General features: G+C 40.6%; 1 protein-coding gene across 2 annotated transcripts; it reads right to left on the bottom strand.

Moving 5' to 3' along the window:
• Positions 1 to 20,126: 20,126 nt before the first annotated feature.
• KCNK12 (potassium two pore domain channel subfamily K member 12) lies at positions 20,127 to 84,992 on the bottom strand. 2 transcript variants are annotated; one of them, XM_007476853.3, is made up of 3 exons: positions 82,425 to 84,992; positions 26,311 to 27,202; positions 20,127 to 21,477 (listed from the first exon to the last, which is right to left on the bottom strand). In XM_007476853.3, exons 1-3 carry the CDS (start codon positions 82,804 to 82,806, stop codon positions 21,471 to 21,473), a joined length of 1,281 nt encoding a protein of 426 aa, XP_007476915.1. In that variant the 5' UTR covers positions 82,807 to 84,992; the 3' UTR covers positions 20,127 to 21,470. The 2 variants fall into 2 exon arrangements, with proteins under 2 accessions (XP_007476915.1, XP_056675285.1); XM_056819307.1 differs by having other exon boundaries at positions 20,127 to 27,202.
• Between the last annotated feature and the right edge of the window lie 42,315 nt (positions 84,993 to 127,307).

Genomic DNA, 127,307 nt, shown 5'->3' with positions numbered 1-127,307 from the left:
CTCAATTCTCTGAGCCACCTAGCAGCCCCACCAATAGAGTAATTTAAAGAAAAACTTTGAAAGACTTAAGAATTCTGATGGATGTGAAGATGCTTCACCTCTGGACAGAGAAGTGATGGTCTTAGGATGCAGAATGAGACAAGCATTTTTGGATGTGGCCAATGTGGGAATTTGTTTCCTTTGACTATACAGATCTGTTACAGGATTTTGTATTGCCCCCTAGTTATCACTAGTCTTTTAATGCTGGACAAGCAAATTCAGTGAGCTGTAATTCATGCTCACAAACCAGAGTCCCTTTGAATTCTTCAGAAGACCAAGAAGTCATTTTACAATCAATTACATTATATTACACAGTAATGGGGGAAATGGATGATTTACTTAGACTAGAAAAAGAAAAGAGGTACATTGACATCAATACATATTAATAGCCTGTAGCCCTGAGCACCATTGGACACCAAACTGTCCCCCAGGACTCTTCATTCTCTTTCTTCTCCCACCCAACGGTCCATCCTGATCCCAGCCCCTCATTTGAGTCTGTCTATGAGCACTCTGCTCATTCTAGGGAATCTAGACATATTGGGGCAATAGCTTACCCACTGCCATAGGTATAGAAATAATAATAACATTTATATAGAGCTTTAAGGTTTGCAAATTATTTTTTATAAGCATTATTTCATTTTATCTTTACAACAATCTTGGGAGGTTGGTATGACTATTATTTCCATTTTACAGATGTTAAAACTAAGGCAGACAAAGGGTTAAGTGACTTGCCCAGGTCACAAAGGCTGAAGTTGGATTTGAACCTAAGTCTTATTGGCTCCTGGTCCAGTGCTCCATCTACTGAGACCTTCCAACTACTCCAATATCCACATCTATTATGCCTGAAGTTATTGTTATCAGACACAGGAATTCAGGATGGGGAAGAGCAAAGAACTTAGAGGAATTTCAACACAAGAAAACCAACACACCCTTACACTGATGCTGATGAATATCAGTGGAGACAGTCACACAAATAAAGTCCACACTGTTTTTGTTGTTCAATCATTCAGTTGTGTCTTCTTCATGACCCCACAGACCATAGCACACCTGGTCCTTCTATCCTCCACCATCTTGAAATTTATCCAAGTTAACATTTTTTGTTGTTTCCGTGATACCATCCATCTCAACCTCTGCAGCTCCTTCCCTTTTTGCCTTTGATCTTTCCCAACCTTAGGGCCTTTCCAATGATCCTGTCTTATCACATGGCAAAGAACTTCGAGCTTCAGCTTCAGTATTTGATGTTCCAGTGAAATAGTCTGAATGATCCACTTAGTTTAGGTCACTCTTCACAGTCTATGTTTGCTGTCTTCTCTTTGTTCTTCAAACCACCAATTCTGCTCTTCTTTCCATTTTCTCCTTGTGCCCTTGAACCCACCACCTCTTGTCTTCTCTTTTCCCCTTAAGTCATTCTTTCTTTTTCCCAAGTTTTAATCTCCATGTATCCCTAGACTCTTTGCCTACTACTTACACACATTCTCAGTCTCAGATGTCACTCATCATTAGAAAACTTTCACTTGATCCTAACAGACTCTCAGGCTACATCATGTGTCTGTCCTTCCTTTGAGAGCCAAACTCCAATGAACAAAACAAATAAACAAAAAAAAAATCCAACTATGAACACTTCTGGTCTCCATTGACTCATCTCAGACTCACTTCTTAACCCTTCTTATTTCTATATTCACTCTCTTGGTGATTTTACCAGCTTCCATGAGCTCAGTTATAGAGGTAGCTAGTTGCCCTAGAAGGGCAGATGGGTCGTACAGTGGGTAGATTGACAGGCTTGAAATCAGGAAGATTCATCTTTCTGAGTTCAAATCTAGCCTCAGACCCCATTAGTCATGTGACCATGGACAAGTCACTTAACCCTGTTTGCCTCAGTTTCCTCATCTGTAAAATAAGCAAGAGAAGGGAATGGCAAGCCACTTCTGTACCTTTGCCAAGAAAATCCCAAATGGGATTATGAGGAATCAGACCAAAATGACCAAACAACAGCAACAAAATTGTCCTAGTGGCTAGATAGAGTGCTGTGCCTAGAATTAGGAATACTAGAGTTCAAATTTAGTTTAAGACTCTTACTAGCTGTGAGACCCTGGGCAAGACATTTAACCTCTGCCTGTCTTATTTTTTTCAACCACAAAAAGGAGATAATAATAGCACCTACCTCCCATGGTGATGTGAGGATCAGATTAGGTAATATTGCAAGGCACATAGTTGGCACTTAATAAATCTTTGTTGCTTTCCTTCTAGTTATCAACAATATTCAAGTAATTCTCAGTTGTCCATATCCAGTTGCAACCTGTCTCTAGAAATCCAGTCCTATATTATTAGCTATGTGTTGAATACCTCCAATTGGATGTATTATAGGCATTTCAAACTCAAAATGTGAAAAAACAGATCTTTTACCCAAAATCTTCCCCCCTTCCTGACTTTCCCATTTGTGTTGAGCATATCAGCATCCTTCCAATCCCCTATATTGACAACCATTGGTGTTTCAGCTCTTTCAATCATCTGCCGAGTGTTAATGATTCTGTCTCCACAATCTATCCTATGTCTGTGCCCCTTTTTTCATTCATTCACAGATTCCCCTACTTCAAAGCTTCATTACCTGCTCTATTGCAATAGCCTCCTGTTTGGACTCCCTGACCTCAGTGTCTCCCCTATCCAATTTTTCCTCTATATTATTGCCAAAGCAATATTTCAAAATCTTAGGTCTGACTATGTAAGCTTCATGTGTATGATGTTCCAGTGGTTCTCTCTTGCTTCTAGGATAAAATACAAAACTCTTTGTTTGACTTCTAAAGCTTTACACAAGCTGTCTCTATCCTACCTTAATTCTAGTCAAACTGGTCTGCTTGCAACAATCTATCTCCCACCCCATTTCCATATTTTTTGCACAGGCCAAATGCAAAATCTGAAATATTTATTAATTAATTTATATTAATTAATATAAATTAATAATAAATATATTTATTAAATAAATTTTTATTAGGTTATTTGGTAGAGGAGAGTGACCTGGAAAGGAGGTGTGTCTTCTTGTCCAGGCTCTGAAAAAAAATACATTATATAGGATGTAGACAAGGGAACCCACACACAACACACATTTGTAAAGCATTTTTATTCTAGACCAAGATGGATATTAGTAAATATAAAGATTCAATAAAATTTGGGCAAAGCTAGAACATAAGGGGAACCCAAAACAAAAGCTTAGGTGGACTCAAAATAAGCACGTGGATGTGGAGGTCCAAAATAAAGATGTTTTGTGTAGATCTGGTTCTTGGGGAAGCCCTGAATTCCTTGTAGCCAACTTTTCCATTCCTGGAGAGTTTCTGAGGTCAGGGCTCAAATAATCTCTAGTGACCTAAATTTAGGTCCTAATAATATTAATAAATGATAAATAATAGTCCACAATTTTCTCCTCACCTCTGCCTCATAGAATATCCAGTTTCCTTTCAAAGTTCAGTTCAGGTACTATCTTTTTCAGGAGAGTAACCTGATTCCCTCTGTCCTCTCCCTGAAAATTACTTTCTATATAGTTTGTGTTTACTTACCTGTGCATATGTTGTCTCCCCCCAATAGAATGAGTGCAGCAACTATTTAATTTTTTTCTTTGTATCACTAAGACCTTACCCAGTGCATGGCATATAGTAGGTGCATTAATAAATGTTGACTGCTGTTTAGTTCTAATCTAGGCAAGAATGGAAATGAAATTTGGAAATACATTAAGACTTCCATATCAATACCAAAGTCTGATCTTGGAAGGAGAGAAGAGGAAATATCAAAATTCCTCCATCTCCTTTTCAGGAAGTAGCCTATTTGAGTCATTTTTCTCTCCTAGATTCCCTTAAAAATCTTCCACAATGATTATCCTTGTACCTATGCACCATCTCTTCTGAAAGAGTATCCCAGATCTCAAAGACCATCAGGATGAGATTCTTAAACAATGGATCCTACTGTGTGCAAGTCACTGATACCTATTGTGTGCAAAGCTCTGTGTGGCTACTCTGTTAATGATTCATCTCATTCACTTAGCAAACACACCGACTGTATGCTTTCTTTGCATGTGATCAAGCAGTTGCTTTTCTTCTGTATTTCTACTCCCACAGTTCTTTCTCTGGATGTGGATAGCGTTCTTTCTCTTCAGTCCCTCAGAACTGTCCTAGATCATTGCATTGCTGCTAATAAAGAAGTCCATTACATTCAATTGTGCCACAGTGTATCAGTCTCTATATACAATGTTCTCCTGGTTCTGCTCCTCTCACTCTGCATCAATTCCTGGAGGTCATTCCAGTTCATGTGGAATTCCTCCAGTTCATTATTCCTTTGAGCACAATAGTATTCCATCACCAACATATACCACAATTTGTTCAGCCATTCCCCAACTGAAGGGCATCCCCTCATTTTCCAATTTTTTTGCCACCACAAAGAGCATGGCTATAAATATTTTTGTACAAGTCTTTCCCCCTATGATAAGAGTGGATCAATATTAAAGGTGGAATAGAAGGGAGAAGGAAGAGAGGCTTTGAATCTGGTCTTATAGGAACTGGTAGAGAAAGAAAGATGATCAGAGAGGAAGGAGGAGGGTATTCTAGACAGGAAGAATTTATAATGACTCTTCTCAGGGCTAGGCAACAGACTTTGTGGTTATAGTGAGATGAAGTCAAAGATACTCTTATCCTCTATGTGTCAGGAGACCTGAATTCAAGTCTTAACTTTCCCATTATTCTGCTGAGTAACTTCATCACTTCTCTAGTTCTTTGTTTTATTATTTGTAAAATGGGATGTGAATTGTAATACATAACTTCTATGACCCTTTCCTGCTTTAAAATTCTAGGGTGCCCTGGAGAATTCTTCTCAAATCGCTTCTCCTTACTCCTCCCTTTACCACTCCCCTTTCATCCCACAAAACAGTGACAATGAAATCCAGGTTAGAAAATCAGCATCATACACAGCCTGGTTTCGTACTGGGACTCTAAAAGGCTTCCCTGTCTTTGCTGTAGGTGAACTGGGGCATGGAATGAGATGCTGGTACTGCTTTCATTATGCACATGGTTAGATTTGCCCCCCCCCCCCCTCCCTATTGCCTTTTTAAAAAGTGACATGTAATTCAGCAAGCAGATCTCTTTGAAGTGTCTCCAGCAGGGGGAATGTGTCCAAATGGCATCTGTTGGTGGAGATGCCAAGCTAACAGCCTGGCCAGAAATCTGCGGGCTGGCACTGCAGTCTTGGTGCAGAGAACAGGGAAAAACTCACTGGGTCTGAGCCTGCTGAGCAGCAGTAGGAGGAGGGAGGGCATATTTCCTTTTGTCAGGGATTTTAACTCTTTGGGAGAAGGGAGAAGGATTATTTCACACTCCCAAAAAATCTGTTTGCTAAAGCCTTTCTGGGCCTGAAAGAGTTAACCTTTTTTCAATCAAGCAATTTTGCCTTTTTGTCTTAGATATTTAAAAAATGAGGAAAATAAAGAGCTCTTCTCTTCTTTCAAAAAAAAAAAGTCAGCATTTTTCATGGGATCATAGATTTAGAGCTGAGACCTTAGAAGTATCCTAAGCCAGTTCTTCCTTTTTATAGATGAGGAACCTGAAATCCTGAGAAATAAAGTGATTTGACACACTGATAGTAAATGGAAGAGTCAGGTTTTGAACTAAAATCCTGAAACTCCAAATCTAGAACTCTTTTTTTTTGCTATACTACATTAGATAGGAGGGCATTTCATAGTCTCTTAGCTGTGAAAGAGCTCTCTAACAAAAATTCTAGCTCTGAATTTTATGACCTGGGAGCGGTCTAAACCCTTCATTTTATAGATGAGAATACAAAGGTCTGGATTGGGGAAGGAACCCTCACTCAAGTCCTACAGCTAGTCACCATTTGTTGGGATTGCCTACACTAGTGACAGAGGAGGATGCTGTAACCATTTGAAAGCTGGTCTGACGGACTCTGCCACCACTCTGCTGCAGGGTCTCATTATATCATATGCAGAATGCTGCAATAGCCTGCTGGTGAGTCTTCCCCTCCTCAAGTCTCTCTCCATTCAAGTCCCTCTTCCACTCAGGTGCCAAAGAGATCATTCTTAAACTACAGATATGATCATGTTACTATTCGACTCAATAAACTTCGGTGGCTCCCTGTCACCTCTAGCTTCTAAGAAAGTCCAATAGTCTTAGTTTTAGGAAAGGAATTTACTGAACTGTTAGTGTAAGAACAGTTGGTATAAAACAGTCCCTCTATACTAGCGGGGCACCCTCCTTTTATACATATATAATGCCTCTGGGGAAAGCTTATAGTAAAATTTATAGCAAAAATTGTAGGGAGGTACATGTATAGAAGGCAAGTTCTTTTTCTCCCTTTGTAGCTTTATAAGGTTACCCCTAGATAATCCTTTGTTGGGTTCTGAAAACTGGTACCTTTGGAGGGTCCATAGACGACTCTACTCTGTGTCAGTGCCATCAAGCTATTTCTTCCCTCAAGTGGCTATCTTTCAATATCCACTTTTGACCATATTTGTCCTTGCTAAGCCTTTCTACTTCCAAGGCAATGTGTAGTCTTCAACTGATAATATTATCAATGGAAAATGTGGGGAAGATGGCGTAGCATTCCTTCTGGGCTTGCTTTTCCCTCACTGCCTTATAGTATAGACACAAGTGTTTGTCTCCTAAGGTGCCCTAGGCTTGGAGCCCTCCACTACTTGATTGCTTCATTTGGTGAAAGCCTATAATTATTGTTAAATTGTATGATTCCAAAAAGTTTTACTGTTTTATACAAAGTCCCAGAGGTGAATCTGATCTTTTTAGCTAATCACAAGTATTTCTTATACAGTTTCATCTGTCTTTAATGATCAAAACACATTGTTCCTCTACTATAGATTAAGGACTGGTTTATACCTGGATTGTAATTGGCATTGATTAAGCCTTCTGTGATAATATTAATTAGGATAGGAGAGTAGAAACTCCCATATTTATACTCACAATAACCTTTATGGAAGAAATGGCAAAATATGATTATCTTCATTTTATAGTTGGGGAAACTTAAACTTGAAAAAATTAAGTGACAATCTGAGAGTAGTGGCTGAAGCAAGATTCAAACCCAGGTCATTTTATTCTAGATCAAACATTCTTCTTATTGTGGCACACCATCAATGGCATACATGGGTCTTAAACCAGTATCTGAAATTCTACCCAACACTACATTGTTTCCCCTGCCAAAAGGAAGACGGAAGAATTGGGTTGTTATAGTAGAGCAATCATACTGAGAAGATTGTCACTCTCAATCTTTGCCTCAGTTTTCTCAGTGCCTTTCAGGTATCAATCTGTAAGAGAGGAATCAAACCCAATTTGGGCAAGGCAGAAATCAGATGCAGAGAGAGAGCGGGGGAGGTGCAGGAGGAAAAAACTCAAGATTCCAGACAGAGAATCTGAAGCTTGGGAACTCCAACTGATCTCTTCACTTCCTCCAACTAGGAGCCAGGGGGTAGAAGCAGCTCTCTCTGGCTAGGAAGAAGCTTGGGTCTCTCTCTGGAGATCATTGTTTCCCTGTGAACTCCTGAATATCTCTCAATTAGCTCTCAATAACAGTTCAGAGTCATCAATGAATATTGAGGACTGGGACTTGAAAAAGCCATCCTCTGAGACCTCCTTTTCAAAGATCTCTATTTTCCATCTCTCTCACTAACTTGTTCCTGAACTAAAGTACTCAAGCTAGCTAGCTCAGGAGTAGGGACCAAACCAGAAGCTTGCCGAAAGAGGGGTCAAGGTCAAGAGCCTGAACCCTGAAATCTTGGGGGGTCAGTCTGCCAGTCAATAGGGCTTCCTGCTCACTCACTTTCCTTACCTGACCCCCTTACCTCTCCCTTTCCTGTGTGAACCCAAATAAAGTGTCTACTACTTAGAATCAGGTCTGACTAGTATCTGAGACTAGGAAGAGGGGCCAAAGATTTGGGGAGAACCATACCTCTCCCCAAAAGGGAGGAGAGCTCAGGATCCCAGGGATCCAAACAACCAAACTCAAGGAGCAATCATTTCTCCTGGGCTGTGGAGTAATCCAAGGTTGGGGGGAGAGGTGGCAGTTGGTGTACCTGACAGATCCAGAGGCAGAAGAGTCCATCTTGCCTCTCAACAATAGTTGGGACCAAAGAGGGGAGGCAATGTATCATCTTACCAAAGCTTTTCCCTCTAGTTCTTAACCTCCATCTCCCAGAACCATTCTCTGAGGAGACCTGCTCCTTCTCTCAGGGAGACAAAACTGGGTTACCTTCCCCCAAAGGGAAGAGAGGGGAAGGTCAATCTTCCCCCTCTTTATATTCTCAACTCTCTCTCTCCCTTCATTTCCCCTGTGTGTGTTCCCTTTCTGGCCATACATTACAAATCCCCATCTTTATTGTTATGAAGCAAAATTCAGACATGGGAGCCAAGCAACCTGGGTTTCTTACCTAGTTTTCCCACTGACTATGCTATGTGACCTCAGATAACTCACTTTCCTGATCTTAGATCAACCAAAAAAATAAAAGAACTTTCCTAAGGAACATCTAGGATAGATGCCCAAGTTTGAGTATAGATCCCTTTGAAAATGACTTTGCTGCAGCTTATTTATAGTCAGTCTACAAAGTAAAATAATAGCAACCCACCTCTATAAGGTATTTTCAGATTTACAAGACATCTTCCTCATAACCATTCCATGAGTTTGATAATACAATTTGTTATCCCTATTTTTACAGATCAAGCAACTGAGACTATTTGCTTATAGTCACATAGTTAATAGGTAGACCTGAACCAAGATTTTCAGACTTTAGGTCTAATACTCTTTCTACTATACTATAATCTGTTTCCTCCTTTTCCTCTCTTCACTTTCCTCCCTTTCCCCCACTCCTTCTCTCCTCCCCTTCCCTCCCTTCACCTCCCCTTCCCTCCTCTCCCCCCTCCCCTCTTTCTCTTCTCTTCTCTTCTCTTCTCTTCTCTTCTCTTCTCTTCTCTTCTCTTCTCTTCTCTTCTCTTCTCTTCTCTTCTCTTCTCTTCTCTTCTCTTCTCTTCTCTTCTCTTCTCTTCTCTTCTCTTTCATTCCTTCTATATGTTTCCATATGTATAATTCCATAATCCATCAATCCACCATTCCATATTTCATTATCTGGCAAAGCTTATATACTGCAATAGCAGAGAATGCCCACACTGATGGAATTATAGATTTTAGAAAGTATCAAAACATGTAAAATATATATTCCAATATTCTAAAAGGTCCATTATTTTATTGTTGAGGGCATTTCTTCTATCAGTGCTAACATACACCTTAGAGGACTTCATGAGCTACAGTGGTCAAAGACTAATGACCTGGCAGCCAACTTTTTGGTGATAAATTCCTCCAAATTTACCTATGCTTGTTCACAGTGACAGACATACAGTACATATTTGGGCTTATTCTTGGAGTCTTTCCAACTTGCTATGCCAAATTTGGACATGCCAAATATTGCACTGTATTGGTATAACCTTTGACAACCAAGAGTCACTTCCAAACTATGATGAGGAATTGGAATGAGACTTTAATGTAGGGTACATATGTACAAACTCATGTATACATGTGCAAATGTACATATTCATCCCAAAACAGCACATATCCCTAGGTCCCTATTAACATAAAACATATGTGGGTATTGCTAGATCCAAACTGAATTTTCTTTCAATTTATAGACAGAAAAATAGTATTAGAGGAATTAGGATCTCCTCCCCCCCATTCAGTCCTGAATTTATTAAGCATGTATTTTGGGCTATGAACTGTAGTAGGTTCTGGTGACACAAAGTGAGAAATTAGAGAGTGTTTGCTTGTTTGGAGCTTATAATGTCTTGGGAGAAAATATAGATAAGTACATACAAAGCTACTTGAGGACCAAAGAACACTAACAATTGGGAGGATAAGGCTTTCCTTATGAGAAAGTTGGACTAGAGTTGACCCTTGAAGCATGATCAGAGAAGTATGACAGGTGGAGGTAAGGAAAGAGTACATTCCAAGATTATACAAATTGGAAGTGACCAGATCATTTAATCCAATTCCCTCTAAAGTCACTTAGCCATCTGGGGCCTCAGTTTCCTCATCTGCCCAATGTGAAGATTGGATTTAGCTATCTCCTGATTGTAGCAATGAAGATATTTAGCTCTTCCTTTATAGTGAAGCTAGAATTGTAAGCTACAATCTATTTTTAGATTTTAACTACAAAAAGGTGTTAAGTAACTACAAAAGGTGCATTAATCACAAAAAGGTGTTAAGTAACTACAAAAGGCGAACTTACCAAAAGAGGTGTTAAGTAACCCAAAAAGATATAATCTAACCCAGAGAAGATGAGAACTAAAGAGTGGGCAGCCCTGGAGAAAAATCTAAGCAAAGGTGAGAACTAAAGAATGGACAATCCTGGAAAAAATCTCTCCAAAGAAGGTGAGAACTAAAGAATGTGCAGTCCTGGAGAAAAGCATCTGCTGTGATTGGTGGACATGACATTTAGGGGAGGTGACACAAGAGAAGAAGATCTTTAAAAAGGGGACCAAAAGGCAGAAGGGGATCATTCAAATTTGGATCAGGCATTCGGACAGTTGTTCTGAGATTTGGGTACTGACTTGGAGGAGCAACTGGAAGACAGACCCTTGAGGAGTGACCAGAAGGCAGACACCTAGACTTCTTTTAGATTGTCACCATTGGTGAGTGAAAAGCTGACTCAGTGACCCTGCCTTTCTGGAGGTGTGAAGCCTCTAGGAAAGGCCCATCATCTTGAGACTCTCTTCCCCTGACTGAGGCTTAGAAATTCTAACTGATATCAGAAGAAGCCAGAGTTTTGTTCTCTCTCTCTCTCTCTCTCTCTCTCTCTCTCTCTCTCTCTCTCTCTCTCTCTCTCTCTCTCTCTCTCTCTCTCTCTCTCTCTCTCTCTCTCTCTCTCCTTCTCTCTCTCTCTTTCCCTCTCTCCTTAATATTTTCCTTCTATTGTAAATATTGTAAATAAAGTACCATAAATTTCATTTACTTTAGTAATTCATTTTGGGATTTAGAAATTAAATCTCTGGTGACTACCTAATAATATATTTCAGTCCAACCACAATTAATTTTAACACCAATGAGGGATTTGGATATGTCATTGGATAGGTAAGCATACAGATGACCACAGTGGTTAAGTGACTTGATAGAAGGCAAAGTCTGGTTCATTTTGTCTTTGTATTCCCAGCATCTATATGGTGCCTAGAATGTAGCGATAGTTTCTCTCCTTCTCTCTTTCTTCTCTCTCTGTCTCTGTCAGTCTATCTATCTATCTATCTATCTATCTATCTATCTATCTATCTATCTATCTATCTACCTACTTACCTACCTACCTATATCTATTTGTCTATCCATCTGTTAATCTATCTACTTACCTACCTATCTATATCTATCTGTCTATCTATCTTTCTATCACATACACACCCATCTGTCATCTATCTATATATGTACATCCATCAATATTATTGTCAATTTATCTCTTTCTCTCTCTCCTTCTGCCAGTCAGTGGGTAGAGGCCATTAAGAAAATACAATCCCCAAATCCTAAGATGTTCAGATAGCTTTGGGTTCTGAGTGTTTGTTTAGACCAAGTCTTTTGGTGGAAAAATGGCACCCATTGTCCTTAGCTCAGAACATTTCCTTCAATCTTGCAGCCAGAAAGTGAGACATTTTTAATCTACACACTGAGAAATGGGGAACAAATGGTCCAAGTTAGAGAGTAAATATTTATTGGATAAATGATTAAATGAATGACTCAGGTGAATGATTCTTTAATGGTAGCCCCTACTCTGAATCTTTTCATAAAATAAAATGAAATATTAGAAGTAGAAAGGACCTTTGAGATAATTTAATTAACTCCTTTATTTTACAGATGAGGAAATTGAGATACAGGAAGATAAAATGACACCTAAGGTCATAGGTTAATTGTTGGCAGAGCTAGGATTAGAAAGTTTCAAGATTTCTTGATTTCCAGTCCAGTATTCTTTCATTCAAAGTACCTTCCTGGTGATTCCAAATCCTGATAGCTCAACTATCTGTATGATTTTTTCCCCCCTTTAAGTTTAGAAGGAAGAATGGGTCTGGGAATGAAAGTACTTTGGCTTTAAGGTGATAGGACAGCCACAGGATGGACCACACAGCTCACAGAGGATATCTGCTCAGTGGATGCTTATTTTTTGGGATTCCATAATGGCCAACGTGTGATAATGAGAGGAGATGGAGAAGAACATCTTCTTCCACTGTAAACATTTCTTTTGAGGCAGCTATACCCCTAACCTTGGGCTCAGTACGGGTGGGAGAAAGGGGAAGGAGATGGTATGTGTACAAATTGGTCTAAGGCATGGTCCTGTCCCAAGTTTTTTATAATTTTATTGGAGTGTGTATTGAGCAGGTAAAACTACGAGTCTAAAATATATTCACTACTCATCCTATTCAATGAGTTTCTGCAGTTTGTGTGACATTTTAATATTTAATTTGGCCAGTGGGGGAATTCTACCTCTTACCCACAGGGTTGGCTAGGGTTTAAGCTGACTGATGCAGTATCGCCCTAATAATGAGGATCAGCACAGTGCCTAGCCATGGCAAGTGTTTAATAGATATGTTGTTATTCATTCATAAAACAGCAGGTTGAACTGGGTCAGCAAATGGGTAAATGGCAATGTTTGAAAGAACCAACTGGATATTACCCTAGCTTCCAGGAGAATCAATAATTAAACTCTGTAGTAGCCTGGTGGGGCCTTTCAGTCAGTTATCATTGGCCTTGATAGTACTTGATAGTGAATCCCAGCTGATTCAAAGCTGACTATATCCCCAGAGACAGGCAAGTTGGAGTCAGAGATGACTAGGCAGGAGGTTTGAAGGGATGGCAGCTTGAACCAGCAAGCATACACTGTACAAATATAATAAAGGTGGTATATATGTATTTTTAAACTTTTCCCTTCTATCTTAGAATCAATACTAAGTATCAATTCTATGGCAGAAGAGCAGTAAGGGTTAGGCAATGGAGCTTAAGTGACTTATCCAGGGTCACGCAGCTAGAGAGTGTCTGAGGTCAAATTTGAACTCAGGACCTCTTACTTCTAGATTTGGCTCTCTATCCACTGAGCCATCTAGCTGCCTCCATTTGTTTTACTATGATATACACACATAAACATATATATATGTAATACATATAGAGACATACATGTACCCCCCATACTAAGAAAAATGAATAACATAAAGCATCCCAGGATTAATTGATTAATCAATCAACAAACAATTATTAAGCTCATACTATATGCTAGGAACTGGGAAATACCAAAACTCACAACAGCAGTATCCAAGACTTGTATCTATCTTAATTTACAAACAATAGTAATTTTATAAATTAAATCCATAATAAACTTTATGAAACTGAAATTGTCAAATGAGTGGGATAGCTATATGGTCTGTGGAAGTTTAATGGTGAGAACACCAGGTTGGGATGGTCCTGGGAGGCTTCCTAGAAGAGGTAAGACTTCAACTTGGTTTTGAAATTGTGGGAATTAAAGAGCTCTTCAATTAATCTCATACACTCACACAACCCCAGCCAGATCTATTATAAGCAAAGAAGTTGTGGGGCAGAACTAAGAAACTTCTGCTTGATTTTGCCTTTAGATATCTTGATCTGGGACCCAGTTGGGGTGGGGGTGGGTCTTTGAAGAAGAATATAAAATAAAATTCTAGGATATTGGTCAAGATTTCCAGAGTACCCAGAGCCTTGCAGGTGGCTTTTATCTGCTTTTAATTTCATGAACTGATTTTAACTGCCTTGGGAAATGTTTCTCCCTGGGGTTATTGGAAATGTTATCATAGAAGGACTATTTGATTGAATTTGAGTGATCGATCACATGAAATGCCAAATTACCACTGGTATAGGAGGAAATGTGAAATTTAAGTACCTACAAAGGAGAAGAGAAGACATTCTAGGCAGGAATCAGTGTGACTGAAGGCAGGGAGGTTGTTTAAAAGGCAGATTAATGGACAAGCCAAGGGAACAATGATTAGATCAGCCCCGTAGGGGTAGAAGGGTAGTGTAGGAGACACTGGGGCACACAGCTGGAAAGATAGATTGGGGCCAAATTGCAAAGAGCCATGGATGCCAGGTGAAGAAATCTGAACTTTATCTTGTTAGGGAGAGAATGGGGGACCCATGAAAGATTTGATAAGAGGCTGGCAGAGCCAAGGAAGAGTAATAAAGGGAAATATATCCAAGTATTGGATTATGCCTATGTTGAGAAAAATGGTGATTTTGAAGAATCCAAAGGAATACAACTGTGCCATGAGAAAGGGGGAATATGAAGAATTTAGTGACATGTGGGAAGACATAGAATGCAGAGGTAAGTAGGAAATTAATATAAGCAGTAACTGCAAAAATTTAGATAATTAAAAAAAAGGAAAATTGAATTTTATAACATCCTAAAGAGCAAGATTGGCCTTCGAGAAGAGATGAGAAAAGGCAGCTTTTTCCCTTTTGTGATATTCTCTCTCTCAGCTTTGGGGATTCTCTCTGGCCTTATCCCCCATGCCTGGAACATTCTTCCTCATCTGTTCCAATTACTGACCTCACTGAATTCCTTTAAGTCCCAACTAAAATCAATCCCTCTTAATTCCAGTGCTTTCCCTCTGTTCATTATTTCCTATTTATCCTGTCTATAGCATGCTTTGTATATGTTTGTTTGCATGTTAGCTTGCAAGCTCTTTGAGGGCAGGGACTGTCTTTGACCCCTTTTTATGTCCCTAGCAGTTGGCACATGGAAATCACTTAATAAATGTTTTTTGATTGGCTGATGGATTGATTGATGATATAGAGGTAGATGACTACGACAGGATAGATTTGGTTGATATATTGGTGAGAATTGCTGCTCTGTTTTTCATTCCTCATTCCCTGCCTCATTCATCCCTCATCTGTTACAAGGGATGATGGCTCACTGGGAGTAATGTATATGGAAATGAGAGTAATGTGAACCAAAAGATATTAATAAAAGTTAAGACAAATAAAAAGACAGAAATCAGAAAGAATGAGTGATTAATATTGTCTATGGTGCTAGATGGGGCAGCCAGTTGAGAAATGTTAAGACATAAGGCTGACATCATCAAGGAAGCTGACCATAAAGGTTGAGTACTCAAGAAAGGAAGAATTTTGTGCTGGGAAACTTTGTGGGCAGCATCTGGGGAGACTTCTAAATTAGGTCCCCAGGGAACACTGGGATCGAAGGAATTAGCAAAGTCCTTGAGCTGGAATTAATAAATTAGTAGAGACCTAGCAAAGACTAGTTCTGCTAATTTAATGGCACATCATTTCAGGTAGGTCTTTCCAGTACTTATAGAAATCTATCAATTCATCATTCCTTAGAGCCTTAGAGGGGCAGAAGGTGGCGTGGCAAGGCAAGAATTCTCCCACTCAGTCTTGGAAGGAAGTTAGGGAAGGACAGGGACCAATTTCATTGATATAAGGAACTCCCAGGTGAGCAAATTCTCTTTATCAAGGAAGGTTAGTACCTTCTCTGCAACTTGTTATCTTAATTGCCTAAAGCATTAAGAGATTAAATGACATATCCAGGTTTTATAGTCACAGAACTTGCCTGAAGGTAGACCTAGTTTTGTAGGATCAGCTTTAACTAGAACAGAGAGCCCAGCATTTAAAATTACAGCATTGTGACAGTGGGCAAGTCATTTAACCCCCATTGCCTAGCCCTTACCATTCTTCTGCCTTGGAACCGATACACAGTATTGATTCTAAGACAGAAGGTAAGGGCTTAAAAAAATTACAGCATGAGGGGGGCAGCTAGATGACTCAGTGGATATAGAGCCAAGCCTGGAGATGGGAGGTCTTGGATTCAAATGTGACCTCAGGTTCTTTCTGGACATTTCACTGAACCCCCATTGCTGCCTAGCTCTTACTGCTCTTTTGCCTTAGAGACAATACATGGTATTGATTCCAAGATGGAAGGTAAGGGTTTTTAAAAAAAAATTACAGAAGGAACATTTGCACCCAAGAAATAAGCAATTATTACAAATCAAGGCTAGATTTATTGTTTTGTCTTGGCTTAAATGTTAATAATGCAAATGAGGAAAGCTAGGTGGCACAGTGGATAGAATGCCCACTCTGCGGTCAGGAGGGCCTGAATTTTGAATGTAGTCTTGGATATTTACTACCTGCATGACCTTAGGCAAGTGACTTAACCCTGTTTGCCTCATTTTCTTCATCTGTAAAATTAGTTGGAGAAGGAAATGACAAATCACTCTAATATCTTTATCAAGAAAAACTCACATGAGGCCATAAAGAGTTGAAGGCTTAACAACAATACAATGCAGATGAAATTTAATAGTGTGTGTGCATGTGATTCCCCCCTTTTCCCCCATCCTCCAGCCTGGTTGTTAAATATTTACCAGCACCCCCCTTGTATTGCTCTATAAACACTGCTGGAACTCAGCAGGAGTGTTATAAAGTTCAGGGAATGACTGATGTTATCACCAGACTGGAGGCCTGGTGACTGGAGGCTAAGAAGAAGAAGAAGAACTAGCATTGGCAAATTTTAGGGTTTGCCAAGTGTTGTACATCTGTTATCTCATTTTGAGCCTCATAAAACCCCTAGTCTCTCTCCACATGCTCTAAAAGGAAGCTCCCCAGAGGTAAATGCATTGCTGGGAAATGTAACTGATTTCTCCTCATCTAGCTTAGCTTTTTTTTTTAACCCGATTTATTTTCTGGGTGTCTAACTTTAGCTCATTCTGAGCATCCTCTCCTTCCCCCCATTATCCCTGGCTGTGTCGTTTGTTCTTTGGAGAGGTAAAATAGTAAAATGGAATCCGAATTGGATGAGACATGGCTTTGGATCTCAGCTCTAAAACTTAGCTCATTGAGTCTGGACAAGGCTCTGAGGGAGCCCGAACTTCTTATTTAGACCGGGGATGATGAGATGCATGTACTCCTTTCCTCTCTGAGATGTGTGGAATTCCTGCTGCATCTTCCTTTCCTGACATCCCCCCATTCTAGTATCTTTATCAAGAAAACCCCAAACAGGGGCACAAAGAGTAGGACACGACTGAATAACGACATTATTATCTTTGTCATTTGTTCTTATTTATTCCCTCAGACCTGATGTTCTTCAGGATCAACTTAGAGCCACATACTCTGTTCTCTCCCTTGGAAGGTCTCTGAGTCACCAGAGGCTGACTCAATCCCCAGGCAACGCTGTGGCTGGCTGGCAGTTCTAACTTTGACTTTTCTTTGTTTCTTAGAAGAATGTGACAAAACAGACAAGAGAACCTTCTGTTTGGGGGATATTCCAGGTTCCTGGAGGGAATATGTGTGTAAAAGGAGAATAGAATGTTTCTAGCTTATTCTTTGTTCTTGGTGATGGCTCTGATCTAGAAAACCCAAAGTTCTGAAGAGGGAAAAGGTGAGATGGATGGAACTAGTGGTGGAGGGCAGTTTGCCCTGGAAGACGGGTGATTCCTACCCTCAGAGCCCATGTTGGTATAGGTTTCAGAAAGCTATAGGGACCCTAGATTTTATTGCTACAAGGGACCTCAAGAGAGCTTTTGCTCCACTCCCTGGCAACTGCAAGCAAATAAAATATTAGGCAGCCAACATAGCCTAGTGGCTGGAGTACTGACCTTGAAGTCAGAAAGATGAGTTTAAATCTTGCCTCTGACAATTATTGAGCTTAATTAGCTAGGTGAATCCACAGTATGTCACCTAACTTCTCTGTCTCAGTTTCCTTGTCCATAAAAATAGGGATACTAATAGTATCTACCATATAGGGTTGTTCTACAAGGTTTAATAGTTAATAACAGTGGAGCAGAGAAGTGGCACAGTGGAGAGAGAGCCAGACCAGGGGATGAGAGGACTTGGGTTTAAATGTGACCCCAGATACTTCCTAGCTATGTGACCTGGATAAGTCACTCTGTTTGCAGAGCCCCTGACTTTCTGTCTTAGAGTTATTTCTAAGAAAGTAAAGATCTAAAAAAAAAGATAGTATCTACCTTACAGGGTTGTTGTGAGGATCAAATGAAATAATTCATGCAAATATTATTATGTGCCAGATAAATGCTATTATTATTATATGTATTTATTTGTTGTCCCCAATTTACCGATAAGGCAACTAACTAAAGACTAAAGAGCTCCTACTTGGCCTGAGGTTGCACAACTAGAAAGGGTTAATAGTAGAAGGACTAGAACCCCAGGTCTAGGACTCCTGATTTCTTTTTTTTTAAACCCTTACCTTCTGTCTTAGAATCAATACTATGTATTGGTTCCAGGGCAGAAGAGCATTAAGGACTAGGCAATGGGGGTTAAGTGACTTGCTCAGAGTCACACAAGACAACTCTCAATTTCCAGCCAGCATGGGAAAGATAACTGGTACTCAATGGAGATAACCAATTTTGTACTGAAAAACAGAAACATGGTGGGTGATGAAGTAGGCAAGGAGATGTGTGTGTGTGTGAGTGTGTGTGAGAGAGAGAGAGAAAGAGAGAGAGAGAGAGAGATAGAGAGAGAGAGAGAGAGAGAGAGAGAGAGAGAGAGAGAGAGAGAGAGAGAGAGAGAGAGAGAGGAAGAGAGAGGTGGGGGAAGGGATAGAGGAAGAGGGAGAGAGAGAGTGGAAGAGAGAGAGAGAGAAGAGTAAGAGGGAGGAGAGACAGAGACAGAGAGACAGAGAGGTGGGAGAGGAGAAAGAGAGAGAGGCAAGAGAGAGAGAGAGAAGAGGTGAGAGAGAGGAAAAGACAGAGGGGGAGGGAGAAGAGGGAGAGAGGTGAGAGAGAGAGACAATGATTTAGTTGATTGGAACTGGGAAAGGCACAGCTGAGAATGTTTGTGTGTGTGTATGAGAGAGAGAGAGAGAGAGAGAGAGAGAGAGAGAGAGAGAGAGAGAGAGAGAGAGAGAGATGGGGAGTAGGTAAGGGGTGGCTGCCCAAACTCCTTCGTTTGAAAGCTCTTGCTGTGTGAGGCCACATTGCTCCCTCTCCATAAGTCTGACAATTTTCAAAACTGGAAGACTCTAAATGAAGGAAGAAAGAAATGGAAGGTGGGAGGAAGCATGTCTCTGTGGAGTCTACACTGTTGATGGCAATGAAGGTGCTACTGAAAAGACAAAGGGATTTGTAATGGAATTGTAGGCTGCAACCATCATCTTTCTTCTGCATCCCACAAATGGCTTATCTCAAATTTAATAGAAGCTTGTTTTGCCTGCTATTTTAATTTTTTTAAAATAGAATCATAGGTTTGTAGAAGGCATTGTACATTTCAAATGTAAAAAGAGCTGTCAAAGGAAAGTATATATTTTAACTCACTTGAGGATAAGGTACAGTATCTCATTTTAGCTTCAAAATACCCATGTGTTGTAGGTGAGGGAAGATACAGTTATCACTGTTTTACAGATGGGAAACCTGAGGCTTAGGGAAGATAAGTGTTAAAAAAAAAGTGAATTCATCATGTGACCCACAATCACACAGATAGAGGTGTTCTTGACCAAGTGCTCTTAATCTTTTTTGTGGGCGCCATTGATTCCTGTGGTGACATTCTAGATTTCTTCGCAGAATAATATTTTAAAATACATAGGATTATATAGGAAACCTGGGCAACTCCACGGTATAGCAGATAGTGTGCTGGGCCTAGGGTTAGGAAAATTCATCTTCCTTAGTATATACATCTGGCCTCAGTCACATACTAGCTATGTGACCCTGGGAAATTCACTTAACCCTCTTTGCCTCAGTTTCCTTATCTGCCAAATGAGCTAAGGAAAGAAACAACAAAGCACTCCAGTATCTTTGCCAAGAAAACTCCAAGTGGGATCATAAAGAGTCAGAGACTACTGAAAATGACTGAACCACAACATAGAAAATAAATTGTACTGAAATAAAGATGTCATTCCTCCCCTCTAAATCTAAATTCATAAACCCACTGTGATCTGTTCAAGAACCCTTTGGGGGAATCTAGATCTAGGAAAATCTCTCAATGAAGTTTCTGTTGCAGAGGTTGGGGGAAGAATAATATGGAGGTGAAGGAACACAGTAGTGAGGTGAGGGAATACAGGACTCTGAAAGACAGACTGAGAATGGCTCAAATTATGTCAGGTTGCCTTTTATTTGTCATTAATTTGATCATCCCTTTGGAGTGCTACTCAGAAAAATAAATGTATTATTTAAGAAAGCCCTCTCACAGCTGGGCTAGACATGCTTTGATCCCCTTCTAAAGTGTACACATTGCATACAAAAAAAGAGTTCATAAAGCAAGGAGGTTAGCCTTTTTTTTTTTGCATGGGGGGTGGGGAGAAAGGAGATAGGCCAGTATAGTGCATAATTCCCATCACTTCTCCAAAAATACCCAGATGGGTGGATACCTGTTGGCCAGGGTAGTGCTGGGAGTTTCATTCACTTTAGTCCACTCCAGAAATTTAAACCATTCTCTTGTGGAAGCAAATGGCATTTCCTCTTTTTCCTCCTCCTCCTCTTCTTCTCCTTCCTCTTCCTCCTCCTCTTTTTTCTTCTTCTCTTCATCTTCCTCCTCTTTGCCAGCCTCCATCCCTGCAGGCAAGAAGTTACCAGCAGGGGTAGACAGGTTATAAAACTACAGTAACAAATAAACAAAGAAAATCCCAACAGCTCTTCTCCTGCAGTCCTGAGCTGCAGAAAGCAGTGGTTTGTCTGCATGTTTCCCAGGCATCCAGATTGTTGCTTGTGCTTTTTGAAGGTAGAAAGTTACAGTAAGATTGAACTGAGCGGTTGTTTATATTGCTTCTGCAGCCAGACAGATTCTGCTCTGAGGCAAAGGACTCCAATTAAACCAGTCCCTCCTCTGATCACACAAAGAGCATAAAATCAATCCCAGCACATTTCTGAGGACTGCGAGACTTGGGGAGATTTAGAGGGAAGACTTTCCAGGGGGTTTCTGTTTGATGATTGCCATTGTGTAAAATGTTTTGTCTTTGCAAAGAAGTGAGTGCATCCAAATTTCCAGACTAGATTTTTGTTTTCCTTGGTTCTGGGAGATGCCTAGGTAGTTGACGAGGGGGATCGGGGATTGGCAATATTTTTCCTGGTTCTTCCTGGGCAAGTGGACAGTGGTGGTCCTTTGTAAGGCTGAGTCCTATATACACATGCAAACATGCCCTGTAGTGTTCAGTCATCTTCTGTGATGGGTTCTCAGGCATTAGTCCTGTTTAACCCTCTGTATTGGAATATAAGAGTGGGATTCAGCTCCCATCAGCTTTCTGTAAAACCGAGAGGGCCAGGGTGCTCTGCTGACACTCCCTCTCTGAAGATTTGGTGAAGCTTCCTTGCCAGCCCAGTAACTTGAGGAGAGGTATGGAAGCCTTTGGTGGTCACAGAGGAGAGCAGATAATTGCCAAATCCTCCCCCTCACTCCCAGTTGGGTTTCCTTTTTCCAGTAAGTTGTAGCCATTTGGATCCTTAGGACCTGAAAGCATAAGCACAGGTCTGAAGGGTGAGCCTGGGCAAAGACAGAAGAGCCCACTAAAACTCTGGCCAGTGGGAAAGGACCACTGTGCCAGACCCCCTGCTAAGGCAATGGCTAATGGGCCACAGCCATGGGCTAAATGCGACTTCAACAAACAGAGCTTCGGAAACCATCAGCTCAAACTTCTTCTGAGACAAGGTTCGGTTGACAGCAGTTTTAAATGCCTTAAGGTTGGGAGGGCTAAATACTGAAATTGGATGAGACAAATTTGGAGGATAGAAAGGGGGAATGTGCTTGCGTAGGACTTAAGAACCAGGCATGAATCATCCTTTTACCAGTATGGACCCCTCTCCCTCTGAATTCTGTCAGTCTGGGGAAGTCTTAGAGTAGCTCTGCACCCAGTGCTCCTGGTAGAGCCGTAAGACAAGGGCAGAGAGCAGACTCTGGATTCATGGAGTTGTGGGCAGAGGGATGAGGAACCTGGTCCTTGGAGGAGGAGGTAGAGGGAGCTAGAAAGCAGCTTAGCCAGGTGCCTGGGTTTAGTGTTTCCCAAACAGCTCCCATGTTCTTGGAACACTCCCTCAGGGATCAGAGTGACAAATGAAACAGCAATTAGGGTGTCAAGTCTGTACTAATAAGCCAACTTTAATCACACTATGTTCTTAGAGACAGAGGTTCTTTGGAAGCTGTTGCTGGCACTTGGAGTCCCATGATTTTTAGCAAAACCTCCTAGGTTCTGAGTTGCCCTGAGATGAGAGTCCTGCCCTTCACCAGCTCAGCTCAGGTCATGGGGAAGCTGGTGCAAATAGCAAGAAGCAAAACTTGTGCTAAGGTTCCTGTGATATCTGGGGGGGATCTGGGTTTGACTTCAAGAAGAATTTCCTGACAGGTGGAAATAGGTTTGCTGAGGTATATCTAGGGCTCTCTTTTCCTGGAGATAAGATACTCCTCCTGGGATGGGAGCAAGTGTGGTCCTGTCTACACATAAATGGAGAGATTGAGTTGACTATTTTGGTTCTATTTGCCTCTACTTCTCCACCTCCATCATTTGTGACTAAGTCACCTTCCTGGTTTGTGGTGTTTTATGTGTTTGCTTTGGAAGGACAGCTCTTTTGTCTTCGTAGATAAAGATTATAATACCAAAGGCAACATGTCCCATAGTCTATATGTGAGTGACAATCAGATTTATATAGTACCTGCTCCAAATTTCTCAGAAAACTCCTGACATTATTTCATGTTGCCTGGGTGACAGCTCTAAATGGGTGCCTAGTAATCTTTTGCTCTTTTGAAGGGATAAGCTTTATTTTTAGATTATATTGGTTGCTTTGACCCTGGGGAGACATCTCTCTCTCTCTCTCTCTCTCTCTCTCTCTCTCTCTCTCTCTCTCTCTCTCTCTCTCTCTCTCTCTCTCTCTCTCTCTCCCTCCACCTGTCTGTCTGTCTGGTTCTTTCTCTTTCTCTCCTTCCATTTCTGTTTATTTATCTGTCTGTCTGTCTGTCTCTCTCCCTCATTCCCCCTCCCTCCCACATCTCATTCTGCCCATCTTTGTCTGTCTCTGTCTTTCTCTGGAAGTTGCTTCCTTAGGATGTCAATCATGGCCAGCACTTGAAGGAGCAAGGTATTTCTTTTTTTCTCACTTTGATGCATGATCCTGATCTCTTGTTTCTTTTTGCTTTTGCTTTTCTAAATATCACTTGGCACTCAGCATTTGGGAGGTCTGCTCTTTCAAAAGTAAGAAAGCTCCAAATAAAACATTCCAGTAGCCATAGAGCAGTTTAGCCAAAGGAATCACAGATGATGGAAGTGATAATGTAACAGGGAATCTTTGTACTCAAAAATTCTCAAGAGTTGGCCTAACTGAAGTGGGAGACATAGGAGGAGGCAAGTGTTTTGAGAAGTAGACTTGACTGATAAGCCTATGATAATGCAAACACACCTTGAACTTCAGCACTTTGGACAGTAACTCTCAGAATGCTAGCCCTCAGAAGATTCCTTCTTGGAACTTTGCCTTCAGAGTTCATGGTTAATAGCTTCTGGATCCTTTGTAAGATGCTCCTCTCTCATCTTGGTTGACCCACTGGCTGGCATCCCCCCCCCCATCAGAGTTTGTGTCCTAATATTCATCTCAACTGATAAAGAAGATGTAGTACAGGATTTGGAGTTAGGGGAATGTTTTGCATATGGCCACATAGCTAATAAGTGTCAGAGGTAGAATTCAAATTGCGGTCTCTGATTTCAAATCCAACACTTTGCCCACTATGCCACACTGCTTGGTACTTTCCATGGCACCATGGGGCAAGTCACTTTACCTCCTGCTTCATCTGTAGAATGAAGAGGTTAGACCAGATGACCTTTAAGATGCCTTTGAGTTTCAATGGTCTGGTCCTACTACCACAGGTATTCTCTTCCTCATCCCTCCCCACCCCCCTTTCCAGGGACTGAATCAAGTTACTGTCTCCTAGGTTATTTTCTCTTTTCTGCTAGGATCTGGTTCAGTATGCAAGAGGGAGAAAAATTTATCATTCAATCTTTTTATATAATATGCATATGTATATATATATATCTATGCACTTGGCTATATCTGTGATCTCACCATCGTGGATACTTCCTCGTGGTTATACATAAAACATGTGTGTGTGTATGTATGTGGTTTGTCTATATATAGATGCACCACACACACACACACACACACACACACACACACACACACATCAGATACAGATGCTTACTTAACTTTTAGGGAAATTTCCCAGCAGTATGGTGCAGTGAAAACAGTGTGTATATTTGGAGTCAGAGGACCCATTTTTGAATCTTGGCTCTGTCCCTGTGTAACCATGGCCAAATCACTTCCTTGGTTTCCTAATAGATGGCATTGGACTAGCACTAAATATGTGATCCTATGAACCTTATCTCTTTGTGATCTCCTGATACTTTATTCCACACCAAGGGCTGTCTCTAGTAATAGGTCTAGCATGTGTTCATTATGAAGAAGTGTCAAGTCTAGTCCTCTTTCTGAATCTCAGTTTCCTAATCTGAAAAAAATGAAGTTGAACTTGCTGATCTTGGAGGTCTGTTCCAGTTCTCTGATTCTACCACAAAATACACTTCACTAGGCTTCTCATCCTAACAAAGAATGGAAAGTGGATCCCTTTACCAAGTCAGGGCCACTTTGCATTCACAAAGAACAGGGCAATCTTTGCCATGAGATCATTTTTTTTGTTTTATCTCTTTGTCTCCCTGTTGGTGACTGAACCAGCTAGTGTGAAGAGTGAGAGAGCAAACTAGCCCAGGAGAGACAGAGTATTTTGTCTCCTCTGTCTATGAATTACCCATGGTGAAACTTTAATGCCAAACTGGTCTCTCCTCTTTTTAATCCAATTTGATTCCTTTGACCACAACTGCCCATGCTTAGCTGATTTCTATAGGCAGGGAATGCAAATAAATTTTAACTTCAGTCTGACAAAATGAAAATTAAGAAGGAAATGATGATGCTACTTCACCTCCAAATCATGTTACACATTCCAAAAGCAAATGAATGACTTTCTGAGTATCTGTTATTTTGTTACTTTGGTTTACCTCTATCTGAATGTCTAATGGAGCTTTGATTATTGAACTTAGTGAGGAGAGGAGAGGCTGGGCAGAGAAGAGGGCTGCTTGGGCTGTCCACAAGCCTCCCTACTTCTAAACTGATTGGAATCAATTCATAAAGAAAGATTTGAAATGTCACCTTTAAGTCTCAATAGAGGGTCAGAAATTCTCATTACTGAGGGCTTTGGGCATCCCTCATGACAGAAGAGAGAGGGGCAAACTCGGAGCTGTTCCTTGATGAACCAGGTGCTCTAGTGAGCTATTTCCTGATGTCTTTGTTTTTTCTGAGGTCATGTAGGATTGGAGGGTAAGGAGGAAATTGGGGAGTGGCTGGCCACACTCAGAATTTTCCCTCCACCTGCCACCCTTATGCCCCTCTTCATTTCTCTTCTGCCTCCCCTTGGAGCAATGTTCCTAGGACATGGAATTGTGTCTCAATGCCAGAGTGGGCATTTGGCCTACCTGTGGCTAAAGATTGCTGACGGAATTGCTTCCAGGGTGAGAAAAGGATGAAACAATTCTCCTTATTTGGTGCAAGTTAAGAATTGGGGGTGTGATGGGGGGCAATAGTCTTTGAATTAGTGATATGTTTTATCTCATTGCATAATATTATAGCATTATATTGTGTGTATCATAGGTGTACTGTATACATACATATATAATATACACATCTCTATATACACACATATACATTTATATGCAACATATGGCTCTCCCTACCCCCAACCTGTCATAACTATTATAACTGTCACTTTGGAGAACCAGAAAGAATCGCTATTTTTGGTCCAAATTGTAAACGCTGGGAATTAATTTAGAGCCGAGAGAAACTGCACCATACATTTTGGGGTTTAGGGGAAAATGCTATTTCTAGCAATAACATCGTGCAGTTCTTGCCCATGGCCCTATGGCGAGGGGAATACTTTCCATGCTTCTACCAACAGAGAGAAATCCTGGATGGTCCTTCTTCTTCAAGGAGCTGAGGGATCATTCTCAGAGCCTGCTTGGTAGAGGCGGTTCCCAGCCCATTTGGGAAGAGACCCATGAATTAGCAGGTAGTTCAGGAACTTCTGAAATCAGCTGGTGATCCTAAAAGCCCTGGGAGCATCATTGGCATTTGGTATGGTATTTCGCTTTGTTCGCTAAAGAATTAGACAGTGCCACTCTCCTAGGGCGAATTTAAAAAGGAAACCCCCAAACTGCATCCTCTGTCCTTCCCACCCCCAGCCCCCCAACACCCTATCTACCTGGAATCGCTTGTTTCTGCCAGTCGATTGTTCATGATCCCCAGAGCCCCCACACCCCCTGAGAAGCCATTCTGCCGTGTGTTGACACACACATTTCGGGGATAGCCATTGGCCGTCTCAGACAGCTGCTTCTGCAAAAGGGCCAGGGAAACCTTATTGGAGGCAATCAGGTCCCGCATGGAGATCATCTCTCCCGACAACCTCCGACCCTCGGCATCACTATCATAGTGCCCGTCAGCCTCCATGGAGGTGAGGTGGCGTCGGAAGCGGGAGCCAGGGGTGATGGCGTTGCGTCGTCCCAGGCGGGTGCTGGGCTTCCGGCAGCGGGTGCAACATTGGCAGCTGAGTTTCTTTAGCATCCAGTTCAGGACCTGTTTGATGATGATGGAGATGACATTGAAGAGGGAATAGATGCAGCACACACCCATGAGGATGAAGAGGAAATTGCCCAGCCTGTACAGCCCTTGGTTTTGGTAGGCTTCCTGCTGGCTGCTGACCAGGTCCCCAAAACCGATGGTGCTGAAGGTCACAAAACAGTAGTAGAGGGAGTCCATGTAGTCCCAGCCCTCCACACTGGTGTACATGGCCGAGGCACAGCAGGAGAGGATGACAGCAAAGATGCCCAGGATAAGCATCACATGGTAGACAGAGGGCTTCCAGCCCACCAGGCTGTCTGCCTCTGACAGCGCTGAGCCACGGCGGAAGGTGGGGGGCAACAGGCCACTCCGGCGGAGCTGCCGCTCATGGCAGGCTCTCATGATGAATGCCAGCAGAGAGATGATGCGCTCCAAGAAGAGGTTAAAGAAGAGAATGGTCCCTGCGCACCCAAAGAGGCCATAGGCGATGAGGAAGGCTTTCCCAGCCACGGTGGAGGGCGTAGTCATGCCAAAACCTGCGAAGACACAATAGACATCAGTGAAATTGCTGAGCTCTGGGGAGTGAGTGTATCCATTGTGGATGGGCTACACAAGATCCTTGCCAAGAGGGCGCCCCTCCTCTATGGATGCCACCCTCTCAGGGCTTTTAAAACTGTCATATCCTAACCCAGTGGAACTGTTTGTCGGCTTTGGGAGGGGGGAAGAAAGTGGGGAGGATTATGGATTATGTAACCATGGCAAAATATTCTAAATAAAAAAACCTGTTATATCCCTCTTCTTGCCTTGCCTTTCCTCACTGCACCACCAGCATGGTTAGCCTTAAAACCTGGGCAGAATGACAAGTAGGGAACATGTGCCATTTGGGATGTGTAGTATCAGCTGTGGCAGCAGCATATGTGGGATGCTCTGGGGTCTTTGTCTCTCTTTATCCTGGCTGGTCCTCCTTCTCGGCCCCAAACAAATTTGCCTCAGATGCTATAATTCTCTGATCCATTAGGCAATTAATCAAGGAACATTTAGTAAGTGCCTGCTATATGCAGGAAGGTACTGTGTGATATTTAAAAGTGAGGCAAATCAGTCACTTCCCTCAAGGAGCTTTTAATCAAATGGGGGAGACAACATGCAAACAAACATATACATATATATATATGCATATACATATATATATAAAGTAAGCTCTATATAAAAGTAAATAATTACCAGAGGGAAGGCATTAGCACTAAAAGGGGTTATGCCCCCAGACTACCTAAATGATACCTTCCTGTGTCTTCCCTTGAGTTTGGGCAATCACTGATATAGAGACTAAACTCCAGGAGTTTATGCAGGAGTTGGGGCATTGTCTGGGGCTCAGTTCCTTCAACCAGTCATAAAAAATGGTTCTTAAAATTGGTACTACTATTCTACATCAGTCCTTGATGTCTCGTTGGCAAGCATCACACTGAAAAAATTCCATGAGCAAATACTCAGTTGTTCCTTAGGGAGCTTGAGTCTGACCTTCACCTTGAATTTTAAAATACAGTCTAACTCAAGGTCCATGGAAATCCCCACATAATATGGATATCAGATTGTTTTTGAGGGAGATGCAGGCTGAGAGTGCACAAAAAGCTCTGGATTTGAGGTCTGAAGGCTGGAATTTGAGTCCCAACCCCACCATTTACTAGCTTGTGAGCAAGTCACATAATAGTTCTTAGCCTCAGTTGTCTTAACTGTAAAGGGGGAAAAATAATACTCGAGCTACTGACTGACTTTCTTTCTTTTTTTTTTAAAGCCTTACATTCCGTCCTAGAATCAATACTGTGTATTGGTTCCAAGACAGAAGAGCAATAACGGCTAGGCAATGAGGGTTAAGTGACTTGCCTAGGTTCACTCATTTAAACACAGGTCCTCCTGACTCCAGACCTGGTGCTCTATCCACTGCACCTCCCATTTTCCCCTTAGCACTATCCCTTTGTGAGAGGTATGACACTCCTCTCATTGGTCCAGGGCTGTCTATATGATTTATCCATCAAATTTCATGGATAGCCTCCATTGTACTCCAGAAAAAGTCTCCTTTCTTGATCCCTGCTGTGTTTACTAATTACACAATCTTCCATATGATTTTAAAATAAATGTTTAATTGAAGTAGTAAAAGCATATCAATAAGAATCAATATCAACTCTCATTCACTCATTCATATAATTGCTAGCTTTAATCATTCAGTCCACCTTGTTTTGTCAATCTCTGGAGTGTATATGATGGAAGGGAGTCAGACACAGCTGGGACTTGTAAGACCCAATTGTCCCATCACCACAAAATACATGGCACGTACAAAGTCTATGTCTTGTTACAGGGATTCTTCTCAAGTCCCCTTTGGTCCCTGCTCCATCTTCTAGATTCAGTTACCATGTAAACTCAGATGCCACTTGTGCCTGAAAGGAGACTTAACATTGCTATGAAAATATTGATAAACATAAACAGCTGGACCACATGGGGCTTTGGCTTCATTTGAATTGCCATTTTCACTCCTGCTGTCATTACCCCTAGCCCCACATTTCACAAGTCCTATAAAATTAAAAATGGATTTTAATTTTATTTTGCTAAGACTTAAATCAAATTAGAGTTAATATTCCTTTCCTCAATTCCTTCCCCTTGTGAACTTCACCCACCGCCACATCCTGGAGAAACTTACCACGGGTTCAGCTTTTGTCTCATAATTACCACCACCTTTTTTTTGGTTTTACATGTAGATACAATTTTTAATAATCATTTTCTGACATTTTACAATTAATCTACATTCTCTCTCTCCTTCCCCTCTCTCTTCCCCAAGAAGGCAGGTAATATAATATAGGTTATACATGTACTATCATGAAATATATATTTCCACGTTCATCATGTTATGAAGAGTTACCTCCACTTTTGTACTCCACCTATCACCTGCTTTCCAGAGAAACTTGATGAAATTGAAAGTCAAATATTATCAATTTAAATAATTGTAGCAATTGCCATCCACCAGAAGACTGACTACTCCTACTGCCTAGGAACTGTTGTCTTCTGACTCAAATTACATGTTTTGGCTGTAGTTGGTTGTTCTTGTTCTCAGAGGACAGTCACTGGTGATGTCATAACTTGGCACATGAAGAAGATTCAAGAGAGGCAGAGTTACACAAAGTCATTAGCTTTACTCTTTCTTCCAGAGTCATCGCCGCCCAGTGGCAAGACAAAAATCCAAGACTGGTGATGGCTTGGAATGCAATGGAGGACTTTGGCTTTTATGTCTAACCAAGCTCTAAGCACTCTATAGTACCTGCTTCAGCCAACTTCATGGCTGTTGAAACAAATTGTTTTCATTTGTCCATTCCACCAGGGAAGTCTTCACATATTTGGAGTAGACCTAATCCTAACTCACCAACAAGTCTGTAGTCCATTGATTGCCTTCAACCTAGTTTAACCCATCTGCCCAAGATGGTTTCCTGGCAAGTGGTTTGCTGTGTGTGCTACACCTTCTTGGAGTGACAGGAAAGAGCTGGATGGCTGTGGTTAAGGGGATTCCAGAAGGGGAGATCCAAATGATGTAATCTAAATTCTGACCATTTGTCTGGTTATCCATCAATAGCCTATCAAAAAAAGGCACACCTCGAATGCTCTAGATTTTGTTCTGTTATCTTGCTAATTGTTATAAAAGATCCTGCCAGCCCTCATTCAAGGTCTTTGTTCACTGAGAGAGCACTGACTCAACTTGTTGGTTTTGCTGTTTGTTGTTTAACCATTTTTCAGTTGTGTCACCTTCATAACCCCTTTCAGGGTATTCTTGGCAAAGATACTGGAGTGGTTTGCTATTTCCTTCTCTAGCTCATTGTACAGATGCAGAAACTGAGGCAATGGGGTTAAGTGACTTGCCTAGGTTCACACAGCTAGTAAGTGTCTGAGGCTGGATTTGAAGTCAGAACCTGCACTCTATATACTTCATCACCTAGCTTACTACACCTACATCTTACAGCTTGCTACAACTATATCACCTAGTTACTGCTAGCCTAACTAATAAATTGATCATGCTTTGCCTCTCACTTATCTTAATTTTCAAGCAAAAAATCTCCCTATCTACCCTGAAAACTCTTCAAATTGCCTGGGCCAACTGTATTTGAATTAGACCAAGCTCTTTAAGAAATAGTGACATTGCCATGTCACCCTTACTAGCTACAAGAGGGACATGAGGCTTATTATCCTTATCAAGTCAAGAAGCACTTTGTATATGTCAGTCACTGTGCTAAGCACTGAGAATACAAATATAACCACTGAAAGAAAGATAAATGTCTTTCCTCAAGGAACTAAGTGGGAAAAGAAAACACGTAAGAGGAGGCTGGAAAGGGTTGGGAGGCAAAGGATACCTGCATGAGAGTATGGCAGAAAGTGAAAAATCAGGAGTAGAGTCTCGACAGGAAGGAAGACATGGCTGACCTGAACATTTCCCTTAAAATGGAAGAGTAGGAAGGAACCAACCAGTCAGAAGAAGGGATCCTGGGATAGCATGAACCTTCCAAGGGGAGGAGGATGTGCTTTATTTTGGATTTACAAGTGTGGAAACGGGGAAGGGAACAAACATTATTAGATGCCTTCTATATGCCAGGTACTATACTAAGCATTTTAGAGATAGTATCTCATATGAGCCTCAAAACAACTCTGTGAAGTAAAGGTTTATATTATTTCCATTGAACAGTTGAGGAAACCAAAGCTGTTTAAGAGAGGTTAAGTGACTAGGTCACTGTCACACAGTTAGTGTCTTAGGGTGGGTTTGAATTCAAGTCTTCCTGACTCCAGCCCAGTCCTCTATTCATTGAACCATTCAGTCATCTATGGGGAGGCAGAGAGAAAATAGCTTTCATTTAAGCCCCTAGACAGGTCTCTGGGCCTGGCTTTCTAGGGGAATCTGGCTCTGGGCACAGTGTCCTTATCCTGATGTAGAAATTAATAAAGTTTCTTCCTTCCTTCTTTTCTTTCTTCTTTCCCTCCTTTCCTCCCTCTCTCTAACCCTCCCTCTCTCTTCTTCCTTCCCTCCCCCTCTCTCTTCCTTCCCTCCCCCTCTCTCTTCCTTCCTTCCTTCCTTCCTTCCTTCCTTCCTTCCTTCCTTCCTTCCTTCCTTCCTTCCTTCCTTCCTTCCTTCCTTCCCTCCTTCTTTCCTTCCTTCCTTCCTTCCTTCCTTCCTTCCTTCCTTCCTTCCTTCCTTCCTTCCTTCCTTCCTTCCTTCCTTCCTTCCTTCCTTCCTTCCTTCCTTCCTTCCTCCCTCCCTCCCTTCCTCCCTCCCTCCCTCCCTCCTTCCCTCCCTCCCTCCCCTCCCTCCCTCCCTCCCTCCCTCCTTCCCTCCCTCACCTCCCTCCCTCCCTCCCTCCCTCCCTCCTTCCTTCCTTCCTTCCTTCCTTCCTTCCTTCCTTCCTTCCTTCCTTCCTTCCTTCCTTCCTTCCTTCCTTCCTTCCTTTCCTTGCCTTTTAAAAAATTCATTTCTTTATGTGTTGTTATAAATTCTAAAATAGAAGAGTGACAAGGGCTAGGCAATTAAGATTATGTGATTTACTCAGGTCATAGAGCTAGGAAGTGTCTGAGCTTAGATCTGAACTCAGAACATCCTATCTAGGCTTGGCTCTCTATCTACTGAGCCACCTAGCTGCCCTGGGGTTCATAAAGTTTCAAAAAAAACAATGAGAAAATCCTCACCTTCCCAGGAAAAACCTCTTTTCTTTCAATTCTTTGGTTTGCCAGTAACAAGGGGTTCATACCCAAGAGTAGGATGTTTTGTTTATAATGTGATTTATCTGCCATTCAAGTTTTGCTGAAAGCATACTTAATTTGCTGCTTTGACAAAAGCTGTGAAACACCTTCCTGTGATTTTCCTGGTGTTGCCTTCTCAAACAAGGAAGCACCTGTAGCGCTATAGGTAATAATGTAATTAGTATACCATATTACTTCAGCTGGGATTTCAAAGGTTTGCTAGGAGCTTGTTGGCAAACATTCTGATTCTGTGCTTCAATTGCACAACAAATCAGAGATTGTAGAATTAGATCCTGTTGTTTAATTTGACTCTGGAACAAGAGGAATCAACCTTAATGACATATTTTCCTCCACAGATGTGAGCTTTCTTGCTGTAGCCCTTGGCAAAGTCAAAGGAGCAAAATCTACAGAGCAGAGTCTCTAAAGAGAAAGCCTTGAATATAATATGGAACAAAGATCTTGCAGGGAGGATCAGAGGACATCTATCCATCCATCCAATCATCCATTCATCCATTCATCCATCCAACTATGATGGAAGTTGCAGAGAGAGAGAAAAACTACAGGTAGGGTCAGAAAACATCCATCCATCCACACATCCATCCATCCATCCATCCATCCATCCATCAGTCTACCTATCTATCCAGACATCCAAATATAATGGAAGTTGCAGAAAGAATTAGGATGAAGTTGCATTAGGAAGCTGAAGAATGTGAGGAAAAATGAGACTGTACAAAAGTGAATGTTGCTGTTTGGGGAAGTAGATTCTTCTTTACTAGAAATCTTTAAGCAGGGACTGGATGACTATCATGCAGTGTAAAGGGGATTCTTATTCAAACATAAGTTGATTTATATGGCTTTTGAAGTCTCTTCCAACTCACTTTCTGTGAAAGAAGTTAAGACAAGATCTTTGCCATCAAGATACTTACAACAGGGCAGGGGCACACCAAAGGGGAATGCGATAAGGGTTATATGAAATGTAACCAGTGCTCAGAGGATTCAGGGGAGACAGAGACACCATGGCTGGAGTAAAAAGGGGAAGGTTTAGTGCAGTACATGGCATTTAATCTGGAAGAGATGGATAGGAGGATGCTCCTGAGAAGAGCAATAGCAGGAGAAAATGCATAGTCTGGAAAGCTTGAGGAATGTTGGTGTAATAATAAGAAATCAATTTATTGGCAAATAGGGTATTTGGGGTATATGTAAGGGAACACTAGAAAAACATCTGATAAAACTAGTGGCAATAGTAGTAACAGCAGACTGGTCTGTGTCCAGGGAATTGAAATCAATACGTAACATGTTGGGAACCAGAGAGATCTTGGGCATCTCTGGGGATTCATCATGTAACTGCACCCAACATCTGTGCTGGAGCTGTGCTGTGCTGAAGTTTAACAACCTTGGACAGCTCTATTTATTAAATTCTGGGAACAGGGGGGGAAAGCACCCAGATTGTGCATCCTTGAGGCTTTAGGACAAGATACCATCAATTTAATAATTAACAAGTATTACATGCAAGAAACTGACTTCATCTTCTAGGTCAGAGGTCAAAGTGAATTGGTAGGAACTTGTAGGATGAGTGGAAACTGATAAAAATTATGATAAAATAAAAGGTAATACAGTCATTGAAAGAGTACATTTTTAAAAAACTGAACTTTCTGTCTTAGAATCAATATTGAGTATGGGTAGGCAATTGGGGTCAAGTGACTTGTCCAGAGTCACACAGCTAGGAAGTGTCTGAGGTCAGATTTGAACCTAGATCCTCCTGACTTCACATCTGGTTCTCTATTGCCCCAAGAGCAATGTATTGACCAAATCAGAGATCTGCTGCTAATAAGTCATATGACCCTGGACGAGTTGTTTAGCCTCTTTCTTTCTGTTTCCTCACCTATTAATCAAGGTATTGTAATCATATTCTTTGATCTCACTTATTTTCTCTACTTACAGGGCTACCAGTCTGCTTTGGACCCTCATCATCTGTCCCCTTAAGCATTGCAATAGTCTCCTAACTGATCTCTCTGCTTCCAGATTCTTCTTTTTCCAATCCATCCTACATGAAGTTGCCAAAATAATCCTCCAAAGGGACATCTGACTACGTTACTCACAAAGTACCAGTAGCTCTCCCACTGCTTTAAGTCAAAATACCATCCCTTTGACCTGGCAATTTACAGCCCTTCAGTCTGGCTCCAACTTATCTTTCCAGACTGGCTTACTTGCTATACCCTAAAGGGAGCATTTTTCAGTTTCTGCCAGTCAGTCAATGAACATCTACAAAGTGCCTGCTACATGCCAGGCACAGGGCTAAGTGGGGGGGGGGTACAAAGAAAGGCAAAATCAGTACTTGTTCTCAGGGAGCTCGCAGTCTAGTGGGGAGTAATGTGCAAACAAATGAGAACCAATGAGATATATACAAGATAAATTGGAGCTAATTCACAAAGGGAAGGAACTAGCATCAAATGGGGGGATCAGGACAGGCTTCCTATAGATAGGATTTTTTTTAACCCTTACCTTCTTTCCATCTTAGAATCAATACTGGGCATTGGTTCCAAGGCAGAAGAGTGATAAGGGCTAGGCAATGGGGGTTAAGTGACTTGTCCAGGGTCACACAGCTGGGAAGTGTCTGAGGCCAGGTTTAAACCCAGGACCAACCTCCCATCTCTAGTCCTGATTTTCAATCCACTGAGCCACCTACCTGCCCCCCATAGGCATGATTTTAACTGGATCTTGAAGGAAGCCAGGAGATGGAAATGAGAAGAGAGAATTCCAAGCATGGTGAACAGTCAGCGAGAATGCATGGAATCAGGGGCAGCTAGGTAGCTTAGGGGATAGAGAGCCAGACCTAGAGATGGGAAGTCTTGGGTTCAGACCTGGCCTCAGATACTTCCTCAATTGGGTGATCCTGTGCAAGTCACTTAATCCCAGTTGCTTAGCCCTTACAGCTCTGTTGCTTCATAACCAGTCCTTATTGATGATTATGACAGAAGGTAAGGAAAAGAAAGAAATTAAGAAAGAAAGAAAGAAAGTAAGAAAGAAAGAAAGAAAGAAAGAAAGTAAGAAAGAAAGAAAGAAATTAAGATAGAAGGAAAGAAAGAAATTAAGAAAGAAAGAAAGAAATTAAGAAAGAAGGAAGGAAAGAAAGAAAAGAAGAAAGGAAGAAAGAAAGAAGAAAGAAAGAAAGAAAGAAAGAAAGAAGGAAAGAAGGAAAGAAAGAAAGAAAGAAGGAAAGAAGGAAAGAAAGAAGGAATTAGAAAGAAAGAAGGAAAGAAAGAAAGGAAGGAAGAAAGAAGGAAAGAAGGAAAGAAAGAAAGAAAGAAAGAAAGGAAGAAAGGAAGAAAGAAAGAAAGGAAGAAAGGAAGAAAGGAAGAAAGAAAGAAAGAAAGAAAGAAAGAAAGAAAGAAAGAAAGAAAGAAAGAAAGAAAGAAAGAAAGAAAGAAAGAAAGAAAGAAAGAAAAAGAAAGAAAATCTAGAAGACTTGCATGGGCTGTGCCCAGGCCTGAGATACTCCTTGGTTATTTGGGATCCTGGGCCCTTTTCTGATTATATAAGTTGTTAGTACTCTCCACTCATGGAAGCTATTTTAAATTTATTATTCATATATTTTGTATTTCTTTGTTATCTGTATATTTTTTTTTGCAGAAGAATATAAACACCTTAAGGGGAAGACTATTTAGTTTTCATTATTGTATTCCAGCACCGACAGAAATGCCTTACACATAATGGACAGTTAATAAATCCCTGTGAAATGAATGATCTCACTATTAGAAGTGATATCTTAAGAATGGGAGGTATCAGTCACTGGAACCAAATTGAAATGTAATTGGTAAGTATTTGACAAGATAAATAAAAATATAATAAAATATAATAATATTACATTTTACAACTAAACCAATGTGCAATCCATATGTATGGATTAGTGGCCTTCATTTGGATTTGAGTTTGACACCACTGGTCCATAGATTGCTGGTCCTGAAGTGAAGAAGACTTGGGATCAAATCCAGCCTTATCAGATATGTGACTAATTTAGACTGTGAGTACAGAGTGAAGTGCCTGAAGCCTCAGTTTCCTTATTTATAAAATAAAGATAATAATACTTGTTGTACTATCTTAGGTGATTGTGATGATCAAAGGAGATAAATCTTATTATATACTTTACAAATTTTACATTGCTATCCCAAGGCCAGCTATTTTTATGAATAGAAGAAAGTCATTTTTACACAAACATTCCAGGATGTGTTAGTCATATATAGTAGGGGCAGCTGGCCAATGAGGGTCCAAGTTTTGGAATATACATAATATCCATGAGGAAGCTTGTTGAACCTGCTTCTAGAAATGCATGATGGTCCTTTGCATCTCTGCTTTAGAGCAGGGACAGATAGCATCCAATTGTTTCCTGTTCATTTATTGACTGGCGGCAAAGTCTTTTAATTGATTTCAGAGCCAGAACTGAGTGTGCATACAAAAGATTTGAACAGATGAACAATTTTCTTTCTGGCAGCTTCTAAGTGAGAAAGAAGAATTGCTGTGGGTTTCTAGGTTTGGGGGAGAAGTAGTGTAATCTCCCCAACTGGCTGACATTTGGCTCTGAATTCACACAACCATTATTTCTTTTTTTTTAATCTCTTTGCATTTGTTCTTTCCTGATCTTAGTGAATAAATATTGTAGACAAAATGGACCAGCCAATGAAGATGTGAGTTCAAAAAGTCAGAAGAACCAGTAAAGGTCCCATCAGTAATTTAAAGCTGGTTGCAGCAGGAGTTGAGTTGTTGAGGTACTTGACACAGTCCAGCAGTGAATTGACCTAGCAGTTGAGATACTTAGAAGTGAAGTTGATGCAGAATTTGTGAAGGATTAAAAGGACTTTTAAAACTGCTCCTCCCCCTTGCCACAGGTCATGGTGGTGGCTGTTTTCTAGCAGTCCCTTAAAAGCTTGAGTCTACTTTTCCCAGGGACCAAATGAGTATCTAGAGGGAATAATGTTCCCAATAATATTGGAAGAATGTTATGCCACAGTCTCTGCTCTACCTTCTCAATAAGCATCTATCTATAAAAGTTAATTGATTGGGAGCAGGTAGGGAGCTCAGTGGACAGAGTACCAGGTCTGCAGGCAGAAGATCTTGGGTTCAAATCTAGCCTCAGATACTTCCTAACTGTTTGACCCCGGACAAGTCACTTAACTCCATTTGCCTAGCCTTTACCACTCTTCTTCCTTGGAACTGACACTAGACAGAAGATAAGGGTTTTTAAAAAGCTAATTGATCTTAGGCGAACACAGAAGAGTATACATGTCAGACCTTTGGAAAGGGAAAGATTTTAAAACCAAGCAAGAATTAGAAAGAGTTACAAAATGCAAAATAAATAATTTTGAATACATCAAGTTAAAAAGTTTTTGTATAAACAAAACCAATATAACTAAAATCAAAAGGGAAGCAACAAATTGGGAAACAATCTTCATAAAAAACTCTGATAAAGGTCTAATTATTCAAATTTACAAAGAGCTAAATCAATTGTACATAAAATCAAGCCATTTTCCAATTGATAAATGGACAAGGGACATGAACAGGCAGTTTTCAGCCAAAGAAATCAAGACTATTAATAAGCACATGAAAAAGTGCTCTACATCTCTTATAATCAGAGAGATGCAAATCAAGACAACTCTGAGGTATCACCTCACACCTAGCAGATTGGCTAACATGACAGCTATGGAAAGTAATGAATGCTGGAGGGGATGTGGCAAAGTAAGGACACTAATTCATTGCTGGTGGAGTTGTGAATTGATCTAACCATTCTGGAGGGCAATTTGGAACTATGCCCAAAGGGCACTAAAAGACTGTCTGCCCTTTGATCCAGCCATAGCACTGCTGGGTTTGTACCCCAAAGAGATAATAAGGAAAAAGACTTGTACAAGAATATTCATAGCTGCACTCTTTGTGGTGGCCAAAAATTGGAAAACGAGGGGATGCCCATCAATTGGGGAATGGCTGAACAAATTGTGGTATATGTTGGTGATGGAATACTATTGTGCTAAAAGGAATAATATAGTGGAGGAATTCCATGGAGACTGGAACAACCTCCAGGAAGTGATGCAGAGCCAGAGGAGCAGAACCAGGAGAACATTGTACGCAGAGACTGATACACTGTGGTACAATAGAATGTAATGGACTTCTCCATTAGGGACAATGCAGTGTCCCTGAACAATCTGCAGGGATCTAAAAAACACTATCCACAAGCAGAGGATAAACTGTGGGAGTAAAAACACCGAGGAAAAGCAACTGCTTGACTACAGGGGTTGAGGGGACATGTTTGAGGAGAGACTCTAAATGAACACTCTAATGCAAATACCAACAACATGGAAATGGGTTTGAATCAAGAACACATGTGATACCCAGTGGAATCGTGGGTCGGCTATGGGAGGGGGGGGGAGGAAAAGAAAATGATCTTTGTTTCTAATGAACAATGTTTGGAAATGACCAAATAAAATAATGTTTAACAATAATAATAATAAAAAGCTAATTGATCAGTTAAATAATATTGGGGATATAGTGAATGGTCCATTGACATGGAGGGCAATAAATCAAATGGGGGCTGATGAGTAACTATGAGAAAAAACCCCAATTTCTCAGGGTTATCCCTAGAAGCCTAAGAACATCAGTAATAGCTGTTCTCTGGACATCCAACCTGACAGGGAAAGTTGAGTTGAGAAGATGAGCCACCCCCCTACACATACTACCTCCCAAAAGCATCCTATGTGCTCAGTGATTTGGAAGTAGATGAACAAATTGTGATAAATGAGTTTGATGGGATATTATTATGTTGTAAGAAATGACAACTACAAAGAATATGAAAATATATGGGAAGACATATAAACTGAGTTAGAGCTAAGAAGGTAAAACCAAGAAAAAAAATCTTTGACAACCATCACACAATTTTATAAGTCGGTTTTATGTAGCTAAAATAAAATTTTACAGTTAAGTTGCAATATTTAAAAAATAAAATTTCTAAATAAAAACAGTAGCAACAAACTCGTACAGAAAAAGAAGAAAAAAGCTCAGCAGGATGATTTTGTTTACTGCTATGTTAAAGTGAATTTACATATTTTAAAAAGAAATGTAAGATAAGAGAAGTTTATCACTTCAAACACAATCTTTTAATATTCTTGTTTTATGTTTGTTGTGAGTTAAAATTATGATGAAATGCCCAGGTGAATTTGCATCATTTTGGTCAAATGAAATAAGAAATAAAATCCTAGTAAACTTCAAAGTGATAATTACAGTAGTAACTTTAATTTTGTAAGTTCCATCCAGTGGTGTAATGTGGTCCATCCATGCCTGTACAACCTGTAGGACTCTTGCTCATGCTCTCGCGCATTTACCACCTAGAATCCTGAAAGTCTTCCTTGCTTTTCCTGGTATTGTGAGTACCAGTGATGCACCTGCTATGTCTCATCATCACCACATGGCCAGTGTAATTACCTTTCCTTTGTTCCCTGGATAATATTCATCTTTAATTCTCAGCTACCAAACAGAAATACCGGTAGAATGCTGCTGTTACGAAGATGACCCTCTGATTCATGGGAAGCTTAGGGTCATTAAAGGAACTTTGCAATTTCCCAAAGACAGTCCAGTCTGCTCTCTTCCATTCAGAGGCAACTAGGTGGTCCAACGGATGGACTGTTGTTGGCCCTAGAGAGGAGACCTGAGTTCAATGCCAGCCTCAGCTGCTGGGCAAGTAAGTCCCTTGATCTTTGTTTCCTCAGCTGTAAAATGGACATGATAATAGTTCCTATCTCTGAATTGCTTTCCAGCTTCTGTAGAGGGGAGGGAAGGGAAGAAGGGAATCAGTTTGGATCAGAAAATGTATGTAGACATTGTTATTGTATGTAATTGGTAAATAAATAAATTATTTTCTAAAAAACAGTACCTATCCCCTGGGGTTATTTTGGGGGCTAAAAGAGATAATGTTTATAAAGTACTTAGCACAATGCCTGGTATATAGTAAATACTTAATAAATATTTGTTTTACAACTCCAGACCCAATTCACTGTCTATCTTTAATGTCTGTTCCAGGCATAAATTACTCATAGACAAAGCTCTATAGGTTTTTCACCAAAACACACATCCTGAACTACTAAATAGTCATTTTAAAAAATCGATTTGGTTCTTCCTATGTTTGGTCAGGCCAAACTTCTTCGAATGGCTCTGAATCTCTCTCAGGAAGCTCTTCAATGTTCCTGGGCTTGAGAGAACCAGCAGAACATCATCTACAAAGAGAAGCATCTGGAGGACCTCATCCTTCATGGAGAGCACTTGTGTGCTTTATCTCCATCTCTTTGTTTTCTGTCTCACTTACTATTTATGATGAGAGGGCTGTTTCTTTGTCATATCCTTCTAGGTATAGTGAATGATTTTAATGTCTGCATGGGAGATAATCTTGTTGGAAAAGGGACTCGAAGGTAATATTTCACTATTTAATCAATGTTTCTTCAAACAAAGAGCAAGTACAATGGGATCTTATATTAACTGCAGTTTCCAATTACACAATGGTAAAGATGTGGTCAGTTATTGAATGCTGATTATGAAAGCTTACTGATTCCCTAGTAATGATACATTTATTTAGGATGCCCTCAATCCATGTACAGATGACTTATACAAAGATTTTATTAGGCATATTGGTTGTTAGATTGGTTGTTAGATGGTGTGGTTTTTTTAAGCTCTTACCTTCTCTCTTAGAATCAATACTAAGTATTAGTTCTAAGGCAGAAGGGATAATAATTAAAAAGGGACAGGCAAATGAGGTTAAGTGACTTGCCCAGGGTCATAGAACTAATAAGTGTATGAAGCTAAATTTGAACTCAAATTTTCTGCCTAGCAGTTAAATCTCTTGCTAAGCTTTCTTTAAACTGGTTTTACCATCTACTGCCTCTCTGTTTTAAGAAACAATACTTAAGATATACAAACATAAAATTGTACAAATGAATCTACAGTCTAATCTAAATCAATGTTGTCTTTGGCCCTTTTTTCTCTTCCTTCATCAAGTAAATCAAATGTTTGTTGTCTTAAATGTTTTCTGTATTCTTGTTTCTGTTGTGGCAAGAGTTTCAAAGATTAAACTTCTGTTTAAAATTATTTTAAGTGGAATTGATGTCTGAAGTTTATTTTCTATTTCTCATTACTGATGACTTCTTAAAAGTTCAGGATAACTCTAAAAGTGATACCAAGGGAAAGTACTAATTAGCCACAGGTCTTAAGAATAATTGTTGAGACTATTAGGAATGCTAAATTTGGAGAAGAATTAATGAAACATAGGGACACTACATGGAGGCCCTGAGTGGCAGGGCTAGAGGAAAGGATGCTTTGGAGAATTAAAAGGATTCATCTGTAATCTACAAACCAAGCAAGTGAGAAAACAGGATCTGAAGATAAAGATTGAAAGGAAGAAAGGCGATGCAAGGAAATACAATTCAGAGGAAGCAAATTTATTCCTGAGTATCAGGTTGAACTTCTTGAAATGTGACCCACGGGGGTAAAGGTTTGTTCTTTTAAAAACTCCAAAAGCAGATTGACATAATAGAAGATAGTACTGGCCCCTGAGAATAGACTGAATAATACAGGTTTTTCAGGGTCTGAAGTTTGTGCCTCTTCAGGTAAACAGTCTGTGCTAATAGACTACTCTAATATGGGTAGGATGGGGACCTATCTGGTGCCAATACCAAACCTGATGGACATGACATGGTAGTCTGTCAGGGGGAAGAAATGGAGATTTAAAATAGGCAACTCAGTAATGCCCAAATGACCCAAGTTAAACTGATTTGTTGCTAGTTCAGATAAATTCTTCATTTAAGAGTAGAAACCTGTGATTGCTTTTGTGGGCATGCTACAGAAAATGTAAACTTACTGATGTCAATAACAATAGCCAATAACTCAAAAGGCCAGTTTTCATTTAAAATACACACTTCAGTCATTATTAAAAACCCAACAGCATAATCTTAAAGGTAGAGAGAAAGATTCCATTTCTGAGCTTGGTAAATTATTATAGCCTGTTTTAAAAAAGAATATATATATTAACATTGGGAGAAAGATCTAGACAAAAAATAGGAAATAGAAGTGAGGGAATATAGGCTTGGATAATATCTCCAATGGTTGCTAGACTAAATGTGGTTTTTAACTATACAAATCTGTTAAAGGAATTTAAACCCCCATAGTAGACATACTAATATCTCAGTAGGACAATGTAAGTGATACATACATTTGGAAAGAGAAATAGAAGTCTATAATAATGTTTTCTACAAATGTGATCCTTAACTCCTGAGTAGGGATTATTGTTTTCATTTTTAAGGCCATATTTTATGGTACCAACAAACTGACAGTTTTTTTTTCCTGCTGGCCATCTTGGTTGCAAATAGTGTTTAAGACTTTGGGGACAAATTGTGAATCCCATCTGGAAAGCATGGATAAACCATCAAGAGCTAGGCATTTGGCAGACAAATAACACCCAAAATGTAAACTAGTTAATTAAGATGAATGACCACTTAAGATATAATGGTCACCTATCTTTGTACATATCCCTGTATGATATAGGTACTATTGCTATTGCTATTTCTACTGCCCTTAGAAGAGAGGGGAGAACAATGGGAAGTTAAATAAAACCTGTTTTCATAAATAAAAATGTAATAATCTAAAAAATAGTTTGAGATGAATTTGTTTCAACTGCACAAGAGATCTTTTTTTCACTATTATTATTTTTTATATTGATTTTTGTTCATTTTGATGTTGCCCACCTCCTGCAGGGTGTTTTTTCCAGTTCTTGTTGCAAGTGCCTGTTTTTACCTTTCATCTTTCCTTCCTTCCTTCCTTCCTTCCTTCCTCCCTCTCTCCCTCCCCTTTCTTTCTTCCTTCCTTCCTTCCTTCCTTCCTTCCTTCCTTCCTTCCTTCCTTCCTTCCTTCCTTCCTTCCTTCCTTCCTCCCTCTCTCCCTCCCCTTTCTTCCTTCCTTCCTTCCTTCCTTCCTTCCTTCCTTCCTTCCTTCCTTCCTTCCTTCCTTCCTTCCTTCCTTCCTTCCTTCCTTCCTCCCTCTCTCCCTCCTCTTTCTTTCTTTCATTCTCTTTCTTTCTTTCTTTCTTTCTTTCTTTCTTTCTTTCTTTCTTTCTTTCTTTCTTTCTTTCTTTCTTTCTTTCTTTCTTTCTTTCTTTCTTTCTTTCTTTCTTTCTTTCTTTCTTTCCTTCCTTCCTTCCTTCCTTCCTTCCTTTAGCTTTCATCTTAGAATCAAAACTGTGTATTGGTCTCAAGGCAAAAGAGTAGTAAGGGTGAGGCAGTGGGACTTAAGTGACTTGCCTATAATCAGACAGCTAGGAAGTATTTGGGGCCAGATTTAAACCAGATCTTCCTGACTCCAGGTCTGGCTCTCAATCCACTGAGGCACTTAGCTTTCCCCTATTCTGTGTTTCCAATCCATGTTCTGATTTATTTATACATGGTTTCCCCCTTGGAATAGAAACTAGTTTGCCTGGTATATACTAGGTACATGATAAATGCTTTGTTGATTAATTTCTTGATTGCTAGTACATCAGTTTCCATCAGCTGAACCAGGCCCAGTAATGAGTAGCTTTCCTGGAGAGTAAGGAAAGGTCTCCTAGATGGCTAGTGTCTGCCCAAAATTCTCAGCTGGTCCTCCTGAGCATGGAGATGGTTTCCAAAAGGTAAAAATCATCAAAGGGATTAGGGTAGGGGTGGAAATCTGTGGGATCACTAAGTGTTTGGCACTTTACCTACAGAGTGCTATTTCCCAAACTAGTCTGCAAGCTACTTGAGATCAGGCAACCTGTCTTCTTTTGTGACCCCCACAAATATCTGGTCCAGGACTGGGAACATAGCATATGCTCAAAAAATTCATGTTAACTAACTGAAATCAGGAGTAGACTAACTGAAACCAGAAAACAGGTAGGTGGTTCAGTGGATAGAGCATTGAACCTAGAGTCAAGAAGACTCATCTTCCTGAGTTCAAATTTAACCTTAGATACTTACTAGTTATGTGAACTTAGGCAAGTCATTTATCCCTTTTTCCATTCCTCATCCATAAAATGAACTGGAGAAGGAAATGGCAAACCACTCCAGTGCCATTGCCAAGAAATCCTCAAATGGGGTCAAACAAGTCAGGCATGGGGGTGATGGTGGCTAGATGGCTTAGTGGAATGAAAGCTAGGCTTAGAGATGGGAGGTCCTGGGTTCAAATCTAGATTCAGATACTACCTAGCTAGGTGACCCTGGGCAAGTCATTTAATTCCAGTTGCCTAGCCCTTACTGCTCTTTTGCCTTGGACCCCAGACATAGTATTGATTCTAAGATGGAAGGTAAGAGTTAATAACTAAAAATAAAAATTAGTTGTAACAAGGCAGTGAACCATAGGACCTGGCAATTGTGTTTCCTGGCTGTTAATAACCTTTCTTTCACCTGATAGATGAGCTGCCTCCTGCTCTCTCCATGGTCTCCTGCTGCCACTCTATACTTAATCTCCAGGGTTTCACATTCCTCTCTCCATTCCCCACTGCCCTTCCAGGAAATCACTCACCAAAATGAGTTATTAAAAGCCAGTTAACTACTTCTGCCTCCAGGTACCTGCAAATTAACAACCTTTCCCAGGCATCAGTTGTCATATATCATAGTGCTGGAGCCGAAGATGACTCATGCCATAGTGTTCTTTGTTTCCTGAACAATCCCCGTCTCCTTCCCAAAAAGTCTGTCCGTGTTTCTCCTGATAGATAGAGATATCTGGAATCAGAGGCTTGCAGCACTATCTCCAGCCTTACCCAGGGCAAAAGTTCCAATAGAAAGCAACTTAGTCTTAAACATTTCAACCTGGGGAAAATGTCAGAGACAAGAAAGGGCAGGGAATATTTCCCAATGAAAAGTGACCACGAACTGGCACCCACTGGGGTCCAAAAATCCTTCTGACCCTGCCACAAGGTCTTCATCTTCCTACCTGATGGCCTCATTGGCTCATCCAACCTACCTACAGCGAGGATTGAGTAGGGAGGAGCATTACCCACGGGGTTCCCCTCCCTAATTCACCTTGATTGGGAGTTCTGAAAAGTAGAAGCCGGAGCAAAAAAAAAAAGGCTAAAGGGCATTCCAATCTGATGCTACTAATTAAGACCAGGCTAGAAGTAAGACGACAGGTAGGGGATGCGGTGGACAGAGTTGCCAGGGCTGAAGTTAGGGAGATCCTTCTTCCTGAGGCCAAATCTAGCCTCAGACACTTACTAGCTATGTGACTCTGTTTGCCTCAGTTTCTTTCACCTACAAAATGAGGGAGAGAAGGAAATGGCAAACCACTCCATTGTCTTTGCTAAGAAAACCCTCAAATGGGGTCACAAAGAGTCAGACACAACTGAAATGACCAGACAACAAAAGATGACAGGTAGACTTCTTACTTCTCATAGAAGCCATATAGCTGAAAACTGCGTATAGCCCCAATTGTTTAAAAGCCAAAGGTAGTCACAATAAGTTGAATTGATAAGGACCACAGAAATCTCCAGCTTGGTTCAATAGTGGATGCATTTGCAGTCACAAACTTGGATTGTCTAAACCACAAATGTAGCAGATATCAATCAAGTCCTGAGATTTCATTTTTATCCTCATTACTCATTCAAAACACAAAGTCAAGAACAGAGCAGTGATGTCTAAAATGAATAAAACCTATTTTTATAGAAAAAGATGCAGAAATTCTTCTCACCATAATTACATATTTTAGGCAGTAATTTGATTGATTATTTTTTTAATTTACCTAATCTTTACGGTAATTGTGTCATGGTGACATGGAGGTGATGGTAGACTTTTGATAAAGTCTTAAAACTCTTAAAACTTAAAAGTCATAAACTCTTCAAAGTTCTACCAACTTATCTCCTGTGTAACCACAGGCAAATCTCTTAACTACTCTATGCCTTAGTTTTATCACACAAAATGGGTATAATACCTGTAGTACTTCCCACATAAATTTGTTTTGATGTTCAAATAAAATACAATAGGATCTTGTTTTATGAGAACACAGTCCAACTGCCTTTGCTTTGCCCATTTTTACCAACTCCCCTTGTTCATTGATGTCATCTCCCAGAAGATACTGTTCACATGTTTTCTTCTTCCTCAAAATTTATGACATATATGAAATAAATATTATTAGGAAATAGGAAATAAAAGAGAGAGGCAAAGAAATAAGAGACATGCAGTATTGCATAGTGGATAAAGAACTGGCTTTTGATTAAGGAAGACCTAGGTTCAAATCCTTCTTCTAATATATACTATCTGTGTGGCCTTGGGCAAGTCACTTAATTTCTCTGTGTTCCAAGGCAACTCTAAAAAGGCACTTTCACTAAGTGTTACCACCAGTCCTTTCACCAGCCAGTTCTCCAATTAGACATGGTGGGCTATGATGGGGAGAGGTGCTGCAGCTTTCTAGACATTAATAAGCCAAGAGAAAATGAAGGAACCTAATATGTGAAAAGGAAAGCAGCTACTAAATGTATAAGGTGCCCTGTTAGGGAAAAAGTTTTGATTCACGGAATCCACAAACCTAGAAGGGACCTTCAGGACTCTTTTAGTCTCCGCCATTAAAATATGAGAGGAGGGAGAGTGTTTTTGTCTTTTTTTGAATCCTTGGTACTTAGCCCAGTGTCTGTCAAATAGAAAGGGCTTAATAAATGCTTGTTGGCTGGCAGAGGGATTGATTGCATAAACTTAGTATTAGCCACAAGCTGGGGCACAGAAACTCTCTTGGGGCTGTGTATTGGGGCTAGCCCCAGAGAGTCCTCTATTTAAGTCAATTTGGTATTATCCTCAGTGCTGGTATACCCTGGTTAGGCTGGCTCAAACCCTGGTCAAGTTTCAGTCTAGTGTAGAAGAGATGTGGGATGTGGATGGTGGAGGGGGTGGGTGGTATAAAGAAGCTGGCAGCAGGAGTTGGCTATGATGTCTGGGGTTTTCCCTTCCTATCTACCTTGGTGTCATGTGTGGTCCTTGTGGCTGTACCTTTCAGAGACAGTCAAGTTGGAGATACTGGGATATCTGAGTTTTCCTGGATATTCTTATGTGGTCTTCTCATTTGGGGGGAACCAGGATCCAGGTAAAAGAGGTCATGTTGCTGTTTCTCAGTCCATGTCCTACCCTTCATGACCCCATTTGGTGTTTTCTTGGCAGAGATACTGGAGTGGTTTGCCATTTCCTTTTTTAGCTCATTTGACAGATGAGGAAATTGAGATAAATGGGTTAAGTGACTTGCCCAGGGTCACACAGCTAGTACGTGTCTGAGGCTGAGATTTCAACTCTGGAAGATGAGTCTTCCTGTACTCTATCCATTGTACCACCTAGCTGCCCTCCCATGAAGGATCATAGAATCAGAGTCAGGGTTAGGAATTACCTAAGAGGCTACTGAGTCAACTCTTTAATTTTCTAGATAAGGAAATCGAATCGCTAAGTGACTTGCTCTTGATCACTCATCTAAGCAGCATCTGAAGATGGTTTTAAACCAGGGACCTCCTGATTCCAGGTCCAGTGTCTTATCTACTACACACATGATTTCCAACAATTACCAGTTCCCAATAACTCCATTTAGTTGGATAAAGTTCAAGACTCCCTTCCTCTGATAATAATAGTTAGCCTCCATATATTGCTCTGCAGTTTGTAAAGTGCTTTACAAATATTTTCTTGTTTTATCCTCACAATAACCCTGGGAAGTGGGTGCCCCATTATTATTATTATCTATAGACATGTCAAGTGACTTGGTTAGGGTCACATAGTTAGTAAAAGTTTAAGGCTGAATTTGAACTGTGGTCTTCCTGACTTTAGGTCCAGTCAAGAAAGGCTTTAGTTTGTCCAGGATGGCTAGGTTGAGTCCCTAGTTAGAGGCAGGGGAATGGATGAAAAGACCTTTCAAGAAAGAGCTCTTCCAATCCAACTGTAGGATCTGGCTTCATTCCTTATTGCTTTTCTCTATCCCATACAGCAGCAGCAGGAAGAACAGGATGAGACACTTAATTCTCTAGCCCTGATCTTGCGGCAGTGTTTATATTTATCCTGTTAACTGCAGGAGCCTGTTTATACTCGGAGAAATAACCTCACAGGCAAGATGAGTGAGCTGCCAAGAAATCAGCTGCTTCTGTGAGGCAAGCTGGCCTCTTCCGGGCCAGAGCTGCTCCCCAGGAGCTCCTGAAATAACTACCCCTTTTATGTCTCCTGAAAGCACGCTCAGATCTGCTCTCTCCTTTCACCAGCACACCATCCCAGACTGAGCAGGGACAAGGATTAGTCTCTCCTGGGAGGTGTGACATTAAAATAGTGCCGATGATTTTTGAGCAAACCTACTACAACTTATCCATGCAAATGAGTTCTATCCCCAAACCCTAGAAAAGGATTTCTGTCCTAACAAGTTCCTAAAAATAGCTATGGGACAAAGACAAGTGCAAATAACCCTACTAGGGCAGGGGAAGATTGGCTGTGTCCCCAAATGGAGCAATGCCCCCAAATACCCAGGTGGAAGGATGTCTCATCTGTCCCCTTGAAAATCGTTTCCTTTAGAGTAAGTCTCATCCCCTCCCACAGTCTCTGGAATAATGTTGAGCATATACTGGACACACACACACAGAGTCTGTTGATTGATAATCCCCAAACTGCAGTTGAATCAGCAGTTTTTCTCTCTCTCTGAAAAGTACCAGTGGCCAGGTTTGCATGCCAACCAGCTTTGCTCATTACAGTTCAGATGTGTTTGGTTAAAGACAGAGACAGACAGACAGACAGACAGAGACAGAGAGAGGGAGAGAGAGAGAGAGAGAGAGAGAGAGAGAGAGAGAGAGAGAGAGAGAGAGAGAGAGAGAGAGAGAGAGAGAGAGAAGAGAAGAAAGGGAGAGAGGAGAGGAGAGAGGTGAGAGAGACAAAGGAAAAGGACAGACAGAAATGAAGATGGAATCTGAGGAAAGGAGAGGCAAAGAGAAAAAGAGAAAATGTGAGCCTTATAATAACTTTTGTTAGGCTCATGTTCTTAACCTGGGATCATTAAATTTTTAAAAATATTTTGATGACTCAACATAATTAGCATTCTTTGTAATTATAAGTATTTCATGCATTTAAAGACATTGTTTTGAGAAGGAACCCTTAGTTTTCACTAGATTATTGCCGAAGGGATCCATAATGCCCAAAATGTAAAAAATAAAACCCCGAATCAGAGAATCACATCTAATCAGAGGAGTAAGAAGCAAAGCAATCCCTACACCCAGAGCATACACATCACAAAATGGTGAGGAATTTAATAATAATTTGTCTAATTGTTTTGTGTGTGTGCAAGTATATGACTCTGTGTTATGCCTTCCCTCATGTTCTTTCATAAATTTTTTTCTGTTGTTATATTTTTCAAGGAGTCTTAAATCTTAAAATTTGAGCTCTGGCTGAAAGATACTTGGTTGGAATAGAGGCTTGCTTGAAGGTGACTTTTGCTTTGCCATATGAAATAGCTTTTTATGATCAACAACCAGTGTACACAATGGGATCTTATTATTCTGTCTTGCTTTCAGACAGTTGTGAAATGGTAACTGGTGTCCACCATTAGAGGAGATCCAGTCAGTCATTCAATCAACATTTATTAGGGGCAGCTGGGTAACTCAGTAAATTGAAAGCCAGGCCTAGAGCAGGGAGGTCCTGAGTTCAAATTTGGTCTCAGACACTCTTAGCTGTGTGACCCTGGGCAAGTCACTTAACCCCCATTGCCTAGCCTTTATCTGTTCTGCTTTGGAACCAATACACAGTATTGATTCTAAACTAGAGGGTAAGGGTTTTTTTTTAAAAAAAAAAAACCATTTATTTGAGTTGACTATGTGCCACATATTGCTAAGAACTAGGAATGCAAAGAAAGACAAAAAGACAGTCTTTTCCCTCAAGGAGCTTATATGCGAATGGAGGAGGCAGCATATTTATATAACCATGATATAGATTGTATAGATAGAAAGTAATCTTAGAATCCAAGACTCCTCCTAAGACAAAAAAAACCCAAAACTCTTATCTTCCATCTTGTATTCAATACTAAGTATTAGTTCTAACGCAGAAGAGTGGTAAGGGCTAGGCAATTGGGGTTAAGTGACTTGTTCTGGGTCACATAGCTGGAAAGTATCTGAGGTCACATTTGAACCCAAGACCCCTCATCTGGAAGCCTGGCTCTCTATCCGCTGAACCACCTAGCTGCCCTTCCTCCTGAGTAAGCCTTTTAGTAAGAAGAAATTGGGAGGGAGAGGAAGGTCCTCTTTAAAAGATGGGATTTGAGCTGAGTTTTGAAGTAAGCTAGGAAAGTTGAGAGTTGGAGGTAGGGTTTTGCACAGAGTCCAAGTCAAAGGGGGATTCCTTGTGGGTGGAAGAAGGGTCCTCTGGGTGTCTCTGTTTAGAGATGACATTGTGTTGATTCAGAGCCTTCTGAAAGAGACCCACAGCCACTCCAAAACATTTGACCTTGCTTCTCACACCAAAAAGAGCAAGTGTATGAAGTCCATTGGGCAGGTTAAGATATATACATCTTGATGGGAAAATCTATAGAATTTGTCTTCCAGTTCATATATCTGGGGGAGTTGGAACCAGAGCTACACTGGGAGAGGGCAATGGGGTGTTTGTATTTGAATCTCCATTGCCTCACATAATGCCTGGAATACAGTAGGTGCTTAATTAGAGCTTATTGGTCGATTGAAACTTAAAAGTTCCTTTAATGACCATAAACTATCCATTGCCAATGTGAAATACAAGAAATAGAAGTATCTATCACACAGAGAGCAATGCAGAGATACAAGGTAGGCATAGGCAAGCAACAGTGTATAACCAAAGAGGAATATCAAAGCCAAAAAGGGAGTAAAAGATGTTTGGGCAGATCATGTGGTTAATAATACTAAAATAACTTGCATTTATATAACAGCTTGCAAAGCACTGTACAAATATTGTCTTGTCTCATTGTGTCATCACAACTATCTTGGGAATTCGATGCTATTATAATCTCCATGTTATAGATCAGGAGATTAGAGATATTTTATGAACGACTAAGTGTATTGTTAGTAAGGGTCTGAGACAGGATTTGAACTCAGTTCTTCCTCATTTCAGGATTAAGGATGACAGATGGACAGTCAAAACCTTCCCCAGGACCCAGACAATATCAGGAAAAAGCAGAGAATGTCAGACGGATGACCTAGGTCAGACTCATGGGAAGACAGACAAGAGTCCTCTAGGATGGAAAGACAGTAATGGGTTTTGAACTATCTCCTAAACTGATGAGATCACAGGTCTATGAGTACATTTTTTTAAAGGTGAACATTTATTGAATGCAGAATCAGAAAAAATAATATTTTATTTATCAAACAAAAAAACCAAAACCTTAGTTAATTTAAAAAAACCAAACACTTCAAAAATGCAAACTTTGCAAAGGACTCCTAATAAAACCCTTCCAACATTTCCAGTCTTATCTAATTTGGGGGGGCCAGGATCCAAATGGATCCTGATCCCCAAGCCCCATATTTTACTATGAAGGACTAGTGTTGGAATTCAAGGACTGGGGATCATAGGAGCCTCCTTTTAAATGGAAACACTGAACTTTTCTGCTTTCCTTGGCATTTACCATCCATAGGTCTAGGGCCACATCTATTGGCCAAATGATAGAGACAGTGGCCAGAGGAGTGGGGGGCGGGGATGAGGGAATCCTCATTGGAATTTTCTGTGACCTGAGCATAACAAGGTTGGAGCAGTGGCTGCTGGGGGGGTGGGGGTGGGGGATAGCCCATGTGACTCCAATAAGACCTGGGCTCTGTACCTCCATAACAGGCTAGGGAACAGGACAGACAGTTTTGAAGGCAGACGAAAGGGGCCAGGGACTGTAAGCAATTAAATCAGTAGATAGGTCTCCCTCCCACCTTAAAGCTTCACAGAAATTGCACAGAGGGAAATGAGTAGGAAGCAGGGGAAGGAAATAGAAGAAGGGTTGGTGGCAGCTGTAGCAATGGGGATTCTGGGAAATGAGACAGAAAGCTCCCTCTGCCCCAAAGGACTCCTAACTCCGGGCCATCAGTTCACTGGGGTGTGCATGGAACACATCCAGTATACCCCCTCCACAAGCCTATGTTCCTGGGAAATTTTCAGGGAAAAAGCCCTTAAAATCAACTTTTAAAGACAAGTTCAGCTGGGCAAAGCCTCAGATCTCATTAAGGTCTCCTGACATCATGAGCTTGATGCCAGCAGAGAGAGCAGGGCAGGGCTAACTAGGCAAGTGCTCACCTAAAATGTGCATAGGGTGGAGGTTGGAATTGGGGGGAAGGAGTCATTTCAGTAGTGTCAGACTCTTGGTGAGCCCACTTAGGGTTTTCTTGGCAAAGATGCTGCAGTAGTTTGTCATTTCCTTCTCCAGGTCATTTTATCAGTTGAAGAACTGAAGTAAATACATCTAAGTGACTTGTCCAGGGTCACACAACTACTAAGTATCTGAGCCAGATTTGAACTTGGGAAGATAAGACTTCCTGACTCCACTCTATGCTACTTAGCTACCCTAATAGTTTCCTGTTTTCACTAATTATTCTTGTCAACTAGGAGCCTAACTCTTCCTTTCTCCTTTCTTTCCTTCTCCTTCCTTTTCCTTTACCCTTCACTAAAATGGGAACAAGTTTGGCTTTTGTCTTTGGCTACATGTCTCCTCTGTTGGTATGAGTATTTCTCCATGAATGATCTCACTGTTAATGGCTGTCTTCTCTTCTGCTGGGACTCTGGAGGAAATTGGCACAGAACAATAATAACTTAGGCTGATGGCCAGGGTCCTTGGCTCTGAAGTCAGCAGGGCTAGGGTTTGACTCCCTATATGTGGTCACCAGCAAATCACTTGCCCTCTTTCTCTCTGAGTTTCTCGTGCTATCCTTGTTAAAAAGATGAAGGAATATTAATTAAACAACTGAATAATTAGATAGATTTGAAGTGATTGAATGGTCAGACCTATTGTGTTAATGGAACTTGGAAGGAGGCTTCTGGTGGACTGTTCCAGAGATCCATGTTTTGCCTGTACTTTTTATCATTTTTGTCAATGACTTGGATGACACCATGATCATCCAATTTGCAGATGACACAAAGCAAGAAGAGATTCCCCAACTGTGGATCAATAAATTCAGATCAAAAGAGATTTTGATAGGCTGATCTACTGGGTTCAATCTAAAAAGATGAAATTGAATGGGAATAAAAATAAAGCCTTACATTAGGGTTCAAAAGTCACAAGTACAAATCCACATCCAGAGAAAGAACTGTGGAACCAGAAATGCATTAGAAAAATATATGATCTACCACATAGTGCAATAGGGATGGGATTAGGATTTTTTAAAAGTTTTTATTTAGGAGAGCAGAATTTAAAATTGCCTTATTGTCATTGGATATAGGAACATAGTAGGTGCTCCCCAAATCTTTATAGAATTAAACCTAGAGATCAAGCAGCAGGGCTAATAAAAACTAAATAGATTAAATAAATGAAATACATTTTTCTCTTTTTTAAGGATATTTTCGATTTGGTTTGAGGGGAAGGGAGAGAATCTCTTTTCTGAGAAGTCCATCAAGTGAGAAGATGTGATTAGGGTTTTGATGTTAAAGGATTGCTCTGTCATGAATATGAATAACATGGAACTGGGTTTTGAACACTGATATATGTATAACCCAGTAGAACTGCTTGTCAGCTTTGGAAGAGGGGAGAGGAGAAAGCTGGGGGGAGGGGTTATGAATCATGTAACCATGGAAAAATATTCTAAATAAAAATTTAAAAAAAAGTACAAGATGAGAAAGTCATGGCCAAGTAGCAGATTGTAAGAAAAAAATTGGGGGTTTTATTTAGTGGGCTTCAAATTCAATATGGGTCAAGGGCATGACATGACAGCCAAGAAATCTCAAGAGCTCTTGGGCTACATTGAGGGAGTATAACTTGCAGAAATAGGAACTGATGGTTCTTATGCTTGCTGCCTTAGTTAGACAATGTCTGAGGTATTGCATCATATTCTGGGTACCACATTTTATGAATGACATTGACAAGCTGGGAAGAACCTGGGCTATGGCACCCAAGATGGTAAAGGTCTTTGAGTAGACAAGAGTAGTTGAAAGAGGCAGCATGGCACTGTGGATAGAGTGCTAGTCTTAGAGTTGGGAGGATCTGGATTCAAATCTGGCTTCAGATACTCTTAGCTGTGTGACTCTGGGCTAGTCACTTAACCTCATTTGTCTAGTCCTTGCCCTTCTGTCTTGGAGCTGTTACTAGGAAAAAAGATAAACCCTTTTAAAAAATGGTTGGAGGGACTAACTGTTTAGCCTATGGAAGAGTAGACTCAGGGGAGGAGTCAAGAAAACCTGGCCTTGAATCCTATCTCTGACAAATACTATCTGTGTGACCTGGGGCAAGTTAATTAATCTTTTGAAATATCAGTTTCTCCCCAGGATAAGGATGACAATGTCTTTAGTCCCCAGGGATGCTGTGAGGCTCGAATGAGATGAGGAATGGGAAGTACTTGGCACACTTCACAGCACTCTCTAAATGCCATCATCCTTGTTGTTGTTGTCACCAACTGCTCAGACTGCCTGCTAGGGGTTTCGTCTTCCTATGGGTCCTTGCCCCTAGCTCTCTAGTATTCTCTTTTCTCTTCTGCTCCGAGGAGGAGTCTGAGCTTCCATTTCTAGCATTTGGCAAACATTCCCAAAATGCTTAGGAGGTGGTTTGAGCTCCTGTCCAACAACATTCCACCTTCAAAAAATTCACACTGTTCTTTTGAGAAAAAAAAAAAAGCAAGCCCTAGCCTTCTTCAGTCTTTCTCCTCTGCCCTTGAGTAGTTATTTGTGTAAAATGAAAGGGCAGACACCATTTTAAATGTCATCACCAAAATTATATTTCTCTTCATCCTGGACCCCATCCAAATTACCCTCAGGATTTTGTAAAAAATGGAAAAGCCTATTTAAGCTGACATATAGAAAGAGATAAGTGTATCAGCTGGTCTACACATGCACACACTGTACTTGAGGCTATGGAGCAGTGATGGTGAACCTTGTCTGAACTGCAACACTCACTCCCACATGTGTCCCCCATCACCCTTACCCCAGGCAGGGGAGGGAGGAAGTACTCCTATTGGGCTGCTGGGTAGAGGGGTGGTGATGGGAGAAATGTCCTCAGGTGCCATGGAGAGGGGGAATGGAGCAGCCCTCTCCAGCATGCACCTGCACACATGCCATAGGTTCACCAACCTGGCTATAGAAGATTCAGCAAGGTGTGTCCCTGTCTTCAAGGAACTTAAAGCTCTGCTGGGAAAATAAGAGATGTACCAGGTGAAAAGATAACACATAAGTGGATGATATGTGCCATAAAAGGTACAGAAACATTAAATTATATAGGAATCTAGAGGTGAAAGCATGGTGAATCAGGGGCAATCGGGGAAGACTTTATGAAGCAAATGGGACTTGGGTTAGTCTCAATAACTACAGAAAATTTGACTACAAGAGGAAAGAGTGAGAGGTATTCCAGGTAGGGGCTGGTGGAATAGACATTAAGAAACCGCAATGCGTTTCTATTTCAAAGGACACCCTACAGATTAGTTGTGAGGATCAAATAAGATAATATTTATAGTGCTTAGCACAGTGACTGGCACACAGTGGCCAGTTTAATAACATATAATACTTGTTTAATAAATACTTGTTCCCTTTCTCCCCTCACCCCTTTCTGTGGTTGTCAAACCTAGTCGTTTCTCACTTTGCTTCTGCTTTTTCTGCCAAGAGAATAATGTTTGGCCTGAGAAGATTAGAACAAAAATAGTCAGTAGGGAGCCAAAACCCAAGATTAATAGCAAACTTCTTCCCTGTTCTCAGTGAGTTCAAGGTCTTTGGCTTCCATAACCCATGCCTTGGGGAGATGTGATTGCTGGAAGGGTTGTTAGTAATCTATTCAAGTATGGAAAGGGCTGGTGTCCACCTTGGGCAGAATAAAGAAATAAAGGAAATGAACCTGGTTCTTTAACCTGGTTAAACCAGAGAGTATTGGCCCATAGTCTTACTGGGGACAAGGGAAGGGAATAAGGAATTCCATGGTTCCTTTTATATGCCAGGCACTGTGCTAAGCGTTTCTATAAATATTATCTCATTTGATCTCACAACAACCTTGGATGACAGATGTCCATTTCGCAGTTGGGGAAACAACTGAAGCAAACAGAGGTTTAAGTGACTTGCCCAGGGTCACACAGCTAGTAAAAGTCAGAGGAGAGATTTGACATCAGACATTCCTGACTCTAGAACCTGCACTCTCTCCTCTGCAAATTACAATACACAATATTAGAAGATATTAGAAGAGGTATACAAGATACAAGGTGAGTTCAGAGAAGGAAGGCTATTTGCCAACTAGAGCAGGGAGTGTTTATACAGTTTGTTCCTGATTATTCCCTGCTTCTCCTCCCTACCTCCCCTTGCTATGAGTGGTATTTTTCCATTTCTGTCAGTATGGTGGGATGATCTTTCAGTGGTCTATTTTTCTGGCAGGTTCTGGCATTGTAGGCAAATCAAGCTAATGCCTTGGGAAAAGTCAAGAGCAGCTTGGCAGGAGGAAATACCATCATAGCCCTTTGGAAAGCACTGGCTAGGAATCACACAGTGTCTTCCAATTTAGCTCAACAGTAACTTTCCACGGAGCTTAGAATGTTGTAGTTTCACAGAGCCAGGCATTGTGGGATGGGATTAGGAACCAGAGAACCTTGGTTCAAATCTCCCCTCTGCCAATTACTACCTATATGACCCTAAGTCTCTTCCCTGAGTCTTTATCTTTCTCTGCTTTAAATGAAAGATGTTAGACACAGTGATCCTCAGGCTTCCTTTCTGCTCCAATTAAATTCTATAAATGTGAGATTTGCCCAATTGTGGAGTGAAGTAGGAAGACCAGATTTCGGTATCAAGAAGGCAATTCTCTAACGGTTATTCCTCAGCAATACAATGATACAAAACTATCCCAAAGGACTCATGGGAAAAAATGCCACCTACTTCTGGAGAAAAAGAAATGAAGCTGAATCCAGAACAAAACAAACTTATTTTTACTTTCTTAATTTTTTTCTACTTGAGTTTCCTTCCACAGGAAGATTAATATAGAAAAATGTTTTACATGATTGTATATGTAAAAATGATATAGGATTGCCTACCATCTCAAAATGGGTGGGAGGCTGGGGGGAGGGGGAGAATTTGAGACTCAATATTCTTTGAAAAAGGTTGGGAGCTGTTTTTATATGTAATTGGGGGAAAATAAAAATAAGTATATACAATTTTAAAAAGAAGGCAATTCTGGTGGTGCTGTGACAGAGTATTTGAGGGAGGAGAGAATGGAGGTGAGAAGATCTCTTGGGAGATTATTATATGGTTCAGGCAGGTAGATAATAATGAGGACCTCTATTAAGGTGCTGACGGTGTATATAGAGAAGGAGATGGATATAAGAGATGCCACAAAGGTGAGCTGGATGGGACTTGGTAATTGGTTAAATATGAAGAATGAGAGAATCAAACATAATACCAAGGAATAAAACATGGCAGGCAGGATAAATGCTGCTGCTGTTAACAAAAATAGAGAATCAGAGGGAGGAAGAGGTTTATGGGTAAAAATAACAAGCTTGGTTTTGAACATGTTGAGGTTGAGGTGCCAGGGGGCAAGTAAACATGCCCCACAGTTGGAGATGTGGTTGTAACTTTCAGGAGGAAAGTTGGGTTGGAGATGTAGATTTGGGACTCACCTGCAGAGAGGTGGTAATTGGAGCCATCAATAAGATTGCCAAAAGAGAAAAAAGAAGAAGGAAATGGGACAGGAACCTTGAGAGGAATCCCCCTTCCTAAGTAGGAAGATGATGAAGTAGCAGTGATGGGGACAGAACAAGAATGGTTAGAGAGGCAGGAGAAAAACCAGGAGAGAATGGTTTCTCTGAAGCTAATATATGAGAGAGACAGAGACAGAAAGAGACAAAGACAGACAGACAGAGAGGGAGAGAGACAGAGAGAGACACACACACACACAGACACAGAGACAGACAGAATACAAAGAATATTCAATTGAAGATAGTAACTAACATTGTAATTAGGCTGTTTTTTATAACCTTAGAGAGCATTTGCTCAATGGAACAGTAAGGCCAAAAGTAAATTGCAAGGTGAGGAGACAATAGGTAGTGAGGAATTGCTGGCTAGGTGAGCTTGAGCCCCAGTGGCCTCTTCAACATCGTGTTTCTTTCCCTAAGCACAGGTGACAGAACAATGATTATTGAGATGGGCTTTTAGGAAACAGTTATGTCGGGAGATTGGCTGTTCTTGGGCTCCTCAGTTGGTGCTGACTGGTGACTGGAGTTTGGGGAGTTTTTGAGGTTTTTTTTACAACCACTTGCTTTTCAGAGAAGGAGATAAACACTACCAGGAACATGAGCCCAAGCTACAAGAATGAGGAAGGTATTCAGAGGTAAGGAGATGTCAAAATGGTATTTGAGAGGTACCATAAAATATTCCATGTTCCATTGTGTTGGGTTAACCTCCTGGGGGAGTATAAAAGAAGTTATTGGTTATCCTCTAATGTCTTAAGTCTTTGTTAATACTTGCTTATGAGTCCTTTTGTGTTTTAAGCATTGTGTGTATGTACGTATGGTATTGTGTCATTTCAGTCACACCCAAGTCTTCATGATCCCACCTGGGGTTTCCTCAATAAAGAAACTGGAATGGGTTGCCGTTTCCTTCTCTAGCTCATCGGGGCTTGCCAAAGTCCCACAGCTTGTAATTATCTGAGGCCATCTCAGGTACTCCTTACTCCAGGACCAGAGTTCTATCCACTGCACCACCTAGCTGCCCCATGTGTATGGGGAATACATAGCTGTACTATACTTGATTTCTCATAGGTACATTTCTAATCCTTTTTGGGGAGATTTTAGACATGAATCCTACTCAAGCTTTAAATTATTTTCCCTCTCTTTGAAGGTGAAGTTCCCCCATGATAGGACCCAGTCCATAGGTCCATAGTTGGGAAAGCTTAGTGAGAGAAAGTACCCCAGGTACCCGGACCAACAAATCTTTTCCAACACATCTAGAGGTTTTATTCTCCCAACTGGAATAGAAGTCTCATGAATACAGGAGCCTTATATTAGACTTGTTTGTATTCTTTACAATAGCAGGTGCACAATAAAGACTTCAGAGAACATGAATAAGGACAGAATTTTCCACTTGTTTTACCTCCTTTCAAAGAATTTTCAGATTTATCATTTCCCTTGCAGATCATCTCACAACAGCCCTTACTGTAAGCTAGGCAGGGAAGTTATTGTTGCATTTGTTTTATAGATAAAGCATGAAGGTCTAGAGAGGTTAAATGGTCCAAAGCACAGGTCCATAGAAAGCCAATCCAGTGCTTTTTCCACAGTCTCCAGGAGGAAAACTCCTGCAATAGGCAGAAGGTGAGAAAATGACCAGTTATGCATTCTGGGGTCTAATCATCCTATATCCAGATTTCTCCCTTCAATATATTCAATCATAACCAAAAGTCAATCTCCTGGCCTGGGATCCAGAAAGCTATGCTGGCAATATTATTTTCCAGGGAAGCCCAGATCTAATGAGAAACTTCCACTTCACACACTCACTGGCCTGTTGATAAAATGATCCTTAAACCAGTGACCCAAAGATACAAATTAGCGCACAACCAACTCTTAGAGTACTACAAGGGGCAGACACTGGCTTTCATGGAAGGAGTTTTGGTTTTATTATCATCACCCCATTCACAATACCTGGGGAGTATTTGCTGGCCCCCAGGACCTTATGCCAAGTGCAGAGTGTTCCTTTAAACAAACAGCCTTTGGAAAGGCCTGATCCTGGACTTGGTTTTCCCCTGGACTTCCCAATTGGTTTTGTTTGGTCTGCCAGTTCATTGCTCCACAAAGCCTTTCTTGATTCTCCCAACTAAATGATAGTGTGGAATGTGAGAATGAGCATTGGGTTTAAGAGTTAGAAGACAAACCATTTGAATCCAGGCTTTCCTACTTACATCTTGGGTGGCCATGGCAACTCTGATCCCTCCTTTCCTCATCTATAAACCAAAGGGATGGGACCAGATGATACTTTAAAGTCTCTTCTAGCTCTAATTTCTGGGATGCTTTCTCCTTTGGCTATTTCTCATAGCACTCTGTGTATCTTTCCTATCCACTTACCTCATTCTATTTTCTGTTTGTATAAATGCCCCATCTCATTTATAAGATTGTAAATTCCATGGAGTCTAGGACCATATCTTATTCCACCTTGCATCACGCTATGTTGTATTGAATTTTTTGCCATTCTCACTCCAACCACCAGAGTCCAAACCCTCATTATGTCTCCTGGACTTTAGCCAAAGCCTTCATATTGGTTATTCTGTCTTCAATCTATTCTCTCCAAGTCATCCTTCATAGTTCATGTATTCATAGAAAGGACTTAGAGACAGCTAGATGGTGCAGTGGTTTGAGGCTAGAAGACCTGAGTCTGAATTCTGCTTCACACACTTTGTGATGTTGGACAAGTCATTTAATCTCTCTCAGTTCCTTCTTTTGTAAAATAAGTATATTATTAGCATTATGTCATTATGAACAAATGAGGTAGCATAGATAAAGAATATTTCAAGTCTTACAGTGCTATATACATGCTGCCTATTATTACTAAATTCAGTTCTCTAATTTTATAGATGCAAAACCTGAGGCAGAGAGAATACATAGGTATGTAGCAGAGCCTAAATCCCAACCCCAAAGCTATCACTTTTTAAATGCACCATGCTATCTCTCTTCATTCTATTACCAGAGGAATCTTCCTAAAATATTGCTTTGATAATATCCCTGAGCTCAAATATCTTCAGTGGCTTCCAACTGTCTACATAATAATGTTCAAACACCCTAGCCTTCCAATCAAATCTCTCCTCTTCCCAAAATTGGTCCCATTCTCCCAGTCCCTATTATTCTTCTACACAAAACTTCTGTTTCTACCAGACTGACTAATTTAGTTTCCAGAATGAGGTTGTAAATTCCCCTTTTGCCAAACTTTGCTTTTGTGATCCCCATATATTTTCCTCCTATCTAAATCCTTCAAGATTCAGGTCAGGTGTCCCTTCCCATATAAAGCCTTCTTTGACCCCTTAGCCACAATGATTAAAGAATCTTCCATGAATGCCTACACCATTTATTGTCTCCTTCACTCATCTGGCCCAAAGCATTAACGTCAGCCTCATATTGTTACCTTTTCATGTGGATGAATCTTATTTCTCCAATGAGATTATAAGCTTCTTAAGGACAAGAGCCAGATTTTATAAGTCTCCCAGCACAGGTACAAAGAGATATCAGTAAACATTTGATGACTGGTTTTTCTCTACATGCAAACTATCACTGAAAAATACTCAAAGTATTACACATTTAGTACTAGCCTGAAATATTGCCATGGGGCAAGGAAACCATGATGGAAACCAGTGTTTGAATCCAGAAGACAAAAGTCCTACAACCTCAACATTCCCTACCATTTCTCTTGGCAGTGCTCCAAAGACAAAGAAAAGAGTTAATGAGATAGTCTGAATATAGTCTTTCTTTTGGAGAAATGTCAGTAGGGCAGTCCTCTGTTTTATTTCAGGTGAAGAAATAAGGCAGAAGACTTTTTGTGATAACAAACTGGAAAATATTAGATGCCAAGCCATCATGGGAAGGCTGGCTCAATTATGATACATATACAGCACAAGTTATTATTGTACTATAGTATGTACTAAATAGAAGAAATTCAGAGAAACTTAGAAAGATTTAGATGAACTGATGCAGACTGAAAAACCAGGAAAATAGTATATACAATGATTTTAATAATATAAATGAAAGCTAGTCTAAAAGACAGTTGAACTCAGAGTAAAGAATGAGAATAGATGAAGACACTTTCTTCCTCTTAGTGAAGAGGCAGGGGGCCTATAGGTTCAAGTCCTACCTCTGACATTTGCTGCCTATATGGCCTTAGGCAAATAATGTGCCCTCTCTAAGCCTTGGTTTCTTCATTTACATGAAAGGAGAGTTGGATTAGATGGTCCCAAGAGGATGGAGATCAGTCACTGCACTCTCTGGTTTTGCTCATTTCTTCTTTGTCATAAAAGACAGTCTTTGAGAAAAGGAAAGTAAATGGGGAATACTGGGAATTTAGAAAAAATCATTAAATACTTGGTATAAAAAATAAAATAAATCCAAAGCATTTTCCTTTTTTTCAAGTAATAGGACACAAAGATTTTTCCATAGTCATTTAGTTGTTGTTGTTGTTCAATTGTTTCAGTCAAGTCAGACTCTTTATGATTCCATTTGGAATTTTCTTGGCAAAGACACTGGAATTTATAATTTCCTTCTCCAGCCTATTTAACAGATGAGGAAACTGAGTTAAGTGACTTGCCCAGAGCCATACAGATGATGTCTGAGGCTGGATTTAAATTCCAGGTCTGGCGCTCTATGGACTGTGCCACTGGCTGCCCTTCCCATAAGCATAACTGTTTTTAAACAAGTCCAATCATATCAGCACAGAATCAGAGCTCAAGGGGGCATAGGGGTCATTGAGTTCAATTTCCTGTATACATGCTTGCAAATTGTCATCAACCTTCTATTTGAATGCCTCTTGGGTGACAGGAAGATCACTACCATATGAAGCAACCTATTCTCTTTTCAGCTCAGTCAAGCTATTGGGGAAATTCTCCCTTATATTGAAATATGCCTTTCTCTATTAGTTCCTGTTCTGGATATTCTTCCACAAGAGAGCCTGTCAAATACAGAGTGCCCCAAAAGTCTTATAGCTGAATAATTTAGTAGCTTAGAACTGCATGAAAACTTTTGGGACATCTGTATTTTAGCAGAGAAACTATTTGATCCTAAAGATTTCTCTTCTCTGGACTAAAATATCCCTAGTTCCTTCAAAGGATGTGATCTTGGGCTTCCTTACCATCCTTGTCCTCTTTGCTCTGGACATGTTCCAGGTTGCTAATGTTCCTCTTACAATATGGCATCTAGAACTGAACACAATATTCCAATTATGGTTTGACCAATTGACACCTCCCTTGATTTTGACACAACGTTTCTACTAATGTAGCCTAAGATTGCATTGGGATTCTTGGCAATCACATTATGCTGCTGAATCACATTAATCTTATAGTCAAAGAAAACCCCTAAGTGATTTGCTGAGAGGTAGCTAGATGGTCCAGTGGGTAAGAATATTCAACTGGAGTCTAGAAGACCTGATCAGGTTTGAATTCAGTCTTGGATATTTACTAACTCCATTCCTCTGGGCAAGTTACTTGATTTCTCCCAATCCCAATTTCCTCATCTCTAAAATGTGGATAATAATAATAATAATAATGCTAAATTAGAGGGTTATAAAGATCAACTAAGATAACACATGCCCCGTGCTATGTAAATCTTAAAGTCCTGTGTAAATTTCGGTGACATTTTCCTCATCCTTTAGTTGTACAGTTGATTTAAAACACAAATAATAAGTAGAAATGTGTATTTATCAGCATCAAATTTCATTTTAGTAAGGGTCAACCAGTACTCCAGGATGCAAAATTTTTTCTAATCTCCTATACGAACTTAATAGACTTTCCCCCATTAATTTATTTATTTACACAATGAATGTGCTGTCCCTCCAAGCTTCATTGTCATTCAAAAATGTGATATACACATCATTTATGGTGTTATCCACATGACAAATAAAAAATGAGACAAAACAAAAGAAAAAAGAAAGACTTGTAGCTGACTACTAAAAATTTACATATAGCGTAGTTTGGGTCAGCAAGATGACTCAGTGGAAAGAGTACCAGGCCTAGAGACAGACTTGAGTTCAAATCCAGCATCAGAAACTTACTAGCTGTATAACCATTGTAAGTCATTGTTTGCCTCAGTTTCCTCATCTGTAAATGAGCTGGAGAAGGAAATGCTAAATCATTCCAATATCTCTGCCAGGAAAACCGCAAATAGGGTCATTAAAAGTCAGACCTGATTGAAAACAACTGAACAACAACAAAAGTTTAGCTTGACATTGATCATTTAACAACTATACTTTAGATATAGGAATTAAATTATTTGTAAATCTACCTCACTTCAGTTATACCTAGTCAAAATCTTTCCCTTTTCTCCCCAATGGTATAATGAGAAACTACCAAATGCCTTATTGAAATCCTGTTATTACCATAATTACACCATGCTAATATGATATTCAGGAAGGCAAAGATTTGGGTTTATACCTCAGTCCCTATCTAGCAAAACTGAGTATATTCTTTCAGGGGAAAAAATGGATATTCAACAATATAGAAGATTTCCAAGCATTCCTGAGGAATAAGTCAGACGTAAAACACAAGACACAAGAGAACCCTAAAAAGGTAAATAAGAAAGAGAAAATTTAAGGGACTCATTAGGTCAAAATGTTTCTATGTCTACATGGAAAGCGGATTTTTGTAATTCCCAACATTTACTCTTAGTAGTAGAGAAGATAGAAGGAATTTACTTAGGAAGAGGGTGGAGAAGTAAGCTGATATATGATGATATGATATATATGTAAATGTGATGATATATGTCTACATATGAATGATATGTTAAAAAAATCAAGGGGTGAATGATAAGATTGCACTGAGAAAAAAGGGAAGGGAGAGACAGAATGGGGTAAATTATGTAACAAAGAGATGTGAAAAATCATTATAGAGAGGGAAGGATAAGGGTGGTGATGGGCAATGCTTAAACTTTATTCTCATCATAACTGGCTCAGAGAGAGAAAAACAAATATACTCATTGGAGTACCGAATTCTATATTACCCTACTGAGTGGAGTATAGAATTTTATCTTACCCAACAGAGAAGTAGAAGGGGAATAAGACAAGGGAAGGGAGAGGTAATTGGAGGGAGAGGGAAATGGGAGGTGGCAAGAAGCAAAATACTGGTGAGGAAGAACAGAGTGAAAGGGACTAATGCAGGATCTAAAGGGGAAAATAAGATAGAGGGCAACACAGAGTTAGAATAATATGCGCATAACCCAGTGGAATTGCTTTTCAGTTCTGAGAGTGGGGAGGGAAAAAAGGGAGGGAAAGAATATGAATCGTGTAACCATGGAACAATACTTAAATAAAATAAAAATAAAAACTACATCATGCTAATGATCTGTCACTAGTAATCCCATTTAAAAAAAAAAGAGGTCATTGTGGCATGACTTATTCTTGGGGAGCCCATGCTGACTCCCAGAGTCTCACTTCCCTTTCTAGGAGATCAAAAATCATCTACTTAATTTTTTTGTTTTTCAGTATATGTGCTGCTGAAGCAAGCATATGCTTCAATTTTTGTTCTAAAATTTTCTTAGAACTTAATGTAAAAGGCAATAGGGATGATCTCAAGGCTTGCCCAGAAGGAAGGAGGACTGTCCAACTCTCCATCTCATTACACCAGGAAGCATGCCCCAGGTTCTTCTTCCTTCTATGTAAATCAAGCATAGGAATGCAGGGTATAAAGTATCAGTACAACTCCTTGAGGGGAAGAACTCTTTCATTTTTGTCTACAGTGCCTAGCACAGGGCCTTCAAATCATAAATACTTAATAACATCCTGGCTTTGCTTCTTTGTTTCCTTTATTTTCTTTTTTGAGTATCGGGTCTCCCTATCTTGGGAGGAGCATAAATGTAGGAGCTCCTCTTAGGACTCAATCCTCCTCTTGATGGACATCAGAATTTTGGCCTGTTCCATTTCTGACCTGGGCCAGTTCTGCCCCTCCCTAAGCTCTCTGGTGGCCTCCCACATTAAGATGCTCCCTATGTTGGTGCCAGAGAACACCAGATTGGCTATAATTAGTCCAGTGCAGCTCAGAATACCATAGCTCAAGCTATCCACCAGCCTTAGCCTCCCTGGGAAAAGGATTACAAGCACGCACCCCATGCCTAGCTTTAATAAATGCTTGTTGAGTTGAAGTGACTACAAACAAGCACAAATAATAGAATTTCGGGTACCTCCTGGAAGGAAGTATATTATAAAAGACAAGAAACAAGTCAATCAATCAATCAACAAGCATATTATTAAGTGCCTACTCAAAACCAGCTCCAAATCTTCTAGAGACCAGAGCTCCTTGAAGTCATTCAGTCATTTGTCAGCCATTTTAGTCTCTTTCCCTTAACCTAGATTCTCACAAAATACTACTCACAGGGGGCCCATTTGATTTTATCCGAATTTCTGCTTTCTTGCTTCCTTGAGCAATCCAGCTCGGTTGAAAATGCCCTGGTCTTGGGTTTGAATCCTGAGTCCAATAATTCTTAGCTGTGTAACCATGGATTTAAAGTTTTTTAAATTTGGTTTCTTCCTTTACAAAACAGAGAGAGGGACTAGACCTCTGTTTTTGATGAGGAAAAGGGTTCCTGGTGAGGAGCTCCTTTTTCCAGTGCATTTTATCACCTCTGCTAGTTTAATGACTTGCCCAGAGATTGGGAGGTTATATGACTTGCTTAGAGTCACACATGTAATATGTTTCAGAGGTAGGACTTGAAAACAGAATTTCCTCACCTTATCCTCTATGCCTTGCAGCCTCTATAAAATATGGATAGCATGTATAATTCAGATTGAATTGCTTGCCAGCTCCAGGAGAGGGGAGGGAAATAGGAAGGGAGACAATTTGGATCATATAACTTCGGAAAACTTAGGTGGAAATTTATTACATGGAAAATATCTATATCCATATCTATCTATCTATCTATCTATCTATCTATCTATCTATCTATCTATCCATCCATCTATCTATCTATCTATCTATCTATCTATCTATCTATCTATCTATCTATCTATCTGTCTATCTGTCTATCTGTCTGTCTGTCTGTCTGTCTGTTTATCTGTCTATGGATAATAATATTTCCACTATGGGCAGCTAAGTGGCTTGGTGGATAAAATGCCAGGGATGGATCTGGGAAGTCTTGGGTCCAAATCTAGCCTCTTCCTTGCTCTTTGACCCATGGCAGGTCACTTAACCCCAGTTGCCAAATTTTCCCCACTTTTCTGCCTTGGAATTGATTCTAAGACTGAAGGTAAAGGTTTAAAAAAACCCAAATCTAACACTATTTCTACTAGCCACCTCATAGACTTGGGATAAAAGATTTCTAAACACTATATAAATGGAAACAATTACTCTCATTATTTCCCAACATGCCTCTTGCTTGAGGTCCTTTGTAGGAATGGAAGAAAGGAACAAATCCAAGGACCTGGAAAACCTGGCTAAGGTCCTTTTCAGCAACTGGGGAAGAGAGCTGTCCACAGCCAGCCCCCTCTCCCCCAAGGGGTCTCTGGAGAGTGGGACAGAGCTCCTGATGCCTCCCCACCTGCTTGGCGATCTGCTGTTGGGTCCCAACTCTCTTCCTCTTACTGTCAGGCAGGTGGACTGGTGAGTGAGTCATCCTCAAATTGCTCATAGGCTTCATCACTGCAATCAGCCCCTTCTGGCTGCTGGTTACTGTGGCTGGGATCCTGATTCAAATGGCAGTGCAGCCTTCTTCAGAGAATACTGCCCAGCTCCCTGGCTTAGCCCTTTGGTCCCAAATCAGTAGGTTTCAGAAGAATGTGGCCTGGAGAATGTGGCCTTAAGCTGGCTCCTTGTTCCTCCTCTTTTAAATTCCATAGAATTGGGATTTTAAGTGGCAGCCACTGCACTCTCTGCCACACAAATTCTACTCTTCAAAAAAACTTTATCATCTCAATATACTCAATGATTTCTGACTGCCACAGTTTTGCTTACACAGTACTCGACTTCTCAGGCATTGGCTGAATTCTTGGACATCTTTTAAAACCCACCTTAAATGTCATCTCCTTCATGAAGTCTTTTCCTTACTCTCTTTGTGTGAAACATTCTTCTTCCTCTGCCCTCATGTTGTACTGTTTGGAAAATATGCATATCATGTTGTATTATGAATCATAGTTATTTTTAAGTGTTTTTCTCTCTATTAGATAGAAAGTTTCATGAAGGAAAGAACTAGGGGGATGCTGGTAAGTATTTAACAACTGGCTCTCTGAAAAAAATTAAAATGTATGAATCTACATTATTAGCATTTTCTTTCTAACTTTCTTAAACCCAGAAATCAACAAAACAATAAAGTAAATCCCAATATATAGCATTTACTGATGTCTGAGGTATAAAAGCTCATACTGAAAATTTAACAATGGGCTCTTGCCAGCTCCATCTTGTCTCTGGCAAGAACCATATCTTACCTTAAATTTATAGCTCTCTCATGCAGACTGTAATGTGGGTTGTACAGCTTTCCTTGCTCACTTTCCAGTTCACCACATGTGTGACTGTGCACATTAGTGACTCAAAGATGACCAAAAAAATAAGACTATTTGTTGAGCACCCCTCTTTTCTTCCTCTTCATCTTACATCACCTGGATGCCTTCTGCCACTATCTCTTCCTTAACTCACTAAAAAAGAAAATCCTTACCTTTCATCTTGGAATCAATACTGTGATTTGGTTCCAAGGAAGAAGAGCAGTAAGGGCTAGGCAATGAGGTTTAAGTGACTTGCCCAAGGTCACACTACTAGAAATGTATGAGACCAGATTTGAACCCCAGAACTCTCATCTGGAGACCTGACTCTCAACCCACTGAGCCACCCAGCTATTCCCTCCTCCTTAATTCTTATCTCACACTGTGAGATGGCCTTTTTCCTTGCTACACAACCCTTTAACCTGCAAAAGTAATCTTCTTCCCTCCCATCTTCTCCATCAGATTGCCTCTTCTATCATTTGCACTCTCTTGCTTGTCTTCAGACTCTCCCTGTCTATTGGTTGATTCTCTTCTGTTTATAAAACATGCCCATTTTCCCTCCATCTTCAGAAGACCATTCTGATCAATTTCTTCATATCCTTTATTTGGATGGTTTGTACATAGTTGCTTGATAGTCGCTGTTTCCAATAGATTCAGATTCTTGTGAGCAGGGACTGAATTTTTATTGTCCTTGGTATTCTCAGCATTTAGCCCAGTGCCTGATATATAGTAGGTGCTTAATAAATATTATCACCTGAAAGGTTCCAACCATGTTGCAAGCAATCACTGAAAGGACTTGGTATTTTGGTGTGAAGAAGTAAACCCTGTAGTTTATTAATCATAAAATCACAAAATTGGAGATGGGTAAGGCAGCCCAGAAACCATCTAGTCCACACCCCATACCGAAGGAATCTCCAATATCAGATACCCAACAAATGGCCCTCCAGTCTCTGACTGAAGATCTCCAAAGAAGGGGAACCAATTGCTGCTCATGGTAGCCCATTCCACCTTTGGACAGCTCAATTAGAAAGTTTTTCCACGTGTGAAGCCCAAGTCTGCTTCTTTTCAGCTTTCAAGTTGTTCCTGAATTTGCCCTCTCGGGCCCAAAAAGGACAGATCTGATCTCTCTTCTACACGATAGCTCTTCAAATACCTGAACATAGCATGTCTCTTTCTGAATTTTGCTTTGATTTCTTCCTTCTGAACTAAATGCCTTTAACTGATCATTACATGACACAGAAGCATGGCTTTTCCCCATCCTGGTGGTCCTCCTCTGTACCCTATCCATCTCATCAATGTCCTTTTTTCACATTAAAAATGTTTTTTTTTTACCAATTACATGTAATAACAAATTTCTGCAAACATTTTCTAAAGTTATATGATCAAATTTAACTTCCTCCCTCCCTTTCCTTCCCCCTCCTGGTACTGGCAGGGAATTCATCGATGTCCTTCTTAAACCATGGTGCCCAGAACTGAACAGAAATGTGGAGAGGAGGTCTAGTATTGGCAGAATACAATGAGATAAATCACCTCCCTATTCTTGGAAGTCTGCTTCTCCTAATGCAGCCCAAGGGTATACCACAGGATGGTCCTCCCTCTACCCAATGACAATGTCAGAAGGTCAGAGGGCTATATCAGTTAAACAAAAAGATTCCTTCTGGATCACTCTCTTACTTCAAATTTTCCAGACAGAAAGTAGCAGGCTCCAGATTCTCCACAAGGGCATGGAGAGATGGACTATGCTTTTTCCTCCTGCCAAATAGATCACAGGCTCAACCAAGTGAATTTATACCTGAATCTGTGACTTCTCTTTCTGTTCTAAGATTCCCTTTTGAATTCATCATCAGGTCTGGGCTTGGGGACAATCTCATGAGTTTGAGAGGTCCTGGGTCCAACAAGGAGAGCTGGACGGTGGCAGAGGAAGCTTCTGAATCAGAGATGATAGCCACACACAAGAGGACTGAACCTTCCTCAGCTGCTTTAACAGTAGACAAGTAATGAGTGTTGTTGGACAGTACGGCACCAAGGTGAAATGTCAGATGCCTAATCAGCACCCTCAAACTTCTTCATGTCCTAATGAGATTTAAGGATCATCTTCCCAGAGAATATAATTATAGCTTTAAGTTCCAATATCCTATTTTGTCTTACTGTCAATGTGTCTTTCATGCATAGGAAATGAAAAGTTGTCCTATACCTGATTTACATTGTATAACAAATACCTTTCTACTCCTCCTTTTGGGGAAATCCTAAATATAGCTATAAATAGACCCTGAAATACTAGAGTGGGATTTTAATAAATTGAAGATGTGAGATTAAAGGAAGTCTAACATTCTCCTCTTCTCCCATTTGAGGCCAGGCTCCTCCAGTCAGAACACATATCTGGGACCATAGCTGAAGGCCCCCTTGGTAGAGAAGATAGTGAATGCTGTGTCCCCAATTCCTGTGTACCCAACAATGGATAATTAACGTTAGAAGGACACAGCATAATACTCTGTACAAAGAAGGAATTTAATAAATGTTTCACAAGTAGAATTGAAACTGAAGGCAAAAACAAAGATGGCCAGGTTCACTTTTTGTCCCAAAGTGCCCAGCACAAGGCTGAACATACGTTAGTTGCTTTAGTCATTAAACATCTCTTTCCTGAATTCATGTAAGGCACTGTGGAAACAGAATGGTAAAGTGAAGAGTGAACCGGTCTTGGAGTAAGAAGCCCAGAGTTCAAGTGTCAGCTCTGACTTTAATTAACTATGTGACCCTGGGATGGTTCACTTAGCCTCCCTCCATTTCCAATTCTGCAAAACGAAGGTCTTAGACCACTGGATCTCTCAGGGCCTCTCCAGCTCTGAAGCTGGGCTCTTACAAAACACCTAGCCTAACCCAATTTATAGATTTGCTCTGAATATTTAATAAGATAATGCAGTAAATGGAAATGGCTTGAACAAGGAAAAATGCTCTGGCAATGGATGTGAGGTGGTATTCTGAAGAAGGGGGAGGTTTGGTCAGGGAGATGAGGCATCCAGACTAAGAAATTAAATAACAATCTAGTTCTTATTACATAACAACGCTGGACAGAAATATAAGGTATGCCACAAGAATTGTTGTTTGATTGATTGACCAGAGAACTGAAGATGACATCCTTGGAGGAAACCAGCAGGCTGAAGAAAAAGAACATTAGATAGAAAATAGAGTCAAGATTAAAAAAGAAGAAGGTTCTCAGGTACCCTGATGTCTTAAGGGAAGAGACAGAACTGACCAGGAAAAGGTTGTTGTTGTTTTTTAAATTTTTCTTTAATTCTGGCTTGACGAGTTTTAACCAAATTTAGCCAAGGTCAAGTAGAGCTTTGCTAGCAGTGCACCTATCCTCAAATCCAGCCTCAGATACTTACCAGCTGGATGACCCTGGGCAAGTCACTTGACTGGTACCTATCTCAGTTTCCTCAACTGCAAAATGGAGATAATAACAGCACCTACCCCAAAGGGTTGTTATGTGGATCAGATGAGATAATATTTGTAAAGTGTGAATTTAGTAAGTGTTTAATAAATCCTAAATTCTTTCATTCTTTCCCTCAGTGCCTATAAAAGGATAGTTGAAATAAGGAAAATAGATGTGGACTTGTGTGTGCCTGAGGAGCTATGTGTCAGCCAAGGTAGATCATGTCTACATGCAGAAAAAAGTCTGTATTTGTCATTGTTCCTATGCTTTTATGTTTTGTTTTGGTTGCTGGTTTTTCCCCTTCATTTTCTATTAACATTCCTTTTTAAGAATATGGACTTTGCGGGGCAGCTGGGTAGCTCAGTGTGTTGAGAGCTAGGCCTAGAGATGGGAGGTCCTAGGTTCAAATCTGGCCTCAGACACTTCCCAGCTGTGACCCTGGGCAAGTCACTTGACCCCCATTGCCTAGCCCTTACCACTCTTCTTCTTCTTCTTCTTCTTCTGGGTTTAAAAAAAAAAGAATATGGACTTTGCTCCTTTTCTAAGTGCAAAAGGATATGTTTTTTGCATACTGTACACAAGGTAGGATCTTGGAATTTTATACTGGTAGAAACTGTTATTACTGTTACTTATGGAGAGATTACAGTCATTTGGATGTTGTACCTCTTCAGTGGTAGAATTTTTAAAAGATCACAGTGGAGAGGACAGAGGAGAGAAGAGGAAGGGAAACAGTGAGGATCTGAGAGGTAAATCATGAAAGAGAACCTATAATAAAATATCTAGCATTTATCTAGTTCCTGTTAGGTGTTAGGCACTGTGCTGAATTCTTTACAAAAATTATCTCATTTGAGCCTTACAACAACCTTTCCAGACAAGTGCTAGTATGATGCCCACATTGGTAGTAAGTGTCTGGGACTAGATTTGAACTCAGGTCTTCCTGACTTCAGATCTCCAGGTTGTCTTACAACAGAATAACATAGTGTAAGGAATACTGACCTAAACAAGTGGCTTAAGTGACTTAAATCAAGTGACTTAAGGAAGTCACTTGATTTCTCTTGAACCTTTATTTATTTTTCTGTGAATGAGAGGGTTGGACTTGAACTCTACAGCAATTTCCCAAACTCTATCCTACTTAGGACTAGGAAAATATCCCAGTGTTCTATCTCAGACCACTCTGTCCTCTGAAACATTAGGATATTGGTTCTAAAAAGCTCAGGGAAAGGGATGGGGATGGAGAGAGGAGGACCAGGATACAAGGAGAAGGAAAGGGATGGAAATGGGCATGCTCAGTTTCTTAGGTTCCTAGGTTTGAAGAAGGAGTGATCTCTGGCCACAAACATGAGGACAAGTAAAAATGATATGTGACGGTGGTTGAGCAACATTGGTCCAAAGTCCCTTTTAGCCTTCACATCTTAAAGAAGTAAAGCAGGTCACCTTAGTTTCATTAATCATTCATGATTCACATCCCGTCCACCCAGGCCATCTCATCTGCTCAACTATGGTTGTTATCATACATGGAGAGCTAGAAGGGGTCTTGGAGGCCATATAGTCCATTGGTTCCATTTTACAGATGACAAAACTGAAACATAGAAGAGTTAAATAACTTGTCCAAGGACAAACAGGTAATAATGTAGTAAGGTGACAAAATCTTTTAATTGGAATTCAGACCCAAGTCTGATGCTAAAATGATACTTTTCTCCACCCCACCCTTTTGCCATGATCATAAAACTAGATTTCTGTGTCTGTGTGGTCCTGCTGAATGTAAGAGCCAAACCACCTGTAGAAATGATGCCATTTACAGTCAGTCAATACACATTTATTAAGGACCTTCTATTCTGCTAAGCACTGCAGGTACAAAGGCAAATGGACACACTTTCTCTCTCCTACTCTACTTCCTGACTCAATTTCTTGAAGAAGCAACTTCCTCCAAAGTTTTTCCAATTTCATCCACAGAGATGCCTCCTCCTATATTCTCAAGGGCCCCCAGACTTTCCCCCATTATACCAAGTGACCAAATCCAACAATCATCCTCAAATGTCAGCAGATTTTGCCTTGGTAAAGCAGAGGCGGCTAGTGGGGCAGTGGATAGAGGACTGGATCATCACTTCAGGAAGATTTGAGTTCAAATCTGACCTTATTTGCTGTGACTCTACTTAAACTCTGCTTGCCTGAGTTTTCTCAGCTGTAAAATGAGGATCATAACAGGGTTACTGTGAAGATCAAATGAGATAACATTTGTAAAAAGTGCTTAGCACCTAGTAGACACATGCTTCTTCCTTCCCTTGGAATTTTCATGAGTCTGACCCCATGTTTGCCTGAGAGACTGCCCTTGTGATTCAGAAATCTCCAATACTTATTCCTTCTCTACCAAGTCACGTCCTTCCATCCTCTAAAATTCTGCTCAAACTCATCTCTCCCAAGAAACCATTCTTAATCCAGCTTGCTGGGTCCCACCTGCTCCATTCTCCCCATTTCCCTGTTGCCACTAAGTATACCATGTGGGACAAGTTATAATTAATTAGTAGCGCACTTGTTTATCTATTTTGTTTTCATCTGTGCCCTCAGATTCTTTCATGGTGCTCCTGTCCTGCATCTCTCCTTTAAAGAAGGAAGAAGACCACAGTTCCCAGGTTAGGCTCCTTTTCAGGCAGTGCATAATCTGCTGGTTCTGTTTAGTTAAGGGGGCCTTCAACAAAGAGAGGGAATAAGGGACACCTCTATCTTAGTCCTACCTTTGCCACTAAGAAGACAAGTGACCTTGGGAAATCACTTACTGTCTCTTCAGTATCAATTTTCTTACTGGGAAAAGCTTTCCTTTAAGTCTCAACTAAAATCCCTTCTTTTACTGGAAACTGGTACAAAATTTAGTACCTTCTCTCTGCTAATTACTTCTGTGGTGGTGGTGGTGATGGTGGTGGTGGTGGTGGATGGAGTACAGGGTCTGGAGTCAGGAAGACTCAACTTTTTGAGTTCAACCTACCCTCAGACTAGCTATATGACTCTGGAAAAGTCAGCTTAACCCTGCTTGCCTCTGTTTTCTCATCTTTCAAATAAACTGGACAAGGAAATGGCAAACCACTTTGGGATCTCTGCCAAGAAAACCAAAGAGCTGGAAACTACTAAACACCAGCAACATCACTTATCATCAACATAGCTTATTCTGTATATATTTGTTTACACATTGTTTCTTCCATTAGGGCTGTAAGTTCCTTGAGGGCAGGGACTGTCCTTTGCCTCTTTTTGTACAACCAGCACTTAGCCCAGGGCTCAGCACATAGTAGGAGCTTAATAAATGTTTATCGATTGACTGTAATATGAGGAAGCTGGACTAGATGATTTTTCTAAGGTTCCCCCTTAAAAAAATCTCTCTTAGTTCCATGACTGAAGAGTGATAAGGGCTAGGCAATGGGTGTTAAGTGACTTTCCCAGGGTCACACAGCCACGAAGTATCTGAGGCTAGATTTGAACCTAGGACCTCTCATCTATAGCCCTGGTTCTCAATCCACTGGGCTACCCAGCTGTTCCCCTAAGGTCCCTTTTAAGAAAACATCAGGATCTCTGGAACTTCTTCTCCATTTGAGAAGATAGTTGTCAATTGCTGGGATCTTTTTGAACCCTACTAATGGCATTATTATTTATTTATTTATTTATTATTATTATTATTAACACTGTAAGGGTGCAAAAAATGAGCCAGGCTAAACTCAAGTAAAGCATCAGAGTAAGCAGAGTTCAGACACTCTCTCCTCTAGGCCAGGTCATCCCCAAGCACATATGGGTGGTGGGAGAAGGAACAGAATTAATAAATGTTTGCTAGATAATAGAGTTCTTCTTGTTGTCCTCATTCTTCTTTGTCTTCAGATCCTTGCTTTCTGCCTTAGACGCAATGCTAAATGTTATTTCCTAGGCAGAAGAGTGGTAAGGTCTAGGCAATGCTGGCTAAGTGTCTTGTCTAAAGCCACACAGCTAGGAAGTGTCTGAATCCATTTTTGAACCCAGGATCTTCCATCTCCAGGTCTAGCTCTCTATCCAAGGAGCTACCTAGTTGCCCCAATTGAGTATTTCTTAAATACTTGATAATAATGCTCTTCCCTTTATCCAGAATTTCTCTGAGAAGAGTGCTGTTATTAAGGAGAGAACAAATACATTCACCAGAGAATGGACAGGTACAAATAGACCTATCTAGACCCCTTGCTAGCAGGAATTTCTGTTCCTGCCAAGAAGCAAGACATAAGACACAGCCAAACTACCACAATAGACTTTTAAGTTCATCCATGGGGACCCAATTTAACTGAATTCACCAACTCTCCTGTGACGTTTGTGTGCATGTATGGTGTGTAGGCAGACTATAGAACAGGGATACTAAACCATTTTTGTGTGTCATGAACCCCTTTGGCAATCTGGGGAAGCCCAAGGACCCTTCCTGAAAAGAATGTTTTTAAATACATAAAGTACAATACACAACAAACCAATTATATTAAAACATAATTATCAAATTTTTAAAAATCTTCATAAATGGAAGTTAAAAACTCCCAACCTAAAATAATAAGCCCCCTCTTCCTAGAAAATTAAACAAGAGAGATTTTCTTTCTCTTAAAAAAACATTCCATTACAGGTTAAAAACATTTTTCTTTAAAGGGCTCTGATGTGCCTAAACAAGGGCTTCCCAGTTGGAGAGCATATGTGTCAGAGGAGAACTGATGTTTTCATATCGCCTTGACATTTAGGTCTTTTAACATCTCAGTTTCCTTTGCGGCAGAAACATTTATTTTTAAAAATTCACATTTATGTGATGGGAGGGAGGGAAAAGTTAGTTCTTGTTATGAATCTGATGGTTGGATAATTAAGCATCCCTAATTCTGAAAGCAGCAAACTCAATTATTCAGTGCCAAGCGTGACACCTCTCACACCTTCATCTCCGAGTCTATGGCTGCATGATCAGTAGTTCCGCAGCTAAAATACACTTCCCGAGAACTGAATAACAGGAGGCAAAAATATTTCTGTTTATAACAAGCTGCCATTTGAAGAAGATTTTTAAATATGTTCTTCTTCCACACACACAAATCTGACAGCAGTTGCATAATTAAAACCCCAACAGGCAGTTTCTTTTCATCCATTCAAGTAAATCAGTGAAAAATCCTTTAGGAAGTAAAATGATGCACTGTTTAAGACATGGTAGATTATTTCAAACATACTTAAGTGAAGAAAATGCACAGGTTTCCTCCCCTACTTGATACTGAGCACAATGCTGTCCTAATTACTATCCTTAAAACTGCTCTGAATGGGGAGCTGTGGTTGGGGCTATATTCATAAGGTCTTTCACAGGATCAGAGATTTAAACTAGTAAAAGGACCCCAGAGATCCACTAGTATGATGCCCTTTACAGATAAGGAAACTGAAGCTCAAAGAGATTTCTAAAATAATTTATGTAGCAGAGTAAGACTTGAATCCAGATTTTCTAACTCATCTAGTTCACATTAATATATATATATATATATATATTTAGTCTACTTTATACCCTCTGTATAGCTCTGTTCATTCAATGAAAAGAGAAGCAGAAAATGGACAATTCCATAGTTTTCTGGACCAGTGTAGCCTTATAAAGTGTCTAAATCAGGATCCAAAGTAAATTTCCTTTTTGCCTGAATTATACATTTTGACTACTTACACAGCATAAGTCAACTCAATAATTTGCCAAGTCTCTTTATGTTTTGCTGTGTTAGATATGAACTGAAGAAGTGGTCAGTTGTCAAAACCCTCCAAATGTCAGGATGTTGAACACTTTATAGAGCAAATATCTAGATGACTATTTTAGTTTTCATGTGAGAATTCTGGGATTGGGCTGACAGCCTTCTTAGAAGGGCCTTTCATTGATCTTTGCATCCCTTTCAAGATAATGGTAGCAACATCATGTCTGACCATCTCATTTTATGCCCTACTCCCATTAGAATCAGGTCGTACCCTGAGAGATCTAACACTTGTCCCTTTCATTTTATCAAGAGGAAGTTGCTTCTTTTGGACTCTGTTTTTTCATCTTTCAAGCAAAAACCTATGAATCCCCATCTACCCACAATGAACAAGAAGAATATAGCTGTTTGCTCTCTGCCCATCTTACTATGGTTTCCCATACTTGTTGGTCCCTATCTCTGAGTCCTTGACTGTCTAGATTGTTTTTTGTTGATTATCCAGCTGGCTTGGGATAAGTTGTTGAGCCTTCCAACCTAGATCATAAATGTAGATGTCATCAAGAATAATCCCTTATTTTACAGATGAGAAAACAGAAGGTAAAGTGGTTAAGTGACTTGCAAAGAGTCAAGAAGAGTTAAGTAAGTAAGATATGAACCAAGCTCTTCCTAACTTCAAATCCAACACCCTATCCATTACACCCATTACTTCCTCTTACAGCTTACCTTCCTACAGCCCAAAGTTATGGTGCCTGCTGGATTTCTATAGCCAATGGGACTCTAGGTTCTTAACATTGTTTGCTAGACCTACCCTGCTGCTGCTTGTGGTCCCAACTCTATTTTCATCTGGGTTTTCTGGTACTGTGCAGACACAATACTTTGAACAAAACAAAATAGAAAACCAGTTTATTCTAAAGATGACCTATCTAGGTACATAAAATGGACTGATCAATTCACTTGAGCTATCTTAATAAATTACCAGGTAGGGACAGCCAGGTGGCTTAGTGGATGGACAGCCAGACCTGGAGATTGGAGGTCCTGGGTTCAAATCTGACCTCAGACAGTTGAACCTGGACAAGACACTTAACCCCACTTACCTAGCACTTCCTGCTCTTCTGTTTTGTAACCAATACTTACTATTGACACTAAGATGGAAGATAAGGGTTCAAAAATAAGTAAATTACCATGTATTTGACTGACAGGCAATAATCAGCACTGATTATATAACAATATGGAAAAATACTTAATACATATAGTCCTTTAAAGTTTGCAAAGTGTAGTACATGTGTGGTTTCATTTAATCCTCACAAAACCCCTGTGAAGTAGAAATTATGAATGTTCCCATTTGGCAGATGAAGAAACTGAGGTTAGAGGTCAGATGATCTGCCAAAGGTCATTTAGCCAGTAATAAAAGGCTTACATTTGCTGAAATCCAGACTGACCACAGCATCAACACATAACCCAAGCCTTACTATGTAGAAAATAAGACTTGACCTCTTAATCAAAAATATCATAATCTAGAGACTCAAGTGAATCATTAAACTGAGTCAACATAGCATAAAGAAGAAAAATATTTAATTAGTCCATGTAGACAGACAAACCTGATCATTCAAGCCTAACAAATTCCATATTTGTGAATGAATTATGTAAGTTGCCTGGCTGGATCAATCAAAGAAAGTGGGTATTTGTTAATTTTCTACTCCACTTAGTGCTGAGAAGACAAAGCCCTGATTGCTGATCTGGGACATACCCCTGGGCCCTCTGAACTGCTGGGCAGACAAAGGCAGCAGCGATGATAATAATGACTCTGAAAACCAAGGGGATTTCATGGCAAGGAGCTGTGTAAGCAGATGAGATTAGTATCATATATTCAGGCAATTGACATATTTAGGTTCTCGCTTTAATGCAAGTCCATTCTCACAAAGAGAAAGTCTCTTTGTTTGGGTGCTCAGACTGGATCGTCATGCAGGCAAGAAGGGTCCCCCAAAACAGAGAATCACTTTAAATTGTGGCCTCAAACCCACATTGGCAGAGACCATGTAAAACCAGACTCTGCTGTTCATATGGTCGTTTTAACAAGCCGTAAGAAATCATTCCACCAAGTTTCCTGTGGGTTGGTTCTGTGGCCATGGATATAGATTCATTCTAAAACTAAAATTTTCCTGTAGCACATTTTAGAGGTGATGTGTGGGAGGAAGCAGAAAGTGTACTAGATTTGGAACCACAGGATCTGGGTTTGAGTCCCAGTTCTCATGTTTACTACTTGTGTGACCTTAGGCAAGTCATTAACCTCTCAGCTACAATTTCCTTTCCTGTAAATGAGGGGAGAGAGTGGGAACAAGTATTTATTAAGTGCTTACTCCATGCTAGGAACTATGCTAAGACTTTACAATATTATCTCATTTCGTCTTCACAACAACCTAAGAGGTAGGTGATATTACCCGCCCCAATTTATAGTTGGCAAAACAATGGCAGTGGTAAAGTGACTTGTCCAGGGTCACAGAGATAATAAGTGTCTGAGGCTAGATTTGAACCCTGGTCTTTCCTCCTGAGGCCCAGTGCTCTATCCACTGAAGTACCTGTTTACTAAGAAATTGGATTATTCTATTTCTAAGGTCCCTTCTAGTTCTAAATTTCACGATATTAGTCTGGGTATTATGAAAGCACAGCTACAGCATGGCTCATGCAAATGTACCACTTTCCTGAAATACCAGAACACTCCAAAATCCCAGAAAGATAACATGGTACCTCTTAGGTTGACTAAGGAGCAACCCCAAACTAAAGAAGGTGGGAAGACAAGGAACAGAACAATTTTTGAATATGTGTCTTAATTCCTTTAAATAGCAGAGGCACACCTTGGAAGTCCCATCCATGATATGTATCATGATACCTCTGAGCTGGCCGTAGTAGGGCTGACTAGGGCCTGCGGGATCTATACACAGACCACAGACACAATTAAACCATCAGTGGAACACATGGGCCAGAAGAAAAAGGGTGGCTGCCAATAACTTCATCTCCAGACAAGAGGATTCATCAGGAAACCAAAGCATGCCATTAAGAGGAGAATGACATGTCTATTGCTTGTATGCACAGGTGTCCTTTTGAACAGAATAATGAGAGTATAAAGGATAACAGGGCATTTATAACATTAAGGGCAGAGTCAACGTGAGTGTGCACATGATGTCATCCTTCAGCTGGCAGTGCCAGCGCTTTCAAAGCACTTTAAAACTCCAGTTGCTATGGCAACTTGATGAAGCTCTTAAAAAGAACTTTTTTTTGGTTATTTTGTATCTTTAATCACCATAACAACATAATATAGCTTTTAAAGTGTATTTTTATCCAATTTGTTTGCTTTAGACAGTCTGCATTTGCCTCTTCCCTTTAAATAAAAAAAAAACCCTAAAGCCTGACACATGAAAAAATCATTATAAGGAAAGAAGCCATTTATAGCTGGTGCATATCTATATACATACATACATACACACCATGAGATCTATCCATTTCCTTTGACCCAAAACAAACTTTTTGGTTTGTTTACATCCCGGTGTAGAAAGTCTTACAAGTCTAGTCATTTAGTCCATCCCCCTGCCTCCCAGCTGATAGTCACTGGTCCATCCTCAATCTTTCCCATGGATAGAGATGCCACCGTTCCCTTGCCTACACAGCCCAATGTATCCCACCCTGCAGAAATGGCAAAAGGGTAGCAAAGTAGAAACTCATGATGATCACATTTTTTCTTTACTGCAGTAGGAATCATTCTCATTGGTCAGCATGCAACATCAAGCTGCCACCCTTCTCTAGTGCCTAGAGGATCTATCTGGGGTTTCACTGAATTGAAGTAGAGCTGTTTCTTGGAAACACTTTGGAAAGGTGAATGATGAATGCAGAAGCTGCCAACTGTATTTTCATGGAACAATTGAACATGGGGTGTATGGGAAAGCAATTGGTTATGGGAGAAGAAGGGAGGGGTGAGGAATATGAGTTGAAGGGGTTTAGGGTAAAAAGTAGAAGACAAGCAAAAAGAAGGAAAGGGTGTATCAAGAAAGAGAAGGCTAAGTGACTGGGGGAAAAGGAAAGAAAGTGACCAAGAAGATGAAGGAATTTATTAAGGGCATTGGAATTGAATATGCTTGCTGATGACACTTGTAATTCTACACATTTTTAACTTTCATATTTAATGGATGGAAAGAAGGAAAAATCAGCTTATCAGAAGGGATTAGGGCCAAGGGACTTGAAGTAAAGGATTGTGAATAGAAAAGAAAGAGAAGAGAAGAGGGACTTAGAAGAGAAAAAATAAAAGATAAGAAAAGGTGAGGGAAGGATCCGGGAATTCGGACCTTAATACCATTTAGTTAAAAAAAAAAAGTCATTTTCATTTTGCCAATGAGGAAACTGAGGTCCAGAGAAGTGAAGTACCTTGTTTGCAGGCTCCTGACTGCCACATCATTGCTCTGCACCAGGCAGGAAAGGGGAAGAAGAGAAAAGGAAAGAAGGGAAGGGTCGGGGAAGGAGAAGAAAGAGGCTAGAAGAAAGAAAAGAGAGGGAATGACACAGGTGGAGAGAAAACCAAAAGAGGATAAGGATTACCGCGTGCGTTCCTTACCTATAGTTGACACCACGGTGCCCACGAAGTAGAAGGCTCCGGTGAAGTCCCAGCGCGGACGAAGAGCGTCGGCTCGAATGCCTGCAGCCAAAGCAGCTTCATAGTCTCGAAGGAAAGAGAGCAGCTCCTCCTCGCCCACGCCGTGCGCTGCGCTAAAGTTGCGCAGCGTCGCGCTCCAGCGTTCCCTCGCCGCCGCCTCAGAGGGGCTCTCCAGGGCAGAGAAGACAGTGGCGCCAGCCACCAGGTAGAGGCCGATGAGCGCGGCCAGCAGCACGAAGCGGCCAGTGTCCTCGTTGAGGTGAGAACGGCGGCAGCAGCAGCAACAGCAGAGCAGGAGACGGCGGCAGCGGCGGGACTGGGGCCGGGGACTCCGGGCTGACATGGTCCGGACCTCAGCCCCTCGGGGGTAGCATGCTCGGCTGGAGGAGCTGCATCCCCACAGCGGGTCGTACGGAAATGATCCCGCCCGAAGAAGAAGGAGAGTAAATATGGTGCCAGTAGGGGTGGGGAGAGCCCAGCCTCGCCCCGTCTTTCCAGCCTCCCGCAGAGCCCCTAAACGCCACCCCCGAAGGGCCAGTAGGCTGTTGCCGGAAGGGCGGCTCCCGCCGTCTCCTCCGAGCCTCTAGGCACAGAACAGATTCGACTGCCCCTTCAGCTCTGGCACAGGGGCTAAGATTTGCTTTGAGTACTGCGGGGCCAGGATACTCGTCTCAGCCCCCCGACGCCAGATCAACTCACCGCTCTCCTCTTCCTCCTCCCTTAGGCTCAGGACTATCCAGCTAGCTCCCTGCCGCCCCGTGGCCGGGCCCGGCTGACCTCGGTCCCTCATACTCCTCTCTCAGGAAGCCACAGAGCTGGGGGCCAGGGAGGAGATCCCTACTCCGGGACCGACCCCAGGCGCCTAGGATTGTGAGACTGCAGGTGTAGGCGAGAGCCCCGAGTCACGTCCCATGAAAGCAATACAAGCCAGATGCAGCCTTCGGAGCTTCCTTAGCTCCGAATTCCGGGCCCTTTCTCTCTTCTGTTCGGCAACGGGTTTAAGAGCAAGCAGCCAAGCAAGGTCCGGTAAAAAGCGTCCTCTACCTTAGCTCCTGGCTGGGAACTGCTTGGTGTAGAGAGGCGGAGTCACCCGCGCCCGGGGCGGGGTGTGTGGGGGAGGAAGAAGGGAGGGGGGGGGGACTAAGCTGCAGTGACGCCTCCCAGTCTCCGTGTACTAAGCCCTACTCTTAGTACCTGAGTATTAGAACAGGTGTCTGGCACCTCTGGTCGTCAAACCTTCTGGGAAGCTACTCTCTCCACCACCCTCTTTGGAGCAGTCACTGGTGGTCTCAGAGCCAACTTCGAACTTTTCATGCCTTACGGGGCTTCTGGCGGACTTTGGGGATGGAACTGGACGGATGCGGGGAGCTGGTATCCTGCAGACTTATTGCATTGAAGTCCGAAGTTTAATTTAGCTCTCCTTCCCTTCTTCAAATTTTAATCTGAGTAACCGGACGCCGAGAAACTGTCAAAGCATTTTTTGACCCATAGCTTGGGGTGACCTCTCGTGTTTGATCCACTGCCTCCCTTCCTTTAGGAGCAAACACCCCGGAGAGCTCAGGAGTATATGCGGGATGCGTCATACAAGGGCATCCAAGTCATGCCAGGTGTTGGTGGTTGTACCTTACCCTTCCTTTCTATTCCTATACCCCAAACCCAAGCTTCACGAACTCTTCCTTTTCCCGAGTTCCGCCTAGCTTCAGTACCGCGGACAGCAGCCGGTGTGGCTTGGGTCTCTGGCTGAATCTAGACTAGTCCCTCCCCCGATTCCACCCTTCCGAACCCCACTCCTTTACCTGCGTGTCCCTATTGCCCTAGGATCTAGGAACTGACTAGAGAACAGGAAGGGAAATAGAGGTTCGGTGGGAGATGATGTGTGTGGAGAAGACAGGCTGGGATTTAGGGCCTGGCAGCGAGGAAAAGAAGGGAAAAAAGGAAGCGGGATGGCTACAGAGTAGGGAATGAGGAGGTAAGGGCGTTTGGGCACCACCCTGACTAAACTGCAGACACTCGGGAGGAAGCCCCCTTTCTCCTTCTTCTCAGATTAGGAATAGAAGCCTAGAGTCTGCACAGGAGGGAAAAGAAGGAAGTACTGCCCAGGTTCCCAGCCGCAGAGCCGACACTTGGAGGCGGGGGTTCCGGGGTGTGGGGGGTGAGGGGGAGGGAAGGGAGTTGGGTTGCCGAAGAGAAAGGCCGGTGAGCTCTAGCGCGGTGTAACGAGACTTATCCCCTTGTCCTTCCCCTCGGGCTCTCCACCTTCAGTGTACCCTGAACCTCAGCGTTCAGTGGCTGGAAAGGCATTCTTCTATCGGCTCCCCAGCCCCCTCACTCTCTTCACCCAGAAACAGCCTGGCCTCCTTCGAGAGGGTCCAGGGCCAGGAGTGGGGATATGGAACCATCTCGGGTAACAAAGTTGCATTCGGAATGAATTTCACTTTCACGAGAGAAGCGAGATGACCCCCTCCCTCCTTGCAAATTCCATTCCCTTTTCTTTTTCTCCGCCTTTCCCTCCAGAAGGATTAAAAAAAAAAAAAACTAGTTCCGAGACCGCAGTTTTGCTGCAAGCCTGGGTCTGACTGCTACTAGAAGGAACGGTTTGCTCCCCTAAGGTCAAAGGAATCCTCAAGGCAACATCTTCACGACTCCCCTACTCCCATTCCCCTACCCGCTGCTTCTCTTCTCCAGCCCAAATCTGGCTTTTTCGAGCTGCAACCAGCGTTGATGGAAAGATTCTGATCGGATACACCGCGATGTAGGGCAATAGATTCTCTAGAGCGAAGCTTCTTCATCTGGGTTGGAGAAGCTTTTCCATTGCTCCCTGCGTGGACTCCCTTTTCGAGGTTCAGTGGTGGGATGCGGACGTTTTTGTACTGCAGTTGGTGTAGTGTTGGACTGACACACACTCCTTCCTCTCTCCTCGTCCCCAGGTCCCATCCCAGATGCCTCTACGGTGGACTTTTTGTATTGTTTCTCAGGTGGAAAGAACCAGGACCCTGCCTCATCACAATCTGAATATCACCGCGGTTTTTCCCTCCTCTCACTAACAATAATAATCCCCTTCGTTTGTGTAGCCAAGCTAACTTTTTCTAAGTGCTTAGTAGAGCAAGTGTTATTATTCACACTTCATATATATGGAAACCTGGGCTCAGAAAATGTGGGATTTGTTTAAGATGGCAAAGCTGGTTTTAGACCTTTGGCCTCCTGATGATCAGCTCCAGTATCCCTTCCAGCTCTAAACTTATGTTCCTTTGATTTCCAACCCTGTGGTGTTTTGTTTTTTCTTTTTAAACTAGCTCTCACTTCCCTTCCTGGCAGATCATTGGAGTGAGGCATGCTGTTCCTTTTTCAAATCATAGGCATCCTATATGCTCAGAATTTGAATTATCCCAACCATAACTATCCTGGTTGTGAAAGAAACTAATTCTACTTATTTCATAGATGGGAAACTAGGTTGAGCCTCCTTGTTCCCCCAGGCAAAAATGTCTCAGGTATCAAAACCTGGGCAGCTAGAATAGAGATTGAGGCCTGGAGAAGGGAGATCCTGGGATTAAACCTGATTTCAGACATTTCTATCTGTGTGACCCTCAGTAAGCCACTTAACCTCCATTGCCCAAAGGTTCAGGAGCAAAAAAAATCGAGGCTTTTTACTAAGAGGCATTCCCCTATCCCCTCCCTCCAGTTAAACTCAGTTTACCTTAATTTCATGAGTCTAGATTCTAGATGACCAAAGTCAAGATGTCTTTGCCTCTTCTTCTATTTTGTCATTATTCTTTGCTGAGCATAGGACTCATTGTAAGTGCTAAAATGCCTCTGTCATATTTGTTTATAAAAATGAATAATATGAAAATCTGTTTTGTATGATAATATATGTATAAACCAGATTGAATTGCTTATCAGGCCTGGAAGGCGGGAGGGAAAAAGAAAACAATATGGATCATAGGACTTTGGAAAGCTTATGTGGAAATTTTTTTTTTTTTTATTAAACCCTTGCCTTCAGTCTTAGAATCAATACTGTGTATTGGTTTTAAGGCAGAAGAGTGGTAAGGGCTAGGCAATGGGGGTTAAGTGACTTGCCCAGGGTCACACAGCTGGGAAGTATCTGAGGTCATATTTGAACCCAGGACCTCCCTTCTCTGGGCCTGATTCTCAATCCACTGAGCCACCCAGTTGCCCCTGGAAATTTGTTATTAAAATAAAAAAATTTTTTAAATAAAATAACATGCTTCCCTCAGCAAACCAGTTCTCTGTCTGAATATAGGATCTGGCCAGGAACCTCCATTTTCACTAAAAAAAAAAAAAGTGTTCGTTTCCAAATGTTTTCATAAATTAATGTATTACTTAAAAAAAAAAAACACCTTACCTTCAGTCTCAGAATCAACACTGTGTATTCGTTCTAAGGCAGAAAAGCAGTAAGGGCTAGGCAATGGGGGTCAAGGGCCTTGTCCAGGGTCATACAGCTAGGAAGGATCTGAAACCAGATTTGAACCTAGGACCTCCTGTCACTAGGCATGGCTCTCAATCTACAGAGCTACCCAGCTGCCCCTTAATGTATTACTTATTAAACCATCATGTTCATTCAAATCTGTCCCCACCCAGCCATTAAACCTTATGTTTGTCTTCATTCCTCACTGCCCCAGTCCTCTTTCTGACATTTGTTCCTATTCTTTACAATTCACCACCTCTTTAGACTATCTAGCCCAAATAAATGTCTTTGACTTGACAGAAGAGAGAAAAAAAATTGGATCCATTTCTGGCTGCCCAAAAATTTACAGCTAGAATGAATGTTCATTGGACACTGTACTCAGGATGTCATGGCAACAAATCAAAGGACAAAAGCAAACCCAAATGTAGGATTTTGGTCCCTTTCTAAAGACACCTCAGAAAGGTCAGAAGGAAGTGAAATTGCCCCATGCTATAGCTATTGGCACAATTCTTTCACCACTTGGCAAAGTTAGCTGCCCTGTCCTCCAACTTGCTGTCCTGTCTTTATTAGCAACAAATGCCTGCTGTAAATCTTTCCTATGGATGATCTAATCAATTTATGTAATAGAGAAATGATTAGTTCTCTTTGAATGTGCAGGATTAAAAAAAGCCAACACCATGATAAATGTCATTTTTGCCCACTGAAATAACATTGAAATATTGAACTTTCCAGCCAGTTAAACTCAGTTAAACTCAGTTTATTTGTTTCATGACTGGTTTACTACAACAGCAACGGAACAGATCTTCCACAAAGCTTTCTCTCCTATATCCTATTTTGCATGTTGCCACCAGATTAATTTTCTTAAAGCTTGGCTTTCATGGTAGACATTCTCTAGTTGCAAAACTTTTTAGTGACTACAGGATAAAATCCACACTTGTTACCTTTTATTACTCCACTAAAATAATCCTTTGCTTTAGGGGTCTCTCTGACCCCTAAATATGGCAAAGGTCTGCCATTTGTCAGCATGAGAAGTCTGGGTATGGGAACTCCATCCTTTGAAGTAGATAAATTTTCGTTAACTTGTAGTCATAGACAGTTGCATGAGGTTCAGAGAAAATGTCTCCTGACTCTCAGTAGAGAATTCTTATCTACTGTGCCACACTCTCTCATCATACAAATCCTTAGACTCAAATCTAGCTCTAAGTTTTACTCATTTCATGCCCTTTTCCTGGAATAGCTTCCTCCCTCCCCTCATTAAAATCCTACCCATTATTCAAGGTTTCATCTTCCCCATGAATCCTTCCATAACCATTCTATCTCTTAGTGGTCTTCACCTTCTCAGAACTCCACTCATTTGTTAATTATACATCACCTTTTATTGTTATTTTAAAATTTTATGTGCCTGTAGCTTGCCTCTCCAGTTAGATTTTGAGCTACCCAAAGGTAGAGATTTTATTTAATAAATTTTGTATATATATCCTTTAGTTTCTATTGGTCCAAAAAGCTATCGCATGGGGATTGGTTATATCCCAATAAGCCATCTCAGCAGATGAACCAAACCAAATTGAGGCCATTCCAAGAGTTATAGGGAGTAGCTACCCCAAACATATCAAGGCTTTCCCCAATTGAATTAGATGAATGAGAACATTTGTTTCCAGCAACCATGAAGGCAGTCAAAGTAGATGTGGTGGAACACTGAAGATACCAAGGTCATCCACTGAGTCCTGGGCCATCACCAGTTGTTCTGACTTTTATCTTGCCTCTGGACTTTAATGATATTGGAAGAGTGAGTGATGCTGATGACTTTGTGCAACTCTGCCTCACTTAAACCCAATCCATGTTCAAATCAATACATCACTCTGTGATGTCATTGGTCCTTTTTGAAGATGAAGGACAAACAAAAACACCTCATACACAGTAGTTCCTTGGCAAGTATTTGCTAATCAATTAACAAGAGTTATTAAATACCGTATGTGTCAGGAACTTACCAAGGTCCTAAGGATACAAAACCAAAACTAAAACCATGCCTACTCTCAAGAAGATTACATTCTAGTTGGGTGGGAGGAAAAGACAACATGTATACATATACATAAATGCATTTGGAGAATTTAAGTTATAATTTGGAGAATTAAGAAAACACTAAGAGGGATGGAGTAGAGGGGGTGAATCAGGACACTCACAATGTAGTGTTTGAGCTGAGCTTTTAAGGAAATTAATCATTCTGGTCCAGGCACTAAAATCAAGGGGATAGGCTACAGTGAAAAAAATTGCTTTGAGAGGAGATTCAAGGATGTTTGGGCAAGAATCATATTCAACTATACAAGGATAGCACCTGGTATCCAAGGACAGCCCCAGTAGAGTTCTTCAAGAGACTGTATGGAAGAAGATCAAGAGAGGCAGGAGATGATGTGTTGTAAAATGTCCTGAATGATATCAAATACTGGGAGGAGATGTTGATCTAAAAGATTAATTAACCTTTGGGAGTAAAGAGAGGGTAGACTTTTATTGACAAAACCATAAGTTGAGAGTTATTATGTTTTACTTGAAATAACACTGGACCTGGAGTCAGAAGACTTGAGTTCAAGTCCTGACTCCAAATGATCCTGAGCAGGTCATTTATCTCCTCCAAGTCTCAGTTTTATCATCTATAAAATGAGGAGTAATTCAGAGGCATGAGGAAAGTGCTTTGTAGATATTAAAGCACTATAGGAAATAAGTTAATATAGAATTATATAATTCTCAAATCATCTATTCCCCCAAAGTTCTCTTCTAGGGCCTCATCTTGGCTGGGAGGTGACCATCACTTCTCAAAGGGTATACCAAATTGAGTTCAGGTTCTGGCAGGTCCTACCAAACCGGAGAGTTTCAAGCTGAGTCCAGAGATGAGTTATATACTTGTTGTCCAAGGAGTAGTTTGGCTAAATTCAGTTTCAGATTAATTGCAGAGTGATGCAATTTGTGATTCCAGAAATTCATTAAAAATTTTCTCAAGTCATATTGAGATCTTAATCTGTGTTGGCAGAAGGAATATCCCCACTGAGGAAATCATGAATCTTTGAAGTGTACTATCAAAACTAGAAGTATTTAGTAACTTGAGTGTTGGCAAAAAAAAAAAAAAGACAAAACTGCACAGGACTTAAAAAGAGGGAGGCAGAACCTTTCTTCCCTCCCCTTTTATAGATCACAGAACAGGCAACAGCTCCTCTGAGTCAGTGGCCAGTCGTCTTCAACATAACTGTTCTCCCACTTAAGTCACAGGGTATCAATCAAGAGTTGCTGTGTCATCCCAGCAGAATATATGCTTCTAAACAAGAGGCTCCTATTTTGCCTAAAAAGGGGGACACCTGGGGGGACCAGTCGGTTCTATTTCCCAGGGTTCTGAGTTTGGATTCAGAATGAGAAATGTATAATCAACCCTCAGATGATCTTCCTGACCTTCTCCTGCCACTGGCTACCGTAACACAAGAATTAGACCTCAAACAACATCTGAGGCCTCTCCTTTCCTTCCTCAGTCTAGCTCAGCCTCTCCTTCCACTGTGCTCCCTACCGCATCACAATTCTCATTTTCTAGCTGCATTTTGCTGGAGAGATGAATGTGTTGGAGCCTCAGCAGCCGTCACCCCTGGCACCCAGCCTAGGTACCAGTGAATAAACATAGAATGAAGATTTTAAAAATCTGACTGGTTGCATCCCCTTCTGGAGAGAGGATATTGTTTTGGAAAGTATTTCTTCCATGTAAGAGTTGCCCTTTAAATGAGTTGTGTGATTGGATCTCATTTGGATAATGACAAAAAAAATATGTAGTGCTAGCTGTATCTCTTGCAGGGGCTCAATTAATAATGAATTGAGTCCAGGAGCTACATTGCTCCTTGTGGTAGCAGTTCTACAACCAAGATAGTGGCAGTACTTTGTCCTTTAATTAAGAATGCTATATAAATGCTCTACCTGGAGGGGGTGGGCAGCTAGGTATCTAAATGAATTGGGAGCCAAGTCTAGAGACCAGAGGTCCTGGGTTCAAATGTGACCTCAAACACTTTTTTAGCTGTGTGACCCTGGGCAAGTCACTCAACCCCAATTGCCTATCTCTTACCATTCTTCTGCCTTAGTATTGATTCCAAGATAGACAGTAAGGGTTTAAGCTAGGTGACTGAGTGGATAGAGAGCCAGACCTAGAGATGGGAGGTCCTGGATTCAAATCTGAGCTTCCTTCCTATGTGTGACCCTGGGCAAGTCACTTAACCCCAATTATCTAGTTCTTGCTGTTTTTCTGCCCTGGAATTGATACTTAGGATCAATTCTAAGACAGAAAGTAATGGTTTAGAAAAAAAAAAGGAATGCTAAGTTTTCTAGAATAAGGAATATTACCAGTTCCATTTTATAAGTGGGGAAACTGAGACCTTACAAAATAATTATTTATTACTTATATAGCATATTAAATTTTAAGTGCTTTATACATGTCATTTATTCCTTGTAACAACATAGTCAGATCAGATGATGCAGATATCATTATTTTCATTTAAGAGGTAAAGGAAGAGAATTAGAACTATTATGTGACTTGCTCATGGTCAAATAGTAAGTAACAAAAGGCAGACTTCAAACTCTGATTTCTTCTAATTCCAGGTTTGAGATTCTTTTAGTAATACTATGTTGTCTTCATCTCCTAGCCTACATTTAGCCATGGGCACATTAGTAGGTACACCTGGAGTGAAAACTGATTCTTGGACATCCCTTGTCTCCTAATTCTTCTACTTCTTTTTTTATTTTTAAAATCCTCACCTTCCATCTTATAATCAATACTGTATATTTGTTCCAAGGCAGAGGAGTGGTAGGGGCTAGGCAATGTGGGTTAAGTGACTTGCCCAGCGTCACACAGCTGGGAAATGTCTGAGACCAGATTTCAACCCTCCCATCTTTAGGTCTGGCTCTCAGCCTTCTGATCCACCTAGCTGCCCCCAGTTCTTACAGTTCTAATGTGAACTATAGTGGAAAGGAACAGTTGGTCCTATTGTAATAATTAAAATTGTGAGGCTGATAGTAGCTTAATAACTTTATTAAATCAAAGTAAGAGGAGTAGTAAAGAGATGGAAAGATAGGAAAGAAGTAGAGATATACTTCACTTTCTAATCTATTGGCTGCCATGATGAGCCTGTGGCTAAACTCCAACAAGAGTTCCTTCAGCTCTCCACGCTCCAGTAAGAAGACCTTGACAAGCTCCTGGTCTGACCTTATAAACTCTTTTCTCCATCCACTAACTCTTGTACATCACATCTCAGGAACCAATCATAGTTTCTTAATTTGCCTGGGCTGCCCAGAGGAGCAGTGCCTGTGAAATCAGTTTCCCATCTCATTGGTTCCTGGGTTCTTTAACTTCCTTTCTCTGAGGGTTTATCTATACCTGAATTTACTCAGTGGTCTTTGACTGCAAGATGACATTTAAAAAATCAACCTAATGGAGAGAGAAATTTGCTTCCGACACTATGAAGGATTCAGATGGGGCCACAATTTTTAGATGGCAATGGTGAGAGAGGAAGTTGTAGTAGAAACTCAGGATTTAGATTCTTGGGAATCTTAGGAGTTAAGTTTATATGACTTATATGAGTCAGTAATGTGACACAGCAACCAAAAAAAATCAATGTAATTATAATAATCCAGACTGCTGCTATGTACAGGGAGCTAATAAGTTGTAACCTTTCCTTCTCTCATTAGGGAGATCATCCTCACTCTAGACTCTCACACATGAATTCAGTCCTGAGAAAGCCCAAGCCTGGGATGTTCTTTGTCCTCTTGTCTGACTCCTTTATGCTTCCACCCGAAGGGGAGAATAGAAAGACACTCAACATATAATGTAGATCTGGTATAGGACAGCTATGTCTTTCTTTTACTCAAAAGAAATACTAAGTGTAAAAGATAGGAAAAAAACCTTTACGGAGAAAAAAAAGAAGTAGCAATTAGTAACTTAACTACCATTGTACTTTTTGGGAGGTCAAGATATAAAACTATCAAAAACAAAACAGTTGATAGAACTTTTGAATAGACATTTTACATTCCAACATTATTTGGCGCTGTCCAAATAATTTCTTCCAGATCCATGCTTTCCATCAAGCCAAGCCAGAGTTTGGACTAGTGGTCATCTTTTCCCAGAAGTATGATAGTGGATATAGGGAGAACATATAGTGGTTATAGAATTAATGTAGTCAATTCCAAATGAGTCCTGATATCAGCTTGCTTAGCCAATCCCCAGTTTTACTTGTCATGTTATATTGCCAGAATTGGGGAAAGAATGCTACAACCCTTTTCCCATCTTACTCACAGGAGGTCTAGTGAGGAAGCATTTCTTGTCATAAGAGAAAACCACAGAAAGTAGAATGAGGGGAAGCTGTCTTTGTAAATTGATGCTGCCCCTACTTGACAAGGCTAAGAGACTAATAAGGGGATTGTTTCATCATCTTAAAATGCTTGAATCTTTTGGGGATGAGATAGAGCAAATAGCTAGAAGCAGAAAGGATATGTTCTGTGGGTTTCAAATCACAGTACACAATCTTAGATTGCAACAAGAGAAGCATAATGGGGACCCCTAAGTAACACAGTGAATAGAGTGCCAGGCCTAGAGTTGGGAGGCCCTGGGTTCAAACCTGAGAAGCCATCCTTGGAGTGGATTCCACCTAGAAAAATTGAGGTTGGATCCTTGCTGTTGACACATAATGGTTTCATGACCTTGGTCCATTTACCTAACCTCTCTGTTGCTACTGGAAACTTTCTCAGTTTTTAAATTTTAGAAAACGTACTAATTTGCATTGGTAGAGAAAGTTTCTCAGTGGGAACTTCCTATCCTGATAAAATCACAAATACAATTTTTAAAAAATCCTATCTAGAGCCTGGGAGAAGTATTGTTTTCAGTGATAGGTACTCCATTTTAGGAGTGACATTGAGGAACTAGAGAACGTCCAGATATGTTGAAGAATCATAAAACCATGCTACATGAGGACTGGCTGAAAGATAAGGCATTGGTTTTTAAGTCAGGAAGACCTGAGTTCAAATCCTGTCTATTTCAGTCACTTCCTAGAACCTCGCTTATATGTTTTTGTATCTATTTCTTTACTTGTCTCCTCCATTAGATTATGAGCTTTTTGAGGTCAGGGGCTATCTTTTACCTTTTTTAAAAATTTTCCTAGTGTTAAATGCTTTTCGACTGTCTATTTAAGAATCTGCACTGTGAAATGAAGTGATCATATTCAGTGGTCTCAGACATTCCTTCCAGAACTAAATTGATGATCCTTTGATCATATAAAGATTTAGTAGGCCTATGATAGCTGTCTTTTACTACTTGAAAGACTGCAATGTGAAATATAATATAGATTATTAAGCACTTACTAACTGCTCTGGATACAAAGAAAGACAAGAAAGACAACCTCCCTCCTAAAGGAACTCACTTTCTAATAGAGGAAGATAGTATATAAAGGATGGGTGAAAGGTGTGGTGGGAGGAGTGGTCAATTGATCAAGAATAAAGTTTCAGGTGCAGAGATAAAGAAGTCAAGAGAATGAATGGAGCCCCTTATGAAATGGAGGCTTGGGCTAGGAACACATCAATCAAGAGAATAGACTTTGAGACCTTTCCTGGCATTTCTAGGATCAGAAGGCTGCTGAAGACAAGGAAAGTCTGGAGAAATCAGATTTGAGCTTCTTGGCTCCAGAGGGTAGGTCTATGAGTAATGAATATAGAAAGGCAAATTTAGGTCTGATATGAGGATAAATTTCTTAACAATTGGAGATTTCCTAGTTGAATTGACTGCTTAGGGAGTTAATGGGTTCTTCCTCCCTGGAGATCTCCAAGAAAAGATGAATATCCACTGGTCAAATATGTTGTCAAGGGGATTCTGGTATAGCTACAGTACAGATTGGACTTGTTGCTTTTCAGTTGTGTCTAACTCTTCATGACCCCATTTTGGTTTTTCTTGGCAAAGGTACTAGAGTGGTTTGCCATTTCCTTCTCCAGCATATTGGACAGATGAGGAAACTGAGGTTAATGAGTTTAAGTGACTTGCCCAATATCATATAGGTAGTATCTGAGACAAAATTCAAACCCAGGAAGATGAGTCTTCCTAATTCTAGGTCCATTCTCTATGCACTATGCCACGCAGATACCTTACAGATTGAAATCATTTCCATCTCTGAGATTCTATAATTCTAGTTCTAGAACTGGCTCTGCCATTTATTAACTATGTGACTCTCTTTTACTTGCCTTATCTATAAAATGGGGGGTAAGAATACTTGTTCTGCCCACCTCACAAGGATATTGTGAGAAAAGCATTTTGTAAACCTGAAAACACTAAAGAAAATTAAAACTATTATTGTTCTGACGGCAGGATGGGAAAATTGTTAACACATAACCCTTGTGAAAAGAGAACCATGATTTGTTTCTTTCTAGAATTAGCCACAATTCTAAGAGTTTTCATCAGTCAATCTAAAGAGAACAGTCTAGTAGTGACTCATTTTTTGAGAAAAAAAAAAGACATTGAAAATGTAAATTTCTAGGGTTTAAAAAAGTGACACAAATATTTCGGGTCCTTTAGGATATTCTTAATTCCAGGCTTTTTTTAAAGCTATGAATTGAATGGTGAAATGACCCTCATTTATTTTCCAAGGACTGATGTTTTAGGCTCTCTTCCATATCAAAATTCTATTGCCTCTTGATTTAGCTGCAGGATGCAGGGGAGAAGTGGCATGATAATCCCAAAGAGAAGATTTAAACACCACCAGGTATTTAATTTTTTTAAATGTTGGGTCCCTTTTTAAAGAGTAGATTTGTTTTCCTATCTTTCAGTGACATTCTTAGTGTGTCTGCTGTGTACAGAGCTAATATGAAATGACTTTCTATTCTCTGAATGCATCATAGGCAAGGTGGTTAGGAAGACTGCTAGAGGCAGGCAGGGTAACAGGAAAAAGGTAAAGGTAGTCCAGGTTTAATAAACTGCCATGGAGATTTCATAGATCAATGAATACCGACTGACATTGCCAACCCTAGGGATTCCATACCTTGGGAAAGCAAAATAGGGGTCATCCCACTTCCTTATCACTAGTGGGATTTTGGAAAGCATCTTCTTGATGACATAGTCCTGTATTTCTTTTTTAGAAGGAAAAATCCAATGAGATAGAGGAAAGAGTGATGGCCTGGGAATCAGGAGATCTCAGTTTGAATCCCCGCTCTTATCTAACCATTTATGTGACTGTGGACAAGGTATTTCATATCTCTGTTCCCTCACCTATAAAACAAGGGAATTGAGTCATGTAAGTTATAAGGTCCTGCTAGATCTAGCTTTCTAGGAAAAAATGTCAACCAGTAGTCATGTCAGAGTGGGGACGATGGGGAGAAGAGTGAGTAGAGTTCATGGAAAAAATTATTTTTATAATCAAGCTGTGGTATTTGTCTGGCATGACTGTCCAAAATAGAATACAGGCAAAGGCAAAAGACTTATTTGTTAGATATTTAATTAAAATGTCCTTGCTGAAAAGGCATTGCAATGAAGAACACTATGTAGAGTACAAATGGACTTTTGCTAAGAGTCTTGGAAGTTTCATTAACCCATGGCTTCCCCCAACTTGTAGGTATGCATCTTTGGGAATCCCTCCTCTATTCTATTAGACTAGAGGTGAAAGGAACTTTGGTGAAAGAACATAGGTGAATAGGAAGACTGCTCCAGAGTTAGGCATAAGCCTTTCTATCCCTTGTCCCTAAATGGACCCATTTACTCATTGCATCCTAATATTAATGGTGGAAAAAACTACAGATAATTATTCTATCCATCTCTTAAGGCCAAGCTCAAATCTCAACTCCTTCATGAAGGCTTTATAAGCCATTCCATTAATTAGTCAATTTATCTGGCATTTATTAAGTACTGATGGAATAGTCCTAATCTTGGCATTGGAGAAGGCAGAATAATGATTAAAGCATGGCCCCTGACTTGAAGGAATCTCAAAACCATCCATTCACAGTATCCTTTCTTTTCAGTGGACTATTTGAGGGAGTCTTGATTTGTCTTTCTTGTACATAATAGAAATTATAAAAATGTTCATTGATCTTAGAATCATATAATATTAGATATGAAGGGGATCTTATGATCCATCTATTATAATATCTTATCTGATGCATGAATTTCTTTCTTCAACAGCTCTAAGAATAGTCATTTCACCTTTGCTTTCATCTCCAGTGTTAGAAAACAGGTTGTTCCGTTTTCAGACAGTTCTAATGATGTCCACCTTGCAGCAGATTGGATTCATTGGTCCTGGGAGTGCTACAAAACTACACAGACTCTCTATTTTAAACAACTACCACTCAAAATTTTGAAGCTATCAATCTTATCCTCTTCCAACCCAGTCCCACTAAGTCATTTCTTTTTTTTCCAGACTGAATATCCATAGTTCCTTACATGACACAACTTTAGGTCTTCTCAGTTTCTTCTCTAAACACATTCCAAATGTCATGTTGAACAAGATACTCTAGAATTATCCTCATCAACATATGACAAGAGAATAGGTGAATGACCAATGAGGACTCAGGCCTGGGAGGATATGCAACAGGCCCTTCCTGCTTCCAATCCATGTTGAGTGTTTGGTGAGCCTGCTTCTGAAGTCTAGGCTGAGATGGAATGGAGGAACTCCCTGATCCACAGGACAGGTAGGTATTCTGAAACTAATTCCATCTATTTACTGGCAAATGAAGAAAAGTCTCTGAATCTGCTGATGAGTGGATCCAAACTCTCCAATGACTCGGCCTCTTGCTCTCTTTTTCCAGGTAGTGGTGAATGGATTAAGTACTGCTCTAAGTCTCAGGGGGCTACTTTTCCCACCTGGGATAATGTGAAGCTATGATAGAACCGTGAGGCTGTTTCTCTGTCTCATCAAGTTTCATTTTTTTTTTTTTGGTAATCTTAGATGAATGAGTGTTGGAGATGGAACAGATTAAGCTAGGATATTATGAGTTTGGGAAATTTGAAGAGCCACTCACTGAAGGCCCAGGAACAAGAGCCCATACCAGGGTTTGCCAACAGCCAATCCCAGGGAGCAAGCATAACCCTGAGAATTGACCTACTTGACCCAGCCAGGCAATGGGCCCATCCAGCATCTGTATCTTACATGCAAAGGAGCAACCCTGTCCATCAGTTATGCCACATTCTGAAGTCAACCTTGAATGAATTCTTGTAGCAGTTATTTTAAGCTTGATCCCTGTCCCTCTAGAGGCTGAAGTGGTGGAGAGGAGGTATTTGTGATCTCTTCTTGTTCTTCTCAAGAAATATATTTTTGTAGAAGTCAATTGATCTTAAGTGGATAGTTGACTTTGGGTCAGTAGTAAATGGCAATTGATATTAGGGGAAAACCTAAGAATGGGGCTTGAGCCAGTAGCATTAGAAAGACATCACAGAGAGAGAGAGAGAGAGAGTTAGTTGACCTTAGAATCAAGAAGATTTGATTTCTAATTCTACCTCAGACACATACTATAGTAACTGTGTGATCCTGGGCAATTTATTCAGTCTCTCAATGCCCTCAGTAACTTGCTAATACTATAAGTCAGAGAGGAATTGTTCATTTTCATCGCCCTGAACTTCCCACTCTTCGTACCTCATCAGATACTAGGGGGCTACCCATTGCAGGGGGTTCTATCCCATGAACTGTGGTCTAAATATGATTGGTTGTTTTTTTTTTAACTTTAGTCCAAGATTTAATGTTTCATCTTGTTAGAGTCAACCTATCATCCATTATTCCAGTCTGTGGATAACTTGATTCTGCCCTTACTGAATTAGCTCTCCCTCTGAGATTCATGTTTTTTTGCAAATTTTATAAGGATCACCTAATGTTTTCATCCAACAACAAATATGTTAAAGTGAATAGGGCCAATAGGACACAACTCTGTGGTTGGTCCATCACAGGGGACATCAGTCTAGGGTCAGAGGTTGAGACTGATCCATTAAGTTACAATATGGTATAGGAGAAAGAACTAAATGTTCTGCTGCTAACTGGTTGGCTGTTTGTCCTTCATACTCAGAGGACCAAAATGGCATCATTGAGTAAAATCTTTTGACTTGTGCATAAATTGGATTTAAGTGATCCTAGAGTTGTACAAAGTCATTAGCCTCACTTTCTCTTCCAGAGTCATTGAAGTCCATGGCAAGATAAAAGTTAGGACAACTGGTGATGACCTTGCCTTCATCCATGTCTAACCAAGCTCAAAGCATTTCACAGTGTCTGCTTATGCCACCTCCATAGCCAATGGAACAAACTGTTCTCATCCCCTATTTCCAGCAGGGGGGCAGATATCTGGGGTAGTCACCCCCTAATTCACCTATGGATTCAAAGTCTGTGGGTTACTATTAACCTGACTTAGCCAGCCTGCTAGTTGTATGGACTTGGATAAATCACTTAGCTTTTCTTATCAGTTTCCTCATTTCTAAAGTCGTGATAAATCACATTTTGACTAGCTACCTCACAGGGTAATTGTGAAAACTATATGGTATGTCATATGTAAAGTCAGCCAGTTAGCCAATAAGTATTTTTAAAGCACCTACTATGCACCAGGCATTGTGTTGAGCTCTGAGAATACAAAGAAAAGTAAATGACAGTCCCTGTCCTCAAGGAACCCACAGTCTAATGTGAGGAAAGTGCTTTGTAATTAGGAAGTCCTCCACCATTATAAGACATTATTATTCTCTGGGTATCAGTCATTTGGCGAGATTACAAATCCACTTAAGCATAAGAGCATTTAGCTGACATTTTCCTAACTTGCCCATTAGGATATTGTGAGAGACTGTCAAATGTCAAAATCCAGACATAGTCATTGCTGATTGATAATTGGCAAGCCCCAAACTCTTATTCAGAATTTCAGATTCTCCCCTTTTCCCCTGTAATTTTGAAAAGCGACAGAACAGACAGATTTGGAGGATTCTTCTTTTTCGTGATTTGCCTGGAAGTTTGTTTGAGATAAGACAACTGGGTGGGGGTAATTATGTGAAGAACAGGCTTACATAGAACACTTCTGGTGATTCAGGTCAGCTGAGATGTCTTCCATTACCCCTCACAGATAAGCAGCTCCAGGTTACAATGAAGTCCTGGAAATCAATAGGGGTGAGGCAGGAGGCACTCTCTATGGAACACCAGGATACTTTGGTGGGTCTATGAGCTCATGGGTACTCTCTTCAGTGGTGCAGCTGAAAAACTGACTATGCTTTCCTAGTGTGATTTTTATGATTGTTATCCTATAAACTCTCCCCAGAGGACTTATACAACATACTAGAGGACTTCTTCTAGCTCAGGGGTTTTTACTTTCTCTGTTTTTATGGACTGCTTTGCCAAGTGTGGTGAAACCTATGGACTCCTTCTCAAAATAATGTCTTTTAAACAATTTAAAGAAATGTTTATTTCAATTAGAGATTAAGGAAAATAAAGATCCACGGTTACAGATCCCTTGAAAAATACCCATGGAGGGGGCAGCTGGGTGGCTTAATGGATTGAGAGCCAGACCTAGAGATGGGAGGTCCTGGGTTCAAATGTGGTCTCAAACACTTCTCAGCTGTGTGACCCTGGGCAAGTCACTTCATCCCCATTGTCTAGCCCTTACCACTCTTTTGCCTTGGAACCAATACATAGTATTGATTCTAAGACAGAAGGTAAGGATTAAAAAAAAGAAAAGAAAAGAAATATACCCATGAATCCCAGGTTAAGAGTCTCTGCTCTAAGTTTTTTAATCTTCTTTAAGTACCCTTGTGACACTCAGACCATCTATTTAGTGTTGTTGTTCAGTCATCTCTGTCCTGTTTGACTCTTTGTGACTCAATTTGGGGTTTTCGTGGTAAAGATTTTGGAGTGTTTGCCCTTTCCTTCTCGACTCATTTTATAAATAAGAAAACTGAAGCATTAATGATTAATTGACTTGCCTAGGATCATACTTCTAGTAAGCATGTGAGACTGAATTTCTATCCCCTGTGCTACCTAGCTGCCCTTTCTATTCTTCTCTACTTGGGATCAATCCATCTCCTTTTCCGGTTATACATTTCCTACTTATCTTTGAAGTTATTCCTTTTCTGCAAATTATCCTTAGTAATATGAAGTAGCTTATGCTCACTATACATTGCTCTTTGAGACATCTGCAATTCTGAAATTTTAGAGATTGTGAACATGATGATATTCACTAACATTTATATAGTACTTTAAGGTTTGTGAAGCATATATATCTTCTCTTTCATCTGATCCTCTATGATATAAGTGTTATTATTCCTATTTTTGCAGCTGAGAAAACTGAGGTGAAGAGGTTAAAAATATAATCCCAGGGTCACATAGCAATTAAACAGCAAAAGTAAGATTTACATTTGGGTCTTCCTAAATGTATGGACCAGGAATAGTCAATACCAGTTTGTCTGGCCTGTAGAGTATCTCAAAGAGGGAGAATATGAATTTCTGGAAAGGTGGGACAGCATTACATAGGGAAAGGCTTTACATGGGAGGCTAAGGGGTTTGGACTTCATGAAGAACAAAATACAGCTGAAGCTTCTCTTTGAGCAAAGAGGGGTTAATGATAAGGATGGGACTTCTGGGGACATCCTAAACCTAAAAGCTCTTTAAGGCCAGCCTCAAGTCTTTTCCCTAGCAAGAAAGGGAGAAAAAAGCCTTCTTAAAGCTCCCCAGGCCACACTGATCTCTTTATATGCATGTATGGGTGGAGAATGAACTCTAATGAGAAGATTCAATTTGGCGACTCTTGGCCACTCAGCTGGGACAGTCCCCAAATGCCAGGCTGAATCAACTCTACATCCCTAATATTTCTTGCATCCTTCTTTCTCTCCAATCAAGCAGCTGGCACCCTAGTTTCATTTCTAATTATCTTTCTTTTTTTTTCCTTTTAATAACCCTTACCTTCTGTCTTAGGATTAATACTAAATATTATTTCCAAGGCAGAAGAGTGGTAAGGGATAGGCAATAGGGGTTAAGTGACTTGCCCAGGGCCTCATCAGACTTCATTCTCCACCCATGCTTGGAATTTTAAACTGTCCCTGCTCTCAAACAACTTACAGTCAGCTCAGTTGTTCCAAGTATTTAGCTAATCATTATCATTGCTATTATTAATATGGAAAATTCTGAATAAATAGAGATTAAGATTGATGACCTTTTAAATGATGTATTTTATTTTAAATGTATGTTTGTATGTAAAGAAATATAAAAGTGAAGCTAGATAATACAGTGGATAGAGTACCTAGCCTGGAGACAAGAAGACTCATTTTCCTGAGTTTGAATCTGGCCTCTGACACTTACTTACTAGCTCTCTGATCCTGGGCAAGTCACTTCACCCTGTTTGCCTCAGTTTCCTCATCTGTAAAATAAGCTGGAGAAGGAAATGGTGAACCACTCCAGTATCTTTGCCAAAAAAAAACAAAACCCCAAATGAGCCCATGAAGAGTTGAATGCAACTGAAATTAATGAACAACATAGACACATATGTGTATCTGTATCTATCCATCTATCCATCTATCTATCTATTTATCTATCTATCTATCTATCTATCTATCTATCTATCTATCTATCCATCTATCTATCTATCTATCTATCTATCTATCTATCTACCTATCCATCCATCCATCCATCTATCTATCTATCTATCTATCTATCTATCTATCTATCTATCTATCTATCTATCTATCTATCCATCTATCTATCTATCTATCTATCTATCTATCTATCTATCTATCTATCTGTCCATCTATCTATCCATCTATCTATCTACTCATACACCCAAATCTATAGACATATATATACACATATACATATGATGCCTGTATGACTACATTTCATTTATAGTTTATAGAGGGATGGCAGGCTATCTCTGCCCTTAATATTCCTTGTAAACAGATTTTACCTGGAGGGTATGAAGGAGACACAAACTGTGGGGAAGGCAAAGACCCAGAGGCAGCCTTCATAATAGAATGTTCTAAAGAATTATATGGTTTGAGAGTCTAAATATTGCTGGGTCCAAGATCCCAAAGCTAGTTAATGGTAGAGCTGCCAAGGTCACAGAGCCACAGACTCTAAGAATGGAAAGGGCCCTCCAAGGCCATCTAGTCCAATTTATACCAGACCAAAAATCCTTTTGACATCAGCACCAACAAGTGATCATCCAGCCTTTGCTACCTTCTGAGACAGTTTCATTGTTAAGACTTTTTTTTCTTATATCAAATCTCCATTTATTTCTTTATAACTTCCTGCCATCACACCTCATTGTGCTTCATGGGGTCAGACAGATCGAGTGGCCTCCTTCTTCCACATGATAGTGCCACAAATATTTAAAGAATTAGCATGAACCTTCTAAGTTGTCTCTTCTAGATAACCCTAATTTCTCTAGTCCTGATCATTCTCTTCTATTCACATTTTTTCTTTTCTGTGTCCTTCCTAAAATGGGGCAGCTAGGTGGCACAGTGGATAGAGCTCTGGGTTTGGAATTAGGAAGATTCATCTTCCTGAATTCAAATCTGACCTCAGACACTTGCTAGCTGTGTGACCCTGGACAAATCACTTAACAGTTTCCTCATCTGTCAAATGAGCTGGAGAATGAGTGTCGAATCACACCAATATCTTTGCAAAGAAAAGGCCAAATGAGATCATAAAGAGTGGTACACGACTGAACAAGAACAAATTGTGGTACCCAGAATTAAAAACAGTATTTTGTAAGCAATTTAACAAGGTCAGGGCACCATGGAACTTACACCTCCCCTTTATCTGGATGCAATGCCTTTAAAAGTTCAGTTTAGACTGATGTTAGCATATTTTTAGCTGTCACATCAAAACGTTGATTCATTTTGAATTTTCTGTCCATTAAGAGTCCCAGATCTTTTTTACATTAACTGGTGATTAACCACACATCCAGTGACATGCTGGTAAATTCTTAACAACAAATTCTCCACAAAAAAATTCATATATAACTTAATTTCTTTTTTTTTTAATTCTTTACTTTCTACCTTAGATTCTAAGGCAGAAGAGTAGTAAGGACTAGTCAATGGGGATTAAGTGACTTGCCCAGTGACACACAGCTAAGAAGTATCTGAGGTCAAATTTGAACCCAGGACCACCTAACTCTAGACCTGATTTTCAATCCACTGAGTCACCTACCAGCCCCCAACATTCTAAAGTTAATCTGCTTTATTAATATTTTCTCCACCATTTAAAAAGTCTAAACAAAAAATAAACAATAAATTGAATTATAATTTGCTGATTTCCAATTTGTATCATTTCCAATTTCCATCCAATTTCCAATTTGTACCATTTGCTGATTTCTAAAGCTCACATTGAGAATTTAACCATTGGCTCCTGCTCCTTGAGATGATTTGAGCTGACTCAAGCATACTTAAACACTCATCCTCTACTCATGATTATTTTTTTCTTAATCTGAAGGTAGAGTTTACATTTATTCCTGCTAAATTTCATCATATTAACTTGAGCCCATTTAAAAAATCTTTTTGAGTGGGTTCTTCTAGCTTACTCAAAATATTAGGGATTCTCCCAGTTTCTTGTCAACTATGATTTTGACAAGCAACCTTTTCCTTTTATTCAGATTGTTGATAAAAATGTGGAAACACAAACAGCTAACGAATGCTCCTTAGAATACTCTTCTACTGGAAATCTAAGAGTGTTATTGTCAAGCTCATAGCTCTCTATCTTGACCACAGCCCAGGAGATTAAACTTGATTTCTTCCTGGATAGTTGGTCATTAAACACATAAATGGGCTGGTAACAGCACATTCCTTCTACCATGATGGGGTACTAGGCCCAGAGCCAAGGAGACATGGTTTTGAATCTTTTCTTAGACACTTATAAGCTTGTGTTCACAGGAAAGAATTTAATTTTCTGAACCTCAATTCCCTTATCTATAAAATAGGGATAATAACAAATATGAACCTCAAAAGGTTGTTATGATGCCCAAATGAGATATTTGGAAAATTCTTAGTATTGCATAAATTTATTTGTATTATTTATGCATTATTTAACCTTTGGGCTATAATTTCTTTACCTGTAATATAAAGAGGTTGGACTGGGTAAACTCTAAAGCCCTTTGCCCATTTGAATTTGATGTTCTTATGTTCTTCATAAGCATTTCTCCTTTTTTTTTGTCTTCAAAGGCCTGGAATAATCATAAATGATAGACAGAATGGGTTCAGCCTGACCTTGGGAAGGCTTCAATATTTATCCAAGTAGGGGCTCTAAAAACAACTTCTTTCCAGCTATAAAACCCATAAGCATGGCTTCCTAGGATTCAGGATAGCACCAAGGCTGAGTGCCAAGCTTTCTATTGGCTAAAGTCAGACTCTGATCCTGTGAGGCAAGGACTAAAGTACCAAAGGGCTGGTGAGACAAGCTGGTGGAGTGAAGAGCATCTATTTTCCAGAAGAGCCTATAAGGCTTGGAGTGTACAGCATTGTATACTCTGGAGCTGGGGATGACCCAGAAAGAGAAAGAAAAGAAGAAGGGGGTGGAAAAAAGAGAGAGAGAGAGAGAGAGAGAGAGAGAGAGAGAGAGAGAGAGAGAGAGAGAGAGAGAGAGAGAGAGAGAGAGAGAGAGAGAACTAGAGGATACAGGAAGAGAAAGAAAAAGAGATTTTAAAAAAGGAGAAATGGGGTAGCTGGGTAGCTCAGTGGATTGAGAGCTAGCCCTAGAGACGGGAGGTCCTAGGTTCAAATCTGGCCTCAGACACTTCCCAGCTGTGTGACCCATGGCAAGTCACTTGACCCCCATTGCCTAGCCCTTACCACTCTTCTGCCTTGGAGCCAATACACCGTATTGACTCCAAGACAGAAGGTAAGGGTTTTTATAAAAAAAAAAAAGGAGAAACAGAGAAAGCAAAGAAAGAGAGGGAAGAGAACTAGAAAAAAGAGGGAGAGAGAAAGGAGAGGGAATGAGAGACAGAGAGAGGGAGAAAGAGAGAGAAAGAGATTGAGAGACAGACAGAAAGATTGAGAGAGAGAGACAGAGAGAGACAGAGACAGAGAGAGACTGAGAGACAGAGTCTGGGAGAGAGAGAGAGTTGGAGAAGGATACAAGAAGAGGAAGAAAAAGAGATTTAAAAAAAGAGAGACAGAGAGAGAAAGCAAAGAAAGAGGAAAGAGAACTAGAAAAAAGTTAGGAAGAGAGAGAGGAGAGGGAATGAGAGACAGAGAGAGGGAAGACAGAGAAAGAGGCATTAAGAGACAGATGGAGAGAGAGATTGAGAGAGACAGAGAAAGACAGACAAGGAGAGAGAGACAGACAGACAGAGAGAGAGAGAGAGAGAGAGAGAGAGAGAGAGAGAGAGAGAGAGAGAGAGACAAAGAGAGACAGAGAGAGACAGAGAGAATGAGAGATTGAGAGAGTCAGAGGGAATATCAGAGTATTTCAGATTTGGAAGATTCAGGGCAAACAACTATGTGCTTCTGGGGAGGGAAGAGACCTCAGGAGTCATGGCAAAGCCTTTAACAGAGTCACGGCCCTGCTGCTGCTGAGACAAGCAATGCTAGCTAGCATCAGGGGATTACCTTTTCTATTTAGGTCAACATGAAGCCAAAGGTGCATGATCCTGCTATTGGTTCTGTCCCTGTTGTGTCTGTCCTTTCCTGCTTTAGTGGAAGGAATGCTGAAGATGGATTGGCTCAGGCTCTGACCTTGTGAGCTTCGAAAGGCTGGGAGAGTGAGCAGCCAGAGGTCCAGAAACTGGAAGCCACATTGGAGTTGGCTGTCAGCCAAGGAAGCCCAGTGAGGACTGACCTGAGTTTTCTGGAGTAATTTTATCTATTAGGTCTGCCACTACATGTAAAAATGAACTTGGTAGTGGAGGTTTGGTGGGAAGAGTGAATGCTTTGTGACAACCGATTTACCAATGAACTCCAATTTACCCTTACAGACTTATTTTATACAACTGTTCTTTGGACGCTTTTTTCCCCCACTAGACTAGACTAGACTTCTCATTGCTCTCTCCTGTCTCCTTGTTTTTGTTCATGCTGTTCCCCATATTTGTATTGGGCTGCTCCAGCCTTCAACAATATCCTTATGTTGAAGTCGGGGCCCAACTCAACTGTTACCTCCTCCAGGGGGCTTTCCTTGACCCTCCCCTCATCAATAAGGTAAAAGTAATCTCTCCCTCTTCAAATCTCACATTGCGCATTGGGTGGCTTTCCTTTATTCTTATTAGTTTATCTTGTACCTTACTTAGAATCCTAAATCTAGAGCTGGAAGGAACCTCAGAGTTCCTTCTAGTATAATTCTGTTGTTTTTACAAAGGAGAAAACTTAGCTCCAGAAAGATATGGGAATTTGACCAAGTTCACATAGCTGAAAACTCAAAGACTGGATTTGAACCTAGATCCTCTGACTCCAGATCCATCCTTTCCCCTTTTTTGTGTGTAGCAGAGGAGTGGACTCCACATCTGAAGAGAAATCCTACATGTAGAGACAGGCCTCATGTATGACAAGGGACTATAGGTATTTGACTCTGTCTTTGCATGGCTTGAATGGAATCAGAATATACATCTCTAGCCTTTTCTCCCTTGCACTTCTCCAAGGGAATTTTCATTCCTTCCAGTAGAGGAAGCAGGACATTGGGGCCCAGAGGCCACTCTGTTCTCCTCAGACAGAGGGAGTACTAGACTAGAAATATATCTGTTTTTGTCCCTCAAATAGTATTAGTCTAGGGGATATGATTGGGCTCAAGATGACTTCTGATTCTGGGTGGAAGGGAGGCTCCAATCTTTATATCCAAGACTTGATCCCTTCTTCTCCAAAAACCAATTTCACAATGATTACACACATTGAATATCAAAGAAACCCATTTATCTAAATTGTAGCAAAAGAGAAATCAGAAAAGATACATATAGAAGAATATGTACCAGGTGATACATAAATGAAGGAGTTCTACTTTTGGGAGTGAGATAATGTAGCTCAACTGAGAAAGGTTCTTAGATCTCATCCAAAGGAAAATTCCTCCTAGTCTCTAGAGTGACAAACTGGGAACAGAAACATGATGGAGACTGTCAGCGTCCCTCATGTCTTCTCAGAGTCTTTTCCTTCCATAACTGCAATGGAGTTGGCCTCTTCCATCTTCTCTCTCAAAGATGAAAGTCAGAAGTGCCCAAAGTGTCTCAACCCTCAAAGACCTGGAAGAGTTCCATAAGGAGATTGATGATGGCTCTTTTGTTCTTTCTGACTTTATCTCCACCAATAATAAGAAAGTGCCATACAATGGACTTTGGCACAAGGATTACACCATTGGTCATATAACCTCATTAGACTGATTCGTTTATCTTTGTATTCCCCTAAAGTCTTGTATGAAGATGTCCATGAAGTTGCATTTGTGAGACAATTGGATTGATTTAGAAATCAATCCATGGCTCAGGTTAGAGGATTCGTCTGGGACCAGGCTAGAGGGTTAGTGTGTAGCTGGGGTTAGGAGTCATTCTGTGGCTGGGGATCATAAAGTTCCATAAATACCAAGATTCGAGGTCATTTCATGAATAGCTCAACGTGTCATTCCATGGTTAAGGATGGAAGTGAATCTATGATTAGAGTTATTCAGTCAATAAACATTTATTGAGTCTACTATGTGCTGGGTATTGTGCTAAGTGTTGGGACTTGGAGGTCAGTCTCTGGTTGTATTTAGAGGCCAACCTCTAATGGTCAAGATTAAGTGTCAGTAGCCAAGTAGGGGATCAGTCTTTATCTGGGGTGAGGGTTTGGTCTAGGACTGGACTGTGCATATGTCTTTTTTGAAGTTTAATGTGTGATGAAGGCTAAAAAGTCAGTGAATAACTGGGATTTCCAGGTGTGTCTACCCCCCCCCCCCATCTACTAGTGTCTTCCCCTCTGAGAAGACCTTCCTTCTATTCTGTATGCTAATTGTATATATCTAGTTATTTGCAAATTGTGTTCCCTGTTCTAATTAAACTCCTTTAGGGCAGGGGATATTTCCCTTTCTCCTCCCCCCCCCCCCCCAGTGCTTAGCATATTGTCTGACATAGCAAATGCTTGTTGACTGATTCCATAACCAGACTAAATGGACAGTCTTCATCTGGGATTAAAGTTCAGCATGTGGCCAGGATTAAGCATCAGTCTATGGCTAGTTTAAGGGGATCAGGGTACAGCTGGGCTCAGGGGTGAATCTGTGGCCCCGGATAGCCCATACCTACTCAGAACTATGTTCTATCCTGCTAAGCCTCCTGAGCCTGATTTATGTTTAATTTGCCTTTCATCTCTCTTCTCCTGGAGCTCAAAAGTTTGTATTCCATTTACATTTTGAAGGACAAGTGCAAATCATTTCCATTGTACTCCAAGGTAATGTGCATTGCTTCTCTTAAGTAAAGTAAAGAGATAAGACAGTGAAGGTTAATTAATTTTTTGGGTAAGTGATATTTCCTAGTGCTCTGACAGGAGATCAGATACATGCTCTTTTGCAAAGTCTCGGAACAAGATTGATAATAATTCAAGGTGTCTTTCAAATTGGGCCCTTGAGGACCATTGGTGTGCGGACAGAAGTACCTGGTGTCTTCACTTGAGTACCTTCACTGCTCAGAGTCTCTTCCTTCTCCCTGATTTTCTTATATTTCTAGAGAAATTCAAGACTAAAATGCTTTTTCACCTGGTGACAGAATCTCAGGGAGAGAGGAAACCATATTCTCAGTGTAAAAATGGAGATTCTAGATGTAAAAAGAAAAGGTTTCCTCCACTGGCTAAGATGGTCTATTGGTGGAATCCAGAGAGAGTTTCTGAGACAGGGCCAGTGTGAGAGGGAGAGAGCCAAAGCTTGAGAGGATCTAGCTTCAGTCTTCCTCTCATCCCTGAGGGAGGTGGCTGTTAGTTGTAACACTAAGTTCCTTGAAGTAATGGCTGGAGGGGTATTGAAGACAAACTTCCCCTATCTACCAAACCTATGGATGTCCTCAGTGCCTCTAGAGGCAGACCCCAGCAAGAGGCATTGCCTCAGAGGGGGTGGCCTCAGAAGACTCTTTGTGGTATTTGGCTCTTGTTCTATATTGGGGTGTATGGGGTGCTCAGGGAGGGGTAGTATCTCTGGTATGGAGGGCTTGTCATGCCCTCTTAGGGCAGATCTCCAGCCTCTGACCCCCACCTGACACTCAGCTCTCACTTGTGGTTCCTAGTAGCTGCTAGCATGTGGCAGCGGCCACACCCCAGGCAATGGCTTCGACAGGCCTGCTAAACCTTGTGAGAATAGCCATTGGGTCGTCGACCCCTGGTGAACCAGGGCTTTGCTCACCCAGCATGTGAAGACTGCTTTGGCTGAACAGACAGAAGAAACCAATAAGAAGGTTCAACAGCTGAGAGGGCGACGCAGCAAAGCACTGTGGAGCGCTTAGGGAGTGCAGGAGCACAAAAGACAACGCGGCCATCCAATGCAGCTGAGGAAGTCTCCAAATGTAACGACCTTTCGTGCCACTGGACCCAGGCTTCCAACGCTGAGAGAGTGGGACTGTCTCTGTGCATCGACTTTTCCACTTAAATCTCCTTCAAGCACAAGTGTCTTTGTGCAAACTCATCTATCATAGATGAAAATGCACAAAGACATCGTCATCCTCGGTTACCGAGAGACTACTACTACTATATTGTACACCCTTTCAAACTATATTCAGAGGCTTGACAAGACTCTGAGTGCTTTATGAAGAGTTTAATACAGGATCTCAGGTAAACTGGGTAAAGGAAGCGGGGGGGGGGGGGGGGGGAATAGGATTGCCCTGTTGTTTCCTAACAGTCCTTGGTCTGAATGGTGTGAAACTTTGCTCATTCAGATTTCACTGCCCCTGCCCAGCTAAAATAATCCCTCTATTAGCTTATATATCTATCTGGCCTAAGAGATTGTAAAAGGAATAGGTGAGGAAGGCAAGAAAGGACAAGAGAGCTGGGCTGTCCTTTCTGTGAGTCCACAGCCCCCCCTTCAGGGGTCTGAGATTAGAGGTGGTTGGAGATGCTTGATTGAAGAGAAATCTCTATGAAACTTGAGAGTAGAACAGGATTCTCCCAGGTGGCTTTCTGTGAAACCCTCAACCTCAGAAATAGGTGTTCTCTGGTCAAGGATTCAGCTCCAAAAGCCCCTAGAAGCTCCTTAGAATGCTCCCAGATCTGTTTCCTCCCAGAATCCTTTGTTTTCTCCAACTGACACAGATTCTGCTTCAGCCCTCATGTCAGGTTCCAAAAAATCCTTCCATGCCCTCATCCTTACATCAGCTTTTTGATTGTTTTCATAGGATCACAGAATTGTAGAATCATAGAGGTCTGAAGAACATAGATTTAGAGCTAGAATAACCTTAAAGGTCTGCCTTGCCCCAAACCCTCATTTATTTGTATTTTAAAATGTGTTTTACTGATGCCTTTTGTTTTTATATCACATCTAGAATAAAATTACCTCCAATGAAATCGAACTATCCATCATTTGTAACAAATACAGCATCCTCTTTGCAGTACTCTTCCAATTTGTACTCATGATTGTGATTTGGGTCTACTACCAGTTTCTGGAAGTTCCTTTAGGTCCACACTCCTAAAACTATAGCTCATAATACCCCCACTGGTAAACTTCTCAACAATAGTCAGCCAGTAGATGTTATTAGCTTAAAGCAAAGGCACTTAATTAAATAAGTCAGAAAAGTAGTTATAAAACATACGGATCTAGAAAGCATTCTCTCACAAGCAGTCTCAGAGGAGCTACTCTCAGGGGAAACAGGCAAAAATTAGAATAAACATCAGTAAGACATAAATGTCAGGAACACATGTGATCAAGGCAACTCATACCTTTGGTACTACAGGACCATAATGTCCTTTCTCTCCTTGAAGAGTCTTTCTTCTGCTGCCGTTTGGGTCCAAGGTCTCTCTCTGATAGGCTCCTTGAGTTGTTCATCTCTGCAGCTCAACTTTTGGCCACCAAGGTTAATTCTCTCTTAAATTCATAGTCAATTCATAAAAGCCAGTTCCTACCATAAGTCAGTGCCTGATTTATGCATTAGTGTCTGCCTGGAGAATGTGGAGAATAAGGGAGAATCCCCTATTTATGTTTAAAGCTCTACCATTCTTCTGGATTCCCAGTTCTCTAACTGATTTTTTTTCCTCAAGTCTTCACTCCCTCTCACCCCAAACATTAAAAACAGTTAATCAATCTTGCCATTCTTAAAATTCTTAAAATTGAAAAATGAGGGGATACCCACTGCTTGGGGAATGGCTAAACAAATTGTGGCATATGTTGTTGATGCAATACTATTGTGCTCAAAGGAATAATGAACTGGAGGGATTCCATGTGAACTGCAGTGATCTCTAGGAATTGATCCAGAGTGAAAGGAGCAGAACCAGGAGAACATTATACAGAGACACTGTGGTACAATGGAATGTAATGGACTTCTCTACTAGCAGCAATGCAATGATCCAAGACAATTCTGAGGATTTATGAGAAAGAACACTGTCCACATTCAGAGGAAAAACTGCGGGAGTAGAAACACAGAAGAAAAACAACTGCTTGATCACATGGGTTGATGGGAATATGATTGGGGATGTAGATTCTAAATCATCCTCCTAGTGCAAATATCAATAGTATGGAAATAGATCTTGATCAATGACAAATGTAAAAACCAGAGGAATTGTGCATCAGCTATGGGAGGAGGTTTGGGGGAGAGGAGAGAAAGAACATGAATCTTGTAACCATGGAAAAAAGATTCTAAATGAATTAATTAAATAAAATCCCCCCCAAAAAAGAATAAGGGAGAATCCCCCATTTGATATCTTTAAAAATGTTATAGCCAATGTTAGAGAGAAGAGAAGAGGGAAATCCCTTCCTTTTCTCCAAGAAGTGAAGAGAGATCTTTCTTTCTTTCAGATTTCTTTGCCTGATGGCTCCTGCCTAGGCTGATTCCAGAGCTGGTGAGCTCAGCTTTTTAGAGGCTAACATGGACAGGACCACTATTTAGTAGGTCAATGGCTTACCCTTTTGAATTCAATCCAGTAAAACTTTTTCACATGTTAAAGGGATGACAGAGAATTAATGAGTCTTTGCACTTTGTGAACATATTTTACTAACATATATTGAGTTACTGCCAGTAGTAATGGCTAGAGGGTTGGCCTTGAAGCCAGGAAGCCCAGAGTTCAGTGCTACCCTGGGCAAGACACTTAACTTCTCAGTGTTTTAGGCAATTTTCTAAGATGATAATGTATAGAGAAGGTACCAAACTGCATTGGGTCAAGGGGGTTTCCTCATTGGGAAGTTCTATATGCCTTGTATAATGAAATCACAGATCCAGTCCCAATCCCTATCTTTAATGCCTCATTACTTCTATCATATAGCTTTTATTTTTTGTGACTACATCAAGGGAAAGGGGAAGAGGAAGTAATCAACTGAAACAATTTGTCAGAGGCCTGCCTATCCCTAGTCTGCTCCTCCTCCCCAAAGATACACACACAAAGGAAAAAAATAAATTAAGCAAAACGCTTATTACAATTATTGCATCTGACAGCATATGCAACATTTTGCCTTAATGATGATAATGGCTAATATTTATATAGAGCCAATGATGTGCTAGGCAATTTATAAAAGTTATCTCACTTGATCTTCACACCACTAGGAGGTAGGAATTATTATTATCCTCACTTTACAGTTGAAACTAAGGCAGGCAGAAATTAAGTGGCTTGTCCAGGGTCATTCTGGATTTGAACTCAGGTCTCTAGGCTCCTGACTATACTGAGAAAAGGTAGGCATGTTTCATTATTTGTTTTCTGAGACTATTTTTTTTTACAGTGGAGGTAAGAAAGATCCAGAAAGAAGAAACAGCTGCCCAACTTCTCACAGGTAATAAGAGGAAGAATGAGGGATTTGAACCCATTTGCTCTGGCTCCAAAGTCAGGGCTCCTTCCACAGCACCAAAGGACCTAAGAAGGCATCCAATCTGATGCTAACATTTTACAAATGAGAAAAATTGGACCTAGCAAGGGGAAAGGATTTGTCCAAAGTCATCCAGACAATTAGCTCCTTCCATTACTCCTGTTATGGGTTATGGGTAAAAAGTACAATATGCTTTCCAATCTGTTTCTTTCTGTTTGATCAACCAACAGCTAAATATTTAGCAGCTGCTCTGTGCCCATCTCCTCTCCAGAAAGTACAAGACTTAGAAGAGAAGGTACAGTCCTGCCCTTGAAGAGCTCATGTATGTAAAACAGTTAGAGAACATAATAATAATAATTATAGCATTTAAGGTTTGTGCAATGTTTTTCAATGTTTCCCACCTTTAGGGACAGCTTGGTGGCACAGTGGAAAGAGTGCCAGGTCTGGAGTCAGGAAAGTTCATCTTCTTGAGTTCAAATCCAACCTCAGACACGTCTAAGCTGTGTGACCCTAGGCAAGTCATTTAACCCTGCTTGCCTCAGTTTTCTCATTTGTAAGACAAGCTAGAAAAAAAAATTACAAACTACTCTAATGTCTTTGCCAAGAAAACCCCAAATGGGATCACGAGAAGTCAGATATAACTGAAAAACAACTTGACATCATCATCATTCTATATATTATCTCAAATAGAGCATAATTAAGTGTGGCTTAGCCATTAATGCAAGTATAAAAGGGAAGTAAGTGGGAACCAGGCTGATCAAGAGAGACTCCTTTGGAAGAGGCGGGAATTGCAAAGGACCATGAAGGAAGAATGACCAATGTGAGCACAGGTATAGTTCCAAGAGTAGATGATGTTCAGACCAGGAGGTAGGAAGGATCATTCTTGCCTTTTCTTCCCATCATTTCATATTGTATATGGTGCCTCACTGACCTCTATGCTTTAATTCATAAAAGTTCTTTTTAAGGGGGGAACTAATTGGCCAGTAGATAGAATGCCAGGCTTAGAGTTGGGAGAACCTGGGTTCAAATCTGGATTCAGACATTTGCTAGCTGTATAATCCTGGGCGAGTCCCTTACGCCTATTTGCCTTTACCCTTACCCTTTTCTCTTAGAGTTGTTACTAAGACAGAAAGTGGACTTTTTTTTTTCAAAAAGTTCCCTTTGAGATCTCAGATAAAGTCCTATAATTCCTGTTCTTTGCTGGGCACATGCCCACAGGATATTATAGGTTTGGAGGGCATTGGATGCAAGGATACTGAGAGCTCATTTAGTCCAGGGGGACTTAACTTGGCATCTGTGAACTTGAAATTTTTATAGCTACATTTCAATATAATTGGCTTCCTTTGTAATCCTAAGTATTTTATTTTATGCATTTAAAAGCATTATCCAGAGAAAGAGCCCAGAAACTTAATTGTCTCTTGCCAAAGGAGTCCAGACACAAAACAGTTTAAGAACCTCTAACCTCATCTAACCTCTTCCTCTAGGTGTTTGGACATGTATGCATTTCTTTTATTCCTAACTGCATTTGCTTTCTGAATGCAGAGCCATCTTGAAGACATTGATTATTAATGCCAGCATCTTCTCTGGGCTATTATTCTTCAATCTCCTGCAGAGTAGACAAAGCAGAGTTATTAAGGGCTGATGGAAGATGGATGACCTTTACATCTGTAGCTTCTTGATGCACTTTCTCATCTTCTGCATCAGAAGCCAATGGGACCAACCTCCCCTTGTCAGAATGGTCCATATCACTGAGATCCGATAATCTTCAAACATATACCAACAGCCCAGGACTTGTGTTGTAGATGCTGTATTCATTCCAGACACTGAGTTAGCCTAGAACCTTCAGCAGCTAAGTTTTCATGGTGGATCTCTGTGATACACAGCCCAAAACAGGAACCGCTTGGTGTCCTGGGAGCCTGAGCTAGCGCCTCAAAGATGCTGCCCTGCTTTGCATTGGTTTGAGCAAAACAAGATTTCTGGGGGTCCACTCCATTCTCACTAGCACATAAAAGAATTAGTACAGCCATGGATGCTACCTTGTACCATTCTCTCATCATTTCCAGCTAGACTATGACTGTTCAATATCAGTGATTGGTGTCTTCTCTTTCTCTACCTTCTCTAGAATGTCTTATCCATTTCTCTTTGTCACTCAAACCTCCTTCAATCAATCTGCAAGTACTCTACTGTACAACCAGTCTTGTGCTGGATGTAGGTGTTGCTTGTCCGTCATTTTGAAGAGAACCAATGACATCATGGGGTGATGACTTGATTTGTGCATGAATTGGATTTAAGAGAGGCTGAGTTACACGAAAGACACTTCCATCTTCCTAGTCCCCCAGATGCACAACCTAGACAGCATCCTTTACTCCTCACTATATCTTTACCTCCCATATCCAAGCTATTACCAAAGTCTGTCCATTTCTCCTATTTGGCATTTCTCATTATGACTTCTCTCCTCTGCCACTGCCACTTCCCTCATCAACTTATTCCTGGAGCATTGCAATAGCCTTCAGGTAGGTCTGCCAACATCAAATTTCTCTCCTCACTCCAATGCATCCTCCATTTAGCCATTGCACTGATTTTCCTGAAGCACAGCTCCAATCAACAATTGTGTTTATTAAACAGCAGTGACTTCTTATCCCTTCCAGGATCAAAAGCACAACCCTCTGTTTGTCTGTCAATATCCTTCATAATCTGCCTCCTCTTTTCTTTCCAATCTTCTTACATCTTTCCCCATATCTAAACCCTCAACTGACTCAACTTACTCTTCAATCCAGTGATGCAGTTTCCTTGATGTTCTGCAAGCAAGACATTCCATCTCTTGACTCCAGACATTTTCCCTGACTATCCCCATGCCTGGAAAGCTCTCTCTCCTCATCTTCACCTCCTGACCTTCCTGGCTTCCTTCAAGTCCCAACTAACATTCCACCTTCTACAGGAAACCTTTCCCAATCCCTCGATACGAGTGTCTCCTCTCTCTGAATTATTTCCTGTTTATCCCAGATCTTGATTGTTCTTATTTGTTGCTTATTTTCTCTCCCTTTAGACTGTGAACTCCTCAAGGATAGGAACTGTATCTTGCCTTTCTTTGTATGCCCAGTGCTTATAACAGTGCCTGGAACAGATTAGGTATTTTAAAAATACCCATGTTACAAAGCCACTAATCAACTAAACAGACTGACTTGTTCCTGTCCCAGGAGGTATCTGGGCCGGCATGAAATCTTTAGGCATTTGGAGAGGATTGGGGCAGCACCGCAAAGCAGAAGGGTACAGAAGACAGATTTCACCTGCTTCACTATTCCCACTTCCAGCTGGGTTCTCAAGTGCCACTCATCCACTCAGAAAACAGAGGGAGAGACGGGGGAAACAAGAAAAAGAAGGTCTGATGTGACCTGCTGGCTGGGACTGCTGCTGACAGTTTCAATTCAGTTCTGTTTGACTGGCTTACTGAATCAATGTTGGAAAAACACAGTGCTCTCCTGGGAGGAGAGGTGTTTGGTATAAATAGAAGGCATTTGGAGGAAGTCATGTTGTTAGATTCAGTGTCTAGTTTGCATCAAGATACTATAAAGACCAAGCCACTGAAACCAAAGGCTCGTTTCCCTGCGTCTGCTGGTGACTTTGCTTTGTTTTCAGAGCTTGTTATTATGCTTCTGGAAATGATGAGTTTTATATGTTCCTTTATGGACAAACTATGTGGCCTTGGACAAATTCATTCATACCTAGGGCCTCTTTTCCTGCCAAGGGGAAACTAGTCCTATGCATAGTTGACATAGGCATCCACTTGTTCAACTACTCAATTTAAAAATCTGATTGAGAAGTTCTTGGTCAGAGCATCATGGTAGCCAGTGCTGGCTGGGAATCCCTGAAGAATGTGGGTCCTTTTAGGTGAAGGTAGAGGGGGAAGAGGTTAGCCCAAGCTGCTTGGAGACAGAAGAAGGCAAGTAAAGCAAGACCAGGTCATCTAGAGAGGAGTGAGTAAAAGCCAGCTTCTCTATAGTAGGTCAGGGTAGCTTGGCATCTGCCTCTTGGAAGTCCAAAGGTGCCATTGTATTTTTATAGAGTATACTGTGTAGACGACTAACATTAAGAAATATGAAGATAAGGGGCATCTAGTGGATTAAGAATCAGGCCTAGAGATGGGAAGTCCTAGGTTCAAATCAGGCCTCAGACACTTTCCAGCTTGGTGATCCTGAGCAAGTTACTTAACCTCCTTTGTCTAGCTCTTACTGCTCTTCTGCCTTAGAACCAATATATAGCAGTAATTATAAGATGGAAGGTAAGGTTTTTTTTTAAGAAATATGAAGATGTTTGTTTAAGACTTTTCTACACTGTGACAATAGTGTTTTGAGTGGTAGTTGTCTTAAAATTATTTTAAGTATTAAAAAAGACACGTGGTATTTAATTTTTCCAACATTTTTATTTTTTACTCTGAGACTAACAAACATCAACTAAAATGAACCCTTATATATATATATATATATATATATATATATATATATATATCAGAACAGAAAAGGAGAATTGTGCATGAGACTGCAAATTTCTATTATATGAGACTTGCTTTACTTTTTAAGTAGACAATAAATTAAACATGAAACTTTTAAAGCTATTCAACTTGTCTGTGACCCCTCTTCTCTTTTGTGCATTAAAAAGTATGCTTCAATGAATTTCTTTTCTTTCTTTTGGCAATTCTTTCTCTAGTTTCTAGAACTCTCCTTCTCAATTTCCCCACCCTGATTGGAAGAAAAAGAAAAAAGAGAAAGTCCTTGTAACAAATATGCATTTTCAAGGAAAACTAATCTCCATTTTGAATGTGTCTGAAAAATGTGTTTCATTCTGCAACCTGAATCCATTACCTCTTTGCCAGGAGATGGGTATCCTTCTGGAATTGCAGTTGCTCTCTCTACATTGGTTGGGCTTCACTCTGCATAAGTTCATATAAGTCTTCCCAGATTTCTCTAGAAACCATCCCTTTTTATAATTTCTTATGGTGCAATAATAGTCCATTACATTCACATACCATAATTTATTCAGTTACCCTTTAATCGACCGGCACCCTGGTTTTCCAATTTAAAGATTCTGCAAAAGGATCAATATATTTGCATATCATTCTTTAATCTCTTTGATTTATAGTCCCAGAAATGGCATTTAATTTAAGTTGTGCACAATTTTATGATTTGGGGGGCATACTTCCACATGACTGTCCAAAATGACTGGATTAATCCACAAGTCCACCAATGATGTATTAGTGTACCTTTTATCCCACAACATTTCCAATAATTATCATTTTCCTTGTTTGTCATCTTTGCCAAAATGATGACTGTGAACATGGAATCTCAGTGTTGTATTTTCTCTTATTATTGATTTGTTTTTTTCCACATACTTGTTGATAATTTGGATTTTTTCCTTTGAAAACTGCCTATTCATATCTTTTGACTGCTTATCTATTAGAGCATGCTTTTGTTCTTCTTAATTTGACTCAGGTCCTTAAGTATCTTGAATATGAGCCCTTCATCAGGGAAGCTTTCTGCAGCTACTTTTCCTTAAGAACTCTTTCTCTAATGGAGGGTTATTTGAAGTATATTGTGACCTTTGGTCAGTTATATCACCTCTTTTACCCTCAGTTCCTTCATCTACAAAATGGGAACAATACCACTTGCACCATCTGCCTCTGGATAGTGTAAATTATAAGGCTCTAAAGAAATGTGAGCAACTTTATGAGGGAAAGTAAGTTTTCTCCTGAGAGGCAAAAGGCAGCATAATACAATGAATAAAGTACTAGCTTTGGAATCAGTAAGCTTTGGTTTCAAATCTTGTTTCTGATAAATACTTGTTTGTCTTTTATTTTTTAAGTTATATTTTTCCAAATTACACCTACCTGCAAATTTTCATAATTGTTTTCTGACATTTTGAGATCCACATCTCGCTCCCTCTCCCAAATTGGCAGGTAATATGATATAGATTATACATGTGATATCATGCAATATGTTTTTCCACATTCATCATGTTGTGAGAGAAGATACATATGGCTTATATTAGGAAAAAAACTCATGAAAGAAATGAAGTGAAAACTGATTTGCTTAAATCTGCATTCAGACTCCTTCTGTGGCAGTGGATAGCCTTTTTCTTTTCTTTTTTTTCTTCCCAAACCTGACCTTCTGAATTAGGATCAATATTGTGTATTGTATTCCAAGGCAGAAGAATGGGGAGGGTTAGGCAATGGAGATTAAGTGACTTGCTCAGGGTCACACAGCTAGGAAGAGGCTGAGGCCAGTGTATATCTTTTTTCATCCTGAATCCCTTGAAATTGTCTTGGATCCTTGCACTACTGGTATTAAAAGTCATTCATAATTGACCATTGTACATTATTGTCTGTCCTTCATTTTTGATGAGGACCAGTGACATCATGGAGTGATGTCTTGACTTGTGTATGAATTGAATTTAAGTGAGGCAGAGTTGCACAAAGTCATTAGCTTCACTCTCTCTTCCAGTGTCATCCAAGATTAGTGGCAAGTGAAAAGTCAAGATGACTGGTGATGGCTCAGAACACAGTAGGTGAATTTGGCATCTTTAATGTCTGATGAAGCTCTAAGCACTCAAGAGAACCTGCTTCTGCTGCCTTATTGGACTCTGGACCAAATTGTTCTCATCTGCCCCTTCCACCAGGGAAATCTTCACATGCTTGGCATGGACACTTCCCTAAGTCACCAGCAGGTCTGTGATCCATTGGGTACCCTCAACCTGGTTTAACCCATCAGCTAAGACCGTTTACTGGAGATGGGCCAATGTGTATGTTACGATGTCTTGCAATTACAGGGAGAGTTGAGTGCCAAATGGACAGCAAAGCCCTGAAAAGGGCTCAGCAAGTCATCACAACAGAAATGCTAGTTCTCCTTGAATAACCATATCTCTCAAATACTAGTGCTGTGCCTTGAGGGGACTCTAAGAATATCAGTTGCAGTTAACTTGCTGATCTTCATGTGAAGGGAATTTCCATGCTGTGAATTCCCCACATTGATGGAATCACTGGTCCAGAGCCCAAAGGGAGCAAAGCAGAAGCTTCCCTTGTTCTCAATCAAGAAGCATCTATCAAATGACTAATCATCCATGGGCCAGGCACTGTTAGTCACTGGCCATATGAAGAAAAAAAGCAGAGCAATCCCTGCCCTCGAGCTGCTTATATTCTATTGGGAGATAAAATATACACACTTATATGAAATAAATAAAAGATAATTGGGATGGGGAGGGAGGAAGCACTGGCCACTCTGGGGATCAGGAAAGGTCTCATTTAGGAGCTGAATTTGAGCTGAACATTAGAAAAAAAGATAGGGATTGGGGTATCTTGGAGACTCAGTGGATAGAGAGCCACACCTGGAGACAGGAGGTCCTGGATTCAAATATAACCTCAGATACTTTCTAGCTGTGTGGACCTGGGCAAGTCATTTAACCCCTATTGCCCAGTCCTTACTATTCTTCTGCCTTGGAACCAACACTTAGTGTCAATTCCAAGACAGAAGGTAAGGATTTTTAAAAGAAAAGAAAAAAGAATTCCTGGAAGCAGAAGTGAGAAAGGATTATTTCCAGGCATTGGGAAAAACCTGTGCAAAGAATGCTGGTGAGAGTGAGAACCTTGCATAAATACAGGTTATCCAAGTGTGGCTAGGAATTTCTTTTAGCCCTGCATAAATGCTATGTTTCTTTCTCAGTCTATTCCACTGCTGGCTCCAATCCAAATTTTCCAAACAAAACCCTGTGAAAATGGCTATTAACATCTCTCACTACCTTCCTCATCACCTCCCCCTTCTCTCCCTCCCAACATACAATAAACAGCAACAAAGAGACATCATCCTCAAGGTCTCCCTGCCTCTGTCCTGGGTCTGGACCAGGACATAAAGGCCATCCTTGTCCCAGCCCAGATCTTTTTTCTTTGCTCTTGAATCAACTATGGACATTGGTCCTCTTCCATGGGAGAGGTCTTTCCTGGACTCAGTCCCTGAATCTTGGGGATCAGTCAGAGCAATCAATTAATCAGCATTTATTAAGTTTCTGCTTACATGCTAGGCACAGTAGTAAGTAATGTGATATTAAAAAAAATACTTGCCTTCAGGAAGCTTACATTCTGTTATAGGAAAAAAAACCCATAGATGGGCAAGTATTAGAGAGAGACCCAACCTGCCTAATTAAAGCCAATATTTAGTACCTGGCCCCAGCAATTAACTACCAGGTCCTGAATTTAGTATCATGATTCTGTTAAGAGCAAAACTATGATTCTAAGTCTAGAACATTGAACCAAGCCAGTCCTGCCCTTCTCTGACTTTCATCATCCCTAAAAGGGAATCTTGGACTCTCACCAAATGCTAGGACTAGGCTGTGATGAGGTAATATACACCAAAGGATGCTAAATGATGTTATACAGTCAAAGGGAATTGGCAAGAGAAGGACTGGGCAAAAGGCAGCTACGCACTTTCCCCCCAACTCTCCAGGCTGATGCTACTTGTAGCTGCCCAGTGGCTGTCACATTTGAAGAATTTTGGCTTCTAATTTTCAGAAAACATTGCAATCCAGGTGTCCATTTGAAGGAAGGTCATTTAAACTCCGCCACCTCTCTGTGATTATAAGATAAACCTGGTAGAATGTTTTTTTGCCTGAGGTTCAGAGAAGAGGAAAAAGAGGAATCTTGTCACAGGTCTCAGAATAATGAGAGAAACTGGAGCCTCCTCGGAAGTCACATATCAAACCAATCCTTGCTCTCTGTTTTTATTTTAACTTGCCCCTTGGGCTACAGGGGATCATGGGCTGATTTTAAATGGTGATGGGACTATTAGAAGTTAAGTCTTGATACTGTCTGTAGGACATCTAAACATTGGGAGAGCATATGAGCACTAACTGTGTTCTAACCCTGGGGAAGTAGCTATGTGATGGCCCTAATGTCCATTAGAGTTATTAGCTCAGATAGCATGATAGAACAAGGCACACACAGAGACCAGGGTTGTAGGATCATGGTGTCTGAAAATCTAAACAACTTGACTCAATCTGCCTGGTGACTGCCACTTGAGGATAATGAACATCTAAGCCACATGTCCAAAATAAGCATCCAACAAGACAGCAGAATATCTATTCAGAAACCATTCCCAGTCACCTAAGTAAATCCATAAAGTAGATTATACTTTCTTACATTTTTTGTATATCCATTACAAAACAGAAGTCCATTCCCATTTACCCATGATTTCTCAATCTTCTTCTTATCTCATTTTGTCCAGAAAAATATTTCTGATGAAAAGAGGATGATTGCTGCTATTGTGCTTTAAAAAAAACAACAACCCAAGTCATTGATATCACATGAAATTCTATCATCCTAGAAATTCTGAAATTTGCTTCTCCCTCTCTAATACAACTCTCAGAGTATATATGGCTCCCTCCCGCCTGTCTGCCTGCCTTTGGTCTTCCCTGACCCCAATCCATTTCACACATAAAAATGGATCAATAGAAGGAGCAGCAGTGAATTTGGAGTTACAGCCTAGACCTAACATTAGGTAAAATTCCAAGATCCTCTTTTGGGGGAAAATTAAGGTCAGAGTTCTAGACCTAGAATCATAGTTTTCCTCATAGCAGACTCATGGCTCTAAATTCAGGAACTAGGGGATAATTTCTGGGGCCAAGGACCAGATATTGCCCTTAACTAGGTAGCCTGGGTCTTTCTCTAATGTTTGCCCTTTGGGGTTTTTTTTCTGTAATAGAATGTAAGCTTTCTGAGGGCAGATACTCTCAAAATATATATCATTACTACTGGCATGTTGTAGGAACTTAATAAATGTTAGAAGATCTAGTAGGAATTATGGCTCTGCTACCTCCTTACTCTATGACCTTGAGCAAGTCATTTCACCCCTAACATTCACTACCCATCTGCCCCTACCTGTTTCCTCTATTGAATGATGGGTCTAGATGATCTCTAAAATCCCTCTAGATACTAGATCTAGATAATGAAAAAGATAATTTCAGAAGAGCTGGAAAGACCTACATGAACTGATACAGAGCGAAATAAACAAAACTAGGAGAACGTTGTACACAGTAAGAGCAATACTGTGAAAGACTTAGCTACTTTCAGCAATACAATAATCCAGGACAATTCTAAAGGACTTATGACAAAAAATGCTATCCACCTCCAGAGAAAGAACTGTTGGAGTCAGAATGCAGAGCAAAGCATGCTATTTTCTTATTTAGTTTATTTGAGTGATTATTTGGGGATTTGGGTTTTTATGATTATTCTCTCATAAAAATTAACAATATGGAAATACGTTTTACATGCTAATATATGTATAACCCCGATCAAATTGCTTACCAGCTTCAGGAATGGGAGGGAAGGGAGGTAGAGAGACATATAACTTCAGAAAACTTATGTGGAAAATTGTAAGGAACTGGGGCTTATAAGACTTGGTTTATTGGTTCTGCCATCCTCTGCCCAGGCAACCTTGGGTGATTCCCTCAACCTCTGAGAGTCTTACATTACTCATTTGTAAAATGAGGTGTTAGGCTATAGTATAGTCATAGCTGGTCTAGCTTGGACATCTTGTGCTGATTTGATCACAGTACCATAAGTTTTGGCACAAAATCATGTGATGTCCCGATGTTCCCAAGTTTCTGCCTTAATACCAGGTTTGCCAAGCTTCCAAGAACATGGGGTTTGGTTGGGTTTGGGTTGTTGTCCTTTGTACTCAAAGAAGACCAAAAGGGCATCATTACATCAGGATTAATGTTCATTGTGTCCAGCTGTGGCAGATCAGACCAATATGAGCTCAGAAGGCTTACCACGGATCAAGCACACATAGCCCATATGAACATTTTGGATAGAGAAGCCTAAATTTGCAAATCTTTCATTTCTTTTGAGTTACCAAAATTCTGCTTTTCTCACAGAGGACAGATTCTTCTTTGATGCAGACACTTCATGCAGGATGGTCCTTTGCCAGTGACTCCCCTGTCTCACAGTTGGTACCAAAGTTCTTCAGAGAGACCTTTAGAATGTCTTTGTGTTGCTTCTTGTGACCTCCACTGAGTACTTGCCTTGTGTGAGTTCTCTGTAAAATAGTCTTTTTGGAAAATGTGTGTTTGGCATTCAAACAACATGGACAACCCATCAGAATTGTGCTTTGCAGTCGAGTTTGAATTCTTAGCAGTTCAACACAAAAAAAAGAACCTCAGTGTCTAGTATATAATTTTACCAGGTGATCTTCAAAATCTTCCTAAAACAATTCAAATGAAAACAATTTGATCTCCCAGCATGGCATTAGTAGACTATCCAAATTTTACAGGCATACAACAATGAGGCCAGCACATTGGCTGTATAGACATTAAGTTTGGAAGGCAGCCTAATCCCTCTTCTTTCCCATATTTTCTTTTAGAGCCTCTCAAATACTGAGTTTTGGCAATGCGTGTGTCAACCTCATGATCTATGTGTACATCCCTGAAAAGTATACTGCCAAGAATAGTTGCTAATCTCATTGGTAGAGGCAGTTTTCTCATAGAGAAACTATATCAATCATCTAATAAGCACTAAGTGCCTAAAATGCTAGGTCCTAGGGATACAAAACTAAAATTGACATTCTCAAAAATCTGCTCATGTCCATTATTTCTCCACTCCAAAAACCAGCTAACTTGCTGTTACTAAATTTTTTACTATTGTAGTCAACTCGAATAATAAAATAATGAGCTTCTCTAAACAATAGCTCTGCCACTAACATTGATGGTGATTCCAAATAAGACATGGGACCTCTTTATTAAGCCTTCTTTCTCTAACTATATTCTGACACAATTGCCATCTTTTTGAGTCATTGAAGAGAGTTATTGAATAAACAAAATGCTTGTAAATATTGGAAAAAAAGAAAGAAAGCATACTGCCAAGATAAGCAAACCCATTCACAGCATTCAAAATTTCTCCATTTTTTGTAACCAATGGTTTCATGTGTGAGTAGTACAATACTGGCTGGCGTAGAACCTCTGTTTTCTTCTTGTTGTCAGACCAAATTAATACAAGTGGCAGAGAAATGATCCATAATCTTGCATCTCAGTTTCAGAGGCTGCATTGAGTGCACAATCATCAGTCAACAGGAAGTCACACACCAGCTCTCTCTTCACTTTAGTCTTGGTTTGTAACCTTTTCAGGTTAAATAATTTATTGTCAGTGTTGTAGCTGACCTTGATGCCACTTTCATTCTATGTAACTCTTGGAACATTGTACACAGAGACTAATACACTGTGATATAATCGAATGTAATGGACTTCTCCATTAGTGGCAGTGTAATGTCCCTGAACAATTTGCAGGGATCTAGGAGAAAAAAACACTATTCATAAGCAAAGGATAAACTATGGGAGTGGAAACACTGAGGAAAAGCAACTGCCTGAATACAGCGGTTGAGGGGACATGACAGAGGAGAGACTCTAAATGAACACTCTAATGCAAATATTATCAACATAGCAAATGGGTTCAAATCAAGAAAACATGTAATGCCCAGTGGATTTACGCATCAGCTATGGGGGGTGGGGGGGAAGAAAAGAAAATGATCTATGTCTTTAATGAATAATGCTTGGAAATGGTCAAATAAAATATAATAAAAAAAAAGAAAATGTAACTCTTGGAAGAGCAGAAGAAACACTTGTACCTCAAGGCCATCTAACTCATTTTATCCAATATTGATAACTCTCTGAGAAATGTATTCAAAGGAAAAGGATAAAGTTCTTCCTTCTTTCTTTCCTCCTTTCTTTGTTTCTCTTTCTTTCCTCCTTTCTTTGTTTCTCTTTCCTTCTTTTTCTTCCTCCTTCCCTCCCTCCTTCCCTCCCTTCCTCCCTCCCTCTCTTCCTTCCTTCCTCCTTCTTTCCCTCCCTTTCTCCTTCCCTCCCTTCCTCCCTCCCTCCCTTCCTTCCTTCTTTCCTTCCTTCCTTCCTTCCTTCCTTCCTTTCTCTTTCTTTCTCTCTCTCTCTTTCTTTCTTTCTTTCTTCCTTTCTTCCTTTCTTTCTTCCTTTCTTTCTTTTTTCTTTCTTTCTTTCCTTCTCTCTCTTTCTTTCTCTCTCTCTTTCTCTCTCTCTCTTTCTTTCTTTTCCTTTCTTCCTTCCTCTCTCTCTCTCTCTCTCTCTCTCTCTCTCTCTCTAATGTACAGAGTAGCTTAGGAGACATCTCTCTATATGATGAGGTTAGGAGCCTACTTCTAGTAGTAATGATGATATATAAAGGAAGTACCTTAGAGAAACCGTGGAGCACAAATACATGTCCTGTAATTGGCTCCCATTGTCTAACCAGTGATGAATGGGGGGCTCTTTGATTGACCATGAAAAATCCAGAAGGCCTAACTGACTTTTGCCATCTCTCACTGGCATCAGTACCTTCTACTGTTCTCTTCCTTGTTTTGGGTTTCTTACCCATGATATCCAGTAAAAATCAATGTGTTAAGGGGGAGAAGCCTTGGGGTCATCTCCCCTCTAAGGTGATGTGGCCCAAGAAATGGGCCTTAGACCCTGATCTCTATGTCTGTTCTTTTCCATTTCTGGCCAAGGGAGCAAAGTCCT

Source organism: Monodelphis domestica, chromosome 1 (assembly GCF_027887165.1).
Source record: "Monodelphis domestica isolate mMonDom1 chromosome 1, mMonDom1.pri, whole genome shotgun sequence".
Lineage (NCBI taxonomy): Eukaryota > Metazoa > Chordata > Mammalia > Didelphimorphia > Didelphidae > Monodelphis > Monodelphis domestica.
This window is presented reverse-complemented; position numbering and strand designations above follow the sequence as displayed.

Coding starts and splice junctions, on each gene's coding strand:
- KCNK12 (XM_007476853.3), bottom strand. CDS start 82,806: ATGTCAGCCCGGAGTCCCCGGCCCCAGTCCCGCCGCTGCCGCCGTCTC. Junction 27,203..82,424: donor CACCGTGGTGTCAACTATAG/GTAAGGAACGCA, acceptor GTGTCTTCGCAG/GTTTTGGCATGACTACGCCC.